The 131,443-nt window shown below is 34.3% G+C and overlaps 1 protein-coding gene across 5 annotated transcripts; it reads left to right on the plus strand.

The window, feature by feature from the left end:
- The first annotated feature begins 211 nt into the window (after nt 1-211).
- Nucleotides 212-83,996, plus strand: UCHL3 (ubiquitin C-terminal hydrolase L3). Of its 5 annotated transcripts, XM_031958495.1 has the most exons (11): nt 212-941; nt 1,036-1,047; nt 26,816-26,944; nt 36,077-36,233; nt 37,052-37,137; nt 40,980-41,027; nt 46,644-46,757; nt 68,790-68,981; nt 73,015-73,090; nt 80,808-80,866; nt 83,755-83,996. In XM_031958495.1, the coding sequence occupies exons 1-11, from the start codon at nt 900-902 to the stop codon at nt 83,836-83,838; spliced, it is 999 nt and encodes a 332-aa protein (XP_031814355.1). In that variant the 5' UTR covers nt 212-899; the 3' UTR covers nt 83,839-83,996. The 5 variants fall into 5 exon arrangements, with proteins under 5 accessions (XP_031814355.1, XP_031814356.1, XP_031814360.1 ...); XM_031958496.1 differs by lacking the exon at nt 46,644-46,757 and having other exon boundaries at nt 214-941; XM_031958497.1 differs by lacking the exon at nt 68,790-68,981 and having other exon boundaries at nt 518-941.
- The last annotated feature ends 47,447 nt before the right edge of the window (nt 83,997-131,443 follow it).

The following is a 131,443-nucleotide window of genomic DNA, read 5'->3' on the forward strand; positions in this document are numbered from 1 at the left end:
GCCAATAGAAGTGATTTTGAATACAATGGGGAGCAGCAGTTTTTGAAGCCATTTTTTTTGCTAGCTGACTGACTTCCTTTATGTTCCTCTCCTTGATTTTCCCTGAGCACTAAGATCTGTTCTCCCCTCCCCCCCCCCCCCCCCCCTCCCCCCCCGCCCCCCCCCCACCCCCCCCCCCCCGCCCCCTCCTTGAGGATTTTAGTGTATAAAGCAGGCCGTTAGGAGGCGCCCCAGTTCCTTTTGTCAAGTCGTTCGGAGTCTCCAGGGGAAGAAAAAAATACGTGTAGCGAGAAACCTGGGGCTCAACGCGCCCAGACCCAACTTGTAACAGATACCAACTATTCCTTCTTCAATTTCCCACGAGGAAGGGAAAAGTCAAAAAGGAACGATCGCCCCCTAGCGTCCGTAGCCTATTCCGGCAAGTAGATTGGATCCTTCTAGAGCCAGAAGAGGAGACGCGCGCCCCCTAGCGCCTCCGAGTAGTGGCTAGAGCAGAAAAGAAGAGGGAGCCGGAGACCACGCGGCGCAGGGCAGGCGCGTGCGCAGAAGCGGCTTACTCTGCCTCGGGGACTTGGGAGAGCCCAAGCGTCATATGCCCAAGGGGAGAGATCCACGAATTCAGGGTCGTTTCCCCGCCCCCGTTCCCGAGCTTGGACTTTTTCTTTCTGACTTCGTTGAAGTCAGAGATTTGTGTCAGACTGAGAAGTCACGCAGGGAAACCCAACGTGGTGACGAGCGGCTTACGTGACTCAGGCTTGTTTTTCTTCCTTCCCCTCCCCACGAAGAGGGTGGGTTGGGCTGGCCCCGGGTCAGGAGGCGCGGGGGCGGAAGCCGCGAGGGTGCCTGTGGCTGTCAGAGCTGGAGCCGGGAGACGGAGGCGAAAGCTAAGCAAGCCGGCCATGGAGACTCACCGCTGGCTGCCTCTGGAGGCCAATCCCGAGGTGAGCGACGGGCCGGCGGGTCGGGCGGGGTCGGGCGGGGGCCCAGGAGCCCGAGCAATGGATGCCTGAACCACGTTTTCTTTTTCCGTTTCAGGTCACCAACCAGGTGAGTGAGTTGTAGCCAGGGAGCCTCGAGTGCTTCGTCCCTCCGCCCGCCCGGCCTCCAGGCTGCTCCACGCCTCCCCCAGTGGCTGGGACTTCGTTCCGCCGAGGCCTCCTCCCGCTGGTAGTCCCCTCGGAGGCTCCTCTTTCTAGCCTTTCCCGCCCCCTTCCTTGGTGTTGGCAGTGACCGGGCCCTTGGATATATCTATACCCCCGGCCTCGGCCTCGCTTCCCGACAAGCCTGCCTTCTCCGCTTCCCTCCCCAGCCGTGAAACCCCTTCCCCCGCCCCGTCCTTCTTCGTTACCTCTCGCTGGGGTCGGACTCCGTAATTGCCTTTAAATGCCTTTTTTTGGGGAAGGAGGAATGAGTTTCCCCACTCTCCAATCCCTGTGAACTCATCTCCTGAGTCACCTCCGACACGGTGAAATCACCTCCCCATCTTCTTCCCATGCCCTCATCGACACACCTCGTTTTCTGCTCCGCCCCGCTTTTCTCCTCCCAAAGGTCTAAACTGGTCAGTTTGGCTCTCGCACTCTGGTACCACTAAACCTGGATTGAAAACTTGGAGACTGCCCCACCCCCTTTTTTATTCATCCAAAGGTGGAGGACTTGGAGCTGTTAAATCTGGGAAGGAGGGTAGTTTCTGAAAAGATTCCAGAGCATGTGCAAGTATGAGGAGCAAAGGCCTCGTTTTGCTTTTGGAATAGGTGGTCGAAAAGTGGGTTTTTTTTTTTTTTTTTTTTTTTTTTTGCCGTTTACACTATACTTAACTATTGTTTTATATTAGGAGGTGAGTTTTATTTTAAAGTCATTTTTTTAAACAGCCCAATGCCATGGTTTTTCGTGCATTAAACAACAGTATTCTGGTGTGATTTGAAAATTTACATCTCTATTTGTGAATATTACCAGTTAGAAAAAATTTACATTGACCAATTTTTCATGCATCTTAGCTTTTGTTTCCTGATTTTAAATAGCTGAAGTATTCAGAATTTAAAAAAAAATTCTTTAGAAATTATATATGAAAATATTCAGGATTTATTTTGATCCTCCCATGATTTGTTTTTTAAACCCCTATTTAAAACAACTCCAAAAAAAAAAAAAAAAAGAATAAAGTTGAAAGTGCTCAGAAAGAACAGAAGAATAACCTTCCAAGGAAGCATACAAAAGATGGAAACTCATGAACATAATTTCCTCTGATACACACACACACACACACACACATTGGAGACTGCCCCACCCCCTTTTTTATTCATTCAAAGGTGGAGGACTTGGAGCTGTTAAATCTGGGAAGGAGGGTAGTTTCTGAAAAGATTCCAGAGCATGTGGAAGTATGAGGAGCAAAGGGCACATTTTGCTTTTGGAATAGGTGGTCGAAAAGTGTTTTTTTTTTTTTTTTTTTTTTTTTTTGCCGTTTACACTATACTTAACTATTGTTTTATATTAGGAGGTGAGTTTTATTTTAAAGTCATTTTTTAAAACAGCCCAATGCCATGGTTTTTCGTGCATTAAACAACAGTATTCTGGTGTGATTTGAAAATTTACATCTCTATTTGTGAATATTACCAGTTAGAAAAATTTTACATTGAACAATTTTTCATGCATCTTAGCTTTTGTTTCCTGATTTTAAATAGCTGAAGTATTCAGAATTTAAAAAAAAATTCTTTAGAAATTATATATGAAAATATTCAGGATTTATTTTGATCCTCCCATGATTTATTTTTTAAACCCCTATTTAAAACAACTCCAAAAAAAAAAAAAAAAAGAATAAAGTTGAAAGTGCTCAGAAAGAACAGAAGAATAACCTTCCAAGGAAGCATACAAAAGATGGAAACTCATGAACATAATTTCCTCTGATACACACACACACAGACACTTTCTTGAAATGGAAATTTAATGTTATATACTTTGAATCCTTTCTGATGTTTTGCTGGACATAAGACAAAGTTTTGTTTTTCCTCTTCTGTCTTTATTTTTTTCCTATTATTTTTTATTTTATATTTAATTAAATAAGAAATTAATTTTTTAAAATTAAAAAAAAACAAAAACTCCAGTGCATGGATTTAAAAAAATTTCCCTCATCCCCCAAGACAGTTATATTTTCTATAGGTTATCTAGGAAAACAACAAAAAAGGGTTGGTTTGTTTGTTTTTTTTCTGTTCTGAATCAGCATAGTATCCAGCCAATGATTTTTTACTTCAAACCAATTCTGACCCGTGTTTTCATAGCTATTGAAATTCCTTGTTCATAGAATTTTAGAATTGCTACAAAGCTACAATTTTGTATTTTTGTCTTTTTTTTTCATGACAGGATTAGAATAGAATCATTCCTTGACATTACTGATTTTAATATGCTATTTAAGACTGGATGTGAAACTATTTTTTAGCTTCTTACAATTAGGCATGATTACATAATTTCTGAATCATTTAATGTCATATAATTAACACTTGACCTTTTTCTTAGGTGATCTTAATTATAAAACGTCTTGATTCTGTAATAAGGTTATAACTTTGAGGAAATAAACCTGGTGGGAAAAAATATGTGATTGAATAAGGATGAGGGTAGAAAGCCTGATAATTGGTTTATTTTGTCTCAAACTGCAGTGTTGGGCAAATGTACTTCTAGTTCAGGGAAATAATAGTAATAATTTTTTCAGAATTATTTTTATCATTTCTTTAATTTTCATGTCAAGTATCAAGAGCTGCTGTTTTTGAACAGCTTGTATGTGTATCTATATGATCTGCTTTATTAATCTTAGTTTTCTTACATAGAATATATAGACTCTCCACATGGCATACTTTTTTTTTTTTTTTTTTTTTTTGGCTGAGGTATTTGAGGTTAAATTACTTTCCTAGGGTCACACAGCTAGGAAGTGTTAAGTGTCTGCAGCCAAATTCGAACTCAGGTCCTCCTGACTCAAGGCCTGTGCTCTTATCTATTGCACCAACTAACTGCTTCTACATGGCATACTTTCAAATAAAAATAGGGACTCTTACAGTCTTATAATGACCTAGATTAAAAAAAAAAATCTTCATGTAATTTTTTTGGCCTCTCGACAATCCAAGTCACTTCTTAATGGAAAACATCCAGATTTTTAATAAGTGTCCAGAATTGACCCTATTCATTCTCACATATTCTGTGATCCACTGACTCCTCTGCTATTTCTTTTCCATACTCTAGGCATTTTCATGTTCCCCTCACCATTTCTGCCTCCTGGTTTCATTGATTTTCCTCAAATGTCAGCTTAAGTTCCAACTAACTTCTGCAAGATGGTTTTTTCAGTCTTCCATGATCTTAATGTCTTTCCTTTAAAATTATCTCCAATTTATCTTGTTTGTACACCGTTCTTTGTAGGTAGTTTCCCCCATTAGACTATGAGCTCCTTGAGAGAATGGACTTTTGGTTTTTGTTTGGTTTTTGTTCAGCCCTTTCTAGGGTCCAGGGCTTATTAGAACAGTATCTGGAACTTAGTAGGTGCTTAATAAATGCTTGTTGATTTGATTTGATTATAGTATTCCAGATGTGCCTGTATAGTATAAATGAACTTTCATTTATTTTACCCAAGGAAAAAAAATATTTTAATGCTGCATTGTTTTTATTTTTTAATCTTTTACCTCATCCACTTAATTATAGTCTACCAAAACTCCTAAACTCTTTCAGATGAAGTCTTTGTCATTTTCCTCATTTTGTATTTATATAATTATTAAAAAAAAAAAAAATACAAACTCCAAATGTGGACTTTGTCCTAATTAGTTTTACACAATTATCCCTCTTAGAACTTTTGAATCCCTATTTTTTAAAAAAAAATCTAGTTTATTAGCTATTCCTTTGACTTTTGGCCTAAGATTTAAAGAACATGCTTTATCTGAGATTTTAATAAAAATGCTTGAGAGAATTGAATTAAGCAGAGATTTGTGTCACACTAGATATTTCTCTCAAGATGGGCATCATTCAACACTCTTTGTGCACATAGTTCTCTTGCTGCAAATCAGTCTGTTAACATTCTCATTCATCCCCACCCCCACCTCCCTCTGCCCTATGGTCTCCTTGTTCTCTCAGAGAATCCTAAAGAGATGTTGTTAAATGACTTGGTGAAATCCAGGTAGTGTCAACATTTGCCTTGTCTAGTTCTTTCACACCTCAATAATTTACAATTTAATTTTAAAAAATTATTTTAAAATTACATTTAATTAATTATTTGATTAATCTAATGTAATTTTAAAAAATCATCAAATTCTCTCCAAAATCTGTTGCAATTTCCATAAAAGTCTAGAGGCTTAAATTCATTTACTGTTCTTTTTTTTTTTTTTCTCCTCTTCCCCCATGTAAAATTTCTCAGTTATTTTTTGACTTCCTATTCTCAATTCTCATTTATATCTAGTCAGTTCTCTTATCCTGTTATTCTGTCTCCATAATTTCTCTAGATTCTTAATCATCCTTGTGTGGTATGTTGTTAGTATTTCCAAACTCTCCATTCCATACATACAAAATTAATTTCCTTATGCTCAGCTGAGCATGTTACGCCTCGGCCCAATATTTTTCAGCGACTCCTTATTCTTAAGCCTGGTTGGAAAAGCCCCACTCGGTCACCTCCCTCCTTTTCTAGCCCTGTATCTTTACCTTTCTATACATACTCCGTTCAACCAAGCTGCACTACTATTTCTTCCTTATAATAGGTTAATACTTGCTTGCCTCTTTTTTTTTTTTTTAATTAAATTTAGAATAATAATTAACATTTATATAATGCTTACTTTTTTTATCAGGTACTGTTCCAAGTATATTACAATTATTGTCTCATTTGATGCTCATAACATCCCTGAGGGTAGAGGCTATTATTGTCCCCATTTTATACATGAGGAGACTGAGGCAAATAGAGTTAAGAGATTTATCGAGAGATTTTACAGCTAGGAAGTATCAGAGGTTGGGTTTGAACTCGACTGATTTCAGGCCTTGCACTCTATCCATTGTGTCACCTAGCTGCCAAAACTCTTAAAATAAATGTGTAATCACAAAAAACAAATTCCTTCTTGGAGCATATAAGAAATATATATCAATATCATTCTATATCCTGAGTTTATTAAGAGGCAAATAGCATGCCACATCATGAAATTGTTGGTCATTGTGTTTAAAGTTCTTGGTTTTTTCATAGTTTGTTTTTACAAAGTTGTAATAGTGTAATTTGTTCTCTGTTTCTACTGCAGGTTTTTTCTGAATTGTCACTTTTATCATTTCTTTTGGCAGAGTAGTGTTCCATTATATCTGTCTACCATAATTTGGTCAGCCATTCCCCCAAACTTATGGACACTTTTATTTAGTTTCCAGGTCTTTGCCATCAAAAAGAAATGACCTGCTATAAATATTTTGAAATATGGATCCTTTTTTATCTTTGCTTGATTTCTTTTGGGTATAGCTCTAGTTAGTGGTATCATTGGATCAAGGTTAAAAGGTATGCATAGTTGAGCGAATTTTGGGTTATAATACCAGATTGCTTTCTATGATAGTTTGTGACTTTGTTCCCTTGCCATTTCCTTTGCCTGGATTACTCTTTCCCATCTTTGGTTTTTGAAAATGTGCCCATATATCAAACGCTATTTCACTTCATTAAGACTTCTCTGATTGTTTAATCAGAAATAATCTTTTCTGTTTTTTTTATCTTGCTTAGGACCTCTTTTATATTCTGTATAGTATTACATATTTGTCTATGTATTTTATTTCTTGCTACTAAATAAGCTTAGGGCAGGGATCATGTTTCATTTATTTTAGTTTCTTCTAGTGTATAGCAAAATGTTTATCATATAATAAATCATATTGAATAATTATATAGAAATTAATTTAGAATAGCTAGAATCTTAAGAATCTTTTTACTTATTTTTGGCTTCAAGCCTTCCTCATCTTATTTACCCTTTCTACTCTGAAGATTATAAGGTGGCAATGGTTTTTGATCCCACATGGCCCAGTATGGAGAGACCTTAATTTTGAAGAACAGGCAGCCCTAAAGTTACTGCATTTTGATATATTGAAAGGCAGCACTTGATATGTGCTGCTACTGCTCCTCTTCTTCTCCCTCCTGCCTCCCAACCATTTAAGGGCTTAAAACTGAAATTGGAAGGGAAGAAAACTGTTTGATTTAACTGTTAAGCCAGATAGGACAGAAACAGATTCTGCAGATCCAGAATAGTAGATGCAATGCATGGCAGATGCAGCATAGTAATTTGAAAAGCAGGGGAGATTCATAGTAATTTATATAACATCGAGAAAAAAGGACAGCAATATGCCTTGGCAGTCTATACAGATGCACAGATTTTGTTGCACAAAGGAGGTAAATTCTACATGGTAGGCTACTGACTACAATTTGGTTCTCAGAGGTCAACCCTTAGAAGGAACATTTTGGTTAAAAAACACAATTAATATATAATTTTATGTGGAAATTTTTGAGGGAAAATTGTTAAAGAATATTTAAACAAGGGTGTAAAAGATAGAAGTAATACTATAGTGGAAATAATGCTATAGAACACCCAGTTCTGGGAGTAAGATATAGAGCTGGTTCAGATGTGATATGGTAATGATAGGGGAGCTTAAATTATTTGTTCAGCTGTATATATTTAGCTATATATTGGAGTTTTCTTTTTACTAAAAACCACCATTTGTTCAGCCAGCTGAAAAATAAAGTTGTCTTGAATGATGATTTCTTCCATGTTCTGAAAAATGAAATCACAAAGGGAAATGCAATCCTGAATTTGAGTTCAAACTAGTAGATAAAATAGAAGTTATAGAAAGTTCCCTGTTTTAAAAACAAAAACAACATAAAAACAAACCATAGGCTGGCACCTATCTTAAGGCTTGGGAGGCTGGGTCTCAGAATTTAGAGAAAAGATAGATATGGTTGCATGCTGTAAGATTCTGTAAGGTAAGTTGATTGAAGAGGAATGGGATGTGCTGTGGAAGGTAATTGTTATTAATAAAAATGAGTGATGGAGGAAGAAAAGGGCTGCCTGTCCAAAGAAAGTATTAGGGATACACAAAATACATTGAACAACTCTTAAAGTTGATGTACAGACAATGGAAATAAACATAGGTAACTGGAAATGAATACAAAAGAAGGGACATGGTTTTTTAAACAAGTAAGAAATAAGTACAGAATTATTCCGAGGCTTATCTTAAATGCTGTGTTCATTAAAAAAAAATCTTTTAAAATTATGTTGAAGATTAAACAATGGATAGGTATGTTATCTGGAATTGATTGAATGAGGGTAGTGGCAGAAAGAATCCAGTATTATTACTCAACTATTTTGCTTCTGTCAACGATATCCTTCATAAAACAAAATTGGTTCATAGTAAATTTAAACTGCAGATAAATGAAGTGATGGAGTATCATATTGCTTTCAGTGATTTCAAGTCGGGATGAATGATGCATTTCAGGATATTGAAATTGTAATATGTAATTAGTGCTGAGCTCATGGTGATGTTTAAGAAATCATGGAGCATGAGAGATTTGCGCTGTGCTGCTGGAGAAAGCTAAATGCCATCCAGTTTTTAAAAGGTGGGGATAAAGGATTCTTAAAATGGTAGAATTGATTCCTGTTTAAACTCTAGAATGGATTATTAAAAGGATGGTTTGTGGACATTTGGAAAGAAAGCACTGATGGCTTATGAGCCAGAATAGTTTCATTAAAGAACAAGTTAAACTGGACTAACTTCTTCCCTTTTTTTTTTTTTTTTTTTGGACAGTGTTGCTAGACTGGCAGATCAGGGAAATTCCACAGACATAGCATAATTTGATTTTAAGAAGACATTTCATTTTCTTGTTATTTTTGTGGACAAAATTGAGAAAGGTAGAATGAATTTTAGGTGTGTAGATGATTTCTGAATGGTATACTGGTGTCAATATTTATGACGTCTCTAATACTTTAATTTTTGTACTTGTCTTCTGTTGAGCATTTTTCTTAATGTGTAGTTTGAATGTTTTTTAGATTTGGTAGGTTATAGGATGCTGGGAGGGAGAGCTAATCTTTTGAATAACAGAATCAGGATTTAGAAAGATCTCCATAGACTACAATAGTAGAATGCATCTAACAAGATAATTTTTAATAGGGATGATTACATACCTTTGTATTCAGAAAAGCACCTGCATGCCCAATTCATTGATCTTCCCTTTATTGATATCAAATTTTAGAGATAAATATTTTCTCCTAAGTACTGCTTTGACTGCATCCCCTGAATTTTGGTATGTTGTCTTATTGTCATTATTGTTGATGAAATGATTGTTTCTATGATTTGTTCTTTGACTGATTCATTCTTTAGGATTATATTATTTAGTTTCCATTTAATTTTTAATCTGTGTTTTCACAGCCACTTATTTAATGCAAAATTGCATTATGATATGTAAAGGGTACATTTAATATTTCTGCTTTTCTGCTTTTGTTTGTGAGGTATTTATGTCTTAATACATGATCAGTTTTTGTGAAGGTGCATATATAGCCAAGAAAAAAAGGTAGACTCCTTTCTATTTCCATTCAGTTTTCTATGGAACTCTGTTATGTCTAACTTTTCTAAAATTTTATTCATCATCATAACTTTTTCTTATTTATTTTCTGGTTAGATTTATATAACTCTTTTAAGAGGGGAAAGTTGAGGTCCCTCACTAGTATAATTTTACTATCTACTCCTGTAACACATTAAACTTTTCTTTTAAGAATTTGGCTGCTCTGCCATTGGTACATGTATGTTTAGAATTACATATATGTTTAGAATTTATTACTCCATTGCCTATGGTAACTCTTGGGAAAATGCAGTTTCCCTGATTATTTCTTTTAATTAGATCTACTTTAATTTTATTTTGCCTGAGATGACTATGACCTTTGCCTTTTTTTCCTACGGAAGCATAATAGATTTTGTTTGAACCTCTTATTTTAGCAGTGTGTTTCTGTCTCCAAGTGTGGTTCTTGTAAAAATATATAGTTGGATTCTGGTTGCTACCTGCTTCTGCTTTAAGGTTAAGTTCATTCCATTAACATACCCAGTTATGATTACCAGTTGCACATTTCCCTCTATCCTGTTTTTTTGCTTATGTTCTTCTCTCTTTTTACCCTGTCCCTCCCCAAAAATTAGTTTTGTTTCCAAACACTGCCTCTCTTCATTTTCTTCTGTCATTCTCTTACCTTTTGTTTATCCCTTTCCCTTCTTACTTACCTTTTGAGTAAGATAGACGTCTGTCCCTTTATCCCCTGTTCCTCTTCTGTCCCTTCCTCCCTCCCTCGATTTTTCTTTCCCTTCCTTCTTCCTTTTTTCCACCCACCTTCCTAGAAGCAATTGAGGTTAAATGGCTTGGCCAAAATTCTCCTTATTCTACCACCAATGCTCTATCCATTATGCCCTTGGTTTCCCCATAGATAGATTTCTTTAGTTGTGTATATATAGTTTTTTCCCTTTGAAACAGTTTAGTTGAAAGTGGGATTCAGGTGTTGTTTCCCCTACATTTTCTCCTCTACTGTAAAAGCTCTTCTTTGTACCTCTTTTATGTGACATAATTTTCCCTAATTCTTCCTCTCCTTTCCCCTTCTTCTAGTACATCCCTTTTTCTTGCCCATCCATTAGTTGGATTTTTTTAGATCATCACAACATAGTCAACTCACTCCCATTCCCTGTATAAGTTATTAGAGTTACATGTCTCCTATCTCCATATCTTACCCAATTTCTTGATGAATTCTCTATCATGTTTACCTTTTTTTGGGGGGTGGCGGTGGGGGAGGCATTTGGGGTTAAGTGACTTGCCCAGGATTACATATTTAGGAAGTGTTAAGTATCTGAGGTCACAGTTGAACTCAGGTCCTTCCAACTCTAGGGCCAGTGCTCTATCCACTGCACCATTTAATTACCCCTACATATTTACTTCTCTTGAGCCTTAAATTTGAAAGTCAGATTTTGTCTTCATTTCTTGTCTTTTTATCAGGAATGCTTAAAAGTCTTCTATTTCATTGGATGTGTAATTTTTTTCCCCTAAAGAATTATACTCAATTTTGCTGGGTAGGTTATTGTTAGTGGTAATCCTAGCTCCTTTGCCTTCCAGAATATCATATTCCAAGTACCTTACCCTGTTAATGCCAAATCATGTGTGATCTTGACCCTATCTCCATGATACTTAGTTTCTTTATGACTGCTTGACGTAGTTTCTTTTTGAGCTGAGAGCTCTGGTGTTCAGTTTACATTTTGGGATTTTATTGGAGTTGTTCATTGAATTTCTACTTTACTGTCTGGTTCTAGAAAAATGGAGCAGTTTTCCTTGATAATTTCTTGAATTATAACATCTGGACTCTCTCTGGTCATGACTCTCTTCCAGTAATTCTTAAATTATCTCTCCTCAAACTTTTTCCTAGAAGATCTTTCATATTTTCTTCTTATATTTTCATTCTTTTGATTTCTTTCCTGTGCTGAGTGCTAGCATAGGGTCTCCCAAAATCTTTTTCTGAACACTTGCACAATCCTCACTGTCTTTGGACTGAAAGCTTCCGAGACTTATACTATTTTATTGCTTCTGCTAAGTCTTAACAGAGAAGTTGTTTCCACATATGCTCCTGGGCTAACCCCCTACCCCCATTGTCACAGAATTCTCTTTCTGACACTTCTTTAAGTTGTCTTGCACTGGAATTATGTCTCGCTTCAACTTTTTTTTTTTTTTTTTTTTTGGCTTTGCTGCTCCAAAATTAAATTTGATGTGTTATTTTAAAATAATTTGGAGGGGGGTGTTGGGAAAACATGGCTATAGTGCTTCCTCTATTTTAGCTCTGTTCTTGAAAGCCCATCAAAAACTTGTTAATTTTATGTGTTTCCCTCCATTTTTTTTTTTTTTTTGGTTTCCTACCCCTTCATTATATAGAAGAGAAACATCAAATAGAAGTGTGCTCAACACTAATGCTTTGTATTTGATGAAGTTTCTACTTCTCAGCCCCTCTTCTTTGTCCCAAATCAAGACTACTCTAAAAGTTCTTAGCCTCAACTTCTTGCCCTTTAAAGTCTTCTTCATGTAGCCCTGTTTGAATTTAGGGTTTGTTTTTGTTATGATGAATTTCTCCTTAGATCTATCCTCTCATTCCCCTTTTTCCACTGTCCCCCCTTTTTTTCCTGTTTCCTTTTTGAGTTAAATACATTTCTATATCAAACTATGTGTGTTCTAGATAAAAGTGAGGTTCATGTGATGCCTGACCCTCCACTGACTCCCCCTCGTCTTATTGAATTCCACAGTTGTGTAAGATAAATTACCTCACTTTTTCTTTCAGATGTATCTTTTCTCCCCTTCCCTTTCTTTTGTTCTCTTAAGCAAACTCATTTCTGGGACCTCTGTCTTGGACTCTCTATGATTCTGATTATATTATTATTTTTAGGGAATACTTGTATCATTCCCCTTTCCCATTAAAATCAAATACTTAATTCTTAAATGTTTTCTGGTTGCAGAAAACTTTGACTCTTAAGAGACTGGGAAAAAATGACACACTGTATGTAGTTTCTCCTTCAATTTCCCAATTAATGATAGTCTAGTAGATTATGTTTATCAAGGGTACATTTCAGTGTAACACTTCAGGTTTTTTTTAACAATATTTTTTTTTGATAGTATATTTCCAAATATATACAAAGGCGGCTTTCAGTGTTCACTTTTGCAAAATTTTATGTTCCAAATTTAAGAATCACTGGATGATCCAAAAGCCACCCCAAAACAAACAAACAAAAAAGATCATAACTATCATATTTCAAAGATCTCTGATTATATTATGCATTTCTACTTCCTTGCCACTACAAAAGGGGCTGCTACAAACATTTTTGCACATGTGGGTCCTTTTTCTTTTTTTATGATCTCTTTGGCCCAGTAGAGACACTGCTGTATCAAAGGGTATGCAACAGTTTGATAGCCCTTTGGCCATAGTTTGGAATTGCTCTCCAGAATGATTGAATCAGTTTACAATTACATCAACAACATATTAGTGCCCAGTTTTCCGACATCCTCTCCAACATTTATCATTATCTTCTCCAATCTGAAAGGTATTTAGTGGTATCTCAAAAATTGTTTTAATTTGCATTTGTTTAATCAATAGTGATTTAGAGCATGTTTTCATATGACTGGAAATGGCTCTAATTCTTCATCTGAAAATTGTCTGTTCATATCCTTTGACCATCAATTGGAGAATAGCTTCTATTATGAATTTGAGTCAGTTCTCTATATATTTTAGAAATGAGGGGGACAGCTAGATAGCGCAGTGGACAGAGCACCAGCCCTGAAATCAGGAGAACCTGAGTTCAAATTTGGCCTCAGACACTTAACCCATCCTGGGCAAGTGACTTAACTCCGATTGCCTCAGCCTTCTCCTCTCCCCCCCCCCCCCCCAAAAAAAAAAAAAAAAAGAAAGAAATGAGGCCTTTATCAAAAATAGTTTTTCCCCCAGCTTTCTGCTTCCCTTTTAATTTTTGACTGCATTGACTTTGGGCAAAAAAAAATTAATTTGATGTAATTAAAATTACCCATTTTGCTTTAGTTCTTTAGCCATATATTCCTTCTCCACACAACCTATCCCTTGTTCTTCTGATTTTTTTTTTTTTAATCATCCTTTATGTCTAAATCATGAACCTATTTCGATCTTATCTTGGTATAGAGTGTAAGATGTGAGTCAGTGCCTAGTTTCTGCCATGCTGTCTTCTAGTTTTCCCACCAACTTTTTGTCAAATAATGAATTCTTATGCCAGAAAATGGAATCTTTAGGTTTACAAAATACTAGATTACTATAAGTCAATGACTATTGTGTCTTGTGAATCTAATCTGTTCCCCTGATCCCCAACTCTATTTCTTAGCCAATACCAAATGGTTTTGTTGACCACTACTTTGTAAAGTTATTATTTGTAGTAGTTTTTAATTACTTCTCTAGGATTCTCTAAATGTGCCATCATGTGCTATGCAGAGAGTAATAGTTTTGTTTCTTTATTACCTACCCTAATTCCTTCAATATGTGACATTTTATTTTTAAAAAATAATTGAAATATTAAGAGTCATGATATTAATTTGCTTGGAGCAAGCCAGTAATTCTTTCTGTCTAGGTAAGCTATTGCTGCCCTAACTTTGTAGCTTGCTTTGGCTCAATGATCTTCCTCTTTGAGTGAAATAGAAACAACACAACTGACTCATTTGGCAGAATCCTAGGATTCCCAGAAGTTCAGCCCTCTCTTCAGCTTGTCCTTACCGTGTCTGAAGCCATGATGCATGTACTACCAATCTAAAACTAAGAAGACTGGATCTTTTCCCCAAACTTCTTGACTTTGTTAAAAATAAAAAAGTTTATTTATCATAAGGATTTACTGCTGTACACCATTCTCAAATGACAAATAAATTGTGTTCTAAGAATTCTTTTCTAATTTTTTTTTTTGAAAATCAATTTCATATTCCTAGGGAAAGTATTATTACAATTTATTATTATTTTCTTAGACTAATCAACAAATATTTGTGTAATTGAATATAGGTAACCTATTATAGCTGAATTTTCAAAGTTTTTTGTCATCCTTAAATTTAGCACTACATAAATGAGTTATGGTTTTTATTGGCCTTAACTAAAGGTCTTGAGTGAGTTCATATAATAAATAAAGAGAATAAAAAATATATACTTTCTTCCCTCTTTCTGGGAATTAGTTGGCATTTACTTTCCATTCCAAATCTGTACTGCTTTTTTACTTCCTAATGCTCCCCACCCCTTTTTTTTTCTTTAAAAAAAGTTTTTCCAAAACAATTTCTTTCACCTAAGCATTTCTTCTGTATCACTTCAAAAAAGTCTAATATGTCTCTGAATTTCTCATATTCATTATTTCTTGGGTGTAATAATATTTTACTACATTCACATACCATTAATTGCTCAGCCTTCCCCCCAACTGATGGGCATTCACTTTGTTTACAGTTTTTGCTCTTAACAAAGAGTTTTGCTGTCACTGTTTTAGAATATATATGCCTCTTTTGTCATTTATTATTAACCCAGTTGTGAAATTGTTGGGTTAAAGAGTAGTAGCTTTTCTTGCCAAGTGCTCATCTTACTCGCTCATTAAAAAACTTATATAGTGCTTAAATACTGAGGGAGGCACTAAAACTTAAGTTTAACTAAGGCTGGGCCCTGGTGATGACAACATCAAGATAGTAGAATGCAATATAGAGCATGCAGTATAGTACAATGATAAGTCATAAAAGTAAATAATTGTATAATATACAATAATACATGGTAATTACACTGTGAAGTTGTAAAATAAAAATTCTGGTACTCTCAATTTGCCCTAAAAACCCCCATTTTGGAACTACACTCAGTTCTACTCAACTTTTCGATGTGCTTCCTTTCTTATTCTATATATCCCTTTTCACAATCAAAATTTTTATTTCTTTAATGTAAATTATGATAGCAAGTTACTACTACAAGATTAGATTAAACTAATTTAGAAAAATATGATAATGGATAACTTTTAATCCTTTCAAGATTATTTGCTATTTGTAACATCTAAATGAATTTAATTTTAATTTAATTTGTAGAAGTTTAAAGGGAACGAATGCATAATCTAGGAAAGTTAAAGAAAAAAAAATGTTGAAGGGTGAATTTGAGGGTAGAGACTTGGCAAATCAATAGATCCTTCTATCTTAAAGATAGATTTTGAGGGGTGAGAGTTGATTCCTTGTGGTCAGCTTCCTCGAGGTCTTCTGTTTTCTTAGTTTTTTCTGCTTCTGATCTTAAAAATGCTTTATAGTATAATTGCTTGAGTGACAGTATCAACAGGTGCTTTGGTTGATTGGATAAGATTGACTGAGATATCTTATTTCTATAATTATTTACAAATTATTTATACCTGTTTTTGAAACTATAATATTTGTATATGTCTTAATATAGTTCTGTAATTGAAATTAACTTACAGCTATTTAGAGTTGAAAATAGAAAAACACACAAGTTATGTGGGAAATAAGAAATCCAACATATTACTACTTTTCATTCTTGATTTAGGAATTTTATTGAATTAAGAAAATGGCATGCTCTGAGTATTGGCTAAGTAATAAGTACTTACGTGTTATGGGCCAGAACTCTGAACTTGAAACAAAGGTTTCTTACAAGGTACTAAGTCAATGGAATTGATAGAGACAATAGTTATTTAATTTAGCATGGCTCAGTATGATTCATTTAATTCTACAAGGAGATGTTATGGGCCAGAACTTGAAACAAGGTTCTAAATGGAATTGAGAAGACAGTGGTTAAATATAGTTTAGCACTGATTTAATCCTACAACAAATAATGGTTTCCTAGTGATATAATGATTGGTGTATACTCAGTGTGGGGCATATAAGCAAGAGGCTCTCAGGGCCAGACACAAATGTATTAGAATTTCTCGGAGCCTCAGCCAGGATTCAGTCAGGAGATTTAGAAGCCAGAGAAGGCAGGTGGGAGCAGAAGCTCTTGGAACTAAGGAGAGAGATAGACCTCCAGAAAAACTAGCCCAGCCCCAAGTGAAGGAGACAAGACTTTGAGAGACAATAAAGGGTTCGGACTTTAATACCTGGCTGCATTTGGGGTGATTACTGAACTGAAACTAAGGCTGTCTCCAGAGACTCCAAGAAAACCCAACAAAATAATATTACATTTTAGAGAAGAATATTACACTTAGTGAACCTAAGCCATCATATGATTTATTTGTCAGAGGATAGTTTATCTCAAAAAAATAGAACATTGTTTTACTAGCAGTATTTTTTTTAATAGAATTTTTCTTTCTCTTGCTGGGTATTATATAGAAATGATGGTGATTCTATGGTTTCTGTTCTGCAAGTATGCTTAAGTTGCTTGATTTAATTTTTAGTTTGACTCTCTAGGATTCTTTAAAATGTTCTTATGAAATGAAAAATGAAAATTTTCTTTATGCTCAGTTCTCTGATTTCTTTTGTTTTCCGGCTGTAGCAGACATTTCTAATATTGTCAATAGAAGTGATGACAGTGGGCTACCTTTTTTCATCCCAATTTTATTGGAAGTGAGTTAACATTATATTTGATGTTCTTGAGATACATATTTACATGTTTATACATGTATACACATGGTAGATATATACATATTTGCATACATATATGTGTATATTTTTTTAATCTATCTCTCTACATAGCTCTATCTAGAGAGATGTATTTTAAAGAAAGGTCCATTCCTATATTTTCTACTCTGTGTGAAAGTGTGTGCGTTTGGGAGTTGTGTGAGCGCACTTAACAGAAATGGGTGTTATATTTTCTTCAGTATTTAGTTTCATAGTTTTCTTCTCCAGTCCATTTCCTACTTTTACACTTGGGTACTTCAATATTCATGTTGCTATTCTCACAAACATTTTGATCTCCCATTTTCTCAAGGATGACTTTCACTTTTATTTCAGCCGTACAAAATGTTGGTCATACTCTTGATCTGAACATGACATTAGTCTTTTATTCATATGATTGTGAACCTACTATAACCTCCTAAATTTACAGCTTTCCTGTACTTCATCCCTCCTAAATCTATTCACTCTCACTGATCTCCAATCATTCCAGCCCCTTGCCCTTCCCTCTCTTAGGTCATCATATTAGCTTTACTCTCACTTTCCCTTTTTTAATTTCCATCCTGTAGTTAAACAGTTTGAACATTTATTGTACTCAGCTCTCAAATCCCTTGCATGGCTGTCCTGTTACTACTTATGTCTTGCTAAACCTTGGCCTTGGATTAACCCACCTTATATCTCCTCTGCTACTTACACGTTGCTTACTTTTGATAGAGAAAGTCACACAAATGTTCCAATTGCATCCAATACAAATTGTTTTCTAGTTGCAACACAAGAGTTGTAATATGGAGTTCTGCTGTAATTTACCTTGTCAGTCAGTCAATAAATATTTATTAAACACTACTTAGCATATGCCAGACATTGTGCTGAGCACTAAGAATATAAAAAAAGGCAAAAATAGCCCCTTCCCTTAAGGATCTTTTAATCTAATAGAGGAAGCCAACACGTGGGAAAAAAACAAAAGCTGAAGTTGGAATATAGAAGGGTGATGGGGTAGGACATGATGAAGTCCTTCCTACAGGTGGGAAATGATTAGGTATCTGCTCTGGGCCCTTTCTAAGATAATGAATCTAAAAGGGGGTCTTCAGGAGAGAGATACCCAAAGGGACAGGATGTTTTGAGTAAAAGTGTCTCAGATTTGATGCTGTTACAGGATGAGTTTTTGGAAACACTGAGGCTTGGAACCATTAGTACCCTTCTTTCTCCCTATTTTAAATTTGATTTTTATTTTATCTTAAATCTCTTAAAAGACTAAATTTCTCAGACATAATAAAGATTGGTCTAAATATAGAAATTTTATCTTATAGCAAAAACTATAATCCTGTCTAGGCCAAAAGGGTTGAAGAAAAGAATTGCCCAACATCTTAATTTTGGTATTTATTATTTATAAGTGAAAAATAAACAGCACATCTTAAAGAAATTTAAACTTAAAGTCTTAGTCATTAAAAAAAAATCTTCCTCCCCAGTCTATTGGTTTTTCTCTGCTACCTACAAACATGTTTAGGTTTCCTTTTCTTAAAACACTCTTAATTTGGGGGCAGCTAGATGACGCAGTGAATAGAGCACCAGCCCTAAAGTCAGGTGACTCTGGACAAGACTTAATGCCAATTGCTTCAGCAAAACCCAACAACAACGAAAAAACCCACCCTTATTTGGGCATTGCTTCCCTTTAGCCTATAATCCTACATCACTTTGCCTTTTCACAAAAGCCAAATTCCTAGGAAAAACTTACACTCTAATCACTTGACTCAAAGTGCTCAAGATTTAAGCCTTTTGTTATCTTCTTAGTCAACAGGTGCTATTCTTCTATACCTTTAGTTTTTGGTAACTAATAATAATTAACATAGTTATCTTTACATTGCAAAATTTCTTCATTCTTTAGTAAATTTTATGTCTTTTCTCAGACAATTTTTTATAAACTGTTTAACCACTGAATTAAATTATAGGTACTTGGATATTATTCTAATACAGTCATTTTGTATCTGGTTAACTTCTAGTTCAAGTCCCTTATATCACAAATGAAAAAAAGTAGAGTCCCAGAGATATTGATTGGTCTGAATTTACATATTGTCAGAATTAGGACTAAAATACTCTTTCCACTATGCCACATTGCAACGAGAATCTGCATATGAGTATTTTAATCCACAGAACTTATTAATTATATATGATGAATATCATAGCTTACTTAATAACTCCTGTTTTTTGTCTTACAAGAATTCACTTAACTCTGTAAGTGTGCTTGACTCTTGAGAAATACTCAATTTCTTTATTTCATGTTTTCTGGTATAATCTTAATCTTACCAGAAAAGTAGATAATATAACAGTAGAACTTTATTTCTCTGCCTATTTCTCTTTTTACCTTATTCTCTTTACCTTCCCATGTCTATGATGATGAATGCCACCATCAGCTTCTTTGATCATTATCAATCATGAGCTCCTTGTGAAACTGGTTCCCTTTTAAGTGTTTATTTCTTGCTTGGTTTTATATTTTGAAATAGGGATAAGTGAAAAAAGAGATAAATATAATTTCTTTGATACAGTGAACTCCTAACTAAGCAAATTCTCTCTGCCAATATAGCTTGCTACCTTCTCTAGCTTAAAATCTTAGAGGTACCTAAGGCACTTGAAAGTTGGTGACAGGTGGCATGAGAGGAAGAACTTGAACCCTGGCCTTTCTGACTCTGAGGTCAGCTCTCTTCTATGCTGTCTCTCATGTTATGAAAGATCTGTGAAAATTTACTCTTCTAAGAATTTTTGGATTACCAGAGGCCATTTTTTTGATACACACTCCCCCCCTACACAAAATATATACACACACTTGACAGTTGAAGCTAGAAGTGCTGAATTAATGCTTTCGCTCTGTCCTTTATTGTATATAAATTGGATAAATCAGTTCATTTCACCTGAGCCCCCACTTTCCTCAGTACACATTGATGGTCGAGGGTAGTCACTCTATCTAAGGTCTTTTTCAACCTTATATATATACAATGATTACATTATCTTTTAGCAGTCCGAAGGGTAGTGTGGAGGTCCATTAAAAAGACTCTAGCCTCCAAAGTTAATAACTGAAGAGAATGTTTTCATAGCTGAGATGAATTCATTGAGATGTATTATATTCTAAAGAAAGATGCTAATCTACTGCCTTGGACTGGGCCAGCCTCCACAAAAGTCCTACTTTCGTGTCCTTTTGTGGCATAAACTAGTATTTCAGAGGCCTTGACAATAAAGTGTAACGCTTGGTGGGTTCTACAAATCTAGGAAGATTTTGAATTATAAATTTAAGAACGGTGTGTCTGCTGTTTAGCATATTATCCTTGCTAAATACCAAGAGGCTTATCAGTAGTAGGTTGGTGAGGTGATGCATTCTTTGTCCATGATAATCCATGAAACAAGGAAGAATACACTATGATCCTTAAGCATTTTATTATTTTTTCTAGTCTCATAATATTTGGTATACCTCTGAATCTGTAAATTTATTTCATTAGCATTGCCATTTTTTTATATTGTACTTCAACCATCTCTCCTATTATTTAGGCTTATTTTTATTTTTCTAAATAGTTAATTGTATTCACATATGATTGGCTCTGTGGAGAGTCCCATCTCTCCCCTATGATTATCAGTTGTGGTTCCTGTTTCCAACACATCACTGCCTATTTTTACTTGCAGTACTCCTCCATGGTGCTTTCTGTCTTCCCTGTACAAACTGCCCCATGCCACCTTTCCATATATTCAGTTGCCAAATCTTGCTATCTTTATTTCCATGTCTCTCATGGGTCTCCTTTATTCAGCCCCTACTCACATCTCCTTTAGATCATTGCAATAGTGTCCTAATACATCTTCTTACTCAATCCTCTTCAAAAATACCAAAATGGTTTTCTTTACATACAGATCTATGTCACACTTTCTCCCTCTGAAATTCCAGTGACTCCTTATTGCTATTAACATCAAATGTAAACTTCCTTGTTAAAATTTACAACCTGATGCCAATCTAAATCAGCATGCCCCTTTCTTGCTATCTCTCAGACAATGAGATTTTATTTTCTGTCTCTGTATCTTTGTATTGATTGTCTCCTATGCTTGCAGTGTCCTTCCTTTTTGTCTCTATCCTTCGAAACATGAGTTTTTTTCAGGACTGCTCGAGCACCAGTCTTTCTGCGTGAGAACTTTCCTGAACCTTCCAACTGCTAGTACCATACCCATCTTTTATATGTGTTTTATGCATACCCATATATGTGCCTCTTTCTCCCTTGCTAGAATATAAAACCATTAAGGAGCAAGGGTATTACTAATTTTATCTGGTACATGTTAGGTCCTTAATAAGTGGTTGTTGATTATTTTTCAAGAATTTCAGTTTAGCAAGCATTTATCAATACTAATTTTTATTAGGATAGTATGCAAGGCACTTAGTATACAAAGACCACAATAAAAGTGATTTCTGTTCAAGCTATTTTAAGAAATATTGAGGGAATCACATAAATGCTTGTTCCCTTTTAGAGTCTATCCTCAACCCCCAATGTGTACTGAGGAAAATGGGGGCTCAGGTGAAACAAACTGATTTATCCAATTTATATACAGTAAAGGGCAGAGCGAAAACATGAAAACAAATAGTTCTTTAAAAAGGTAGAATTACTTGATGAGTATAAATAAATATTGTTGAATTAAAATATATTCAAATTATTTGTAAAGATGGCAATCAGAAGAGTAGAAAAGTAGATCTGATTTAACATTTTTCCCTTTAAAATGAGTGGATTACTGTCAAAATTATATAATGGATTGACATCTATCTCCTAGTTTCATAGAAGAGAATTAAAGGACTATTTTGATATCTAATTAAAGGAAGCACATTGGAGAAAATGAATGGGAAAGGAAGAAAAAAACATCAGATAGTTCCTATTCTTTAAAGGTGGTAGAACAGTGAATCTTTCTACCTTTCTACCACCTTTTCTAAAAGTGGTAGATTATAGTCTGGATTGAAAAAATAGAAAAGACAGATATGGGTGAGTAAAAAACAAAATTAATGTTTATTTTATTTAGTGGAAAAGAGTTAAATTACAAAATTGAAAGGAGTTACAAGTTGACTTAAAAACATAACTCATATTGAATATATAGGAAATTTGTCAAAAACAATAGAGACATTTAGAATGAGAACTATCCATTTCAGTGTTTCAGCTACCTGCAGAAAATCAGGAGTTATAATAATGAGATGTTTCTGTTGTTGTTTGTACCTGTGATGTCATTAGAGTAAGGAACTTCTAGTAAGTAAGGAAACTGAATCTGTTGATGCAAATCTATGTCTTCATCTTGATCTTCTAAAATTACTATTACACAGGTTTCTAGATTTAATTCTATATAATCTAAATATCAATCTAATATTTCATACCAATAGTAATAACAATTCATTGAAAAGAATATTAAGGAAAATAATAAAACAACATTTGCACTTGAATAATTGTTTTATCAGATTTCAAATAACAATTAATTACCAAAGTGATCTGGTAATGTATTTTTTTAAAAGTATTTTAAGAATATAGGTTTGATAACTTTTTTGCCATGCTTTTTAGAATACCTATTCCTCCCATCCCCAAGATAGGTATTAAAATGGCTTTTTAACCAAAATCAGCTTAATATTAATAATACTTTTTTAATTAAAAAAGCTATTTAGATGTTGGGCTGCAGTAAAAGAAGCATAGTTTTGAGAAAGAGAGGGTTTTTTTTTTTTTTTTTTTTTCTGGTCCTTGTCAGATCTCATTTGAATTGAGTTTTTGGCATCAGAAGGATATTGATAAACTGTGGAAAGTGTCCAGAGGATAGCAACCAAGATAGCTAAAACTTTGTGTTCATTATACATGAAGATTTGCTGAAAGAACTAAATATCCTAGAAAATAGCCTAGAATAAATAGCCTAGAAAAGAACAGACTGAAATGGGAACATGGTAGTTGTCTTCAAGTATTTGAAGGGCTATCATGTGGAAGAGGGATTAATTTTGTTCTGTTTAACTTCAGTGGACCAAAGCAGGAGTAATAGCTATAAGCTTCACAAAAGCCAATTAAGTCTTGTTATCAAGGAAAACTTCCTATTGATCAGAGCTATCCAAAATCTAAATGAGCTACTCCCAGAAAGTTGATTCTACCTCCTTAGAGATCTTCTAAAGACTGAATGATGTTATAGTGGGGATTCCTTTTGTGTATGGCTATGATTGGTAAAACAAGTTTCAACTTTTAATTGTCAACTTTTTTTCATACTTTTTTAAATGTTAAACGTGTGCAATTCTTTTATACATATTTCCACAAATATGCTACATAAGAAAAATCAGATCAAAAAAAATGAGAAAGAAAACAAAATGCAAGCAAACAACAAAAAGTGAAAATACTATATTGTGGTCTGTACTGTGCTTTCTAGAGCCCCCACGCTGTGGTACCAAAATACACCATCTGGACTAGGTCTCTGAAAGATCTCAGGACAAGCCTGAGTCCTTGGTCTTAGTGGAGGAGTGATGAGGCAGAGACCCACATAGATGGTCAAATATGGAATCCCTTTATTTCAAGTTCTTTCAGCTCTAACTACCTTAGTAAAATTACTATCACCGTAGCACACTGAGCATGTATTAACTATAAGCACCCTGTTATTATTATTTAAATGCCTCTTTTAGTGCAAGTGTCTCTGCTTCAAGTAGAAACACAGTTTGTCACTCCCCCTGACTAACTTGAAAGGCTGAGACCCTCCAAGGGTTGCACCAGACATTGTTAGCAGGTTCCCTCTTGGCTAAAAGTTCTTATACCTCACTGAAAGTTCCTCCACTCTCTGTGACCCTCTACAGTGGACCACATTCAGTTCCCACTGTCCTCTTGCTGGGTGCAGATGGCTTTCTTCATTGCAAGGCCAGTGGAACTGGCCTGAATCATCTCATTGTCGATGAGAGCCACGTCCATCAGAATTGATCTTTGTATAATAGTGTTGTTGCTGTATACAGTGATCTCCTGGTTCTGCTCATTTTACTTAGCATCAGTTCATGTGAGTCTTTCCAGTCCCTCTGAAATCATCCTGCTGGTCGTTTCTTACAAAACAATAGTATTCCATAATATTCATAGACCGTAACTTATTCAGCCATTCTCCAACTGATAGGCTTCCATTCAGTTTCCAGTTCCTTGTCACTACAAAAAGGGCTGCCACAACCATTTTTGCAAATGTGGGTTCTTTTCCCTCTTTTATGATCTCTTTGGGAACTACTGCTAGATCAAAGGATATGCATAGTTTGATAATTGTTTGGATATAGCTCTAAATTGCTCTCCAGAATGGTTGAATCAGTTCACAGCTCCACTAACAATGTATTAATGTCCCAGTTTTCCCACATCCCCTCCAACATTCGACATTATCATTTCCTGTCATCTTAGCCAATCTGAGAGATTTGTAGTGGTATCTCAGAGTTATCTTAATTTGCATTTCTCTGACCAAAAGTGATTTAGAACACCTTTCAGCAATGCAAATCAGAGTCCTTGTAATTTGGGTATACTTAGCCCTCTAAGTCCTAAGTGATTTTCTTTGGCGGTCTTCCTAACCTTCCCTCCCAATTTATCCCCATCTAGATTCCACATAGAGTAAATACTCTTACTGATATTATATCAATATCAATTTACTGACATTAAATCAAATAACTGTAAGACTTCATAATTACAATATGGCCAGATAATAGTCCCCTTTAAAAAAATCTGATAGTTTAATGGACAATAAGTTCAGTGTGAATCAGTAAAGTGACATGTCAACAAAAGGTAAATGTTGTTTTTGGTTATATTAAGAGAAGCATCCTAAAGGAGAGACAAAAATGACAAATGAGAGCAGTTACAAACAGAACTTGTATAGTGATAGATATACAAAGTTCAGTCAAGATGAAGAAAGTTCAGAAAATAGTTTAAGTAGAAAAAGTTTTGATAAGTAATATAGATGAAATGGGATTTTGATTACTGGAGCACAGCTTAAAATATAGAAATGATGAGTCCTTGGCTAGAAATGGAACATATTTCAAATATTGGTGAAGGGGGGAGGGGAGGGAGAAATCATTTTGAAACTAATCAGAAAGACAATTAAATTAAATTAAATTAAAAGTCAAAGAGGAGAAAACTTCCAGCGAAAAATCTGACAGTCCTGTTGTCATAGAGAAGACTAGATACAATATTAGGAAGAATACTACAACATAAGATTGAACAGAAGAGGATACTAGTACATTTACCTGATAAAAATGAATCGTGAACAGAGCTGAGAAAAATACAAGTAGCCCAAGATGCTTATATATTAATAAAAGAAAGGAGATCATCTCAGTGAAATTAACCACAGAAGAAAAACCAGCTATTGTGTAATTCAGAGTGTATTATACATTACATAGAAAGAGCAAATTGATTAGTTCAAGAACCAGATTAGAAACATTCCACAAAGAAATGACATAGAAATAAAGGGGGGTCATGGATATTTCTTGGATCCCTCTGCTCAAAGCAAAACAGATAATTTCTTGTTTTATATGAATGACAATTCTTTCAAAAGGTGGAAAACCAATAAAAGGAAATTCTATTGTGGATCTGATTCTTAATAAGAGGGAAAAATTGGGGGGGCAGAATTAATGAGAACCTTGCCTCTTCTAGGATATTGTGGTAGCCTCTGCTCTTTACTCTCTCTCTGTAGTCCTTAGATTGCTTTTATTACCTGATAGGTACTTACTTAAAAAAAAAAAAAAAAAAATCAACCATCCTTGAATACCTTCAGTGGGCAGGGGATGGGGCAAGTAGTGGAATTTGAGAAAAACTAGGATATTGAAAATGTTGGGGATAAAGTTAATACACAAGCTGGTGATTGAGAGAGGATTTCAGGACTAAGAGGATTAGGATGAATTTTTAGGTTGACAAAAAACAAAAAGGAAGAAGGTATATTAATCATATCTTGTGATGAAAATTGTGATAATTATGTATAATATTCAGTTTTTTTATTGCAGTTATTTTATGTATTATTTCCCTAGTTCTATTTATTAGTTTTTACATGTTTCTTTGAATTCCTCATAATCATTGTTTCTTACAGTCCAGTAACATCCATTGTCTTCATATTATTATAGTTTGTTCATCTATAACCCAGTTGAAGGAAATCCATATTGTTAGTTATTTGGTACCCCAAAAAAGTGTTGCTATAAATATTTTGATATTTGATATCAAATATCAAACAAAAATAAAATCTATAGCAAGGCTTTTCATCTTAATACATATGCCCCAAGTACATACTCTTCATTTGACAGATGAAAAAACTAAGATCCAGAGAAATTCAGTAATTTGTCCCAGATTAGCCAGCTGGTTCATATTAGCTGAGATATGAACCTTATCTTATTTTGAGAAGGGAAAAACTTAACAGATTACTATCACAATACATTATTTAAATGTTCTAGAGAGAGAAGCTTTTTAGGTTTTAAATGTAATTTAAAGCATGATTCAGAAAAAGGTGATGCATAATACAAATTGGTAAGTTGTTGATGGTGGTAAAAATTGATTTTGATTTTCATTCATCTAGCTCATCCTAAAATACCCACATGCTACTGTTTTGGATACAATGGGATGTGTGAAGCTGAACAGCTTTCTTTCTATTATATACAGTGCCTAACTCATGATCTTAAAAGTTTAAGTACTTTTTTGAAGATTTTCCTATTAATAACATACTTTTTTTTCCCTTTTTTAACAGTTTCTTAAACAATTAGGTCTACATCCCAACTGGCAATTTGTTGATGTGTATGGTATGGAACCTGAACTCCTTAGCATGGTGCCACGACCAGTTTGTGCAGTATTACTTCTCTTTCCAATTACAGAAAAGGTAAATGTTATCTATGACAGAGGTAATGGTCAAAACAAAATGCTTCTTTATTGAGAAATTAAAACTATTTTTAAAAAGTAGATATCATTTATTTTCCTAAAATTAGCAGTTATTATCCTTCTGAGAGGCAGTATGTGGTAATGGGATAGAATGGAAACCTGAAATCAGGAAGACCTGGGTTCACATCATTCCTTCTGATACATACTAGTTTTGTGACAATGGTCAAATTGCTTATCTTCTGTGAACCTCAGTTTTCTTATCTGCAAAGTGTGGACCAATAATTTGTAATAACTCATAGAAATGGGACATTAAATGAGAGAATGTATATAAAATGCTTTGTAAACTTTAAAATGTTATGTAAATATCAGCTATTATATTTGAACATATGAAAATTAATTCCAGGTGGACACCATCTCTACAACATACAGTTTTAGAAAAGTTACCCAGGGCCTTAATAGTTTTTTAACTTTTGGGTCATTTTTATCATATGTAAAATCGTAATTTTATAGATTTCAAATCTGTGTTCAAATTTTTGATAACGTATTCTGTACTATATTTACCATGTATGTGCTAAAACCAAGAAACAATCCAAAACTGGAGAATCAATCAAGGAGTCGGAGGACCAAGAAAAATACTGATTGAGAGATCATTGGTGACTTCTCAAAGTGTTTCTGTTGGAGTTGTAGTGGTAATTAGATTACAGGAAGTTGAAGGTTTAAATTGGAAGACAAAAATTGGGACAAAGTTCTATAGAGACTGGAATTAATATATATAATGGGGTTAGTCTTGGAAAGGAGGCAGGGAGCTTTTCTCTATAGAGGAATACAGAGAAATTTTGAGAGAGAATGTGGAATTTGAAGGACCTTAACCTTGATTTTTTTTTTTCAATATAATAGTAAGGTGAAAAGCGGAGGAGGAGAACCAGCCTAGCTATTGATTTGAAAAAAAAGTTTGGAATGGTTGCTTAGGTTTTGATAACATCTACTATAGAAGAAACAATTACTGAGAAGTTTAGATATATAGCATTCATTTGTAATAGGCACATTTGCCGTAATTTTTTGACTTTTTCCAGTGAAGTTCTGTTGAACCATTTAGAATCAGAATAAATAGATAGTAAACTTCATGAAGGGTTGTGGCTGTGTAAGGGAGGAGTGTATAGTGAAAGAAAAATTTTAGAAAAACACCTTAAGATGTCTAACTATGGGGATCATATTAGTTGAATAATGGAAGTGAAGTCAAAATTGGACTTATATAAAAGTAATTATGAGAAGTCAAAGAGTTGGTATTCACAGTGAGAAAGAAAAAGCGAAAACGAGTGGGAGGAGAAAGGACAGGTTGTCGTGGTCAGACAGGAGAATGTTAGAGATCAAGACCATGAAGGTAGAGTAGTTCTGAGAGATATCAGGTGTGGGATTCTTGTGGGCAGAAATAAGTGTAGGTGGAGAAAAACAAACAAGCGTAAAGTCTGGATTCCAAGAGAACATCACACACATACATAGTTGGTTTCTTGAATGCAATCTAATCTGTTCTTCTTTGAGAAGATCCTTAGCAATTAGAAAGAAAGCAATTCTTTACTTAAAGAACTAAACTGAAACTGCTATTTCTTTTTTGTTGTTTCTTAGAATTTCCTAAGAGTAATCATACGGGAAAAGAATGATTCTGCATCCCCTAAGTAATCCACCCTTCACAGAGTAGCAATAGTAGAGGAAAAAGAATAGCAAGGATGAAATCCACAAGTTCACATGTGGTAGTGTCCAAGAAAGACACTTGGAGTAAAACCCAGATGTTTAGATATAAATGCACAAAGTATATGGAACAAGAGGAATCGAGTTCTTTCCACAAGTGACCCAGATGATTGTTAATAAAAGAATTGGTGAATACCACTGGCAACTTAGCCACTGTCAGTGGTTTTTGAAAGAAAAAAAAATTGGGCCAAGGACTGGAGTGGAGAGAATGACTAATATTTTCCTGATTTATTTTTTATTTTTTTTTTAGAAAGAGAAAGGAAAAAGAAAAAGTATAATTTACAAGTTGTATAACATTTAGTTTTACTCTGGTTCTTGGCAAAGTTCTAGACTATATTAAAGAGATGGCTAGTGGACATGTAAAAAGGAAGATGGAAAACAAGAAATCAGGTCATGCTAGACTAACCATTGTCTTTTTTTTTTTTTTTTTTTTTTTGATAGTGTTACTAAATTGGTCTCTCTGGGGAATTCTGAATTTACTGAAGTTTTTTGAAGTCTCTTGTTCTTTTAAAAATATTTAAACTTTCTTTTAGTTAAAAAGTGCTGTCATTTTTTTCAATGATTTGTCCCTCTTTGAAGTAATAGAAAGCTTTCTCATAACAATGAAGTAAACATCAGTGTGTTGTGTGTCTCATTCTGTCCCTAGAATTTGTCATTTCTTGTCCCAAGAGTTGAAAGATTCATTTCATCATCAGTCCTTTGAATCCAAAATTGGTCATTCATTGAAGTTCTAATGTCTTAGTGTTATTTTCCTTTATGTTGTTATGGTCCTTGAATAAAGTTTCTTTTTATTCTGCTTATTTTACATTGCATTACCTCATAAAGTCTTCCCAAGTTTCTTTATATTTGTTGTTTGTTATAGCACAATATTATTTCAGTATTTTAGTATAGGATACTTTGTTCTCCTATTTTGCAGTTGATGCTTACCCACTGTTTCCATTTCTTTTTTATTACAAAAGTTGGGCTACAGTAAGGTGTGTATGTTTAAATAGAATAGATCTTTCCTTTCCTCAATCCTCTTGAGGGACCTCAGAAGTTTAAAAAGTAGATATAGGTCAGTGATTTCTAGGATAGTTCCAAATTATTTTCCAGAATTGTTGTGTTAGTACATTAGTGTGTCTGTCTTATAGGTCTTTTAACATTTGTTGTTTTAATCTTTTGTCACCTTTGCTAATGTGATGGTTATGAGATGAACCTTCATGGTTGTATTTTTTGTTCTCTAGTTATTGATGAGTTGGTGTATTATTCAATATTCATAATTTGCATTCATTTTCATTTCTTTTTGTACAAAAGATGAAAAGCTATGAACTAGACAATAATACAGCTTGTTGATTTAGAACAGATTGAATGATAGTGATTTGATGTTGACTTGGAAAGATATCTTTAGTGGCATGCTTCTATATTTCATCCTATTTTTATCCATTTCCTTGATAAAGGCATATTTGACATTTTTTTCCCAGGTGAGCAGAGGCCATAAGGCAAAGAGGGAAAGCTACCACCTTGAATACTAGAATACTAAAAGATTTTGACAGGCTAGAATATTGGGTCTAATAACATATAAAATATGCTTAGATGTAGCTGTAGTCTTATTTATGAACTTACTCCCTTCAGAATTAGACATCACAACCTATCTATCCTACCCATTTGTACAACTCTTGTCCATAATGTGCTATAAATTCACCACAGAGCTTCCACTTAATGCAAGCTGTTTGTCACCTTCTCTTGACATCTCAAGAATGCCAACAGAGCACAGAGACTCTTGACTAACCTTTGTGCTTGTTATAGAACTGTTCTATCTTAATTTTAACTCACATTTCTGTGATGACATCTTTTATTCTGTTTCTCCTTCATAATTTCTTGGCTCTTGTATTATGTTCCATTGCCTCTGGGGTAAACCTCAATTTTAGTTCTTTGGAGACTGTAGCATTCTATAATTCACTGTCAGAAAAATATTTTAAAAGTGGGTTTTTGTTTTAAAGAGAAAATTACAGTCATGAAGAAAGTTTTACAATTTTTCTGAAGACAGTTTAGCAGTTAACACCAGGGTCATCTTCCAACAAAAACATCTAGATGATGACAAGTTCTTTCTAACAGAGGTAAACAAAGGATTTGGTGGGATTTGTTTTTGTTTTAAGTCCAAATGTAGCAAGAAACATCATTTCTTAGATTATTTAAATTATAGTGCTAAATATTTACAAAAAGACTGCCATGAAAATAACTACAATGTGCTAATGTTTCAGAGAATGAAGAAGTAAAAAAATCCTATTAAGAACTTGATAAGACCCCCAAACTAAGTAAAATATACTTTAATACTATATGATTTTACTGCAAAGATATGAATGTTTTAGGCAAAGGCAGCAAAATGTATATGGAAAATATGGATTAGAAGTTTTATAAATGATTCAGAAGCTTCAAGCTTGTAAAGTGCTCATTGTAGTAAAAACTGAATAACATCACACAAAATAAAATTGTGTATATATTATCAGATAAGGAATTACTCTTTATTGATAGATTTCTTCCTATATTATCTTTCTGTGTATAATCAGACCAAAAACTTGTCAAAGCAAATATAAAAATGAACATAGAGCTAAAAGAAAGTAAAAATGCAGTAAAAATTGTGTATATATTATCAGATAAGGAATTATTCTTTATTGATAGATTTCTTCCTATATTACCTTTCTGTGTGTAATCAGACCAAAAACTTGTCAAAGCAAATATAAAAATGAATATAGAGCTAAAAGAAAGTAAAAATGCAGTAGAGATAAATGTAAATTTGGATTCAAAGAATTGATTTCAAATATAATATTGAGGAAATAATAACTTGTCTGGAAAAAGATGAGATTATTGTACCCTCCAAGCTCAGTGAGTCCATAGTGTATTGTGGAAACTAAAAAAGCTATTGTGATCTCAAAGACAGAGATTCTAGGACTAAGAGAGTGACAAACTTGATATACTTTTGTACCTTTGTTAGGTCTTGGCAAGAAAGAGTATTGTGTTCAGTTCTGGGCATTACATTTAGAAATTAAATTGAACTGTATGATTTAAGTTGGTTGAATACAGGAAACTTTTATATGTATGTGTAATTTATATTTTTATGTGGATCTGTGAGTATGTGCATACACGCATATGTACATCTATTGGTATGTGTATGTCTATTTCCAAGTTGCTTAACAGTGCCTCAGAAAGAGTTGTTCATTCATTCGTATCAGTTGTGTCCATCTTTTTATGAGGGGTTTTCTTGATAGTCATAATTGAATGGTTTGACTTCTTCTCCAGTTCATTTTATAGATGAGGAAACTGAGGCAAACAGGGTTAGTGACATGCTCAGGATTACATAGCTAGACAATGTCTGAAGCTAGATTTGAACTCAGGAAAATGAGTCTTTCAGACTTTAGGCTTGCACTCTATCCATTGAACCACCTGGCTATCCCTGTATAATAAATATTCTTTGAAAAATAAGTCTGAACATTCTGAGGAAGATAGTGAATGTTCTTTAAGGATCGATTGAAGGAAAACTGAAACAGTTCCCTGAAAGAGTGACTGAATTTGGGAGGATCCCAGGAAGAACCAAGGCCTGAGTTTTTGTGGTGGGCAATTGCATATTTTAAAAAATTTCATTGTAAATTCTTTCAAAAAAACAAAAACAAAATCAAAACTAAACAAACAAACAAACAAACAAAAAAAACTATCTAAGCAGCAACTGTACCAGGAACATCAAGACTGTAGAAAAGGCACATACTGCATAGTCAATGATCCTCATCGCAGGCCATGGAGAATTAACTGTATCACCACCCACTTAGTGTTCCCTGGCCATCAGCCAGGACTTCACATCCCTGGGAGCTTCATTGGTAAGAGTCAGGGGACGAATACAAAGTCTTCTTCATAATAGGTCTCTGCCTTCTCTTTTTCTTTAGAGTTTGGGGGACACTTATGCTAATCCTTTTATTTCCAGGAAAGCAAGCTACCTTCTCCCAAAAACTAATTCTGTTTCACTTTGCTCTGCATTGCCCATGCTCTCTTTTAGCAATATCATGCATTTCTAGTCCTGCACGATCATACCAATTGTTCCAGTTGTTCTGTGTTTGACCAGTGCTCTGGTAGTTTATGTTCCGTTTTTGGAACAAAATGAGACAGACACTCTTAGATCTTTCAAAAATTAACATTAGATTTACTTACCCGTAGCAGGAGGATATTTGACAAGGTTACTGTGAGGACACCTTGAGTTGATTCAGTCCAGTGAAGCTCACTTATCTCACCTGCCAATTGTTTTCCATCTGTCAAGCATCAGAGAACTGGGGTAGAATTTTTAAGACTGTTTGAATTCAGAAGCTTAGGAAGTGATGAGAGCCCTCTGAGCTTGAGTCCTTTTCCTGAGAGGAGCCTAATTTTATGGGACTATTTCTTCTACCAGAGCCTTCCTTAATAGAATTCAGAGGTCTTGGTTTTAGGAAAGTAGACATAAATCTCCAAATAATCTTCTTTACCTCAAATAAACTTCTTTAATAATTATACTTAATACAATTGAGAGATGTTAATTGGTTTTTATTCCTATTAAGTATATAAAATTATTTCCATTCTAGTTTTAAGACACTTTGATAGGGATCTTTTGAATTTTAGAGATTGTAAACATATTTTGAAAATTTGCTTTATGTATTCATCTAAAGAAAATCTACCTCATTAATTGTAGACAATTTACTTAGTGAGGAGTCCTTCCTTATGTTGAGAATATAGCTTGCTTATTAAATGTAAATGAAAAAAGGTTTCAACTTTTAAGGGAGCATGACACTTTTTTTTAGACTTAGTTTTAAGAGAACTTTTGGAAATTTCTCTCAACATAAAGAAGAAAATAACTTGGTCAAGATACCTTTCATTTCCTTTGAGTTGAGATTCTGAAAAATTTCCATGTTAGATTCTGAAGTCATCTTCACCACTTAGATTATGTTGATCTTAGATTAGGATGACTGGAACACTTGGAATTAGTTGGAAATCTCACTCATTAATAGTCTTTGTCCTTTGACTTGTGTAATTCTTCAACTTAAGAAAATTCTTCAAAAAGAAATATTTTTCTTAAGTATTTTTAAATCATTTAGGATTCTGAAATAGGCATTCTACTGTTCTGGTCTAGGACTAAATTGGATCAGTTCTCTGATAGTTTATGTTAAATATTGGAACCTGTAGGTGATTTAGCAGTTAACAAAAGGACATTTACTTAGCTGTTGTAGGACCATATTCAACAACCTCACATTGATCAGCTGAGTAAAACTTCCTTGCCTGTAAATCTTCCTAGTTTTCTCCAAAACAGTTATTTCTTAGGGAACAATATTTCTTTCTTTTCTGACTTTTTATTTTTTGTTAAAGCTTTTTTATTTTCAAAACATATGCATAGATAATTTTTAACATTTATCCTTGCAAAACCTTGGGTTCCAAATTTTTTCCTTCCCTTCCCTCACTCCCTCCCCTAATAATCAAATATATGTTACACATGCAATTCTATATATACTTCCAAATTATCATGCTGCACAAGAGAAATGGGATCAAAAAAGGGGAAAAAAATGAGAAAGAAAACAAAACACAAGCAAACAACAAAAAAAAAGTGAAACTATTATGTTGTAATCCATACTTGGTCCCCATAGTCCTTTCTCTGGGTATAGCTGGCTCTCATCATCACAAGTCTGTTGGAACTGGCCCGATTCATCTCATTGGTGAAAAGAGCCAAGTCTATCAGAATTAATTGTCATATAATCTTGCTGTTGCTGTGTTCAATGAGGAACAATATTTCATAATATTTCTATGCCATGCTTGTTTAGCCATTATCCAATAAATGGACACTCCCTTAGTTTCCGTAAATATCTTTGGATGTATGATAGAGGTCCTTTTCCTTTGTTTGAACTCTTTGGGTTATAGGCCTATTTGTACTATAACTTACCCAAAAGATATGATATAGCTTGGTACTCCTGGACCACGATTCTAAATCTCTTTCCAGAATGACTGGATTAATTCATAGCTCCACTAACTGCATTGGTGTGTTTTCCTGTAGCTTCTCTCCTCTAACATTTGTCATTTTCTTTGTCATCTTTGAATATCTGATGGGTATGAAATGGAATCTTGGGGTTGCTTTAATTCACAGCACTTAATGGTTTGAAGGAGCTTTTCATATAGTTGTTTATAGTTTAGGTTTCTTCCTTTCAAAACTACTTGTTAAGAGTATAATAACTTAAACATTTTATTTATAAAAGCATACATTTATCATTATAATATCACAACATTAAAATTTTTCTTTTAGGTGATATGTATATATAGCCAGTAATGATGATGATGATGATGTTCAATAAAATGGTATATATATGTATTTTCAAGGAATTTCAACTTTAGTTCACCTAATGTTTCTTAAGCTTTGTTTTCAAAGTACCATGCTAATTTCTGAGAGAAAAACAGTTCTAATATGACAGTCATATCTTGGTTAAATTAGGGTGCTCTCAACATCAGGTACTCACGATAAGGTAGGTAGATGGCATAGTGGATAGAGCATTGAGCTTGGAGTCAGGAAGACCCAAATTAATATCTGACCTCAGACATTTAATCGCCATGTGACTTTGGAAGTCACTTATTTTTTTCTGTCTCTGTCTCCTCATCTGTAAAGTGAATATAAGAATATTCTGTACCTCTCAGGATTGTTATGAGATTAAATAACAATGTAAAGCATTTAGCATAGTATCTGGTACATATTATACACTTTAATGAATACTTGTTTCCTTCCTTTTTCCTTCCCTTTCCCCCTTTTCCCTTTTCCCTTTTCTCCCTCTCTGTAGTTTGCTGAAGAGTTGATTGGACAAAACAAGTTAATGCAGAATAAGTTTAACATCAGCATTTCAGATTTTCTCTAGTCAGTCTAGTCAATGATATTTGGCCAAGCTGAGTTGCACCTGCGCCAATTGATGACATTATTTCACTCCCTACCATATGTACTTCAATTTCCCTTTTCTCTTCCTTTCTTGTTTCTCTTTTTCTATTTCTAACTTTTCCTCTTGTCATTTACTAAAGGTCACTACTTAACTTTACTAGTAGCAACAAGGAATGAAGAGGTTCCTGAATTTTTCTCTATATATTGATCTTTTTTTCCCCCCTTTTTTAGATTAATTCTGTAAAGGCTAACTTTTAACTTTAAAAATATGTGTGAATTTTTTATTATTTTTTAAAAGTTTAAAATAGCTTTCTTAGGCTCTTACATTTTGAGTGTAATAGGGAGTTGAATCTTAATTTTGTTTCAAGAAATTATTAATCCATGGTATAGAAATAACTGGTGAAATTAACATGAATGTAATATTGTTTTCTATCTATAGAATGGTGACCTTTTTTCCTTTTTTTTTTTTAAACAACAAAACAATAGTATGAAGTATTCAGAATAGAAGAGGAAGAAAAAATAAAATCAGAAGGACAAGACGTCACAGAATCAGTATATTTCATGAAGCAAACCATCAGTAATGCCTGTGGAACAATTGGACTGATCCATGCTATTGCTAACAACAAAGACAAAATGAATTTTGGTAAATAATTTCTCCCTCCTGGTATTTTTTTCTTTGTAGTTTTAAATTGATTGATTTGAACAGTAGGTGGTGCTCTAATTCTTCTTTACTCTAACTTAGAACTGTGGTTAGAATATAGTATTTTTTCTTTTTCTAATTTTTTTTTTTTGCAAAAGGGAAGTCAGTGTTTGAACATCACTTTATTTTTCCTTTCTAAAGTTCTACAGATAAACATGTTCTTTCAAAAGAACAACTTAAAGGGAGAAAGAAGGAAATAAGTATTTATTAAGCATTTACTGTGTACTAAGCAGTGTTCTGGATAACATAAAAAGGTGGTATGATGAATTTATCCTAGAATTCTATTTTCTTCTTCAATGTGTTCTCTATAGTTTAATATTCTTTAATATTCAGTAGTAACAATATTAGTGATTAAATTTTTACCTTTTGCTTATGTTCTATTAAAAGTAGATTTTTGAAAATATATGCTCATTTGCCCAATTTACTTATAGAAGAATTTAAGACAGGAAGAGAATTTCACGTAATAGCGTCACCAAATCTAAAAGTTAAAATGATCATTCATTCTCACTTCCTGCCTGATTGGAACATCTCTAGTAATACTGACTCATTATCTCATAGGGTAGCCCATTTTACTTTCAAACTGCTCTAATTGATAGGTAATTTCTTCCTTATAGTGAACTAAAATCTCTTTCTCTTTAACTCTTATCTTCTGGAGCCTAGAAAAAAAGAATTCTTCAACCACTTTACAACTATGTATGCTAAATCTGCTTTCCAAGTAAAGGCTCATAGAAATTTCTCATTGTCATTTTTAATATTTTTAGAATCTGGATCAACATTGAAAAAATTCTTGGAAGAATCTCTAAGTATGAGTCCTGAAGAAAGAGCCAGATACCTAGAAAAATATGAAGTCAGTACCTTTTTATTATTATTTTTCATGTATTGGTGAATTCTTCCAAAAGGACAATATATATATATATATGTGTGTGTGTGTATATATATATATTTCTGTATAAATCATTTGTAACTATATTCATGAGGTATTGGTCTTACCTACCAATGGCCATGCGTAATACACCTTTCCTCTCTTCCCCTGGCCACTGTCAGGTACTACTACAAGTCAAGGCCTGAGGCAACAGCATTGGTGGTGGTATTGAAGGAGGGAAAGGTAAACTCCTAGTTCTTTCTCTCTTATTTGCTCCTTACCACTGCTACTGGCAACTTCAGTCCTAGCATTGGTCACCTCAGCAGTATTCCTATCCCTTTCCCATTTTGGCACACTTCATCTAAACACTATAGCTCTTTGATGCTCTTGGCCCTACAGCTCCCATCTTAACTTCTGTAATAGTGCTTAAGAGAACATGAATCAGATTTTCCTTTAAAATGTGGTTAAAACTTGTTTACTTTTATATAAATGCCCATAATTTAGGTGTAACTTTGTTTTTTTTGGTGGGATATAAATCACAGAAAAGGAAGAAAAAGGTCCATAAGAAGGTGCCTTTTTATTCCATTTCTTTGTGGATTCTGTTTCTTCAGTAGGCCAAGGAGAGTTGGAAGCAACCCTGATTGGAAGCAACAAGTGGTAGGAATGCAAAATAAAACTGGTGGACCAGTTCCTGGGGCCCAAGGAAAAAGAGAGTAAGGAAGAAAGATCAGAAACAGAAGATGGGAGAAGCATGGTTTGATAGCAGTTCATTTGAAAAAGACCACCAGGTTTTAGTGCCTTACAATCTCAGCATAAGTCAGCAGTCACCAAAGAGAATGTAAATCATAGTTTCATTAAGGTGGCATCTTAAAAAAAAAAAAAAAAAAAGGAAAGAGGAGAAAAATCAATACCAAGACCTGTTCTTGAGGGGTATAGCTCCATCTTCCCAAAGCTTTTATTTGAAGTCCTTCTTCTTAAACCTGACTCTACCACACACACACACACACACACTCACACTCACACTTCCTCCCTCCCACTCTCCCTCTGTCTGTGTCTCTGTCTCTGTCTCTCTCTTTTTCTCTCTCTCTGTCTTTCTGTGTCTTTATCTCTCTCTCTATTTCCTCTTCCTTTTCCTCTCTCTCTCTCTCTCTCTTTTTCTCTTGTCCTTCCTCTGTCGTGTCTCTCTCCCTACCCTCATCCTCCTCCCTTTCTCTTCCCCATCCCCTGGTCACCTTTCTTCTTCTACACCAGTTGAACTCTTGCACCACTTTAGCTTGATCCTGAAATAGTCTTCATGCTCACTGCTCAGTGGATAGAAGTGAGAGGAGGGGGGATTCTGCAGACCTCTTCGAAGGATACATGTATATTGTGGGAAAAGGGTGGGTAATAGTTTGTGATAGGTAATGTTCTGTGTTGCAGAAAATGTTTATTTTTGACCCAGTCTAGTACCTTAGAGGGTTGTAACTGTTTCATGTTCCATCTAGCATTAAAAAAAAATTATTCCAGTCTACTTTTCTCTATTACAGGGATGTAAAAGTAGCTTGTTCTATTAAGTTTTAATACATGAGTATTTTCTTCTTCCCTTCTCCTTTTTACCATTCTCTTCCTTAAACAAATATATGCTTGACAATATTCTTTATTTTCAGTAGCATTTCATATCTTATCTGTAGAAAAGAGGTAGAAACAGGTATTTTAAAGTCAGGTATTAGACCATATACTAATTCCCTAATTAGTATATATTCTCAGTTTTTCCTAGACTATTCCTGTTTTTGTTTGAAAAATGGATTATATAATTCTACTTTTTCAGTATTTCAGTGATTTATGTGACTGTGGAACTTAAAACTGAATCTTTTTTTTATATACAACTAATATTGGAATTTATTAATAGAGCTTGAATTTTCTTATTTATCATGTAGTATTAAGTATGTGTTGCCTTCTGAAAAGTAACACTTATTAACACAGATTACAAATTCCTTAAGTCCAGAGACCTACTTCTGTGACTTTCCAACCTATCATATCATCCATAATAAGCACTCAGTAATGTGTTGATTTGATCATGTTATTTCTGAATGCCAGCACACTTATGATTTTTTTTTAATTCTGAAAGAGCTGCAAATAGCATGCTAAGCATTTTAAATGGTTTTTAATAGTTCAAATTAACATGGTGGTTCCAAACTTTTCCTGCTTGTCTATGTCCTCTTTATAACTGTTTTGTCTTTTTATGTTTATTTTTAAGTGATTTGTTGATGTTCTTTTCTATCATTTTTCTTTTATATGATTTGCATGAATTAATATAATAGTGACACCTACATAAACATAGGTGTACGTAAGTATACATTCAAGTATACAACATCTTATACATCAAAATATGTCCACATTCTATATTTCTTTTTTCCTCTGCTTCCTTTTTTCAAAATAAAGAGAAGTGACAATGACCAAAATTGTCGTAGGGGATACAGTACACTTAATGGTGGGTTATTGCCATGAAGAGATCTTTTTAGAGTTTACATAAGATCAAGAGCACAGTGAGACTTTATAGATCATTTAGTCTGTACCACTTGTTTTACAGGTAAGAAAGCAGAGGTCCCAAAGAGGTTAATTGGCTTGCCCAAGATCATGAAGATAGTAAGTTGCAGAGCCAGGATTAGAATTCAGGTCCTTTGCCTTCAAATCTATTGTTCTTATTGCCACTCTGGAGTTTGTAAATAATCTTGAGTTACTGTTAAGAGCCACTTTTTAACTCTAAAGTTTAAATTCTGCATTACCAGAGAAACACATATTTACACCACTACCCTTGTGAGGTATTTGATGACGTTGCATTTATAAGAACAAATATATCCTGATCTGTGTTGGAGCATAGCTTGTTTATCTTTAAATGCAACACAGTGAGGTGAGTCCTTTTGGCATTAGCACATCTCTTATGTTTCATTGAGTAGGGTCTAAAATAAGCACCATCAACTCTGCTGTAGTATTCAGAATAAGATGAATTTGTTGAAGAAGTAATTTCATTAATGTAAGATAAGTATATGCTGCTTATGTTTAAAAATTATTAAAGATTTTATAGTTTTTCTGATTTCCAGCAAACAAGACAGCTTTTTCTCTGGGTCTGGGATGACCTAATGTTTTAGCTAAGATACTTGTCTGATGCTATAAAGCAGCCTTTTACATTTTTTGGAAAGGTCTTCAGAGGTCATCCAGCACTGCAAATGTGATATGTCCACTAGAATATACCCAACAAGTTTATTCATCCTGCCTCTGCCTAACGACAAATTTATCATTTATTTTTTTGGGCTTCAACTTTTTTACCTGTGAAATGAGAGGGTTGAGTATGGTACAGTGGAAAGAGAACCTTAATTCAAATTCCATCCCTGTTTCTTATTAATTGTATTGTTGGGAAGTTCTTTTACCTCTCTGGGGATCAGTTCCTTCATTTCTAAAATGAGGGCTTTTGGCTCCATGATCTCTAACGTCTCTCTCTCTCTCCCTCTCTCTCTCTGTTGTAGATCTACAATCCTAATAGTTCTAAGGTTCTTTTCATCTCCATGTTCTATGAATATATCATGAGGCACTGTTTCATTTTTTGTATAGTGGTAGTTGTTAGCATAAGTTTTCTTATGTTGGACCGAAATCTGCCTCCTTCCAACTTTTATCGATTAATCCTAGTTCTCCATCCTGGGACCAAGCAAAATGAAATTATTCCCCAGTTATTCCCATGCCTACCCTGATTGAGTTTTGTTTACAAGTCTTGTAACCTTAACATTATCTTTATCATTTACAAAGCTGAAATGTGGTAATTGTTCCATAAATGCCATGTGTTCTTATTTCAGGCAATTCGAGTTACTCATGAATCGAGTGCCCATGAAGGTCAGACAGAGGTATTTTATATTTCCTATATTATTCTTTCCCTATTTTTTATCTTAATTTAGCTTCTGAACTTAACTATCTCTTGCCATCAATGGCAAGAAAATTGCCTTTTTTCTAATTTTATATGTTAATGTAACCAATTATTGACTATATTATCATTAATTTTAATAATTGATTTGTTATATGAACTGTAGCTGTAGAACACCACAAGGATCTTACATCATTTAGATTTGTTCATAAAGCATTTCAAGTGCATGCTTCTCTCTTCTCTAAGTAACAGCATGATACTTTGGCATCTCATACTTCACATTTTTTGTCCATTTGTATTATACCAATCGTGTTGATTGCCATGCTGTGGTAAGTATGTCCAAGTAGCATATAACTTTCTTCTCTGTATGTGAAAGGTGATTCCAAATATATGGTACCTTTGTAGGGCTTTCTAGTAGTGATACTTGTCTCTTGCCACATCCCTTCAGTTGGATACAAAAGAGCTATTATTAGAGACAAATGAGATTATGTCTCTAATGTGAGTTGTAAACCAAAAAATATGACTTACTATTGTTAAATCTACTTTGAAGCATTCATTAATTTTCCGAGGCCTTGGGCAATGTGAGTATAAGATGCACCATTTTTTCCCCCCTAATTGAATAGTTTCTGAAACCTGTTTTTGTATTTTTAAAAATATCATTTTGAAACATGGTTTTTTAGGATAAATAATATCTAACTAAAACAATATATTGACTGACATAATTGTCATATAAGTATACAATTTTTGAGTAGGTAGGATTAAAATAGCTCTTTCCCTTGAACAAAAAATATGGCATTGAATGTTCATTATGGAGGTTGATATTTTCTAGAAATCTGAATATTTGTCCTAGTTGCCTCTTATGGGTATAAGTCCTGAATTCTTAACATTTAGAGCTGGAAGGGACCTTAGAGGTTATCCAGTTTAAGCCTTGTATTTTACAGATGAGGAAACTGAGGTCCAGAGAGTTTGTGACTTATACAAAGTTACTTAAAAATAACTTTGGACAAGCCACCCAAACTCTCTAGGCTTCAAATAGTTAGTGGCAGAATTGAAACTAGGTCTTCTAATTCTCAATCCAGGACCTTTTCTGTTCTTCTCTATTGCAACCCTTGGGAGTTACTTCTTGGGGTTTGTTTTCAAGTAGAGGGGTCTATTGCTTTTGACATTTTTTGTTTTTTTCCCAGTGTTGGGCTTCTTACCAATTAAATAGGTTTGTTGCATAAGAAAATGTCAAATCTAAATAGCTTAAACAGAAGATAAGAGCTTGGTGAAATGTGTAATCTCCACCTTATATTTCTTTATGTAATTTTAAATAGATTAAATAAGTTTTTTGAATTTTTGTTTTTCACCAATAATAGGTTAATAGTAATACAGATAGTTATTATAATTATCACAGAATCATTTTGAGGAAGAAAAAAATGTAATGGCCTAATTTATTTCTTGTTTGAAGTGGTAAAATTGCTTTCACAGATGTTCAATTCAACACATACCGAGTACCCAAGAAATTTAAGATCTAGCCCTTGGCCTTAAGAAACACATTTGGGAGCAGAGGGGGAGTTGAGAATGGAAAAGAGCTAGTAGACAAATAGTTGTTTGTAATGACAAAGGACAATATAAATCAGTGTCCAAATGAATTACACTGATGAGCGGTAAAATTTCAGCAAAGAGAAAAATTGCTCTAGATTTAAATAGGGAAAGGCCTTGAGCTGGAACTTGAAGTATCAATAGAGTTTGGTAGACAAAAGTCCAGGGAGGAAGGGCATTCTTGGAAGAGGCTGGCAGATAGAAGGAGCATAGACAAGGATATTCAGCCAAACCATGAATACTGTCATCTTTGTATTGTAAAGGAGAGTGTGAACTGTATGTGTGAATGTATATGTATAATTTTTTGATTTAGTATAATTTGATTTAACTTGAATTTTATTTGAGAGTAGTCATAGTTTATATGAAATATGTTGTGATATAATGAAACTACCTGGACTCATTCAAGAGGTGTGTTCAAATCTTACCTTAGACACTTATTGTGTAACTCTAGGCAAGTTACTTAACTTTTCTGAGCCTCAGATGCCTTCCCTCATATTTTTTTTCCCCAGAGTCCTGGGTACTTAATAAGATAATATTGAAAACCTATTACTATCATAAATTGAGAATTTAATTCACCTTAATACACATTAATTAACTGTTTATGTGTAAGACACTGGATATACAAAGATGTCTTTCAGAGGTATCCCTTTCAAGCAGCAGATTTTATACAGAGGTTATGACACACACAGCTATATAGGTAGTACAAAATAGAGTATGGTTGAGAGGAATGAGATAGAGCCAGACAAATTGTTGTAGGGATATTTGAGGAGGGAGAAGACCACCTATTCAGGAAGAAAGGCGGGTATTTATATATGAGACATAGAAATGTCTCACATACATAATTAAGACATAGGAGTACTTGAAACATGGCTAGAGAAATTGTATTTTAGGACTTAAGTAGATCAATCACCTTGAACCCAGTGGTTAGAGTGAAAGAGGAGGCTTGCTTGGAATAAAACCAGGATATTTTATATTGATTTTGAATTTCAATTTATATGACCTCTGAATTGGGATTACTTTGCATAACTAGCCATTTTATATATGTAATCACTTTTCTAAAATCTAATTTCTAGATTTTTTTTTTTTTGTTTTAACATTTTTCTTAACAAGCTCTTAATGTCTTCCTCCTGCTCCCTCATTAAAAACAAATATGTAGGACTCCCCTCCCACACACATGAAGACACTAAAGAAAAAAAAAATCTCTTTAACATATGGATATTCAAGCAAAGCAGATTCCCTCACTGATCAAGTCCAAAAATATATTTATTATGTAATATAAGTATCACAAATTTGTTAGAAGGTGAGTAGTGTATTTTTTCTTTGTCCCTTAGGATTGTGATTTGTTATCAGGACTATTTTGAATTATAATATTCTCTTCTAAAATACCAGTTCCTTCTCACAGTTTGGTATTATTCACAAGTTCAGTGAACATGATTTTTATAACATCAAATGTTAATAAGATCTCTAAAGCACAGTCAACTTTTACATTTAAAAAATTGGGGGGAATGTCTTTTGTTTTTAACCATGGTAATTTCAGGGTGGCCTTGCTGTAAGTCAAATTAACAAGTTAGCAAATATTTATTAAGATCTTAATATATGCCACTGTGCTAAGCCCTATAGCAGGTTATAAATGTTTTAGTAGAGATAGTTTATGACTAGGATTTTTTAGCATATCAACTATAAACTTTCCTGAGGGCCCTATCCCAAATTTAGTGGATTGTATCATGTTAAAGTTACTTTATCAGAGAGACTATAATATTAAAAATGTATTTTTCCTTATGACATGTAGAAAATCAGAAAAGAAACCTTTTCTTTAGAAAACTTGTGTTTTTGTTATGCTGGAGATCTTCTATAACACATCTTAAAAGTTCATAGAATATGGGTCTGATTTTGAGTGGTGTTGGCCTCAATTCTACCACTTTGGCTATAGATTTCACTTTATGCATTCCTTATTGAAATGCTGTTTTGTTTTTGTCTTTTAATTTTTGGCAAAATAAAACTAGAAAAGAGTGATCAAGGGAAAATAGCAGTAAAAATAAGAAAATTTGCACCTTTTTTTCTTTGATATTTGATGTTAACAATTTGAGTAATCCTTCCAATGATGCAGTTTGCAGCCCATCCATGCTTGTCCATCCTGTGTGACTCTTATTTGTGTCTTGCAATCCTGGTACAAAAGGCCCATTCAACATCCTTGGATGCCATAGGATATTTTGACATTGCATGTCGTGCGCTATTAGTGGAGCATGCAGATTGTCCATTGGGTATTAGTATTAATAAAAGAAGATTGACTTTAAAGCCGTAAAGTCTGAATTTGAATCCAAGCACTGCCCAGGTGATTATGGGCAAAAAAATTTAACCTCTCTGTGCCACAGTTTCCTCATCTGTAAAATTAGGTTTTTCTAGGCATACATCCCTTTGTACAATCCTTTGTTGAAAATGTTTTGTATGGGGCACTGAGATGGCGCAGTGGTTTCAACACCAGCCCTAGAGTCCAAATTTGTCTTCAGATACCTAACATTTATTAGTTGTGTGATCCTGGGCAAGTCCCTAACCCCAATTGCCTCTCAAAAACAACAATAGCAAAAACAAAACAAAACAAAACAAAACCCCTAAGGTGAATGTGTTGTAGTTAATGAACACCATACCTTTTCTATTGTCATTTGGATAATCCTAACCCTCCGTTTATTGGACACTAATATTTCCTAATTTGCAGCCATATAAATTTAATGGAAGAAGATTGTTTTAAAAGGATCTTGAGCTGCGTTTCTAGGAGAAGCTTTGGGTCATTAATAGAAATGTTAAATTTCTCAAAGGCAATCTAACTTTTTTCCTAACTCAGTTCTAGAACCACTTCATTGTTCATTAGATCCTATTCTGCTTTTTGGTTGTTTACAATTCAAGAGTATCAGATTTAGTAGAAAATAATACTTTAATAAGGTTTTCTTTCAGTCAAATATCTCTTAGAGATATATTGCAGAATCATACAAGATTCTTTTAAAAGATATAACAACAGAGATAACTTTATTCTGATTAATAGTATCAAATAAACTTAAAACTGGGAGAAATTTGCTTTGCAAAGATAATTTGTCATTAGCATGAGGGATGTCTAGTATAAAAAATTCAGAATGAAGAGAGATTTCCTGTGTATGGTAAGGTCTGTCAGATTCTTCTGTTTATAGATAACATTATGTTGATTTCATCAAACTGTAGCATTGCAGAGGCTCTTAAATGAGACTTATGAGTGAAGACAGTTTGGCCCAACTAATCACACAGGAAAAAACTAATGGATGAAGAATATGTGTTTGTTCATGCTAATATGCGGTTGGATAGACAACCCATAGAGCTAATCCATTAGTACACATGATTTGGATAAACCATGTAAAGGCAGTCTTAATATTGTATTAGTATTGATAAAAATATAGTGTTCTCCAGAAGGGAGGCTAGTTCTCCTGCATTGGTTAGATCATGTATTATATTAAATTCTATTCTGGTGCCTTTGACATTGTTAAGATTAATAAATGTTTGTTAAAAGTTGGATGTCAAATTTTTAAAGGGGGGTTGTCAAAATTAAAGTTACCAAAGAAGAACAATTTAGGATGACACAGAAGCTTTAAATAATGTCATGAGAAACAAAGATAAGATAATGTTATTCTAGAAAAGACAATGCAGTGGAAAGAATACTAAATTTTTGTAAAGAGAAATAATTAATCAATGAATAAACAATTATTTAGCACCTACTATGTGCCAAGCACCGTGCTAAGCTCTAGACCAGAATCAAATAAAGATTTATTTATTACCTTACAACTTTACCTCTCTGGGCCTTCTATGTTTTGGGCCCATTGGAAGAGATTAACTGAGGTCCTTTCTAGAATTGAATCTGTGGTCTTTATGAAGGCTTGGGGGGGCATGGGGAATGAAGGAGAGGGATTGGGGTTTGGGGAAAAAAATATATATACTGTCAAATATTTGAAGGCCTTTCATATGGAAGAGGGATTAGACTTCTCTTTGTTTCCAGGGGGCAGAACTGGGACCGAAGAGTGGAAGTTACTGGGAGGCAAATTTCAGCTCATTAGAAAACGTTCTTCAACAATTAAAGCCACCTGAAAGTCATATGGACTGCCATGTTGAGGTGTGTGCCACAGTCAGGGGTGGTTTTCAGATTGAGCTTGGGTGACTACTTTTGGGGATATTGTGGAGGATATCCATTCATTGTACATAAGGACTAGACTGATAATCCCTTCCAGCTCAGTTCTGCCAAGAACTAGCAGCGTGACCCCTTAGACAACTCAACTTTTCCTTCTTTTGTCCTTAGTATCCTTATTGCTAGAAGAATGAAGTTAGAAGAGATGATCTCAAATATGTCATTTCTAACTCTAATGAATGTAATTAAATACCAAAAAGATTCTTGACCAAGAAGGCAATATGATGTAGTGGAAAGAGTGCTGATCTGGAAGCCAGGAGACTTCCATTTGAATCCTATTTCTAACATTTACTAGGACTATGACCATAGGGAAGTTGCTTAATCTCAGTTTCGTCATCCCTAAAAGTGGAGCTCATAATATCTTTAAATACTAAGAGGTTGGGAATAGATGCATTAGAATTTGGCATTGAATTCACCAAGATTGATATACTAGAAATTTTAGACTTCTTAGCTAACTTAGGAATAAAAACCGACATTTATGTAGTGATAGGTTTACAAAATGATTTTTGTATTTTAAATTTAAGGTGGCTAATGCAAGTATTGTTATCACCATTTTACAGATGCAGAAACTGAGACTTAAGAGCCCAAGAGACTGGCACAGGTGACTTACTAATGATCTACTTTAATAAGTAGGAAAGCCAGGATTTGAAGGCAAGATTTCTCCTGCCTCCAAGCAAGGCTTATGTCACTGCAATCATTGCTTTATCTAACATTACAAAATTTAAAACAAGTTATTTTGTAGAAGAAATAGGACTTGAAACATTCCTCTGGATAAGAGGAGGGGGTCACCTCTTTTGGTGAACCCCACATTCACTACTGATCCCTGTGCTTATTGTTGGTGAAAGATTAAGGCAATTTGGCCTCTTTGGTCAGGAACCTCCTTATATCAAAATGTGTTACTCAAAATTCATCTTCTGTTTATAGTAAAGTTATCAATAATATAACCATGTGGGTTTGTATTACTTTTGTAGCTGATCATCTCTGACAGATGACCTAATTATCTCCCAGCCCTACTCCTTACTTGCTGTGTGACTTTGGGCAATAATAATAGTGACTGACAATTTGTATAATGCTTTAAGCTTTGAAAAAGCACTTTAAATGTATCCTCAGAATAACTGTTGGGTGTCCCTGTTTTACAGATGAAGAAAGGGAGACGCAGAGAGGTCAAGTAACTTGCCCAGGGTCACAAAGCGAGTATCAGTGACTGGCACTCAGTAGGTGCTTAATAAACACTTACCAACTGGACTTCAGATTCTCCAGTACTTCTGCTGTTACACACACGGCTTCTCAAGTCATTTCCCTTCACTGCATTCATTTAAAAAACAACAGTGTTGACATAGATGATCTCTGAAAGTCCTGTCCAGCTCCATAGCCTGTGATTCTGTGGTAGGAGAACAGGCTGAAAGGCAGGATGAGGGGAAGCAGACAATGGGATTTCATGAAGGAACAATTTCAGTGGTATGGAAATTGAAAGCATTATGGTATACTTAAGCTTACCATAGATCTGTCTTGAATTTAGCAGAAAACAAGTCCCCAAAAAGTGGTGCTGGAGATTTGGTATTTATTAATGTAATTTAGTGAGGAGTAAGGATAATATGAAGAAAGTTGTACCAGATGTTAAAATGGTTAAACTAAGCCTTAAAAGCTGATTGTTAAATCTCCTGTCACCATTTTATGTGTATATGTATACATTTATCTATTTTACTCCTAAAATATTTCAGAATACCTAGTGTGCTCTAGGCTTACACTTATGAAATATGTTCATATCTGAAAGAAATAATTAAGTAGCAAACTAGTTATTGCTTTAGAGACAAAAATCAAGATAGAGGAATTAAGTTTTTTAATCCTGGAAGCCTCCCAGTAAACTATATGAAACCATTTTGTGGGTGATTTTATATTTAAAAGTTAATAAATTGGAGTTTTAGTTATAAGGCTATTGCTTTCACAAAAGAAAGTTATTATTAAAAAAAAATGCTGATTCTGCATAACCAGTATTTGAGAGCTGCAACATATCTCTCTTGAAGGTAAGTTTTAAAACATTATTTGGTTTTTAACATACTTGACTGAGCATTGTATGTTCAGGTTCTTTCTATAATAATACTCAAGTTGAAGTATTTCAATTATTAGTTATTACCTTTGAATAAATAGTAATAATCGCTAACACTTATGTAGTGCCATACTGTTTGGCAGGTACTGGGATAAGTGCTTTACAAATATCTAATTTGAATCCTCACAGCAACCCTAGGGGGTGAGGAAAATAGCTTCAGTTACTTGTACAGGGTCACATAGTTAATTTTATTTGAGGTTAAATTTGAAGTTAGCTCTTACTGATTCTAGACTCAGCACTGTGCACTATGGTGCCACCCGGCTTCCTGAATTTTTGAGATTTCCCTGTTTAATATTCATTTCATGAAAAAATAAAATCTGATTCAAGTGTTATGTTAACAGAAAATTGTATATTCTAACAGTGTGATCTTAATTATAATTTAAAATGCATCTTTGACATGAGTTATTGTAGCTGTAGTTGGTAAATGCTGAAGTTTATGAGACCTCGATTACAAAAAGCTGTATATTTGTCCAGTGACTCAAGGGTCATGTGTGTGCAGAAGAAGGAGATAGGACTATATTGACTAGAATGCATTGGTGTGGAAATAGGACTGATTGTTAGGAGGAATAAATAACATCTTTGTTGAGTAATAATAGAATCTTGGAGCGGAATGGTTTAAACTTTATTTCTCCCTAAAAGTAGAGAGATGGTAAATTCTGACATTATAATACTGACATTTTTTTTTAAAGCATTTTAAGATTTACTACATGCTTCTTTTAAAACAATCCTATTAATAATAGGTAATACAACTATCTCCATTTTACAGATTAGGAAACTAAGAGAAGTAACTTTCTCAAAAGGTTTAGTCAATATCAGTCAGAATTTGAAACTAAAGCTTGTTTGTGATTCCAGATTTCTTTTCTGAGGCATTTAGGTGGTATAGTGGATAGAGTTTTGACCTTGAGTCTTCTTGACTTAAAGTTCAAATCCTGCTCAGACTTCCTAGCTTTTGGAATTCCCTGAGCCTCAATTTCCTAATCTGTGAAATGGTAATAATAACAGTACCTACTTCTTGTGAGGTTCACAAGGAGTATTTGTATAGAACTTTGGATACCTTCAAGTGCTGTAAAAGTACTTCTTATTATTTCTACTCTAATACGCTGAGTTTATCAGTTTTTTAACATATCCACAGAAGGAAGAAGTTTCATTACTTTGAATTTTAAGCATTTACACAAGTATCAATCTTCTTTTTAAAAGTTGAAATAATTGAATTGGGAAGAAAATTATGATGAAAAAAATTTCAGCCTACGTTTTTATTTTTTAGTTCCTGTTTTCATTCTCTTTCCTTTCTGAATTAACTGCATTCTCTCCAAAGATTAGTTTGAAAATTTTCAAAGTTTGCTCAACACAAAAACCTACTTAATGTGAAAATTACTATTGTAAATTTTTTTTTAGTTTCCAATTTAAAATACTATTCTTGGAGTTTTATGACTTATCCTTTTTTTTCCTTACCTCAAAATCTTTCATAGTTTGTTATTTGTCTATGTGGTACTATCTTTAATTATGTGTTTTATAACACATCCGTGCGTTTCTATCTTCTATATTTCTTGTCCATATCTCCTCTAAAATGATATTTATTTTACAGCATAGATGAGGATATATGAACAATCAAAAGATAAAATGTAAAAGTGGAAATCAAAAGGATTTTTGGTACCTGTGACATACTATAGACTTAGGATAAGCATATGGTTATATAAAACCCCTTGATGAATTTTTTTTTTTAAAAGAAATGTCATCCAAATTTTCCTCATCTTTTATTTCTGCAACTGATTTTTAAAAACCCTACAAATGCTTTTTAAAATTATCTTTGTTTTTATGTATTCCTTCTTTCCAAAAATATTTTCCCCAGTTAGCGTACTGTTTTGTCAAAATAATTTAAAAAGAGGGAAAAAAGAAGTTCAGAAAAACAACACATCAGCTTTGTCTAATGTGTATATGTGTAATATTTCATATCCCTAGTATTCCACCTCTGAAAAGAGTTTAGGAAGATGGGTTTCCTCAATTCTTTGGTACAGCTCAGTGGGGATAGAAGCAGAAAAATCTGAGTTCAAATGCAACCTTAGATAATTCCTGGACAAGTCACAACCTCAATTTCCTCATATAAAATGAGGATAATAATAATTCCCACCTCTCAGGATTATCATGAAGATCACATGAGATCATTTTAAATGCACTTAGCAGAATGTATAACACATAGTAAGTGCTATGTTATTAGTTTCCCAAAGCTTCATTATACTGCTTTCAGTTTCAGATCTCTTCCTCTACCATCCTTCCCTGTTCCATTTACATTTGCATCCATTATATGCATTATTTTCCTGGTTCTGTTTACTTCATTCTTATCATTTTATGTTAGTTTTTCTACTTCTGGGTTAATATTTATAATTTACTAAAGTAAATTATTCATTAAACATTCAGGTGTCATGATTTGTTTATCCAGTCTTGAGTGGATGGGCATCTGCATTATATTTAGTTCTTTATTACAAAATGCAGTTGTGAATATTTTTGGTTTACAGAGGACCTTTAGTCTCTTTATAATGCCTAGCAGTGGAATCATCTGAATCAATAAGTATGGACATTTCATTTACTTTTCTAAAATGTAATTCCAAGTTATACAGTTAGGAAAGCAAGCAAATCAGAAATGCAAGACTTCATATTTATCCTTGCTAAATTTCATCTTGTTGGTTTTGAGATCATTAAGAGAAAAGCCACATAGTGGAATTGGCAAGAGCTCTGAATTTAAATTGTCCTTGTCATTTCTTTACATAATTTTAGATAAATTATTTAATCTTTTTGGTTATAATTTTTCTCATCTTTAGATAAATTATTTAATCTTTTTGGTTATCATTTTTCTCATCTGTGAAATTTGTGATGATCTCGGTAACTTCTCTTCGTATTCTTACTTAGTTTATGTTGTTACATTTACTAATTAATGAAATACTTTTTTTAGCATTTCATAGTTCTCTGGCTCTCTTGTGTTCTTATGCCTATTTTAGTGTATCTTCTTAGGAATCCTGGATACATTTTATTGATGTATAATTTCACAAAGGTTCAAATATTTGCTCCTGGAGTGTTGAATAATTAAATATAGTAGAATTCACTGATTTCAAAACATCTTCTGTGGATTTGTGGTGAAATTAATGAATAACGTCTCATAGAGTAGTGAGTAAATTGTTGTTACTTAGCTTTACTAGCATCTGAGACAGTTCCTTCCAGAAAGGCATTAGTAGTCTTAAATTATATAGCTTGTTTGGTCGTTTTTTTTTTGTTAGTTTTCTCAGATTAGATTATTTAAAATATAAAGACCATCTGTTAAAGATGAGAGAAGCTAAATGTTTCATTGGTATGACCTTTAAAAGATATCAAGTGAAAATAAGTTAATATTTAATAATTGCAGCAGTGATGATTTAACTTTATGGATAGAAGAGTAATTGCCAATTTGTACAAATTACTATTCTTTTTTACTCGATTTTTAGAGTAAATTCCTTTTTTTTTCTTTTTTTTCTTTCTTTTTTTTGGGGGGGGGTTAAATGAAGCTTTTATTAAGTACCTACTGTATCCCAGGAACTACATAATACTTGTTCTCACATTTGTTTTTCCAAAATAAATGGAAGAGGGAGGGAAGGAATGAGAAGACTGGAGCATGAGGTGTTTATGCCAGTAGTGAAAATAATTAGATATACATTACTCTTTTTATTCAGTGTCATTTTACTCAAGTAATTTTTGTATTTGTAGAAAATTGAGCTGATTTTTTATTAATTAAAAGTTATTAAAATGGTCCATGATTACATAATTAAGTCAAAATAGTTAAAAATTCACAATTGAGTTGAATTTTTATAAAAATCACTTATATTTGTTCCAAACTATTGAGGTTGTAGCTCTAGAATTTCTCAAGTTGCTTTTTTAAAGTATTTGTTTTTTTCTCCCTTAGAAGCAAGGAAGGATGTTTAGGAAGAAAAATAGTCAACATATAATTAAATGTTTTTTTTAGTTCCTAATTATCCTGAGGGAGACAGATGGAACAATAAATAGAACTCTGATGAAAAGTGTCATATATAATTTAAATTATTATAGTTTAGTTTGGCAAGTACTGAAATAATCTACTTTTTTATAGTTTTCTTTGTTTTCCTTCATTCTTAATTGTATTCTTTTTACATGCTATTGCATTTAGGACTTTGAGACGGGTTGCAATAGTTTATATTTCTTTTTGATTATTTTAATTTTGCTTCAAAGAGGTAAAAAATTGTGACACTGGGACATCTCATTAATTTTGCCTTTTACTCTCTTTTCCTGCTTCTTTGCATCTCTTCTTTCTGGACTCCTTTTCTCTTCCCCTGTAGAATGTGAGTGACTATTTGCAATGGGTATGGATGCCATTTTATGGGAAAGGTCAGAATTGGTCAGAGTGTAGAGCAAGTGAATGGCTACTAGAACTAGTCTAGTTTACATTTTAATAAGTTTCTACACTTGTGTTTTACCATCAGAATTCTACTCTGTGAAATAATACTTCATACTAAATTGATTATTAGTTACAATTTCTTCATTCATATGACATCTTCTTTTTTAAGGTTATTTTATTGTCTTGTCATAGAAAGGATCAGGAGCCTCTTCTTGCCAATCTTATGGTTTTGAAAATAGAAATGAATCATTGTTTTAAATTACTATTTACTTTAAAAGAAAATATACAGGTGCATTTCATCAGATGACTTTGCCAGAAATAATTCTTACACACAATGATTTACTTCAGGAAAAGAAATAGCTAAAAATAGTAATTTTTATGTCCTGTCTCCCCTTTTCTCTTTTTTGAACTTGGGAATGACAAAAGATCTTTAGAGACAGGAGATTATGAAACTGGATTTACTTGGAATAAATGAGAATCTTGTAAGGGAGAGGAAGACATTAGCCGAAAGTTATAAAAATGAATTGTGAGGAAATAGTTAAGCCACATTGATGACTGTTAAGTTTGAGGAAGTTGTTGAGACACTATAAATAGTGGGGTTTTTTGTTTTTTTTTTTTTTTTTGATTTGGTAATGGTAAACTGATGACAAAATTTTAAATGTTTGCAAATAATGTCTCAAGAAATTTTTTTGAGTTTTTGGGTATTCTGATTTTATTAACTTGAGAAATGTTAGGAGGGAAAAACTTGCCATTATCCAACTTTTCCATGGAATATGTGTTGGTAGTTTATATATTTTGACATATATCCCATATTTATTTATTTTTTCGCTTTCTCTTCCATGGGTCTAATTTTACTTATTTGAAATTAAACCTTAATTTAAAAAAAAAATTTAATTCAGTATTTTGTACTAATACTTTCTTTTAAAACCACAAAGTAGTTCTCATTTTTATTTATTCCTTTACAAGGTATTTTTCAAAATAGTCATTCCCCTTCAAGATATTGGAATTTTTTTCATTTCCCTTTTATACTATATAGTATGTGTAATCTCATGTAAATAACAAGCCTAGATACATATGTCATTATATTTGATTAGTAGCTGAAAAATAAGACCAATACAAAAGTTAAAAACAGGTCACAAAATGAAGGATGAAATTGCTAAAAAACAAGTTAGCATAATTCGCCGAGTAGGAGAAAAAAACCACTGAAGTGAACAGAATCTGAAGGAAATCTAAAAATATTTCACAGAATTTGACCTTTGGAAGGGACCTCAAGTCATTTAGAATCGATACATAAAAGGAAATCCCACTACGATGTACTAGAGAAGTTATCATCTGCTTAAAGATCTCCAAGGAAGATGAACCCATCCTCTCCAGGCAGCCCATTCTATTTCTGCACATTTCTGGTTAAGATTTTTTTTTTTCCTGACAAGCCTAAATTTGTGTTTGTTTGTTTGTTTGTTTGTTTGTTTTGGGTAACCCATACCTGTTACTTCTTTGGGACCACAGAAAACAAGTCTCATCTCTTTCACGTGCTATCCACAAGCATCCTTTATATGCTTGAAAAATTTCAGATACTTAGAATTCCAGTAGTGTTACTGTAATCCAAATTCCTTCTAGTAGTGTTACTTTAATCACCCTCTATGAAGATAAGTGATTAATTTTTAGGGGTAATCTGAATATTTAAGTAGTAGTAGAAATAGTGTCTTCTGCCCATTTTTAAGGGAAGTATTAGAAAATGACTTGCAGTTCTCATCATGAAATTTAATTTCAGTAGGGGGAGTTTCTAGGCCCCATTTATTTTGGTGAGGCAATTGGGGTTAAGTCATTTGCCCAAGGTCACAAAGCTAGTAAGTATGAAGGCCAGATTTGAATCCAGGTCCTTCTGACTTCAAGGCCAGTACTCTTGTCCACTGTACCATCTAGCTCTTCCTGTCCCATTGACTTTTTTTTTTAAAGTTTTATTGATCTCCTTAAAAAAAAAAAAAAAAAAAAGAATAATTTCCCATTGTTTATCTCCTTCTCTACCATGGAATTCTTCCGTATAAAAGTAAAGCAGTTAAGCAAAATCAGGCAAGCATCCACATCTTACAATGTGGACAACATAGAAGCAGTTTACATCCATTTTACTTTAGAGAAGAAAGAAGGAATAAGATTTGTCAGTGCAGTTAATCTAGGTTTACCTGTTCAAGTTTTCATTTATATTTTTAAAATCATGTAATTGTTTTTATGGTTCTGCTTATTTTATTTAGCATCAATTTATACAAGTTTTTCCATATTTCACTGAATTCTCTTTTTGTCCTTATTTATAATGCATTTCCTATATATATAATATATATATATTATGTATTTCCTATATATATAATGTATAATCCTACATTTATATAGCAGTTTTTTCAACAGTTACCCAGTAAGCACCCATTCATTACCATTTTTTTTTCCTGTCATGAAAAAATGGTTTGAATGTTTTAGTATATGTGAAATCTTTCTGTCATTGAATTTCTTGGGGGTATATGCTTAGTGCTTAGTAGTAGGATCGCTGAGTCAAAAGGAATAGTTTAATTACTTTTCTCATATAATAACTTTGGTACCATTTAATTTTTTTGAGGGCATAGATTTTCTTTTTTATTCCCACAACTTGGCACAGTACTTTAGCACATGAGAACTTAATGGAAGACGCTTGATGGATGAATGAACAAATACTACAATATAGGAGAACTTCATGCTGAATGAAACTTCAGCTCCAACCTCTACTAACTCCAAAACAATTAAGAAATAAACAAGGATATATTGATTCTATCACCATTCTTAGAGAAGTTTAACCAGTACAAAGTTTTCACCACAACAGAGGTCAGAAATGCTCAGAGATCACCTCAGCCAGCAGACATTCAATCTCCATGCCATGTGAAGAAACTTGGCAGCCCATTTAGAATGAAGTCTTTTTTTTTTGGTAAAGAAAAAATAAAGGCGAATAAGGAGAGAAAATATCAAATAATACACAAAACATTGAAAAACATTTAAGAAGAAAAGAAATAAGAAGAAAACTTTGGAAAGAGCTAGCAATACTAGTAATTCCCAAAGCATTTTAAGATTAACAAGAATAGCAAACAAATAAGAACCAAAGCATCTCCCAATGATTTCTTTTTATTATCAAAATGATGACTTCCTCTCAATTAAATTCAGTTAGGTATAGGAGATATCCATCTTGGTTTTGACATGATTTAGGAGGAATTGATTTTTAAGATTCCTTAAGGAGTAAGAGATTCCAAAAGAAAGGGTAAAAAATTGCAAATGATATTTTTTACCCTCCCCCCCCCAAAAAAAAGGTAGTTAAGGTGATTTCAGCTATTACTTATAATGATGCTTTCCTGTTTCTAAAAATGCTTTCAAAAGTGGTCTGTAAATGGATCAAATAGATGTTTAATGAAAACAAAAAGGTCCCTTGTAGATAACAGATCACAGTTATATAATATTGAGAGATGTAGTTGGTAAATCTCAACTATGTTTATTGTTTGTTGATTTTTTAAAAGCTTTTGATTATTTAGAACATTATACAACCTTATGAGTCCTAAAACAAGATGTTTTCCCTACTCACATAACATTTTACAAAATTAAATTACAAGTATGGTTATATGGAAAACTGTGCTCAGAAATACTCTTAGTGTTGATTGGTAGCAAGTGAAGCATTAGACTGCGAGATAAGCTCAACTACAGTGTATGCCACATGAACAAGGTATTGTTTTGAGTTCAGACACTTGAAAAAATGTTTCATTTCCTATGTTGCTGTTGCTTTCCAACTCTTATACAAAGTACAACTAAGCAGAACAATTCAACACATTGGCTATTACTGACAATATGCCTCATTCTGCACCTATAGTCCAACACCACTCTGTCAAGAGGAGGGAGGCATGCGTCACCATTGGTCCTTAAGATTCCAAGTAGAAGAATTCTCTATAAATGGTAAGGTTCTCCAGATATTCCTAATTGCAGATGAAATTGTTCTAATTGCATTGATCTCCAGCATACTATAAAGCTGTCTCAGTGAAATTTGTGGTTATCTAAGAGAGACTGGTCCAACCACTCACTGGAAAAACAAAACAAATAAAGAACACATCTTGCACAGATTAAAATATTCAGCTAATCTAGCAGCCCATTGAATTGGTCCATATTTATATAGAGACATACAGATGTGTATGCATGTACATTTCATATAAGTGAGGCTGTTGGACAAATGACCTGGGACCAGAATTGAATAGGAGGATTTTAGGCAGGACCACTTGGGGGGAATTTTGTAGGACTTCCAATTATCCCAGGCTGCTTGCTGCTGCAAACACTAGTATTCTCCTGGTGATGTTTTATGGTTGTTTATCATGAAACACCATGGATCTCAGAAGAATCAGTATTGTATATGACCATGGGAAGATGTGTGATGGGTATTAATAGGCTACAGCCTTTTGCAAATAATGAGTTGCATGCAAGAAATGACACTAAAGGATTAACAAAGAACATATAATAAAAAAAGCTCAGCCAGGCATATAGGAAGAATCAAAGACAATAGAAAAGCAACCCTAGTATTTAGTTGGCCTCTATGAAATACTTTTAAAGGCCAGAAATGACGCATTAGATGGATCATCTCTGCAAGATTTATAATAAAATTGGAATAAAAATGATCCTGAATGAGATGTGATCTGCTACAATGTTGGAAGTGCCCACCTAATTATTCAAGTATGGATGAAGAACAGCTGTTTGTTTGCCCACTTGCTGTCAATCATTTGGGCAACAGAAAACTTGCTGTGAAGCATAGAAGTTGGATGGAGTAATAAAAGTCTGCTAGTTCCATCACCCATTCAATGTAGGAACCTTGTCTCCAAGAGGTACTGCTCAAATGCTTCCAGATACAAAGAACAAACTACAGTTCAGTCTTTTGTGTTTCAAGGCAGATCTTATTGTTTCAAAATTATAATTTATATCTGTTGTTTTATAATTTGTACCCATGAGATATGGAAATTTGACTTAAGTTTAGGGACTAGATATATTCTTAAGGTTCTTTCTAACTCTTGGGTCTGTTATCTTCCACATGTTCCTTCATATATTTAAAGACAATTCTAAATCATCTTTTTTCAGTAGAATAATTCCTAGTTCCTTAAGATGGTCCTCATGTGACCTGATTTGAATCTTTTCACCATTCAGGTTGTCCTGTTCTCAGATCTTTGTCACTACCTCTCACAGGTGCTATGTCTAGAACTGAACATCATAAATCCAGATGGAATTTTGCTATCATGGGACTGTTACCTTTCTTAATATAAGCATAGTTTCACTAACATAGCTTATGATTCTATTAGTTGTTTTGAGTTGCTGTTAAACACAAACATCAAGTTATTTGACTTATGATAAGCTAGAATCATCTCTTCCTCATATTTAAGCCAATGTACTTCATCAGATATTTGTTGAATATTAAAAGACAAAATGAAAAATAGATCATCGACAGAGAAGATAAGGAGATGAAAGTAGAAAGTTCATAAAAGAGACAAGATGAGGGAGAAAGGGCCAATAGGTTCTTGAAAGGCTTCCTTATAGGAAATAGCAGATATCTTTTTGTTGTTGTTTATATGTTTAATACTTTTATTTTCTCCAGTTATATGTAAAACAACTTTTTACATTTGTTTTTAAAACTTTTGAACTCTAGATTCTCTCCTTTCCTTCCCACTCTATTAAGAAGGCACATGTGAAATTATGTAAAACATGGAGATAGCATATCTTAAAAGAAGTGAAAGATTTAAAAAAATTTAGAGATGAGGGAAAGAAATCTGAGCATGTGGACAGCTTGTTCAGACATATAGAAGTAGGAGTTAGTGTTGAGTTCAGAGGACCACAAATAGGCTGGTTTGGCTGAAATGTAGTGTTCATAAGAGAGGAAAAAGTACAGTGAGTCTATCTGAGAGCCGAGTTATTAATGGTTTTAAATGCCCACTGATTTAGTATTTTGTTCTAGAGCTTATTGGGTGCCTCTGAAATTTCTTGAGCGGAGAAGTAACATAGCCAGATCTGTGTTTTGTAATACAAAGATTATTTTGAAAAGTGAAAAATGAAATGGAAGAGAGGAGAGTCCAGAAACCTGAAGTATAATTAAGAGACTGTTGGAGATGATAAGAATCTAAGCCATGAGTAATGCCTGTATGAATAGAGGAAAAGAGTAAGATTCTAGACAAGTTGTAGGTGCAGAATTGACAAGACTTAATAGCATTATAAGAGGAAAAAATTAAAGATGATCTTGTTATGAACTTGGGTAGCTGAAAGAGATTGAGTGATAAAAAAGAAATAGAAAAGTTTTGAAGAATTTAGAGGAAAAGATAAGAGGTTCCCTTCTGTTCAGTCATGGGATCTCAACCCTAGTTAAGTATCTCATTGTTTTTTGTCTTGTCCTGCCAAACCTTAGCTTTGGATTACTCTCATTATCTTCTGTGTCTCCTCCAATCCACAGGCTGCTGAATGGAGTTGGAGAGTATCATGAAACCCTGTTGACTGGTCCCACTACAAATACACATTACATCTCCTCCCCACCTTCCTTGTAGCAAGGCTTTGTTCCACTTCCCTTAGTTCATTTTCCAAACATTTCATCTCTTCTCCAACATCCCAGGGCTCCTCTTAATCCCACTCTCTCAGCTGAGGACTTTGCCTCATATTTCACTGAAAAAGTTGTGGCAATTTGGAAAAATCCTTCCTTGATTCACCTAACTCAGATGCAGACTCAGCAAAACCCTTTCCATGAACAGTGATTTTATTCTAACCCGTCCCTAGATTGTGGCATCACTCCTGTCATCTTGTTTTGTCTCCTTGTCCCCGACTGCTGAGCTGTTGCTGATAGCCCCGGCCATGCCTCTGATCCGTCTCACCTCCTGAGAAGGCAGTTCACAGTCCGGGTCTCCTCTCTTCTCTCCTCTTAATCTCTTTGCCACTTTTGCAGCCTGGTTTTTACTTCTGTGATTCAGCTGAGACTGCTTTCTCAAAAGTTTTCCTGATCTAATGAGCTTTTCCCCATTTTGGTCCTTCTTGACTTTCTAGTGTTCCTTTTCTTTATTGATAGTCTTTTCTCTAGACAGTTCTCACTGGTACTGTGGGTAGAGTGCTGGCATCAGGAAGGCCTGAGTTCAAACCCCATTCAGACATGTTGCCCTGGGCCAGCCATTGCACTTCCAGCTGCTTAACTTTCCTCAGCTGTCATCACCCTGTTTGCCTTCCTCTGAACATTCTTTTGCTTTTAATATTTCTTTTAAAATGATAAAACACAAATGGATTACTAATAAATGAATGTAACCATTGTTGCTATTATTGATAATCCCTCATTGTTATTGGTAATGCTATTTATATTTGTATTTATTTATAATAATATTACTTTATATTGAATAATAACTGTCAGTATTACATGTCCTAAAGGATGCATATGTCTAACATTTGAATACTGTTACAAAGAAATAATAAGATTTAAGAGCCTATTTACGGTTATACTATAACTACTGCTCTATTTTCAGGATTTGCAGTATTTGTTTTTTCTATTAAGCTATAAACTCTTACTTGTAAGCCATTTGTTTTTCTTAGTTATACGAAGCTATCTAGATTCTGAAAAAATTTTGTGTGTCCTACCAAGTAAAAATCCTTTATTGTAAGTAAATTACATGTTTTCTGATGACATTTTCCTTAATAATAGGATATGATATAAATAAAGAAATTCTTTGGGGCTCAGCCACAATGAATTTCCTTTATTCTATTTTTAGAAAAATTTAGAGCCAAGTTATTATAACATATTTATGGCCAATCACTTTCTTAGTGAAGAATATTGATTTTGTAATGTGAGAAAATCTATTTTAGCAACCACTTTTCAATGTTTGCCCATACGATATATCTGAAGGTTATACAATTCTTATTCCCTGTTGAAGTTTACATATCTCTGTTCATGTTCTCAAAGAAACACTTATGATAGGTAAATTATATATTGGGTGAAACTTAATTTTGCCCTCAATGGAAGAAACTACTGCTAATTGAAGAAAAATTCAAGATAAAAAACTGAATGTGAAAATTCTCTTCAGGAATAGGGACTCTACTCTGCCAAGTCATAATATTAGTGAATGACTTTTAGATTACATGCAGTGTAATTAGTGTGAGGTAATAGAGGATAATAGAAACAGCACTGGACTAGTAAACTAGGCACTTAGATTCTAGCCCTGCCACTATTTACCCATGTATGTGTCCTGGAATATCAGACCTAGTTTAGTACTCAGTTTTTTTTTTTTTTACTTGTAAAATGAACGGATTGGACTGGATCATCTTTAAAATTTATGCAGATGTGAAGGAAAAGAAGCATATATTCGCTTATCTTTTCAACTTTTGCTTAGACTAAAACTTTTGATATACTTGTCATTTTTTTCTACTGTCTTTTTAAGCAAAAAAAGGAAACTCAACATCTGCTATTCCTTTTCAAGAGTTTTCTCAACTTAAACAATTATGCAGCCCGTGGCCAAAAAGAACTATAAATAACAAGTCTTATAAATTTAAGTAACAGCCATTGACCAAAAGAAAATCTGTAAATGTACAATCTTTTCAGGAAAGATGTTAGGATACATTATCAGGTCTCTTTATAATCACACATATTCACTAGATGTCTGAATCTGAAGAAACATTGTAAATAAAGTATCCAGATATCCTAGGCTACCAGAAAAATTAAGCCAGAACTAAAATGCATAAAAATAACTCCTGAATGTTTTCTTGCAGAGACAAATTTTCACTAAAGGTTCAAATAATTAAACTGCATTTTAATATTCCTAGGGTATTGAATAATTTGGCATTCAGAGGGCCTGTTCTATATATCTATTAATCTAAAATGGTTACTAAAGTTATACTCTATTGAAAATTAACATTGCAGCCATAAGCCTGTATTATTGTTCTGCTGTGGCAGTATATTTTACTAGATAGTTGGTGGAGAGGTGGGGAAGAGGAAAGGAGAAAAATGGTTCCACAAATAATATTAATAAATCCTTCACTCACAATATTTTAACTTCTGATGAAATGAATGGTACATTAGAATTCTGTATCAGGACTATAAAACTGACTCCCCAGAAGGTGAAAGCTTTTGTCCTTCTAAAGATTATGGAAAGTTTAAGAATATTAAACTCCCTCATTCCTTTTTTCAAAAAACCCAATAATTTTATTTTAATTTTATCAAAGAAAAAATAGAGGAGCAGTACTTTTTATGACCCTGAGCTTTTTCACATCAGTAGTTTTTGGATGATATGTATGATTGCAATTCATGGAACACTATGTTCTCAGAAGAATCATAATTAGAATTTAGCTGAATTGTAGATGAACAAAAAAGAAGCATATTAGGCATATGCTGCATCCAACATATTGCTAACAATGATTTGCATTTAAGAATTCCAGTAAAAGACATCAGTGACCTTTATTATCAGATAGTCGCATAGTGGCAATCTGATTTAACAAATAAATTTATTTTTTGTAGTGGTAGTCAAATCAAATACTTATGATCTTTATTAAATCTCAAGCACTGCATTAAGTATTAGGAATACAAAGAAAGAGAAGAACATAGGAGACAATATGTAAAGAATTAGATTGTATATGAGAGAGATACAGAGTAGAGAAAGATCTTTTTGAAAGGGGAAGGTGGTAGTAGTAACTAGGGGATAAAGGTGGAAGTACAAAGGAGGACTTTGGCCTTAGTCTTGAAAGTAATCGGGTAAACTAGGAGGCAGAGATAACAATACTTAACATTCAAATACTGCCTGCTGTGTGCCAGGCAATAGGAGGGTTAACACAATTCTAAGTTTGGGAGAATAAATAGAACAAAGGTACAGGGATATTAAGTGTCATGTTCAAGAACTAAAAAGAGTCCAGTGTCGCTGTAATATGGGATGTATAGAAGAGAGTAAAGTATAAGAATACTGGCAAGTTAGAAGGAAACCAGGTTTGCAGGTAATGGGAGTTCATTGAAAAATGGGCATTTGACATGGTCAGATCTACCCATTAAGAAAATTACTTTGTTGGCTAAGTGGAAGATGGCTTGAAGTGGGAAGAGAGTTTAAGCAGGGAAATGGATTAGAAAGCTATTGCACTAGGCTAGACAAGAGACAACAAGCACTGGAACTAGGATGGAGATATTCTGACTGAGAAAGAAGGGAATATCCATATATAGTGTATATACATGTCTTTATGTGTGTGTTTACATATAAGAGAAGTTGTAAAGGTAGGAACTATACATATATCTTGGTACAAATGAAGGGTTGAGGATAGCAGCCAGAGTATGAACTTGAGAATTGGCAAGGTGATGCTGCTCTCAGCAATAATAGGAAAGGTAGCAGTAAAAGACTGCTTGTGGGGAAGGAGAATGAGCTTTTTTGGACTTACTGAGTTTGAGATAGCTATGGAATATCTCTTTTGAAATGTGACATTGGAAGCTGATGGGCTCAAGCTTATGTAAAACAAAATAAAGAAAGTTGAGCTGCTAGCTCAGAAGAGGACCCTTCAAAGACACACCTTCAATAACTGGGCATGACACAGATAACAAAAACATTTAACAAAGGAGATTGAGAGGGAGCAATTGAATAGTTATGACAATTAAGGACCAGAGGAAAGACTCCAATCCATTTAATATAATTTTAAAAGAATTACATAGTCAAAATCTCACAGAATTAGAAAGTTGTCTGTTTCTATAGTGGAAAGGAGTATACATATTGCGGATATTACCTTTGCATCAAAGAATGACAATAACTGTTAAGTAGTGCATACGGTTCTCACTGTGTTTTTATGAACTGAATTATAATTTAAGCTTTTGAAAATAGTCTTCTAGAGGCAATACTTCTGGTCACAATTATTGGTCTAATAATTAGTACAGTGGTCTAGTTGGTGTGTTTGAATTTAATTTTTATAATTTGAAAAAAAAAGCTTTAGAATTTTTAGATTCCTAAATAGCACATTTTGTCAGTTTCTTTATCTGTTGGAATGATCATGAGTCCTTCTATACAGTGTTGTTGAACAGATGAACTTTGTTCTTATTTTCTTTAAATCTGTGCTTTGTGGCATGAGCTTCAAATTGTTTTTGAAAAAAGTGTTTCTTTAAGATGTTATTTATTTTTTAAAATTGCATTGATAACCTTATATGAGATGATTAGGTAATCAAATAGAATACTGAGCTCATAGTCAGAAAGATCTAAATTCAAATATGGCCTCAGATACTTAACTAGTTGTGTGTTCATAGGCAAGTCATTTAACCTCTACTTGAATTTCATTATCTGAAAATGAAGATAAATAGCACCTACCTTCCATGGTTATTGTGGGGATAAAATGAAATAATTTTTGTAAAGTGATTTGCAGGTGTTAAAATATGATAGCCTGGTTGCTATTATTACTATTGGGGCATCTAGGCAGTAGAGGTGGATAGAGTAAAGAGCTCAAAGTATGGGAGACTCATCTTCCTGAATAAAAATCTGATCTCAGACACTAGCATATGACCTGGGAAAGTCATTTAATTCTGTTTACCTAAGCTTCTTCATTTTGAGAAGGAAATGGCAAATCACTCCAGTATCTTTGCCAAGAAGACCCCAAATGAGGGCCCAATGACTTGTGTCCGACATAATTTTATAGTCCTCATTTAACTGCAAGAAGCAGAAACAGAGGAAACAGGGTTCTAGTGAAACACTGAGGAAACATTGTATAGTTAATTTTGCATCCCCCTTTCTCTTAAAAATATTTATTACACCAAAGATTCACATGATTTATATATAGAATTGAATTTATATCCCAGTATCAGGCTTACTTAAATTTATAATGTTGACTGCTTCTGTTAATTTGCTTATAAACCACATCAAAACTTCCTTCTGTCATGATAAGAATTTCAGCTTATTTTATATAGCACATTACCATTTACAAAATGCTTTCTTCACAGTAAACCTTTGTGGTAGTAATGGAAGAGTAAGTATGATCCTCTTTTTTACAGATGAGGAAACTTATTTGGAAGGGTACTTGTTTACTTTTCCTGTTGTAATGCATTTTTGAATCTTTGTCTTATAAACTAAAAGTTTCATTTCTTTCCACTGTATTGGGGCTTAAACTTTTTCTTTTTCTGTTAGCTATCTCTTTTTTCCTAAAAAATTTCTTTGTGACCCTGTCTTGAATTTGAGCTAAGGTGTTTCTGGTGGTGTTTGTTGCAGAGTGTGCAAGTGTTGTGTTCAGAACCAAGACTGCAGTGAAGTTGCATAACACATCACAGTACTGCCAGAAACCCCTCAGATTCGTTACGCGTTTAGTTTTTGGTTGTTTGGTTGCTGCATTCAGAAATCTTTTACTGTTGCCAAATTTTTTGCTACCTTATTCAGTTATGGAATTATGGAGTTGGAAACCACAGTTTAAGAAGCTTTGTACTACATCACACTGCCTTATAGTTATATTTTCATTGAAAATAATATCACTTTAAAAAAGTGAATTTTTCACTATACTGGGAAAATGTAGATAATCTTAAAGTACACAAATCCTTTAGTGCTATAGTTAGGTACTTAATAAAAATGGCATACACAAGTATTTATAATTATAGTAATTCTAGGCATGTTGATTGTTTTCTAGGAGTTTGCCTTAATACCCAATTCCTGAGACCAAACATTTTTATAGACGGTCTGTTAAAATGTTAGAAATTTATTGTAGGTGAGTTGTTCTGATTCTAAATTGCATATGTATGGAAGCAGGAGAACAGTTTGGAAAAATGAGTAATAGACTATTTCAACTAGAATATAGGAAGGGGAATCATGGAAATTGGGCTAAAAAAAAAAAGACAAACCCACCTTATGAAGGACCTTAACCACAAGGCTGAAGAGTTATATTTTATTCTTAAAATAGGAGAGCCACTTAAAATTTTTAATACAAGTGTGCCAAGTAAAGAACTATGCCTTATGAATTTTATTTTGACAGCTATATAAAGAATGGATTAAATAGGGGAAAGATTAGAAATAAGGAGAACAATTAAGAAGCTCCTGCAGTGTACAAGTGAATAGTGATAAAGATTTGAAACTAGGTCATTGCTGAACACTTGCCTATTTTTCCTACCTTTCTCCTTTTGTTATTCTTTCTCTTCATAATGAACTGGGCTTTTGCTTGCATCAGAAATAGGGGCAACACAGAAAAGCTCTTTCATACTTATTAATATGAAAGTCTTGCCCCAACTTTCACAAATGAATTAGATTTAGAGATGATAAGAGATAATGGAATTACTGGGAAAATAAGAATGAGAATAAATTGATGCAATCTTCATTAGAATTTAAGTCTTCTTTGGTGATTATTTGAAGCCAATTTGACTAAGACATATTAATAAAATCAGGGACACTAATTGGTTTCTCATAAAGATCATTTATGTTCTTTGCTTTGGCTGTAAGCAGACCCAAGTCAGTCATTTCATGAATAGTATTTGATGAAGTTTGGGGGGGGGGGGTGTAATATGGTTGTATTATCACTATAGAAAAACAAAATTTAGCATGTTTTAACTTTTAACAGTCAGAAATGTTATTTTCATCATCCTATGTAGAACAGTGTAAAAATAAGCCATCTTTAAAAAGTTTGTATGGTGACTTGATGTAATGGAGTCACCATACAAACTTTTAGTAGGCCAAGACCTGAGTTCCAATCTCCACTGTCCCATTTAGCATGTATGTCATTTTAGATAAATTATTTCATTTCTCTGGGCTTCAGTTTTCTTATCTGTAAAATTAGGGGCTAAACTATATAATGTCTATAATCCAGTTTTTTATGAATCTTCAAATTATCTGTTCTTGACAATAAGCATATATGACATAATTTATTGTGCCCATATATCACAAGGATAATGCTCTACAGATTCATTAAATATTTGTAAATAGGATCTTAGAGTTTGAGGTATTTAAATCTAGTCCAACTCTTACCTGAAATGAAAAAATTCCCTTTCCAATAACCTTGACTATTCGAGGCTCTGATTTATTAGTTCTATTTAATTGGAGAACTGTTTTGCCCATTCACTTTTTAGAAAGGATTAACTTTTAGGAAGTGTTCCTTATATAAAGCTAAAGTCCATCTCTTTATAACTTAGAACCCTTCATTTACATGTCAGCCTTTAAACTACTTGAACAACAGTTCTACTCCCACTAAAGTTTTGGTTTTTTCAAACTCAGTATCTCCAATTTTCATCCAGTGATTCTAATTATGGAGCCTGAAATATCCTGCAGCTTTTCCTTGTGGCCAAAGTACTAATGTAGTTTTTTTCAAAAATAATTGTATTGTTTACATTTAAAAATTTGTTAACTATGTTGTAGTTGGTAAAGCATGTTATTAGTATTAATCAATGGATTGTCAATGTCAATACTGTGTTTTTTCATGCTTACTATAAAACTACACATTCATTATAAATTTAGTTTATAACTTACATAATATTGCTTCTAATTATTAAACTATTAACAAAGTAATGATTGTTAATAAAATCATTAGATCAGAAATCAAGCTTCTGTTAGCATATCAAGGTTAGAAAGTAAGCTCTTTGACCACAGGAGCTAGTTTGTAGTTTGACCACTGGACCACAATGCCTTGTCCATAGCAAACATTTGATGATTTGTGTTTGCTGAAACAGACTGTAGGATTTTAAACCTAAAATAAGGGAAATTAAGAGGCCATCAAAACCAAACCTCATTTTGTGAGCACACTGAAGTTCAAATTTAACTTCTTGCTTCTGAAAACATGATGGTCCTATACTATCCTGGAAGTAGTATTAGGCCTATAAAGATTGCCTAGAAAGAAAGTGAAACTTCTTCCCTCATCAAGGTCTGACTCCATTTGGTAACAATAAAGTCTTTCCCTGGCTCTCATTTAACAAAAGTAGGCCAAGTTAAATGTCATGTGCAAAGAAAGAGGCAGTTTTGTTTCCATGAGAACCTAAGCAACCATATTTGTACAAGAGAATAATTTGTATATGTATGATCTACTTCAGAAGTTTTATCTGGATTTTTTTCCTTAGAATTCTCATCTGCTTTGGATACCTTGCCCCTTTGTGCTGCACTCACTCCATCACAGGTGTGCTGTTGGGACTGATGGGGGGTTTTCAGTTTGATAAAGTATTTCTATTTGGATTACTTGTTTTTCCATTTCATAGAAATCTTTATGCAGTAGGCAAAGTAGAATTGCATAAATGCTTTGAGTATGTTCTCATAAAACATCTTAAAGAGAAGCAAGAGCACTTAGGTAGCCACATCTTAAATGTCAAGTATTTTCTGTTGTTTTTTTTTTTTTCTTTCCTCCTTTAACCAGAATCTTTTACTAGGCTATTTGATTAAAAGTACCAGACCCTTTGAATTGAAGTGTGACATTATGTTGCCTATTAGGGATAAAAATTGTTAACCCGTTAATGTGGTCTAAGTAAATGTTCTCTTTTTTAATATCTATGTAGTCGTCCTCGCCATCCTCATCCCAGCCTCATTCTAGCCACTGCAGAACGAAGGCCTCACCATTGTGTCACCATGCATCCCTGCCCTGGGTCAAACGTAACCATGTAGGTCCAGCAAAGGCTACCAGCCCATCTCTCCGTCTTCGTCGCTGGCGGCCCTTCTTACGCCTGCCGTCTGTGGGGCTTCATTCTGTTGTAAGTGTAGTCAATCTTCCAAATCTTCTTCCCGTGACCAGGACAGTCCATTACCACTTACGCTCCTTCAGTCTTCAAGATGCTTTTCTCTTGGTTTTCTTAACCATTAGCTTTCCCTTCCCCACACAAGATTGCAAGCATACATCTGTTTATGCTTTGCTGTCTAGCTTGACTTTTGTGCCGTCATCTTGGTGAGCATCCATCTTTCCACTCCATGGCCTGCCAATATCTTTTGAAAAGTATTGATCGACATTCATGATATTCCAGTTTCTGTAAGCTCTCAAAAGTCAATCTATATTCTTCCGCACCTCATCTTTCTGGTTTCTTTTAGTTGACACTGATCAACAAATGCTTTGCAGCTTCTAAGTTCTTTGCCATCAGTAACTTTGTTTTTATTTTTTCATGTTATTGAACATGACTTTAGTCTTCTGCCATGCTCATCCTGGGGGTCACTTTACTTTATCCTGTCCTCAGTCTGAATCCTTCATGGTGTAGGGTGTTTTCGTCTAAGGTATTATTCCCTGAGGTGCCTCAGGTACTTGATTTTCTTTATCTGATCTTCCCTTCCTGTTTAGTTTCTAAAGATCTTATCCAGGGTGGAGGTGAAGATTTTCTTCTTGTTAAATGTTGCCACATTTCAAATCATTTCCTCTTTATTAAGCTACTAATAGCAAAAAACTGTAAAAACAAAAAACAAAACCACAACTGTTTATTCCTGCATTCTTAGGGAAAGTGACATACTCCGGCATAGCTATTAAAATAATATAGGAGAACTGAACAGTCACAATGACTATCCCTCACCTCATGCCTTTCTGCATGGCTGACCCCTTCTTCGAAACTTGTATTTCAAGTTTTGGTTTATGTTACTATGTAAGAACGTTACAAGTAAACATAAATGATGATTCTAAGAAGTTAAATGGGAAAATTTAAGTGTTAATATAGTTAGCCTAGACTTAAAAAATAAATGATAAGTTAGTGTCAAACTTCTTTCCCCTGAGATTATAGAGTGGAGTCTAGATATTTTCTGGCATGTGTCACCAGAGGAGCCATGCAGTAGAATTTGCCATAAACATGGGAATGCCCATCTTTGTTTAATGATCTATTGTTGATATAGCTGCCAAGGACTGAAACAGAATCCTGTTTTTGAAGCCAGGAATGAGGCTGTAGATTTAATGCTAAATGAAAATCAAATTCAGTATCTGGTGTGCTTGAACAATCCCTAAATCAAAATGAAATTTTAGAATTTGGGACCATTGCTTTGTATCATATTGGATTTAATTTCATTTTACTTTCACTGAAATCTTATTTTCTCATAAAATTTATTTAAAGTTTTCATAAACATCTTTCATTGCATATTTGCTTTATTTTCCTTTTGCTTAAAAGTTAACATTCATTTAAGTCATTCTGTTTTTTAAATGTAGAAATTCATTGTATATTCTCAGGGAAGTTGTATTAAAAATATGATTAAAAGAAATTGACAAAATTATTTTTTGGCCCTTGAAACAAATTACGACTTTTTTGAAACTGAAGGCATTCTATAAGTAACAGTATACATTTTGCTTATTTGTTTTTACTTGTATTGATATGGTGAAATGTTTGATTCTTCAAATGAGATATTTGTAAAATGCCTAGCACAGTACTTGGCACGTAATAGTCACTTAATAAGTGCTTATGGTTGTAGATTTTTTCCTCTTCAAAATTATTTTGGAATATTGTTGTAATTGAGGTTGGCCAGCTAGGAAGGATTTGATAGGCATTGCTTTTTCACATCTCCATTGTTTAAATTTAATTATCATTCTGAATATATTAGAAAATGTTTTGTCTTTGATGGTTTGGTTTTGGTTTTGAAATTTTAAGCCAGTACTTAGTGGAATATTGAAGCCATAGCTAAGTTTGAGAGAGATTTTTTTTTTTTTTTTTTTGTATATGAAGTATTTCTTCCTCCCACTCCTCAATTTCTTGGTTTTAATGCCTTCAAATGACAACACAAAAAAATACTTTGGAAAATGCACAGCTTCAAGAATGAGAAGAATAAACTTGGGGTTGGGAGAGTAATTTTGTCAAATCAAGAAAAGTTTTAAATTTTGGTAGCTTTTTTTCCCCCATTAGCAGCTCATAGCCAGCCAGCTCTGCATGTTTGTTGGCAAAAAGCATTATGTTACAGATTCAGTGTCAACACAGTAATATACTTTGATGAAAAAGTTGCTCACTTGACCATTCTTATTCTATCATTAAAGAAGTGTGAATCCTAAGATTTGGTTTAATCATTTTAGGAGTTCAAATACTGTTTCCAAGTAGTCAAAATCTAGGCCCTGGAGTAAGGAAACCTAACTATCATTAATAGACTGGGTTACTGGGAGGGAAATTTCCTCTTTTGTATCTCGGTTTTGTCATTCATAAAGTAAAGGTAGTAGGAAGGAGATTCATAGGATGATAATGGATTTAGAGTTGGAAAGAACTTTAGTAGTCATATGGTCTGTTAACTAAGATTAATTTAATAAGTCATAAGCTTTTTTCTTTTTTTTTTTTTTTTTTTTTTGACCAATCTAAGCAGTCCACTAGATATTGTTTTTTGATGTGACTGTTTTTTACTTTAAAGTTAGCCCTAGCTTTTGAGGTATGGAATTTCTTAAATGAGATATTTGTAAAATGCTAAATAGTGCAGTGCCTGGCATAAAGTAGTCACTCAATAAATGCTTTTTTACTTTTCTCTTAACTTGATAATTTTAAATAACTTGATGATATGCTTTATCATCATGAAATATTTAAATGGTATTCTCTTTTATTAACAACCTTATATCATTATGGAGACATTGTTAAAAATAAAATACCACCCTAAAATGTTTATGAGTTCTGTAAAAGATACTGCATGATATTTTTTGCATGTAATACTATCTGTACTTTTAGATTTCTATCCCCAAATGATGATTTAGTATAAAATTTTAAAATTATCAATGGAAGTTAGCATATGGCTAACTATATTTTTTAGATCAAAGATATCAGAATTTACCACAAAATGCCTTAAATTGTACAAAATATATTTTTATTTGTCCATGTTTTGAATGTTTTTTCTTTTAACTTTTGTCTTCAGTATACCTTTAGTAGCAAAAATAATGCCTGTTATGCCATTGCAAATCATACAATTTTGTCTAGTAATACTTATCGGTCCTAAGTTGATAGTTACAATAGAAAATATGAACATATAATACTAATTGATTTTAAATTTAATGTATTTTAATTTCTTAGGAAAGCTGAAAATTAGTAATTTAGATTTAAGTAGGGTGGAGGAATCATTGATTATAATTTTATTCTTGGATTTGTCATTGCTGATTTAGCATAAAAATTTATCTAATAGGCTAAGTGAACATGTTACTGGTTTACTGCAACTGAATTTGTTCTTGCCTTCCCCTAAAAAGTCACAATAACAGCAACAGTAATAACATAAATTATTAAGTACTTTAAGGTTTACAAAGTGCTTTCTTCACAATAACCTTTTGAGCTAAACTGCGCAGATTTCTTCATTTTGTAAGAAATTTAGGCTCTTATATACCTATTTGTTCTTATACTTCTTGGGTCTAGAATGACCTGCCTGGAGAATTTCTTTTCTCCTTGTGATCCTGATAGTTTTCTCTTAAGGTATTCAAGAAGCAAGACTTAAAGTGTCATTAAGTGAAAATATAATTTTGTATCTTTATTTCATAAAAATTTTAATTGAAAAAAATTATCTAAATTCCAGCACTGATCAATTTTCTAGAGAAAACCAAAGACTTTTGTTCGAGGGACCTTAATAAAAGACTAAATGGTAAAAGGGATACGCTTTGGAGCAATATGCCTTTATTGTAGTTTACCTCTTGCAAAATTGTATGGACACAGTGAAATTAAGTAGAAAAACGCTCTTTCCATGTCTAGTTCTGGCACCAACAAAATGCTCTGTTTTATGTCATTAAATATGTATTTTTTCATATTGATATTTGGTTTGATTGAATAATGTGACTACTCATGCACATAATATGTATTTTTCCTCTTATTTCAGGCACCAAGTATAGATGAAAAAGTAGATCTGCATTTTATTGCATTAGTTCATGTAGATGGGCATCTCTATGAATTAGGTAAGAACTACTTTAATTTATCTTGGCAAGGGAAAGGGGAAAGGGAGTTAAAAATACCTACATTCCTGAGAAAGTGTTGCTATTAAAGTTGATATTTATTCATTGTTTATTTCAGTTCATTAATTGACCCATAACGTTACCACAGTGTCTGCTAAGTTTTCCTTTTAAGTTTTTTTTTTTTTTAAATCAGGAAAAAATAGAATTGTTTTAAGTCTAAGAAACTTAAATTCAAGGATGTCAGCACCGCCTTTGTACTATAGTAGATCAGGAAACAAAACACCATTACCGGAAATTGCTATGAATCATTCTAAAACTTGGATTTTAAGTATTTAGTAAGTTAACATCTCTATATGGACATACTGGTTTGATCTTGACTGGTGATAATCCCAAGACTTTATCACAAGATAAATGAATGAATGAATGAAACAAATTTTAGAATATAATTTTACATTAAAGTTGATAGGATTTCATGTATGACAATATCCACAATTATTTATCAGGCTTTTATGTGTGGTGTTATCATATGGTATGATCTATTATCAGGATCTGATTTTTTTTATTAAATTTTTAGGAGCATGAATTGGTGTTTGATAAGGTTTGTGGTATAAAATCAAAAGAGCCATCCTGAATTGTAGTCATATTCTTTCCTTTATCTTAATTCACATTCTCATATAATTAGTTCTGTTGCAGTAAGGCTATTCTGTTTTTAAATGCAACCCTTTACAGAGTCTGAGCCCATATAGGCATTTTACCTTGATTCAGTTTAAAAAAAAAAAAGCCTCTTAAAACAGTAGTCATTTCATTTTTATCTTTGTAGCCCCATTGCTTAACATAATAACTAATGTTTGTTGTGTTGACTTGCTTCGCCTCAGTAGGATGAGTACTTATCGGGGATGTTTTACTTTCTTATTCTATAGTATATATTGAAATACTAGTATTTTCTGTATCATCCAGAACTTGAAAAGATGGGGCTAATGACTCAAATATGACAATGGAAATGTTTGCATCATGCTTAAAAAGAGGTCTTAAGAGAAAGAAGCATATCTTTGTTGATGCAGAATATGTAGCTATATGGAAGTTCATGAACTTCAGGTTAAAAGCAAAGAGTACATTGGAGTGAGCAAAAAGGAGAAACAAGTGATTTTTTTTTTAGGGCTCTATTATAGAAAGCCTGTTCAGAAAGAAGATACAGATGATACAAAAGAGGAAAGCACTTACATGCAGAGCATTGAGATTTTTTAATACACACTATACAGCTGGCAAGCTTGGTCTCATTTTGTTTTGCTACAAATTACATTCTTTTTTTTAAAAACTAGCATCTCATAATTTCTTCATTTGACTTAATTGAAATGACTTCATTTGACTTATGATTTCATCCCCTAGAAACATTTTTTAAAAAGTAATATAGAAAACTACTTTAAATCAGCTTAATTCTGAGCAGCAAGAAAGAACTTATTGGTGAAGTAGAAATTATGGAAATCTTGAGAGAAGGGGCTGTGTCATTTAAGAATTCACATTAGCTACTGTTTATGTGCTGGGCATAGTCCAAACCATACTCTAAGCTAGCATAATTCCAAAGACCAGGGGGGGAAAAGATTCTAACAGTGTAATAATTAAAAAATATATATATATTGTTGGAGAAGAAAAAGAGAAACTTGCTTCTAGGGAGACCTCTAATTAGCAAAGATCTTTCTTGAATATCAAAGGAGACTCATAAAATAAAAGATAAATATAAAAATGTGTTACTGCACTAATGGGATCAGGAAAGCTAAATCTCAGAATGAAATTGGGCTCATGGAAAATTCTAAGAATGATAGCTATTCCAACTTGTTTGTAAGCTTGAGTCCGTGTTTTAATTATTGTTTTCCCTTCTCAGTGCCTCAAAGTCATAGTAGGCAGACAATAGATGCTTGTTGAAATTGAATAAAGGATTCTTTACAGCATTTCAGTTAAGCCAAAAAGGCAATAAAGAATACACTTGTTGCTTAGAGTAGATGGTATAGCATGACTATCAATGACAAAGCTTTAAATGACTGATTACTAGAATTATGGAAAACTGGATTTCTGTCTTCTGTTTTGTTTTATTCATGAAGTGGTGAGTTGATCTTCAGTTGAAAAGATAAAATAATCATGGTAGATATCAAGAGAGAGCCAGTAGCTCTTTGATTTTTCAACTCTAGCTCCTCATAGCATCTTAGGATAGAGAAGGAATTCGTAAGTATGATTGTAGAACCACTATCAGCAATTCTTGAAGAATAGGAAAGATTCCTGAGGATAAAAAATAGACGGGGATCCTGATTATTGAAAAAGAGAAAAGAATATAAAGGAGAGGTCACTGGTAAACTTCTATAGCCAGGTGTGTCACAGACAAATTAGCTGTTCCCTCTAAGCTCATCTTCACCATCAAAATATAGACAGAGCTACTCTTTCCTCCTTCCTCTCAAAGATGGTTTGAGGATCATGATTCTCCCTTAGTTGGCATTTCTACTTTGACCTCCTACTGTTTGTCCTGTTGCAGCCATGCTCCATTCACAACTCACAGTAGATTCAGTCCTTCCTGAGACAAGAATTCTTCCCAAAAGTACTTTTGGCTAGTGTGTAAAGATACCTAACAAGTTAAATCGACAAGGATTTACTAAATGCCTACTATGTGCCAAGCTCTGTGTGAAGCAGTGAAGATAGAAAAGAGACTAAAAAGTCCCCAATACCAAGGAGTTGACAGTCTAATGAGGAAGATATCTCTGTACAAACAAAATATAGACAAGATAAATTGGAGGTAATCAAAAGGATAACTCTAGTGGTAAGCACTTTTAAAAAGGGCTTCTTGTAGAAGGTCAGATTTTGGCTGAGATGTGAAGGAAGCTTTGAGAGCAGTGATGCGAGCCCTTAGAATTTATTGAGTAAAGAGGGTGACATGGTCAGATCTGAGCTTTAAGAAGGTCACTTTGATTAGAGGGCATACTCGTGGAGAAAAACTTGAATCAAGGAGACTAAACACCAAGCTATTGAAGTAATTTAAATCTGAAGAGATAAGGGCCTGCATCAGAGTGGTGATAGTGTCGTGAGAGAGAAGGGGACAGAGAGAAAATGTAGATAATCATAAAGATAGAATCAACAGAAGATGGCAGCAGATTGGATATGTGGGTGAGGAAGGAGAGGAGTGAGGGAGTCAAGGATAACACCTTGAGTTACTGAAAAGTTAGGAAGAGTGGAAGGCTTAAGGGGAAAGATAATTGAGAGTTCAGTTTTGGATGGATTAAGTTTGAGATATCTGTGGGACATTCAGTTCCTGGTATCTAGTAGGAAATTAAGGTTGTGAGATAGAGATTCATCCTAAGAAGTCTGTAGCTTTCTAGAGTTGGACTTTTGCCCTCCCTTGCAACATCAGTTCTGGTAAAATACCAGAACTGATGTTGCAAGGGAGGGCAAAACTAACAACATAGCATCAATATAAAACATTAGCATTTAAACAGTATTTGGTTAATTAAACTTGTGTCCTGGTTAATCCTAAACTGATCTAAGTCAGTTAGAATTCTTTCATTCTTGATTACATTTCTCTGAAGCTCCTCTAGCTGAGTGAGCTTATATTCCAATGGGGGAAGTAGGCCCATAAAAGGAAGCTGAAAAAGAGGAGGAGGAGAAAAGAAAGAGAACACTCCTTTCTGGGCATGGTAGAGAAAGTCCAGATTCACAAATGCAATTAGAGGAGCAAAGAAGACATGGCTGGCTTGGGTGTCCTTCAAATGGAAGTTCTGGGAGCAGCCAGCTGATTGCTGGAAGAGATTGCAGGGAAAAAGAAAAGAATGTTTGAAGGGTGAGAAGTCTAGGGGTAGAAGGAACTTTCCTGGGTGTAGAGATTCTTTGTTATAGTAAAGAAGGTCAGAAATGTTGCCTTGGAGAAGGCTTAAAATAAAGGGAAAGTAAAGAATAGAACTTTGAAGATCTGTAGTATTTCAGATCCCAGCTGGTTGGAGGTAGCATCATCCAGATGTAAATAGAGTCCGGGTCTTTATTAACTCTTTTCTGTATTAATGTATGTACCTTGAGTCCTTGTTTTGGGAGGGGTTGGTAATCCTGGGAGAGGCTTGGTCTTCCTTTTCTTCTTTTGCCCTAGCTGATGTTCTTGGATCTTTAGCTGTGATCAAAAAACAGGAGGGTACTACCCTATCTTCTTCATTTAAGGTGTTGGGGGTGGGGGTGGGGGTAGGGGGGGAGAGGCTCATTTAAGATTAATTTGCATTTCTGGATAGCTCTAGACTTATACCATTCAATACCCTTTATTTCAGGAAAGATAAAGGTTATTTTCTCACAAAGTAATTGACCACATTTTGGAATGAAGGAATTTCTTGTAATAAATTACCTCAATTGACTTTTCATTTTAAGATATTTAGTCTCTAAGAGTAGAAAGAAAATTTTTGTGGAATTTGTGATACCAGTTACTAGATGGGTGCAGGAAACCTTGAAATCACGATCATGGTCTTTTTCCTTACTCTTAGTCATTTCTCTGCTCCTCTGAAATAGCCAAGGCCAAGTTCTTACAGAAGGGAAGCTCTGGATATCACCAGCTCCTTCCAGAATCTAGAAATTGCTCTTCTAAGCATATGTTCGTGTTCAGAGTTCTGTCCCTCCTTTTATTTTCTATGAGATATCTTCATGAATTTTTCTGTATTCCAGTAGTTTTAACACTTAATCAATATTTAATGATATTTTTGCACTTTAAGTTTTCTATTTCTTATTAATTTTAGGCATCTTTGTAAAGAAACACAAATATTAAATTTTCTTATTCATTTAATGGTTTATGACTAGAAACAGTTTAGGAATCAAATAATTGGGCTATCGGTGGTTATTGACACCAGAAAGTAGGCAGAATTTGCTGTGCATTATGCTAATTTAAAGAATCCAGTTGTAAACATTGCCATGTAACCTTTATTCATACTACTCGTTCATTTTGTGAGGGATGACAGATTCACCTCTGAAGTTTCTGGGATGACAGTCTTTACCCTTTTTAATAAGGTAGTATATGTCCAACAGACAAATACATGATGTTAAACTTATTAAAATAAAGGTGATAAATCATGCCCACTTTATTTGATTTATTCTGTTGATAGTGTTTCTCACAAAGGCTCTAAAATTTCAGAATCAAAATATTATGGAATAAGATAGTTTCCCATATCCTTTAGGCAGTGTGAACTGAGGTTATCAAACAGTTAGTTTTAGAATTCTTAATAAATAACTGACAGCGAATTAAAGTCAGCAGAAAGAAATTTTGAGTGTTTGGGGAGAGAGATCAACATTATTTGTATTCCCTGTTTTTTTAATTAAAAAATTTAAAAATAAGAGTAAAAGATCATACCATACAGGCTGCTAATATAATAAAGCTTCTTTTATGTTCAAAAAAATCCCTTGATATAAAGGATATTTTACAAAGTTTAAGTCATATTGCAGTATATGACATTAGACAAGACTCCCCCCAAAAAATTGAGTAGGAAATGCAAACAATAAAGCATTTCCTGTTTAATAGTTATGAAAATTGATCCCTCTTACGGATTTTACAAATGTTAACAATTCATCCTTAATAACTGAGTCATTAGGTTAGTTAAAAATTGATTGAATGGCATGGAAAATAATTTGAACAGTTTTGACATAACAACACAAAATCATATTTGAAAAGTATATACTGGTAAAATGAAATATCATGTTGAACCAAAATTGAGGAACAACAGTGAAGTACCAGAAGTTTTAAACATGTTTACATGTTGCATTGAAATGCAGATCTTATTTTATATGTCAGTTTATATAAAGGTATTTAAAAATCACATGGAATTTGGGAATATTCTAATTTTTAATAAAGAAATTGAATTTGTCATTGCTGAATGAAGAATTTTGCATTTAGTAAAGCTAATGAGAGCATAAATCTGGCCAAGACAATCTGAGTCACCATTTAGTGTTCTGATTTAAATTTTACCTTAACATTATAACTGATATAGTACAAAGTGAAACCTTCGCTATTTTACTCTATGGATATTGATTATGCAGTACAAAGCAGAGAAAGAGCAGGTTCTCTGAGTTTAAAAACTAGTAGTAGATAAGACAGAAAGGTGAATAACTAAAAAAATCATATTGAATTATATGTGTAGGAGAAAGACAGAGAGCTTTGATAGATTTGAAGAGGAAGGATTTATTCAGGGAACAGCTTTTAAAACAAACACCCTTTTCCCTTCCTTCTCCCAACAAATCTATGTCTCTTGTAGTTAATATTAGATTCTGTAGAAACCTTTCCTATTACTAAATTTACTGTTGTAAGACTCTTAGAATTTTCATGCTATATATATGTGTGTGTGTGTCTACAAACATGCATACTGGACTGGTGATTTTACTGCTTTAAGGAAGCTCTAACTGATGTAGGTCAACTATAGGAGATTTAGAAGGGCTTTTCTGAGGTGGTCAGTATGTGTCAGAGGTAAGACTCAAACCTGAGCAGGTCTTTTCTGACACCAAAGCACCATAGCCTCCTCTTGACTACACATATGCCAGTTTATGTACACACGTACGTATACCTGCCTCCGTGTCTCATATGCCTGTAAGAAGCAGTGTTTAGGGCAGAGACAGCTGGACTCAGAGGCCAGAGACTTGGGTCGTGGCTCTGATATACATCTTGACTGTTAAGTGATAGGCAAGTCACTAATCCTCTCAGTGCCCCTGGGCCCTTCTATAACACGAAACTGCCAAGAGGTTGCCATTTCTTTACTACTATGTAGACAATCACAGGTCCAAAAAAAAAAAAAGAAAAAAACCTCAAGAATGATGTTTATTTAGCTGTTTATGTGTAACTTGAGCCCTTAAATTAAGCTACTAGTGTTTTTTTTATATCTAGCTGTAGTTTTTTCCTTTATCCTCTTAGCTCTGTTGTGCTGTATTTCACTGGACCAGGTGATTGAAAATTAATTCTATTGTATACTTTTGGTTAAGAGCTCCTAGGTTTGGGGGTTTACTTTTTCTGCTTGATGTCTTAGAGGCAACACTCTAATGCTTTCCAGGACAGAGTAAATATTTTTATTTGGATTGATTTAAAAATGAAGGCCATTGAGTTCTCATTTGTCTTATTTTGGCTGGAGTTCCTAGAGCTCTGGAGTTTTGGTTGATACATTCTAACTGGAAGGGTTCAAGCATGGGCTTGATAGTAGTCTGCTTACCTATTTGAACACCAGCCTAAATTCAGATCAGTTTAATACCAAAAGGATGGCTACCAGCTTATGAAGCGGTACGATTGCATCAGGGGAGACAGTAAGCATCTCCCATGAAGAAACTATTGGGGTCTTTTGAGGAATTAAAGTAATATCTTTGCTTACTGTAGACACTTTGACTTTTTGTGTAAAAACAATGTACATAAAGATAATATTAACGACTATATAATAACTTTTATTAGACAAACATATTCTGTTACAATGTGTATTTTTTCCAAAAAAGTTAAATTATTTTTCTAACAAGTTATATTTTTATAAATTGTCAGTTCTTAAATCAGGAAGAAAAGAACTAATAATTGTAAATGATAAAATGTTTTATTTTAATGGCTCTTAGTTTTAATTTTACCTATGCAGGATAAAATTAATGCCATACATTGTTTACAATTTTCTAGTTGTCTGTAATTGAAGAAAATAGGAATTGAATGTCAATCACTGAGCATAGAGCTGAGCATTAAATACTTTTATTTTCTTAGATGGACGCAAGCCATTTCCAATTAACCATGGGAAAACTAGTGATGATACTTTATTAGAGGTAAGAAGACTTTTTAAATCAACTTTAAATAAAATGAACTTGAGAAAGATAATCTGTTTTTGTAGCTTTCTTGTTATTCTGTCATGCTTTCAGGATCTTGCGATTTTTTGAAGACCAGAATGAAATTGTCATTTGGCAGCGAAAGTATATTTGAAGTAAAAAGAGTATTTGCAGGATCCCAAATGGGGTGAAAATATTAAATTTGATTTGGAGACTTGCATAACAAAGAAGTCCTATTGTGTTTTTAAACATTTTTATGTTTGGCAGATGATAAACTATCAAGCAATAACTGCTAAACACAGCGACGCATAGTAGGTATGAGTATGATACAACATATTATCAGGAAAGAATTATATCCAAGAGTGATATAAATAATCTCATCAGAAATATATAACTCAGAGGCAATGTAAGTTAGCCATCATGTATCAAGAGCAGCAAATAGCAACAGATGGATAGCTCATGTACATCCACTATTAACTATGTAATATGAGGAAGTTTTAAGCACACTGCATGGACATGCTTGGAGGATTCGTGAGTGAAAGCAGACAAGAGGCTCACATTAAAGGATTGAATAGGTTGTTGATTGTACCATTTAGGGAAGTACCTACATGATGAGAACACATATTACTTTAGTGTGGTTTTTTAATGGACCACCAGCCATTCTGATGTTGCAAAGTAATTTTTCAATTTATTTTTTAACTTAAAAAATCAGAATGACCATTTATTGAGTGTCCATGTTAGATTTGGAGTGAGATGTAAAAGTGGATCTTTTGGTTGATATTTTCTAAATATCTACTTAATGTTCATTCTTTTATAACATTAAGGCAGGCAAATCATTACAGGTTTTAAAGTGAAATAATTTCTTTTAGAATTTTTAGATAATAGCATGTATAGTTTTATTTCTGGCCTTGGTAATTTATGGTAGTACTTTTTTAGTTGCCACTTGGGTCCTGGGAAAATTATGAAGTTTGTCCTTTTTTGAATTTCTGCTTTTTTCCTCTAAGCCCTTCTACTACCTGCCTCTTCATGTCTAACCTTTGGACACACTATGCCCTCATGAACTTCAGTCTTTGGTTGTTCATTGTCTTTATCTCTACCCATTTCTATCCTTCTTTTTAAAAGGAGAATTTATTGATCCACATGAGTTTCTGATTGGTGGAATTTTTTGTAGGAAATATTTCAGAACAAAAAAGATCTTGCTTGATCCAGCATAGCCTTCCTTTCACAATATGTTTTACCCCACCTTTACCATCTATACACACACGTACACATATGCATACTAAAGTTAACTTACTTAGCCAATGTACATGGGATTACCCTTGCAGTGTCACCAGGTCTCTCCTTCAGCTCTTTGGGAATCAAAAAAACAGGGCAAAGAAGATTGGAATCTGGGAGATATGAAGAGTCTCTGTTCTGTTTTTCACCTGTTACTATAAGACTTTAAAAGATTTAAGTAGTACTCAAAAAAAAAAAAAAAATAGTATGACTGTCCATAGACCACTTTGAGCCAAAAATGTTGTGGATCAGATCTAAATCAACTAAATCAAGTATAGGAAAACCCCACTTCACCAGACTTAAGACGAAGAAAAACACTGTTTTTCAGGAGGTGCCGCTGAGTTTTTGTTTCTTTCAGGAATAGTGGAGGGCATCCAAACTTCTAATTACATCCATGTTAGAAGCTCTCAATATGAAATACTCCTTTTACCAATATGAGATTAGCATCTTTATAACCTATTTCTTAGATAGTTGTTGGGGGCTTTTTGATATGAGGACTTGTCTATAATTACATACCTAATATATGCTTTTGAAACAGGTTTTAAATCCAGGTCCTCTTGGCTGTAAGGATTGACATATTTACAGTATTACATTGCCTCTCAACAAGTGAGGAATATTACATGTAAATGTTTGTAGTCAGAACATAAACATTTGACATAGTTATAAATATCAGTACCTTAAAACTCTGCTCACAAGGTACAGTTTAAAGAAATTACGTTTAAAAAAACCCATTTTATTCATTTGATAAGTTTAACCTATTGGTATGCTGGCAGATATTTAACAACTTGCCCTCCCAAAAAAATTTATTGGTAACATACTTTTAAATTTTATCTGCATTATTAATATTTTCTCTCACTTTCTTAATGTCTTGATAATCAATAAAAGCAAGTAAAGTAGCCATGATCTTTAACAACCCTTCTCAGTTTCTAAAGTATAAATATGCTCATATTGAAAACAGAGCTAGTTTTTATAGGCTCCAGCATATTCTCGTTTAAAGTTTTTTTGTAGCTAAGGACCCAAAAAATAGCATCAAAAGAATGAGTTACAGAAAGCTCTTAAGAAAATAAGTGGAGAACATCATGTGATGGAGTGATAAAGTTGGGTGGCAAGAGGAATTGAGTTTTTCAGGAATTTGTTGAAGTCATAGGTTTTACTAATATTATTACCATTAACTCTCAAAGATTATTAACTTAATTTGTTCTCCAATGTTATCATCTAGTCAGTCCCTCATTTCTTATACCAGTATGTAAGCTAAGTATAGTAGTCTCTGTATTTTGAATTTGTTATAACATGCTACTAGGGTAAATCAATACTGCTAATTAAACCTCAAAAGTGCTGTTAGCTCTCTCTTGCTCCTTGCTGCTATTCCTCTCTGTATTCATAAGCAGCTTTTGTTGTGACATTCCTTTTAATTCCTATAGTAATTCTGTTGGGCTATAGAAATACAAAAATAAGTCAATTTTAGTCTGATTTTCAGGATAACAACAGTCTACTGTATATGACTTGTATAAATTAGAATAACAAATAAGTGTTTATTTAGCAGCTGCCTTTGTTGGTGAAAGTGTTTTTGTTTATAAACTGAGATATTGTATCTTTATGTCTTTCATTTATAGGATGCCATAGAAGTTTGCAAGAAGTTCATGGAACGTGACCCAGAAGAATTAAGATTTAATGCAATTGCTCTTTCTGCAGCATAGTTTATGCATAGTGAAAACACCAGTACTGTATTATTTGTAACAAAAATAAAATTCCTCCTGCCATACGCCAGTACTCACAAATTTTGATATTTTCATGATTATATTGATGATACTGACCAATAATAGTTTATGTGGATTAAACTTTGAATTAATCTGTATTTTGTGTCTTTTTTTCCTCTCATGTATGGAAGATCACTGTTCTACATAAATCAAAATAACATAAGTGGCACTCACAGTTGCACTTTTTATGCCTCAGTATGATGAATATCAGATAGTTTATACAAATACAATATTTGAATTAATTTAAAGGCATATGACTTCATTGCTGTGGATATGTCCTCCATTGCCACAGATTCCAACCTCTCTGTATGCCTTATGAAAGAATAACTATCGCCCTTTCAGTGGTATCATCCTGTGCAATGGGTTTAGTTATCATCTCTGTGCATAAGTGATCCAGATCTAGTCTGTCTCCTGAACTCCAATTCCATTTTACTGACTTCACATGAGACACTTTCCATAGGAATCTCAGATTCATGTCCAAAATCTTATCTTCTATGTCCTCAAGCTCTGTTCTTAACATTCATTTCTATTAAGATAATCACCACTCTTCCAGTCACTGCACTCCATGGTTCTAGAAGCATTCTCAGTCCCTCACTTTTCTTTGACTCCTTTCACATCCAGTCATTTGCCAAATTTTGTCTATTCTAGTACCAACCATGTCTCATATCTTTCTCCTTACATGGTTACCACCCTAATTTAGGTTCTCATCCCTCTCACCTGAACTGTTATAATAGCCTCCTAATCTTCTCACCTTAAAGCTCTCTTCTATAATCTATCCTGCACCCAGATGTCAAAGTAATCTTAAAGCCAGATCTGACCTTATCATTTTCTTTCCCAGAAAGCTTCAGTGAGTACATGTCTCATTTCTAGGATGAGGTACAGCCTTCTCTTGTATTAAAGGCCTATTTAATTAGGCTTCAGCCAGCCCTTCCAGATTTAATACACATTATTTTTCTTCACACTGTGGTTCAGACAAATAGACCCAGATATGCTGGTTCTTGTACACATTATGTTGCCCATTTCTTTGATTTTGCAGGGCAGTTTGCATTTTCTGTGTACTGTCCCTCTTTGATTTTTACTCTTGGACCTGTTAGCTCCCTTTAAAACTTTCACCATGTGCTATTTATTGCATGAACCATTTCCTGACTCCTCCTCCTTCTCTCCACTTTATTATATTTAATGCCATGTACAGGATGATTCTACCATATAAGCTCTTTCAGGGCAGGGACTTTTTTTTTTTTTTTTAATTGTATCTTGAGCACTTGGGCTCATGCTTGATACTCAATAAATGCTTAATGGTTATTCATTAGCTGCTTTAAAGTTACAAAGTACTTAGCTCACAGCCAGAGATAGGTATTGTAATTGTTGCCATCACCCCTGTTTTTCAGTTGAAGAAATGAATTGGGAGAATTTAAATGCCTTGCTTATGTAGAGGACTTAGTTGGTCCTCTATTTATAATTCCTATGCTCTTCTCATTATAACAAATGACCTTATCAAGATACGTGTTAAGAGCATAAGAGATATGAGAAGAAAAATTTTATGTGCTTCCTAACTGGGGAAAATATCATTATTGACAGTGGGGTTCAGGAAAGGTCCTCAGGGATACCCCTTTTGGGATGTTTTGCTTTTTTTTTTCCATTTAATATTTTTTATTTCCCTCAGTTACATATAAAATAGTTTTTTTTTTTTAAACTTCTGAATTCTAGATTCTTTCCCTTCCTTCTCATCTCCCCCCGCCCCCCCATTGAGAAGGCACATGTGAAGTTATGCAAAACATTTCCATAAAAGTAATGTTGCCTCAAAAAAAAATCTCCCTACAACCCCCCCCCCAAAAAAAAAAACCTCAAGAAAATAAAAGTATGTTTCAATCTCCATTCAGATAAAGTTAGTTCTTTCTCTGGATAATCATTTTAAGTCCTTCAAAGTAGTCTTGGATCATTGTAGTGATGAGAATACCAAAGTCATTCAGAGCTAGTCATCCCACAACATTGCTATTGCTCTGTACACAGTACATCTCACTTTGCTTGATTACATGGAAGACTTTCCAAGTTTTTCTGAGCATTCTGCTCATTTCTCATAGAACAATAATATTATTATCCTAAACCACAATTTATTTAGCCATTCCTCAATTGATGGGCATCTCCTCAATTTCCATTTCTTTGCCACCAGAAAAGAATTGCTATATTTTATATATATATATTATATAGATAGATACCTTTGACTTTTTTTAATCTCTTGGGATTCATGCCTAGTAATGGTACTGTTAGGTCAATGGATATGCATGATTTTATAGCCCTTTGGGTATAGTTCAAATGACTTTTAGTCATTTATCAATTGGCGAATGGTTCTTATTCTTATAAATTTGACTCAGTTCCCTATACATTTGAGAATTGAAACCTCCATCAGAGAACTCGCTTCAAAATTCTTTTCACAATTACTATTGCTATTTACTTTCTTGTTTATTCTATTCTCTCCTTTCACCCTGACTTTCCTCGAAAGTTACTGACTACCCTTTTCCTCAGTATACCCTCTCTTCTATTAGCCTCCTTCCTTATATCCCCTGCACTTCCTACTACTTTCCTGCAGGGTAAGAGATTTCTAATATTGGAATGTGTTTTAAAGCTTAGATAGGAAGGAATTCAATAGGTAAAGAAAGCGTTCCCTGCAGAGAGAGCAGTTTCACCAGGGCATGAAGGCAAGAAACTAAGGAATATTTTTTAAAGGGGGGCAGTGAATAGCCTCCAGCTAGGGATAAATGGAAAATGAGTGGAAAGAAATTGGTTGAGATAAGAATGGAAGCTAGGATGGTCCAAATAGGCCTTTGCTCAAGGAAGAACAAACAATACCATGAGAGGTAGGAATTGAGTACCTATCCTTAGGCTCCAAAGCCTGTTGCTTTTTCACCTATTCTGCCTCTCTCTGCAGATCTGGAGCTCCAGTAAAAGGTCAAGGTGGGTTTTTGTTTTTTTTTTTTTTTTGAGTCATAGGTGTTAACCAAAACTTTAAAAGTGAATGGGATAGCCAGGGGTATCATAATATTTTACCTTGCACTCTTAAGATTGGCAAAAATAAAAGACAAATAGTGTTGGAGAAACTGTGGAAAGAGGCACTTAAACGATGGAAAATGATGAAGTGATCTCGCTGTTTCAGAAAACTAATTGGAATTTTATGTGAAAAGCTGCCAAACTATTCAAACACTTCAACTAGGCAATACCATTACTGGGCATTTTCCCCAAGGACATCAAGTATGTATAGATATTGAGGATATCTAGGTATTCTCAGATAATCAAATTGATATGATGTGCCCTTCAATGATACAGATTACAACCCCAGTACTTGCCCCTTTTGTATAACTGACAACTCATCTAAGATCATCCAACCAAATTTACCATAAGGCATCCACTCAAAATTCCAGAGGCCTTCCCCTCACTTTTGACATCATATATGTATGCACACTGTACATGTGGAAATATTCATAGCTCAACTTTATGGTAGAAGAAGAAAAAGTGGAAGAGTGCGTCCTTATTGATTGGGAAATGGCTGAATAATTTGTGATGCACTGTGTAATAGAACAACTATTGCAAACTATGGTAAATAATATTTATTAATTGAAAGTAAATGCTTATTTGAAACAAATGAGGGAAGGGACCCATGGGTATAGAATGTTGTATGTGCTCTTAGACTAGTCTGTTTGACTTAATTAGTTTTCTTTGTTTACAAGATAAATTCCAGTACCTCTCAACTTCAGTGTTCTGTATGATGGCTTACCTTCTTCACAGAATTTTAAGAATCCAGAATCCAAATTCCATTCAATTCATTGTTATATATATTTTTTAAAACATTGATTAAAACACTTTGTATAAAACACTATGCTAATCATATAGAATGAAAAGACAAATGCTTCTCAGGATTATAGTTTGATGTGTGTTTGAGAAAGAAACCATTTAGAGATAATGTAGTTGTTGAATTGTTACATTCATGTCTGATACTTGTTAACCCCATTTGTGGATTTGTTGGCAAAGCTACTGAATTGGTTTGCCATTTCCTTCTCCAGCTCATTTTGCAAATGAAGAACTGAAACAAATAGTGTAGTGACTTGTTTAAGGTCAGACAGCTAGATAAGTGTTTAACATTTATGTGGCACTTTTAAGATTTTATGAAATACTTTACATATTCTCATTTTTTTGAGAAGAAAACACGATTGTTTTAGGAGGGAAAAAACTCTAATAAAAAGGGCAAATCAGACAAGGTTTTTTGAGGAAATGGTATTTGAGGTGAAACATGAAGGGGACTAGAGGCTTAGGGGCTGAAGTTAAAAAGAGAATAGCCTTCCAGACTTGGTTGTCTACATGTGTAAAAATATGGAAATAAAAGATAACCAGGTTGAGTTCAGAGAAGAGCCAGCAGGACAGTTTGGTTGAAATGAAAGCTGCATAATAGGGAGGGGTGTGAAATAAGTTTAGCAAGAAAGATAGGAGTCATATTTTGGTGAACTTTGTATGCCAGACCAGAGTTTGATATGGAGATACTGAATGCTAATTTCCCAAAATGCTTTCATCTGGTAATTTATATGTGGATTGAAGAGTTGAATTTCTGCTCCTTACCTTTTCAATTGTTGAACCTATCATGTTTTCATTCCTTTTGAAACAGGATGATACTTTTGAATAGAGAAAAATCTTGGTTAGATCTGCATTTTAGACATAACAGTTTGGCAGATCTATGGAATTAATCACAGAAGAGAAACTAGAAACAGATAATTAAATCATAAAATCATGGATTTTCAATTTGAAGGGACCGTTGAATTCACTTTAAACCCACAAATTCATTTGAGAAATGGAAAAACTGAAATGCAGAAAGGATAAATGACCTAAATTAGGGTAAAAAGTAAGATAGATGAGTGACATCTTTTGGAAGTAGAATTAACAGACTTCATAATTGATATAAAGGTGTGAGACTGAGGCTCAGAGAAAAACTCACTTGTCCAAGATTGTATATAGAACCTATATTCAATTCTGTATCTTGTGGTTCCAACTTCAATATTCTTCCATTAAATAAGGTGGATTACAACAGGTAGAATGACTACTTTCAAATGTGTTAATAAGTTGAAAGTATAAATGTGAAGAAATGTCTAGTAACATGTCAGAGCTCTGTCCTTGTCTCTCTATTAAACATTTCAATAGATTATTTTAATAAAGCTGTAGATTCTGCCTTATTATTTGGAAGGGGAGTAGTGAAATATGTGATTTTATATACTGTATATTTGACATACTGAATATGTTAAGCATTTGATCACTTGTAAAACCAGTAAATTTAGAAAGAAGGATTTAGTTCCTTTGAATTAAATGTAGAAAGATGCCTCTAAGGACTCTATAAAGCCCATATAAAAACTATGGTTTGTTGTGGTCTATTTATAATATTTATAGAACATAGTATATAACTCAACATCTTTCCACCAGTGTGAGACCATGCCACCCCTTCCATATTCTCTCCCGTCCACTTTCCATCTTCCCCCATTTTAATGTAAGTTCTTTTAGGGTAAGGATTTATTTTGATAATTGTATTTTTATCTCTAGTATACATAGTAAAGACTTAATACTTTCTTCCCTTATTTGTTACCATATAATTAGAAGTTATTATCCCTATTCCATAATTCCATAAATTTTATACTTGAACAAAAGTTAAAACTATTTTAAAGTGTTGTGGTATGTTGTAGAGTTTAGGGTTTGGGGGGGTTTGTTTGCTTTACAAAAATACATTTTAACAAAAAGAATTCATTTAAAAATGATTGATTTTTATGCATGTTGAGACAGTAAATGTTGGTAAACTTCCTCTGGTAGAAGAGTCTGTGTATAAATAAAAGCATGGCTATTTTGTTTATTTTTCCTCAAGTGACCTTAAAGGCTGATAATTAGCTATTAAAATTGTTTTTTCTACTGCTCAAGTGTTCAAAATGCTTATAAAAGCTAACCATAAAGCATATTTGATAACTGGTCAGTTAACCCCCAAATTCACAAATTGTGCCAATGAACTCTCCCTGGTGAGTTAGAGGACTTGGAGCCTGAAGGTTTTCTTTCCTCTTCTCATTTTACATTCACAGGAAATTACAAAGCCAACCCGTTTCCATAAAGATAAATATAACTTTCTGTTTCAATAGATCTCTTTTTAATATAATTTATATTAAGAAAAGTAGATTTTTAAATTCCACATGCAGGAAGAAAACATTAAGCAAAGGGGATATATGATCTTTTGTGTTTGACCAACAATTCATGAAATATATTTCCTGTATTTTTAATCAAAGATTAAAATAAAATCAAAGATTTAATCAAGGATTCCAGATTAAATAAAACTAATTTAGAGTGTGAACCTGTGTTCATTACAAGAGATTTTTAAAACTAATTCAAAGAGAAAGTGAATATTTACAATGTGTAGTATTCTCTTTTAGTCTAAGTGTTTTTCATCTTAGGACAAGATTCTTTGGGATATACTTAAAAAAAGAAAGACCTAATCATCTTAAAAATAAATGTTTGCACAGTGCTCTTGGAACAATACTACTAGTGAAATTAATCATAATAACTAAGTGTGGAAAATGCTGATTTCTTGATAAGAAGAAAACCAAAATGCTTTCTTCTGGTGGTTTATATGTAGGCTGAAGGATTGAGTTAAGAAAACAAAACTTTAGTTATTTTTTCTGCTCCTTAGCTTTTCAAATGTTGACCCTATCATGTTTTCATTGCTGAAAAGCTGCCTGGAAATAAATTATTCCTAAACCAATGTGCACAAGTTAACATTACTTACTTGAGGTCAGCATCATGAAGACAGCTAAACTTCTATTGGACATAGATCAGGGAATGTTGGAGCTCCTCTTCCTCTAAACTAGTGGGTATAGATCAGGAATGTTGGAACTGCTACTTAGAAATCATCTATTTCAATCCCCTCATTTTAGAGAAGTGGAAACTGAGCCTCAGAGAGATCACATGGCAAATTAGTGGTAGAGCCTTCAAACACCAAGGGTAGTCCTTTTTCTACTTTGGAAAGAAATAGGAGAAAGCTGGATGCTTTACTCATGTAACATGACTAGTATTTCTTGGAATTTTGTGGATGATGTCCTGGATTGTAGCATTTTAAAAGTCCTATATTTCATATTTTTCTTATTTATTTTTACTTACATTTATTAATTGCACTGCCCCCTCCCCCCCAAGGCCTTCTCTAATATTTTATTATATGAAGGTATTTTCAAATTTACTGAGATTATGCTCTGGAAAATCCCTATGAAATCTATCAAGACAATGAACAACAATAATAGGCCTTTTTCTAAAACAAGACTTCAAGTTAAATTTTTTTCACTGGTGATCCCTTTTTGCCTGAGAAAATTTTACGTGACCCTGGGGAGATAGGTACATAAAATAGGTATACAAATCAAAGATTTGCTGATGATAAATCATAATTTCACAACCCCCACATTCATATGATACCCCTTAAGGGGTACGCAAACCACAGTTCAAGAAGCTGGATTCTAAAGAAGGGGTAGATCTACATCCAGAAAGAGAACTGTGGAGATTAAATGTAATTCAACCCATGCTTATGTTCACTTCTTTTTTCTGTTTTTTTTCCTCTCTCATGATTTTTCCCTCTAGTTCTGATTTTTCTCTCCCAATATGATTCATAAAGAAATGTGTACTTTAAAAAGTAAGCATACATGTATAACCAGAAAAAAATAAAATTAAAAAAAATTAGAAATAAAGGGGTGGAAGAAAGAGAATAAATATTTTCTACTGTATAAAAAGATATTTTGTTAAGCATTTTACAAATAATAACTATGTTGAGAGGTTGATGCTATGATAATCCCCATTTTACAATTGAGGAAACTAAAGTAAACAGGTTAAATAAATGTCTAGTAAATGCCTAAGGATTTCAACTCAGGAAGATGACTGACTTAAGATCAGCACTCCATCTACCACTGCACCATCTAATTAAGTTTGGGCATACTTCTCACTAAAAGGTTGTTTTGCCAGTATTTGAAATATTGAAAAGTAAATAAAAACACAACTATAGTGAAAAGTATTTTGGGAACATACCTGAATGCATTTAAAAAAGAAGAAGAGAAAGGTAATTAAAAAGAATGAAAAGCAAATCCTCGTTCACCAACACACATTCTGCATTGTTTTACTCTTTTATCAATAATAACTCCATTGAGGAGGGAAAGTTCTTTTTCATCATGGTGTACACTTAGTTGGACTGAAAGTTAATGGCAGGGCTCTATTTACTATCATTTATTAAATGAGCTAAAGAACATGAGCTCTCAGCATCCTACACATGCTCTGTGCCTTACAGGATGAAAGGCAAATTGCTGGAGGGTTTGTTCATATCTTAGACATGAAAGGCTGGAAGCTTAGTCAGAGGCTGTAAATCAGACTGCTTTTAAAATGCTGTAAAACTTGTCTAATGGAGAGTTGTGCAGCCCTATGCTTAGCTACCTATGATGGACAATTGGCAGAAAAATAAAAAGTAATATAAAAAGGTTACGTTGGAATTTCCCTGAGGACTGAAGAAGAAAACTAATTTTGAGGAAAAACCTGTAACTTCATTTTACTAGGGTGTTTTTTCCTTTCACATAAAAAATAATAAGTACTTGAAACCAAAACATATCATTTACCTGCTCTCTCCCTTCCCCAACATACACATTTGGTTACAATGCACTTAGTTATTAGGGATTCAGGCCATTTGAGTTTCTTACTAATAGGCCTAAAGCATGGTCTGCAGATAATTTAAGAGATGCATTCTTATGAGGAGATTGATTTCTTTTATGAACTAAATGCTTTAAATACTTATCTCTATTTCAAATATGAATCAACAAAAAGTGACTCTCTGTGCCATATTCTGTTATGGCTGGTAATTGGGCACATATGAGGTATTTAAGATAAGAGTACAATAATACTGCAGTCGTTTTTAAAGGAACCTGGAAAAAAATCTGGTTTTCATTCAAAATAAGCTTTTCAAGAATGGATGTTTTAAGCTAATTATTTACCTTTTTATTTGAGCTTTTATCTTTTTTCTTTTTCATGTTTACAATAGAAAATAGAGTTGCCCCAGTTCCTACAAATATTTCAGGATGGCTTTTAGACCCTTTTTAGGGAGTAACCAATGGTTGTATTCTTTCTCTGCATGGAATGTCTACAGAATGTGCCTATTCTTCTCTTGCTAAATTAAGAGCAAATAGAGGTAGAGAAGAGATTCAGGCTGGTGCCTTCACCTTTTTTGAACTTCCTATTATTCATGTTGTCATGAAGAGCTGCTGTGGATGAGATGATTTGGTGAGTGACTAACCTGGCTTCAAAGCATTATTTTGGGGTCTTTCACAATGATTCAACTGTTACCTTTTTTATCGATGATAGCAAAACTTGTGATAGAGGAAATTTCTACAGATACCCAATGGCAGTTGCATTTAAACCATTGATAAAAATTTAAGTACCTATGTCTTTTTTTCTTAAAGCTTTTTATTTTCAAAACATATGCATGAATAATTTTTCGACATTCATCTTTGCAAAACCTTGTGTTCCAAATTTTCCCCTCCTTCTCCCCACCCTCTTCCCTAGATGGCAAATAATCCAATATATGTTAAAAATGTTAAAATATATGTTGAATCCAATATATGTATACATATTTCTGCAATTATCTTGCTACATTAAAAAAGTCAGATCAAAAAGGGAAAAATGAGAAAGAAAAAATGCAAGCAATCGATAACAAGAAAGTGAAAATACTATGTTGTGGTGCATACTCAGTTCTCACAGTCCTCTCTCTGGGTGTAGATGGCTCTCTTCATTACAAGATCATTGGAACTGGCCTGAATCATCTCATTGTTGGAAAGAGCCACATCCATCAGAATTCATCATCATATAATCTTGCTGCTGCCATGTATAATAATCTCCTGGTTCCACTCACTTCACTCAGCATCAGTTCATGTGACTCTCTCCAGAGTTCTCTAAAATCATCCTACTGATCATTTCTTACAGAACAATAATATTCCATAACATTCATATACCATAACTTATTCAGCCATTTCCAACTGATGGGCATCCACTCAGTTTCCAGTTTCTTGCCACTACAAAAAGGGCTGCCACAAACATTTTTGCACATGTCGGTAGTACCTAGTCTTGACACAAGATTGTATTCCACAACTCTTTTATCAATAACAACTCCATTGAAGAGGGGGATAATTTTTTCCCCTTTTATTCTGATTTTTCTCTCCCAACAAGATTCATAAAGAAATGTGTATTTAAGAATGTGGACTACTTGCATTTTTGTGTTTCTTCCCAAGTTATTTTCACCTTTCTGAATCTGATTTTTCTTGTGCAACAAGAGAACTGTATGGATGTGTACACATATATTGTATTTAAGATATACTTTAACATGTTTAACATGTATGAGACTGCCTGACATCTAGGGGAGGAGGTGGAGGGAGGGAAGGGAAAAGTTGGAACAGAAGTGATTGCATGAGACAATGTTGAAAAATTACCCATGAATATGTTCTGTCAAAAAAAAAAAGCTATAATAAATAAACAAATAAAGAAAAAAGAAAAAAAAAGTAAAAAAAAAAAAAAAGAAATGTGTATTTAAAAAGCTAATATACATGTATAACCAGAAAAAAAAAGACCAATTGCCAAGACAAAGCATTATATTCTCCATGATCTTAAATAATAAGAAAACTTTGAGTTTTACAAAGTATTTTACAAATATTTTCTAATTCAATTCTCACAGCAATTCTATGAAGTAGGTGTTATTATCCCTAAATTACAAAAGGTAAATGACTTGCCAAGAATCACATAGCAGCCCCCTGTCTGAGGTAAGATTCAAACTCAGGTGTTCCTCATTCCCTTGTCCACTGCACCACTTACACATCAATGCTCCAAACATCAATGTAGCTAATCCCTCATCAGTGTAGATTGAAAGATGCCTGTGGTGTAGGTGGCCTGTGGGAGTTGCTGTGGTCAAAAAAATTCATGACCTTGCAACCAACCTAGTGAGGAGCCTTTCCCAAAGTAATCAGGCTAGTCTTCAAACAATAGACATTAAAGTTCTTTGAAATCAGATTGGTTTTAATAGCAGGACTGTACATGAATCCTTTCCAGTCTGGTAGGACCTGCCAGGGCTTGTATTCCACTGGTAGTAGTCTCAGAGAACTCAGGGATGAAATAAGTGCAGTACTTTTATAGATGTGACTTTAGAAACATTTTAAAATGTTTTAAATCTTAATTTTTTATTAGACTTATAATCAATATCTTATTTTTCTTTAGCAGTTGAAAATTTACAAACCACTTTCCCTATAAAAACTTCAGAGGTGATGTAGTTGAACTTGTTTTTAGAAATGTATTCATTTGGATGCTTATTTTGTAGAAGAGACTATTAAGGTTCAGAAAGGCATAGAGGTCTGTATATGGTCATTCTAGTCAGTGCCAGAGCCAAAAATCCAAGTCTGAGGCTCTTTCCTCTATACCAAAGCTTCTTAAATTATGGATTGCAACCCACTATGAGGTCACATAACTGAATGTGGGGACTGTAAAAAATTTGGCAACAGTAAAAGGTATCAAATATTCTTCCAAGATTTAATTCTTTATGTAAAAATAAGTATTCCCATATCATTAGTATACAAAATTTGAAGAAATTATTATTACATATACCAAAGAGTTGTTTTAAAATAAATTTATTTATGATTTATTGTCGTTATTTTGTATAACTATCTTATAAACCTATATACCTGGGGTGTGCAAAAATTTTTCAGGCAAAAAGGCATGACAAGTGGAAAAAGTTTAGGACTGGAAATTCTGGGAAGAAAAGGAAAAAGCTGTCTCAGCCCTTACAGGCTTATAACTTAATGTGAGAGAGAAAACTATAAACAACTATGTATAAATAATATATGTGTATGTATCTTGTATGTATATATATATGTATATGTGACAGAAGGCATTGATTGAGAGTATATAGTGCTGAAAGGTGAGATCATAGATAGATACAGAAATATGTGATACAGCTCTCTGCTTAGGTTTTATAGCCCTTCATTACCTGACCTCCTACTACCTTTCCAGTCTTCTTATACGCTACTCCCCTTCACATACTCTACAAGAGTCCATGCATATTCAATGGCTGCCTAGAATTCTCTCCATTCTTAATTCTTTCTATGTCCTAGCTTCTCTGGCTTCCTTCAAGAATTAGTTAAAATTTCTCCTTGTACAACTAAAAAACTAATAGAAACAATTAACAATTTTAGCAAAGTTGCAGGACACAAATCCATAAAAATCAACAACTTTTCTTTATGTTACCAACAAAGTCCAGCAGCAAGAGATAGGAGAAATTTCATTTAAAATAACTGTAGATAATAAAAAGTATTTGGAAGTCTACAAGCCAAAACAAAGCCAGGAACTATATGAACACAATTACAAAACACTTCACATAAATGAAAGAAGATCTAATCAATTGGAAGAATATCAAGTGCTCATGGGTAGGCTGAGCTAATATAATAAAAATGACAATTCTACCTAAATTAATCTACTTATTCAATGCCATTTGAATCAAATTACCAAGATATTATTTTATAGAGCTAGTAAAAACAGTATCAAAATTCATCTGGAAGAACAAAAGGTCAAGAATTTCAAGGGAATTAATAAAAAAAATGTAAATGAAGGTGGCCTAGCTGTACCAGACCTAAAACCATATTATAAAGTAGCAGTTATCAGAACCATTTAGTGCTGGCTAAGAAATAAGAGCAATGGATCAGTACAATAGGTTAGGTTTACAAGACACAATAGTCTATGACTGTATAATCTAGTGTTTGAAGAAAACAAAGACTCCAGCTTCTGGGATAAGAACTCACTATTTGGCAAAAACTGCTGGGAAAATTGGAAAATAGTATGGTAGACATTAAACACTGACCAAAAACCTAACATCCTATACCAAAATAAGATTGAAATGAATTCATGATTTAAACATAAAAAGTGATATTAAAATTTCTTCTTGTGGAAGAAATTTTTCCCAGTTCCCTTAATGCTAGTGCTTTCCCTTTGTTAATTATCTCCATTTGGTCCTGTGTGTATGTGTACACACACACACACACACACACACACACATATTATTTATACATAGTTGTTTACATTTTCTCTATCACATTATATAATAACCATGTAAAGGCAGGGACAATTTTTTCCTTTTTTTTCCCCCAGTATTTCTCAAAGTGTATAGCACTAGAACCAAATATGAAACAACTGATGGTTTGATATTGGGTAGGAAGTATGACAAGGCTATTTATTGTATATATTGTAAAATAAATGTATTTATTTATCTAATTTATACACAGAATACATCATGTGAAATGTCAGGATGGATGAATCAAAACCTAGAATTTACATTTCTAGGAGAAACATCAACAATCTGAGATAAGTAGGTGATCGAAAAAGTGAAGAAAATTAAGAAGCCTCCTGTTGAGATTCAAAGAGAGTGTAAAAGTTGGCTTGAATCATTAAAAAAAAAGTAATCTTAAGATCATGGCATCTGGTCCCATCATTTTTTAGAAAAAAAGAGAGAGAAGAAATTGAAATAGTGTTAAATTTTAAATTCTGTGGCTCAAAGATCACTGTAAACGGTGACTACAGCCATGAAATTAAAAGATGCTTGCTCCTTCAAAGGAAAACTGTGGCAAATATGGATAGTGTATTAAAAAGCAGAGACATCACCTGGTGGACAAAGGTCTATATAGTCAAAGATATAGTATTTTTTTCATAGTAATATAAGCTGTGAGATTTGGACTCTAAGGAAAGCTAAATGCTAGAGCTAATGCTTTCAAGTTGTGAGCCTGGAGAATACTTTGGAGAGTCCTTGGGTAGCAAGAATATCAAATCAATCAATACTTAAAGAAATTAACTCTATTCATCAAAAAGACAATTACTGAGGCTTAAACACTTTGGTCACATGCTGAGAAAATGCGACAAATTGGAAAAGACTGATTATTTTGAAGGCAAAGATTGAAAGCAAAAGGCAAAGGCAAAGAATGAGATGGATTAGATAATGTCATGGAAGCAGTGAGCATGAGTTTGGACATACTTCAGGAGATAGTAAAGGATAGAAGGACCTGATGTGATATGGTCCACAGAGTAATGTAGAGTTGAACATGACTGAATAACAATAAATAACACTAAATGGTACTTAATGCTTGTCGAATTAATTGACAATTTAGTTGAGTAGACAAAGTGAAATAAATTAAAGAGCTTGTCAGATATAGATTAATTAATTGTCCCATGTTACATCTCTCAAATCTGCTCCCTTCTTTCCACTTACAATACCACTATCCTACTTTAAGTACTCATCATTCCTCAGTTGTAGTATTGTTGTAGCCTTCTGAATTAAGAAAAATATTTATTTTAGGCTGTAGTGATTGCCTTTTAAGGAAACAAGTTACACAGGCCTCAGGACTTGATTAGTCAGGATGATTTGGGATATAAAAATTTCATCCTATATAGAGGTGGACCTCAGAATCTTTAGCCAAACTTCTACTACTCTGGGGGGAATTCCTTTCTGACCTGTCCTTGACATTGACACTGCTGTGGTGAATGAGAAATCATTCTATCAACTAGGAATTGTATCCTTTTTCACCTTAATCTGAGTAAAATTGATTTTAATTGCATTTTACGGTCCTTGAGAATTTGTACTACATTCCAGTCCTGAACCTCAACCCTCAGACAATCCAGAATATTTCCTAGTTTGTTTTCACTGCTTTCAGGCTCTCCATTTCCAATCTATCCTTCCTTCCCACAGCTGCCAAATTAATATTCCTCTAACAGAGATCTAACCATATCACTCTTCCCAGAAATCTTCATTAACTCTCTATTGCTTCCAAGCTACAAACTTTCCTCTGTCTGGAACTTAAAAGACCTGGACAGTATTATTCCCACTCACATTTTCAGCCTTTCAACACAAAAGATGGCTTGCTAGCTGTATCCAGAAATTGACGCCATGTTCTATCTCTGTCTCTTTGCACAGGCTGTCCCCCACACTGGTGATGTATTATTTCCTCATCCAAGATCCTTAGATTTCTTAACTTTATTCAAAGTTCAGATCAGTGATGCTGAGTGAAATGAGCAGAACCAGGAGATCATTATATACCTTAACAACAATACTGTATGAGGATGTATTCTGATGGAAGTGGATTTCTTTGACAAAGAGAAGATCTAACTCAGTTTCAATTGATCAATGATGGACAGAAGCAGCTACACTCAAAGAAAGAACACTGGGAAATGAATGCAAACTGCTTGCATTTTTGTTTTTCTTCCCGGGTTATTTTGACCTTCTGAATCCAATTTTCCCTGTGCAACAAGAGAACTGTTTGGTTCTGCACACATATATTGTATCTAGGATATACTGTGACATATTTAACACATATAGGATTGCTTGCCATCTGGGGGAGGGGGTGGGAGGGAGAGAGGGAAAAAGTTGGAACAGAAGTGAGTGCAAGGGATAATGTTGTAAAAAATTACCCAGGCATGGGTTCTGTCAATAAAAAGTTATAATTATTAAAAAAAAAAGTTCAGTTCAAGTGCCCCCCCATATACTAAACCTTTTTTCTGATCCCAAAGTTGTTAGTGTCCATTCCCTTCTCTAATAATTAAATTGTATTTAATTATCCATTCATGTTTTGTACTGTCCTAGTAGAATGTAAAATTCTTCAGGGCAGAACTTTTGCATATTTGCTTCTCTACCTTCAAATCCTTGGAGAGTTCCTTGTATACAGTGGACACCAAATATGCACTTATTGAACAAAATTGAATTGAATGTAGACTTTGTATTGCAAATTTATTCTACAACAATATCAGTCAAAAATTCAGAGAGGGAAGCAATACAAGGGACAGAATATTGAACTAGAAACTAGAAGAACTAGGTACTTGGACCTCAAATTTCTTATCTATAAAATGAGAGAGATTAGTCTTTGGTTGTCTCTAAAGACTTTCAGCTCTAACATTTTGTAATTGTAATCAATGAGTATTTAAGCTTGCCTTCCAGACTTATTTCACAATGCTTTCATGCTCCAGTCAAACTGGTCCACTTGATTGTGTACCAAATCAACATCCAATCTTCTTCTTTCATGCTTTTATATAGGTGGTTTTCCATACCTGAAATGCACTCCCTTCTTATTTTCATCTTTTAGAGCTTCCTTCATAGTGTGACTCATGATACTTTTAACTGAAAGCCTTTTCTGATCCCCTTTGTTGTTAGGACATCTCCTGCCTTAAATTATCTTGTATTTGTTCTCTGTGTATATATTATATTCTTTCCACGCCCATTTCACTAAAATGTAAGCTCCTTAATTAAGGCCAGGGACTTTTTTTTGTCCTTTGTATTCCTAGTGCTTTATATATAAACTAATCAATGGTCACTGAATAAATAAATGATATTGCAAAAGGGATTCTTATTTTTGATGAGAAGTTGATGTTCTAACAACTTGAACATTCTATATTGTATTAGCTATTAAGAAAAGAATCACACACACCCCATTTTAAAAGGTTGAATTTATTATTAGAAAACTGATTTTTGCTAACAAGGATTGATGCTATTAAAATATTTCTGGGATATGATCCTAATGAATTTTGAATTACATGTGGATAAGAGAAAGAGATAATCAGTGAACAGTTCATGCAGTCTCATCATTGTCTTGGCATGTCAGGAGAAATTGAGCATGTTGGATGAACTACATGGGTTGAGCTTATGTCAGGGCATAGGAATCTTCTAGGATGGGAAAGTATGATGGGACTAATAGCTACATCATTTCCTAACAACATGGATGAAGTCTACTGTTCCTCTTTCCTTCCTTCCCCTGTGCCAGGGATTAGCTTTCTGTACAAAGCAACAAAATTGTACCAGTTTTTCTAGTAGCTTTCTCCTCACCTAGACTCCAGTCATATAGTCTAGACCTTTGCAACTTCGTAGGCCACAATATCTTTCATGATTTCCTACTGCTGACTATCTGAAGATAAGGGGGAGCAACATCAAGAGAAGTCCCTTGTTACTTGTTTGTTAGGATAATCCCCAAATTGAACCTAGACACAGAGAGTGATGATGTTGGAGCTGTTTCCAACAACAGATATGGATAGTTTGAGATATGCATAATGAATTAACACTAGTGAAATCACAGGTCTACCAGAGTATTTGAGTAAGCATAATATAATTAACTATGAGCTGACTATGTGAGTATTGCTGTAGTTGTATGTGGGCACAATGGAATTTGAACCCAGGTCTTCTTGATTCCCAATTCAGCCTATTAGCCACTATGCCACACATTCTTAATTTTAATTATATTGTGATAAAAATAAATTTTAAAAATTAATTTGGAATCCTTATTATGTTGTAGGGATGGATGGTGTAGAAGGAGTAATATCCTAATGTCTTCTCCAATGTAAATTAGGTTAGCTTTTCCTTAATTGGAATTGAGATTATTCTAAAGACTTGGTTGACTCAAGGAGACTAAAGGTTCAGGCTGTCACCATCTGTTAGGGCCCTATGCCAGAACTCTTAGTTTAAGTTCTATTTTGGAATGAAATGAGATACTTATAAGTCATTGAGAAAATTTACTTCGCACTTACACAGCAAGGATATATAACAAGGACATAAGGGCACTAAAAATATGCAGTATGTAACTCCCTACTCCAATTCTCACCCTTTATCATACATACTTTGTCTCTATATAGAAATGTTTTTGATCATCAGGGTAGGATATAGTAACTAGGTGGTAAGGGCTCCAAACTCCACTTAGGTAGGACTTTATATGTTCTTAGATAACTAAGAAGCTGTATCAAGGGAGAAAGGGGCTAATTAGTCCCAAGACAGTTTTATGGCCTTTTGGGGGAAACGGTAGAAATCTTGGTTCTAGAACAACCTCTCTTGCTGGTCACCTGAGTAGAAAGCAACCACAAGAAGCTCTAGGCCAGCTCTTTGATGCTAGCTTTATAGATAGTGATGGACCACTCAGGCAAGTGAGCTTTACTCAACTGGATCAACTCTAGGATTTCTTAGTACCTCTCTTTGTTAAATATCCTTCTTCTGTTTTGGCTAAATAAAGTCTCCTTTTGCTAACTGTTGAATGACCTCCCAGAGTCTCATTTTATTCTGTTATCTAGTCTAGACTGCCAGGGGACTGTCTTTGAATCAGTTTCAAACCAGAAGTGAGGGCAAAAAAAGGTTGAGGGAAGAAAGAATTAAAAAAAAAATTGATTGGTGCCCTCCTACATTAACATTAACTTGCTTTAACTCTGTTAATAACAAATATGCAATTATTTGTTCAAATTTTTGATCATAGATTTTGAGATCTGAGAATTTACCTCTCATTGGGATTTTAAAAAATTATACCCATACCCCATCACAGATATTTTATATGCTATCTTCACCCAATGATTATGAACAAATACAGTTTTCTGAAATTTCAATGCTTTGTTGTGACTTAAGTATCTTTTAGAAAAGTAAAATAGTATAGTAGAAATAATCTGGATTTGTAGTTAACAGCCATGGAGGGTCAAAACCTCAGTAGACTGATTTCACATTATTCCTCATTGTTCTACATTCTGGCCAAAATTTTATTTCTCACCTCCATGCTTTTGTACCATCTATCCTGAAAGTCTAGAATGTGCTCTTTCTCATCCTTAGAACCATTAGTTTTTTTCAAGGCTTCCCTGGTTGTTATGGGCCAGAACTTGAAACAGGGTGCTAGGTTACTGCAATTGATAGAAACAATGCTTATGTACTTGGTTCACATCTTTGGAATTCACACCTTTGGGGGAGTTCACACATTAGCTCACACAGAGTTCACACCTCTCACATCTTTAGAGTTCACACCTTTAAGAGATCATATATAAGGAACTCCCACAAGCCAACTAGAGACTTTGGGAGATTCACAAGTCAGGATTCAGTGGAGGAGATTCACAAATCACAGCTCCCACAAGCCCACTCTCTCAGAGGAGGAGTCAGATCCATTCGATATTCCACCCTTGTGCTGGCTGGAGGTTTTGGATTCAGAGGGAGCTGGAGGTTGAAGCTGGCAGAAGCAAAGGACTAGCAGCAACAAGGGCTCTCAGAACCAAGGAAAGTTAACCAGGCTACTTTGGAAGAGACAATAAAGGACTGGACTTTAACAGCTGGCTGTATTTGAGGTGATTATTACACAGAGCTGAAATGAAGGCTGCTCCCAAGTCCCCCAAGAAACCTGCTCCCAGAGAATGATTATATTTTAGAGAAGAGAACATTACACCTGGTTCTTGGGGTTGTTAGCATTCTCTGTACAATATTTTCATGCTCCTCTTTCCTCCTGATAGAATGTCAGCCCCTTGAGAACAAGAACTATTTCCTTATTGTCTTTATATTCTTAATAATAAGAATGGTGTCTAGCACAAAGAAGCACTTAATAAATACTTACTGAATATCTTACCTCAGGAGAAAATGTGAAATATAAAGAAAATGCCTTGTAAGCTAGAATCTGATTATATAAATAACAACATACATTTAATTCAATGCTGGCTGAAATGAAAAAAATTAATAAAATGAAAGCTCTGACTCTAATTATTCCTAACATCTAGAATGAGTTGAACAGCAGTGCTCATTAAATATTTAATAAGTGCCTCCTATGTGCCTGACATTGTGCTAAGGGCTGAGGATACAAGAAGAGACAAAAGACAGCCCCTGTCCTCCAGAAGGTCACGGTCTAATGTTAGGAAGATAAAATCTGTATCTGTTTTCTTCCCTCCCATTCCAATAAATGCTTAGATAATAATAAAAAAGTGATTCCTTGAAAATTTTAATATTAGAATTTCTGTAGACTCACCTAAAGTTAGAAAGGTATCATTTAGAATAAAAATATAATGGAATTAAGTAGAGTAATGTATTGGGAAAGGTAACATAAGGAGCAAATTCCCTGTGGGACAATGTCTAAATCTTGCCCTTGTAATGAAGGTATCCAAAAAATTTAGTTACCTATTAACCAAATTTGGTTATGTATTACAGCTTTGGCAAATTTGAAAGTAGGTCTAAAGCATTTTTCAGAGAAAAAATAACTAAGGCATATATTCATAATCTGAATAACTTAGATGCCCTATCAGAAATATGGAATGAACTGAACATATTTCATTACTACAAATAAAGTGTTTTTCTCTCTTTCTGGCTCGAAACTTGTTTGACTTGAAAAATCCCAAAATAGCTTTAGTAAGCAGACTATAATTCTACAAGACTGATTGGAATTTTTGTCTTTCCTGTAATAATACTATACCTTCATCTTACTGCTCATTAGGAAAAAATGCAGCATAAATTTTTATCTAAATCTTTAACTCAAAGGGGCCAGGAATCCTGTTTTTCTTTCTGAATAACCATATTTACACAATCTGAATAACCCTAAGCAATTTTACTAGCATTCCAAATGATTATTATTCATGCCTCCTTTAGAGGCATTGAATTTTTAAAAATGCAGTTTGGTATGGTGAAATAGGGATGGAATGAGATCAGATGTGTTCCACATGGATACAAGGGAAGCCAACTTAAACTTTTTATTTACACTAAGATAAAATAGGCATAGAAATAATCAATGCACAATATCTTCATTTTGTAACTTTCAGTCTATCTATCTATCTATCTATCAGTATAGAGAATAAAGATAACTATATTGATCTTGCTGCTATTCCCTGTTTCTATCCACATGAACTGCATTTGGTTACTCATGAAAATAGTTCAAAGGAAAGGGAATTAAAAATATCTGAGACTAATATACATGTAATCAGTCTATACCTACAATTAGTCCCCAATTTGGAAGAGAGGGGAATATAGGGACAGTCTTTTGCTTACATCTCACACTGCCATCTCCTTAATGTAGTGAGGCAAAGTAAGTCTAAATGAATCCTTCTTCCTTCCATATATACTTCAGCTTGATATTTAAGGCCCTCATGAAATTGGGTCAAACTTTTTTTAACCTTCATATGACTCCTTTTTAAAAAAAACTATTAAAGCTTTTTATTTTCAATACATATGCACGAATAACTTTTCAACCTTGACTCTTGCATAGCCTTGTGTTCCAAATTTTCTCCTCCTCTCCCCCACTCCCTCCCTTAGATGGTAAATAACCCAGTACATAGTTAAAATATATGTTAAATCCAATATATATAAACATATCTGTACAATTATCTTGCAGCATAAGAAAGATCAGATCAAAAAAGAAAGAAAATGAATAAGAAAATAAAATGCAAGCAAACAGCAACAAAAAGAGTGAGAATGCTATGTTATGATCCACACTCAGTTCCCACAGTCCTCTCTCTGGATGTAGGTGCTTCTCTTCATCACGAGATCATTGAAATTGGCCTCAATCATGTCGTTGTTGGAAAATCACATCCATCAGAATTGATCATCATGTAATATTGTTGTTGCTGTGTACAATGATCTTCTGGTCCTGCTCATTTCACTTAGCATCAGTTCATGTATGACTCCTTTTTTAAAAAAAAATTAAATTTATATCTATACTTTTATATTATCTAGAGTTCTTTAAAAAGAAATTTTCAGTTAAAAAGATTTTTCTCTCTGTGAAAAGGAAAATAAAATAAAATTAAAACTCTTGTAATAAATATACATAGTCAAGCAAAACAAAATCCCACCATAGCTATTTTTAAAAAAAATGTCTCACTCTATCTCTTACCTGTCTGTCAAGAGAAAGATTAATATGCTTCATCATTAGACTTCTGAAATTGTGATTATTTATTACATTGATTGGTATCCTTTCATCTTTCAAAGTTGTTAATCTTTATAATAATAGTATTATTATATAATTGTTCCCTTGCTTCTGCTTACTTCATTCTTCATTAACTCATGTCTTCCCAGGTTTTCTAACAACATCCCTTTCACACATAACTGTTTCTCATAGGCTTTACTGCCCAGCCAAATGTGATCATTAATTATTCCCCAAACTGAACGTTCTGTATCTTAGAACATTCCTGAAAGATATCTCTTATGTTTAGAAATAGACTCTTTTTTCATCATCCTTTCAAGCCCAGATCAAGTGCCACTACTATGTGAAGCTTTCTGATTTCTCTACTGCTATTTACTATTTACTAATTACTTCATTTTACCTATGGTGTGTTTTGTATCTTTTCACTTCTACAGTAGAATGTAAGTTTTTTGAGGCTAGGAAATATCCTCTTTTTTATTTTTTTATTTCTAGAACCTACCATAATGACTTGTATGTCACAGCTACTTAATAAATGGTTGTTGAATTAAAGTTGCAGAATGTTGCTCTTTTGTGACTTCTTTTTCCCTTTAAAGAAAAGATTATGCATTCAAAATCTAATTATTTTCTTTTCTTTTGGAGGCAATTAGGGTTAAGTGACTTATCCAGAGTCATATAACTAGGAAGTGTTAACTGTCTGAGGCCAGATTTGAACTCAGGTCCTCCTGATTTCAGGGCTGGTGCTCTAGCTACTGTACCATATAGCTACCCCAATTTTTTTCTTTTAAAAAATTTAATTTTTAATTTATGTAAAAAAACCAAGCATTTCCATAAGACCCCAATTTTTTTCTTTTAAAAAATTTAATTTTTAATTTATGTAAAAAAACCAAGCATTTCCATAAGACAGGACAATAAAATAAAAATATGAAACTGCAAATATGTTATGTACAACTTGCTATTTCTTTCAAATATACAACAAAATTATGTGCAGGGAAGAATGAAAGAAAAAAAGAGAAATTAAACTGATTTTTTTCTATGTAAGACAGGGGAGGTAAGGAAGTGTTAACTTTCTTGATTCCTATGGGCCAGAAATTGAAACAGAGTGCTAGGTCACTGGAATTGATAGAAAGAAATGCTTATATACTTGGTTCACATCTTTGGGAGAGTTCACACATTAGCTCATACATTAGAGTTCACACCTCTCACACCTTTAGAGTTCACACCTTTAAGAGATCATATATAAGGAACTCCCACAAGCCAACTAGAGACTTTGGGAGATTCACAAGTCAGGATTCAGTGGAGGAGATTCACAAATCACAGCTCCCACAAGCCCACTCTCTCGGAGGAGGAGTCAGATCTATTCAATATTCCACCTTTGTGCTGGCTGGAGGTTTTGGATTCAGAGGGAGCTGGAGGCTGAAGCTGGCAGAGGCAAAGGACTAGCAACAAGAGCTCTCAGAACCAAGGAAAGCAAACCAGGCTATTTTGGAAGAGACAATAAAGGACTGGATTTTAACAGCTGGCTGTATTTGAGGTGATTATTGATTTGAACTGAAAGGAAGGCTGCCTCCAGAAGCCCCCCAAGAAATCTGCTCCCAGAGAACCATTATATTTTAGAGAAGAGAGCATTACACTTGACTCCATTAAATATGATCCAATGTGAGAACATTTGAAACAGAGATTTACATAATTACATTGGGCAACAGGCAGATTTAATGGATTTTGATAGAATATTTCAGAAAACAAAATGCTAAGTTATTTCTTATTGCATGTAATAGGAAAAAATGGAAATATTATGGAGGAGGGGAAAGAGCAATGAATTTGAAGTTTAAATTTGAATTTGAGTTTCACATTCTAGATCTGCTACTTGCTGACTGCATAATCTTGATTAAGTCAGTTGACCAGGGAATAAGGGAATTTCTTTACTTGGCCTCCTCTTGTCCAGCACCCTCCTCATAAAATTTCATAGACTGATCCCTAGACATCTGTTTTCATTTGTTATTCTGGTGGAAATTAGGAATGAATGAGTTGGTAGTCATTTTGGAAAGGGTATTGAGATATATTTTCCTATTGTTTGTTTTGCAATTTTGTTCTAATTAAATATTTTATTTACTACTAAAGTAAATGCTTCTTGCCTGGTCTGCTCATCAGGCATAGGCTGAATATAGATGCCTTTGGAAACCTTAAGGAAAGTAAATGGGGCTCTAGTCAGCTTCTTCCCAGAGTTTTCCTCTTCCTTCAGAAATCTAAAGAGATTTTGTGTCTTCTCTCTCAAAACTGAAAACCAAAAGGCTAGGTAGGATCTGTCCTTTCTCAAGCTCTCACTAGGTCTGCCCCTTATTTGGGTTGGGGGGGGGGGCAAGCATTGAATAATCAATCTCTACAAATAAGAAGAGCCTCACGCAAATGGGCTTTGTGCCACAGATTACCAAATGGAAATTGGATTACATTTTGTTAGGGCTCATCCAGGATATTGATGGAGTGTTGAGCTCAAGCCAAAACTATCTGTTTAAATACTGCTAGAATTTCAATAGTGGGTCATATTTGAACATGTTTTTTTCTGCCTCCTTCTATCTCCACCTTCTCCTATCCCCCAAGCATAAATCCTGCTAACAAACCTGGAAAATGTGATTCAAGGAATCACTATAAATAATTGATGTACTTTTAATTTTAATCTGTATTAGTAACATTTTTCTATCACTTCCTTAAGCGACTAGATAACTAACAAAGCAATAAATCAAGCCATAATTTATAGTGCTTGCTAATTTTTGAAGTGCAAATGTTCCTAAGGAAAATTACCAAAAGGCTCTCAGAAGCTAGTATAAGTTAATTCCAACATATTTCGGTAAGAGGACAGTAGTTTTTGGTATCTACTGAATATGATGAGGAAAATGAATTGATTATACATTATGTTCTGGCCTCTTTCAGGGAATGTAAAATAGTTAGTAAAGCATCTACTGAATGAAAGACCAATGATTACTAAACCATACTTTATCCCTAAAATCTATGGAACTTTCATATCTCTAGAGAGATTCGCAGATAAGGGGGAAGTTGAATATTAATTGCCAAACTTATGTTTACAAAAATATTTATAGCTGTTCTTTTAGGAATGGCAAAGAATTGAAAATTTCCCTTCAATAGGGAAATTACTGAACAAGTTCTTATATGTGATTGTGATGGAATGCTATTGTGCTTTGAGAAATGATGAGCAGGATATTCTCAGAAAAACATGGAAAAATTTACACATACTGATGTGAAATGCAATGAAGCAGAACCAGGAGAAAATTGTACAGTTACAGCAATATTGTTTGATGATCTATTGCTCATCATATGACTTTGCTATTGCTCAACTTGTCAAATGTGGGGAGAGAGGAAGGAGAGACTTTGGAGTTCAAAATATTTTGGGGAAAAGAATGTTAAAAATTGTTTTTACATGCAATTGGGAAAAATATTAAATAAGATTAAAGAAAAAAATAAACCCAATTGTCAAACCCTTTATTTCTGTCAAGAACTTTCTAAGCAAACTGAGGCCCATTATAGGTAAGAAAAAAAAAAGTTGGTGGTTGTAGAGAAGATAAGTCAAAACTTATATGGGCATGGGCTCAGATTATTAGTTAAATTCTATATCAAGGATATAGATCCACAGATATCATCAAAGGGTGGTTGAGACCTGATAGAGAAAATGAACAATTACTAAAGAGCTTCAGGGATCTGTCCTTGACATTATACCTATAGAAGATGCAAATCCTTAGGTCATGGATGGATACCAATTTGGTAAGGCTAGAAGAATTAAGAATATTTATAGGAGGTCTTATCTATCACCAACAGAAATGAGAGAAGGCTTCAGACTTTGGGCTAAGGCAGAACTATATCCATGAAGTTCCCATGTAGTACATGGACCAAATCAACCAAACTCAGGTGATCACTGGGACTGAGGGTGAATGATGTCAGGCTATAAATGATAAGACTGAGTGGTGGAAACAGTCCTACAGTTATACAGAAATTACAAAGAATTTAGAAAGACATTTTAAAAAGCATTAAGAAATATTGTTGAAGTTAACAGATTGCTGGTCTAAATTGACAAATATCATTTCTGAAAAGTATTTTTTATATTATATTGTTTCTTATTTTATCTTCTATCTTAACAAGGAATAAGTATTGATCCTTTTCATCTGCCTTGCATTGATTGATTGATTGAGTAAACCTCTCTGGCTTTGACTCCAGTAGTTCATATTTTTGGGTCAATTAAATACTAGTTTACTTTATTTATACATTACTTCTGGTTTTTTCATCTCTAATCTATTCCTTAAGCCCATTCTTCTACTTCTTAAACAATATTAAATTTCTTAATTACTGATTTATAATATAATTGCTCAATTCAATTTCCTAAATTACAAATGCAACTTTTTTTCATTCAACTCTACACTGACATGTAAAAAGAATTCAATGCAGAATTATCTTGGATGATAATTACAATGAATCTCAGCTACTTCCCAGTGTCCATTTATTTTCTTAGGAACTTCTAAAGTCATCTAAGTTCAGCTTGCATTTTACCAGACAGGAACTCAACATTGAAACAAAAAAAAAATTTTTTTAAATTGGGAGAGAATTATAAAACAATAGAAACACATATCTCAGCATTCATTCCTAAGTCAATGCAACCTCATTTCTGCTTTCCATCAGAGAAATCCAGGAAGGACAGAAGAATCATGGCATAATGAATAGGGAATCATTTTATAGTCAAGGAGACTTGGATTCAAGTCCTATATCTATGGGAGTCTTTCATTTCTGGAAAAACTGGCCTCTAATGAAAGGTGCCAAGTTCCCTATTCTCATACTCTTTGGTTCATTGTGTCCCCTATCCCTGTGCCCTGGGGAATATTTATTTATCACATATCTAGAATCTCCCCAAAGTGAGAAGGGTAATACAAAAGTACTCATCGTACACTATGAATGAGACATGAGACAGCATTTATTTTTCTACACATAAACATAATGTTCAAAGACACAAAGACTCACAGAGCATTTGGACAGACAGCTTAAACCAAAATTCATTTACTTAAGAACTACTGTTCAGTATCTCAGGAGGCTGATACTTAAACCTCAGTAGAATATAAAGCAGTTTGTGGACCCAGATAAATAAGTAATCTATATTTTTGTCTCAGTTCTTTATCAACCAAACATCTTCATTCCTTCTTCCAGTGGCGTTTATACTTCCAGTTAGCCCTATCGGATGGATCTAGAACTTTTAGAATGCAAAGGATGCCTCTAAGCCTAAACATATCCACCTTGAGAATGATGTTTGGTCACCTATTTTGGAAAAGAAACACAATGTGGAAAAGAGGTTGGGGGAAGAGGAACAAGCTTGCTTAGGTGAGTTGATATTCACCTAAGAGAGTCAACGGTATTGGGGAGAAAGTGCTCCACTTATTCTCCAAATCCCGTAAGAGAAAAAAAATCAGGTTGTTAATGAGCAAGGGAGTCAAAAGAAGAGAGTAAGCTGGAAATTGTCTTTTCCTTTAAACTGACACAGCGTTCTGCCTCACCTGCCACAGTCATAGGGCAGGGGAAGGACAAAGGAAGTACCCAGTGTTTGTTGGATAGTACCAAAGTTCTAAGTCCTTCTAGCATTGAGCAGGAAGCAGAGAGTTCAGTTCCAAACTTGCTTTAGTCTTGTGTCACATATGTGACAGGATATATGGGAGGGAGAGTGAAAAGAGGAAGCAAGGGGAGAGGGGAAGAAAAATTTTGCACATTTTTGATTTTTCAATCAGCTCAATTCAACAACACATGCAAAGCCTGTCTTCCCCTAGGCAGCTTAGTAGGGGACAAGACAAGCTCTGAAGCTTTTCTCTCACCTCTGAGTCTGGCTGTTTTCTTGCTTGTGAGCTATCATCTCATGAGCTCAGCTCTGGGCTTGGCTCCTTTCAAAGAGTACAGGGGCAGACAGTCCAAGTTCTGAGTCTCTCTTCTCACAGTTCTCAGTTGGGCTTGTCTGAGCTCAGCCCTCTTCAAGCATGGGGTGAGAGGTGGAGTGGGGGAAGTGATAGTTAGGGCTGTGCTTCTTTTGTCTGAGCTCAGATGATTCTGTTTTCTATTCTTCTGTCGCTTCTGACCAGTCTGAAAGCTGGGTAGCTTTTTGTGAAGTGACTCATCTCTATCTTAAGGTGACAGACCAAAATTAACATTTTTGTCAGACATACCACAAATAGACTAATGTCCTATGTTCACTAAAAAGTTTGAGTTATTGGGAGTTTTAAAGCTATCAAACTCAAATTCCTAAAAGCCATTATTAATAAATTAGCTGCTGGGAAATAAGACACACTAGGATCTTTGCCTTGAATAAGTACTTTTCTCTGAGGGACTGCTTTTTCAGAATTGTCTTCATTTTGACTCCTTTCCACAAAATCTAAAAGCAACAGAAATACACATCTAATTCTTTTTTCTCTTAATAGTGTTTTTTCCCAATTACATGTAAAGATAGTTTTCAACATTCATTTTTGTTCATTTTTGAGCTCCAAATTTTTTCCCCTTTTCTCTTTCCTCCTTCTTCCCCAATACAACAAGCAATCAGATATAGGCTATACAGGTACAATCAGCAGATCCAAATCTGAGATTACCTTTGACAGAGTACCTCCTCAGAGAAAATTACTTTGAGGAAAACACTGACAATTCTGAGAGGATCTAAGGTCAGCCCTCACAGGAAAAAAAATACTGAAGACAAAGGACATGACAATCAGAAAGAGTCTGATGAGAAAGAGGATTCAGTTTATGGAGAAAGAAAACAGATATATGTTTGGATATAGTGAATTAGAGATACAGATGAGATCTAAGGAGAGATGTCTTATGACCATCTAGGGAAGGAGGTCAGAAATCTCAAGGCTAAACTTTCCTGATAACTGTTGTTGCAGCATACTAGTTAGGACAGTTAAGTCGTGTAGTAGCTAGCGCACTGGGTTGGGAATTGGGAAGCCTTATCTTCATGAGTTCAAATTTAGCCTCAAACACTTACTAGCTGTGTGACTTTGGACAAGTCATTTAATCTTATTTGCCACCATTCCTTATCTGTGACATAAGCTGGAGAAGGAGATGGCAAACCACTCCAGTATTTTTGTCAAAAAAAATCTCCCTCCAAACCAAAATGGTGTCATGAGATCTCTGACATGACTGAAATGATGGAATAACAAATTGGTATTTATTACCAATTTTGGTTTTGAGTCCCTCTTCCACTTGCCACCCCTCCGGTTTTGTATATTTTTTGGGAACTGGAAGAGAACTTATCATCAGTGTAAAGTAAGAGACCATGTCATCTACTGTAAGTAGGAGGAATAGGAGTGGAGAGAAAGGAAATAAGATAAAATCTAACAGCAGCTGGTCCAGAGGAAGAGGTAAGGAATGTCTAAGAATAGAGTAGAAAGGTTGTAGCAAATGAGGCCCAGTGGGGGTTGTAAACATAAATTTGTGGTAGGTTAAGTCAGCCTGATTTCATAATAAAGTTCACATAGTTGATACAATAGCCACATAGTTGGTCACATAGTCAATCCAACAGAGTTGCAATTATAACCTAGCTGTTTTGTTCAGTCCTCATTCTCCTACACCACAAAACCTCCATTATTGATTTTGCCTGGACTTTTTTCTTTCTATTCTTTTTTTTCCAAATCTTGTAATTAGTTGTAAATACTACTTTTATAATTAATAGTGTCTTAATTTAACCATGTTATAAGAGCTTTAAGAACTGCAAGCCTGGTTCTTCCTTCAAAAGAAGTTCATTTTACAGATGAGGAAACTGAGACAAACATGGTAAAGTGACCTTCCCAAGATGAAACAGCTTGTATATGTCTGAAGCCAGATTTGAACTCAAGTGTTCTTGATTCCTTGATTCCAGGCCCAGTATAAGTTTGTTGAATGCAAATAAATATAAAAGGCTGTTATTGAAAAATAGATGCCAGGAGATCATAACGGCACAAAATAAGCAAGAGGCAATTAGTATTGGCAAAAAGATTATCCTGACTCAGAGAGCAGGCAACAAATAATAGATGTTTATCTGTTTTTCCCCCCAGAATTCGGTCTAAGAAAGAGTTATTTCTCCTAAGGAGATGGACATGTACACATAAAGCACTGTTAAAATTGACAACAGGTTAGCCAGCTGGGGTTATAAAGGAAAAAAATCACAGAGTAGAGTATATAATTGCATAGTGATTTTATCAGGTCATTTCTGGGCTGGCCTGTTTTTCAGAACTGAGAATTGACATGAATCAGTCTAAATTGATTATCTGGAGATATTCTGAGTTCAGTATTCTAATACCACAAGGAACTTCCACATAAGCGCAGCTTAAGTTTTATCTGATTCCTAGGTCAGATCATGCTCTTCTGTAAAGTAAAGGGTAAAGGAGCTCAAGCAAATTAAGGTGATTAGTAAAGTCATTACCTTTGCACTTTCACACAGAGAATATTATCTCCAAATCTTGACTAAATTTATATAGTCAAGTGTTAAGTATTACCAGTTGTAAAACTAATCCCTGTAGATGCCATTAATTTATGTAACAAAATATTAGTAGCATATTTGAAAATGAAACACACTTTTTATTTTCATTGAAGTCACATTGATAAGCATTTGTCAGGCATTGTGATGAACATTGGGAATACATAGAAAGGCAATAATAGTCTGTCTCACAATCTTGTGGGGAAAACTAAATATAAACAATATGAGGACAAGATAAATTGGAGATAATCTTAGAGAGAAGGCAGGAGCTTCAAGTAGGATTAAGAAAGGCTTCTGGTAGGAGGCAAGATTTTAGTTGAGACTTAAAGAAAGCCAGGGAAATCAGGAGATAGAGGAAAAAGAGGAAAAGCATCCTAGGTCCTGGGAAGTGAGGCAGCCAATAAGAATGCAAGGAGTTGGGAGATGGATTGTCATGTTCAAGGAAGAGCTGAGAGGCCAGAATCTCTGAATTGTAGAGAACCTGGAGGGAAGGAAGGTGTAAGAAGACTGGAAAGGTAGAAAGGGGTCAGGTTATGAAAGTCTTTAAAAGCCAGCTAGATTATTTGTTTGAACTCTGGTGGTAGCCACTTGAGTTTATTGAATGTGTGTGTAGGGATATGGAATTGGGGAGAAATGGGGTTAGAGGAATAGATTGGTGAGTTATTAGCATAAAAGTGAAAATTGAAGTTTTAGGTAAAAGAAAATATTAAGAGAAGCAACAAAAGAGAAGGCCAAATATAAAATTTTTGAGTTGTGCTTATATTTAAGGGAGATGATGACAAGCTAGCTTATGAAATAGTAGGACTAATAGAAAAGGAAGGGGGGAATTGCAGGAAAATGCAATGTCATAGAAACTACTTAGAGAAGGTAAGCTTCTTTGTGGATTGGATTGTTGCTTCCATTTCTTTGAATTATCAATACCTAGTACAATGTCTGGTGTAATGTTCTCTTCTCTAAAATATAATCATTCTCTGGGAGGATATTTCTTGGGGGGCTTTTAGAGGCAGCCTTCATTTCAGTTCAATGTAAAAATCACCTCAAATGCAGCCAGCTGTTAAAGTCCAGTCCTTTATTGTCTCTTCCAAAATAGCCCGGTTAGCTTTCCTTGGTTCCGAGAGCTCTTGTTGCTAGTCCTTTGCCTCTGCCAACTTCAGCCTCCAGCTCCCTCTGAATGCAAAACCTCCAGCCAGCACAAAGGTGGAATATCAAATGGATCTGACTCCTCCTCCGAGAGAGTGGGCTTGTGGGAGCTGTGACTTGTGAATTTCCTCCACTGAATCCTGACTTGTGAATTTCCCAAAGTCTCTAGTTGGCTTGTGGGAGCTCCTTATATATGATCTCTTAAAGGTGTGAACTCTAAAGGTGTGAACTCTAATGTGTGAGCTAATATGTGAACTCTCCCAAAGGTGTGAACTCTCCCAAAGGTGTGAACCAAATACATAAGCATTGTTTCTATCAGTTCCAGTGACTTAGCACCTTGCTTCAAGTTCTGACTCATACATCTCCCGCTTTCTTTTGATTTAGAACATAGGTGGTCATGACCTCCCTGACTTCTCAAGGAGGTGAGAACCCCCCAAAAGAAGGTGATCACACCTTCCCTGACTGCTCAAAAAAGAAGTGAAAACACCATAAAAAGGAGGTGATCATGTCTTTCCTGACATCACAGGAAGAAAGATGAAAACACCAAAGGAAATGGGAAATCAAATCATATTAGCGAGTTTCTGAAGGGGCTCACTTGAAACAGGTTTACATAAATCCATCAATATGGGAGGTATTACACATAATTACATAAATTATAAGCACATAGTAACGTAACACAGACTAGTAGTGATGTAACAAATAATATGAATCAACATGAGGAATTATACATGTCCATAAGTCCTAGAAATAATCCAAAAGGAATCTATTGTCCATTAGTTCATGTGCCAGGAATCCAATAATTCCTGCAAGTTTTGAAGTGCTGCAATAGTCTCATCTTGTATTAGGGAAGCCAATGATTCCTGTTGGTTTTCAAGTCCTGCAACAGTCTCATCTTGTATTAGGGAATCCAATGATTCCTGTTGGTTTTCAAGTCCTACACAATCTTTATCAACAATTTTTCATCTCAAGGAATCCAATGATTCCTGCTGGTTTTAAAGTTCTGCAATAGTCTTATCTTGTGTTAGGGAATCCAATGATTCCTGCAGGTTTTAAATTTCTTTAACAGTCTCATCATCAACCATGCTCTTTCAGTGTCATATGTTTCTTAGATCTTCTCCTTTGTTTTGAGGTTTTTCTGCTTTTCTGTCTCTTTCCAAGTGCTCATTGCCCTCCATCTGTTTCCTTCTCCATCTGTTTCCTTCTCTGTCTATAAGAATATAAGCAAATCCTTTCTCCCAAGCAGTTAACCTATCTAATTCCCTTCTATTTACCACTTTTGGGATTTCTCCACATTACCTGGCAATTATATTGAATCTTTTTGCACTGGACACTGCCCTGTTGGTTTAAAAGACCTGTATTCCCCTCAATTGTAATCCATTTCTGCCATGTGATTGCTTTTTGGCTGATGGATCACATCAGAGTTCTGAACTTCTAAAGACTCTCTGGGTGTAAACTCAGCGGCCGTCATGCTCCATCTGTCCTTTATATGATATCTTGGAGCTGGGCCCTGCCTCTCATTTTCCTGGGTCAATCTACATTCTGAGGCCCAGTGGAAACCTCAGTTGCATTTTGGACATGGGGTTTTAGATCTTTTCTCAGCCTATCTTTTCACTCTATCTCCATATCTACACTGGGTCCTCAGATGTCCTAGTTTTCCACACTGAAAACATTGACGATTTTCTCTAGAAGTCCCTTGCCAAGAGGGACCCTGTTTTCATCATAGTCTGGGTATAATAAGCACTTGTTCCCACTGTGGCATAGCATTTTATGATCTCCTTTAAAGGATCATCTTTGTGTAGTCCCCATTGCAAACCTCATTAGTGTTTTCGTTAGCCAGATGTTTGGTCATTATTCTGTAGCTGCATTTTCTCCAATGGTTCTTGTGACAGCTATTTGCAAATGTCCCACAAAATCCACAAAAGGTTCATTGGGACCTTGCTCTATTTTTGTGAAGGCTTCCCCTCCATCTTTTTTGTCCAGGAAGGGAACCCCAAGCTTTTATTGCAGCCTTAGAAATTTGCTCATACACTGTTATGGGATAATTAATCTGTTCTGAATTCTCTCCATATTGACCTTCACCAACTAGTTGGTCAAAAGTGATTTGTATGTTAACTCCAGTTTGCCTATTGCATTGGACTTGAATCCTACATAATTCATGATACTCCAAAAGCCACAACAAGTTTTGTCCAGGTTCTAAACATGTCCTTGCTATGGATTTCCAATCACTAGGGGTTAGGATTTCATAAGACAAATTATATAGTAACATCTTAACATAAGATGATGTAGCCCCATAAAGAGTGCAAACCTTTTTTAAATCCTTAATTTTTTTCCAAATCAAAAGGAGTATATCTTCTCCTTTTTTGACCTGAAAAGTCAAGCTCTTCAATTACAGGATATACATATATTAAATCAGCTACATCCTGTCCTTCATTTTTTGCCTTAACCAATGCTTTTTCTAATCTTGTCATAGGCAGCTTAATAGCAGCCTTAACAGGTGATTATGTTTGTGTCACTGCTTCTCCCCCTCCTCTTTCTCCCTCCTTCCATGAAGAACTAATTGAGGGAAGGAGGTCAGGGGATTGGAAATGATCTAATTTCTCCTGCTGTGAATTCTTATCTGATTCTTCATCCTTTTCACTTAATTTAGTTGGCACCTCCCCCTCCTGGTGTTTCTTCTTTCTCCCTATTCTAGTACTTAAATAATTTCTTAAAACCAGTTGTATTAAATTGTGCCTATTAAGTGTGTCTTTGGAAATTAAGTCTGGATTGGAATTGTAGTATTCACCTAGTTGCTCTCCTACTAATTTCCACTTGTCTAGATCCAATTCTTTTTCCATAGAGAACCAAAGAGATGTGTACTGTACAATTTCTAAAAGTTCAGTGATCTGCTCCCAAATTATAATCAAACCTTGGCTTTTCATAACCCTGACAATGCTTTCTACATATTTTCCTTGAAGAGAAACCAAAAGCTGTTTTCTAAACATCTGTCCTATTTCAGCTGAAATTCTACTTTAGCTCTTTAACAAAGTTTCCTTGTTGTACTCACCCTAATTTCTGGGTTGAGGAGACTTTTCCACTGGATCTGGATCAGAGGCTTTTCCACTGAAATCAAGATTGTGTCTGTCCCTATTTGGGTGCCAAAATGTAATGTTCTCTTCTCTAAAATATAATTGTTTCCCGGGAGGAGGTTTCTTGGGGGACTTTTGGAGGCAGTCTTCATTTCAGTTCAATGTAATAATCACCTCAAATGCACCCTGCTGTTAAAGTCCAATCCTTTATTGTCTCTTCTAAAATAGCCTGGTTAGCTTTCTGTGGTTCCAAGAGCTCTTGTTGCTATTCTTTTGTCTCTGCCAGCTTCAGCCTCCAGCTCCCTCTGATCCAAAGCCTCCAGCCAGCATAAAGATAGAATATCGAATGGATCTGACTCCTCCTCCAAGAGACTGAGCTTGTGGGAGCTGTGACTTGTGAATCTCCTCCTCTGAATCCTGACTTGCAAATTTTCTGAAGTCTCTAGTTGGCTTGTGGGAACTCCTTATATATAATCTCTTAAAGGTATGAATTCTAAAGGTGTGAGAGGTGTGAACTCTAATGTGTGAGCTAATGTATGAATTCTCCCATAGGTGTGAACTCCAAAGGTGTGAACCAAGTACATAAGCATTGTTTCAATCAATTCCAGTGACCTTGTTTCAAGTTCTGACCCATAACAGTCTAGTGGTAAAATACATGTTTTTATTGTTGTTCAGTCATTTTTAATGACTTTGTGATTGACTTTTGATGACTCTATTTGGAGTTTTCTTAATTTGCCATTTCCTTTTCCAGCTCATTTTACAGATGAAAAAAATCTGATTTGCCCAGGGTCACACAGCTAGTAAGAGTCTGAGGCCAGATTTATGAAAAAATAAATTTTTAAGTTAAATGTCCAATTCTTCTTTACCTATTTCCACAATTATCATGCTACACAAGAAAAATCAGATTAAAAAGCAAAGAAAGTGAGAAAGAAAAAAAGCAAGCAAACAACAACAAAAAAGTGGAAATAATATGTTGTGATCCACACTCAATCCCCACAGTCCTCTCTGGATGAATTTGCTCTCTTCATCACAAGTCTATTTGAATTGACTTGATTTGCCTTATTGTTGAAAAGTGCCTAGTCCATGAGAATTGATCATCACATAATCTTGTTGCTATGTACAATGTTCTCTTGATTCTACTCACTTCATTTACATCAGTTTATGTAAGTCTCTCTAGAGCTTTCTGAAATCATCCTTCTGGTCATTTCTTTTAGAACAATAATATTCCATAACATTCATATATCATAATTTATTCAGCTAGTCTCTGACTGATAGGCATCAACTCAGTTTCCAGTTCCATGTAAGGCCAGATTTAAACTCTAGCCTCAGAAATCTATCCACTGTACCATCTGGCTGCCAAATGTAGCTAAAAATCAGATAAATTTTAAAAAGTATGTATTTATTCAAAGAGGGAGGAAATTAACATATTAGATGGCTGTATAACATTGCTTCTCAAACATTTATTCTCATTATCTATATTTTATTAAAATTATTTAGGATTTGTCCAAGGAATTTTTGTTCATGTGAGTTATATTTATAGCGATTTACCATATTAAAACTAAAAGCTAATTTTGAATTTGTATGCCCTCAGAAAGGGGTTCAGAGTTGGCCAGAATTTTCTGGACCACACTTTAAGAACCACTGCTGTACAGAAATAAAGAACAATGAGAACAAAAGAGAGCTCATTAGATTTAGTAATGAGGAGGTCATTAGGGAGATTGGAGGAAGCTCTTTCATTAAAGTAGTGGTGCTTCCTAAAATGATAACCTATATCAAATTGCTTATCATTTTATAGAGGAGTGAAGGAAGGGAGAGAGGAAGAAAATTTGAAAAACAAAATAATGTTCAAATTTGTATTTACATGTAATTGAAAAAAATACTATTAAAATAAAAATTAAAAATAAAATAATAGTGCTTAAAATAAGATTGCAAAAGGTTGAAGAGTAAGTGGTGGGGAAGTGAGTAAAAATTAATTTTTGTAGAATTTTGGCTGTGGAGGGGAGGAAAGATCGCTGGAAAATCTCAAGTGGTAGTAGTATCAAGATAAGGTAGATTTCATTTTTGTTTTTAGGCAATGGAACATCTAGGCCTATTTGTAGGCTGAGGGAAGGAGCTAATAGTAAAGAAGAAATTGAAAATGTGTATATGAGAGGCAAAGAAACAGACAGAGACAGACAGACAGGCAGGCAAAGAGAGACACAGAGAGGCAGAGACACATAGAAAGAGGTACAGAGACACACACACCTACACACAGACAGAGACAGGGAGGCAGAGATAAAGAGACAGAGTCACAGAAACACACACACACACACACAGATAGAAAGAGAAAGAGAGAGAGAGAGAGAGAGAGAGAGAGGACAGAGACAGAGAGAGAGACAGAGAGAGACAGAGACAGAGATAGAAAGACAAAGAGACAGAGATATAGAGCAAGAGACAAAGAGATAAACAGAGAGACAGAGGCAAAGAGAAACAGAGAATAACCAATAGAGCAAGATCTCTAAGGAGACTTGAGGAGATGTGATCAAAGGGTATAAGTCGAAAGATGAATTTTAACAAGGAGGAGAGCCACCTCTTCCTTTAATTTCTTTGGACCTCAGTTTTCTCATTCATAAAAGAAGGGCTTGGACTAAATAAATTTGAAGTCCCTTCATTTCTAATTCTATGATCCTTTGAAACTAGAGAGAAGAATGGGGGGATGGGTAGAGATACAAAGATTTAAAGGTCTGGAGGCAAGGAGTCAGAGGCATTCTCACTGAAGGAACTCAAACTCCTCCATAAAGAAGGAAGGGAGATCATTTGCTGACAACAAGGGTAGAAGGGTGAAGATGAAGCCTTGAACAAAGAAGAGGAAATTCAGAATAGCAATTGTAGAATCATGGAATCATAGAGCTTAGAATTCATCTTTGAGACAGTCTATTCCAACTTCCCTAATTCTTCAATATAAAAGAATCAATAAGAGAATAGAAAGATTGTGGGCTTCACTTTAAATTAGATAGCAAAGAATTGGGTTGGATGCAGGCAGCATAGTTTCATTTCTTTTAGTATTCTTCCCCCACCATCTTCTCTCATCCTTCCCACCATCCTTTTACCACTTCTTCAGGACTAGGAGTAGATAGTAGCAGTTATCTAGGGCTGGCAAGGATTGACATGGTCAAAGAACTACTCCTCTTTTTGACATTTAAAGTTCTGTGCAACTTTTCAAAGCATTATTCCTCCTCATTCATTCTACACTCCAGCTATATTTGATCTTTAAGTTGTCCATAATTAACTTTTCATATTCTCATTCTGTGCTTGGTACAAACTTGTTCCCAAGCCTGGAATGCTTAGCTACCTTAGTCTTTTTCCTTTGGAACACCTTACTTCCTTCAAGTCTGAACACTTGGGTCATTTCCTATAAAAGATCCTTTGTGGGAGGCTTTCTCAAGTGTTAAGCCCTGCAGCCAACACTGCCGCCAAGCTCTTCATACATTTCCCCTGCTCTCTGTGGCCCCGCTCAAACTCTAGGACTGTTTCTTGCTTTTAGTTAGTTCCCTGATTCTGAGGGCAGGATTTGGTCAAAAAGCCGAGCATGGAAATCGAAGAATTGACAGGCTTGAGGGAATCCGATGAGTTCTTGTCTGCAAACTGACCCATTCAAGGGAAGCCAGTTAGTTGATTGACAGCCTTCTATTTCAGGAGCATTACCCAGAGGAGAGGTAGGGATGGGGCATCAGAGGGAGATGTGATGAAAGCTTATATGGGAGGGATCCCTTCTTCACTGGCTGTAATCCATCCTTAGACCAGTCCCTCTCAGTCCAGGGTCACAACATCTATGTGCCAAAGGACTGAATCAGCTGCTGACCTCCCCTATCTCTCCTGTCTTTGTCAGTCTTCTCTCCCTCCCCAACCTCTTCTCCCTTCCTTTCCTCTTCCTTCTCTTTCTTCTTTCTCCTTCTCCTTCCCCTCTTCCTCTTTCTCCTCTTCCCCTTCCTCCTCCTCCTTGTCTTCTTTCTCTCCTCCTCTTCCTCCTTTCTCTTTCTGTCTCTGTCTCTTTCTTTCTGTCTCTCTCTGACTGTCTCCCTCTCTGTCTCTGTCTCTGTCTCTCTGTCTCCTTCTGTCTGTCTCTGTCTCTCTGTTTCTCTCTGTCTCTGTCTCTGTGTTGTTCTGTCTTGTCTCCTCTCTGTCTCTGTTTCTCTTTTCCTTTCTCTCTCTCTCTCTGTCTTTCTCTCTCTCTCTGCCCCCTCTCTGTCCCTCACCTCCAATCTTGACATGCTATTGAAACTACATTTTGAAATTTACATTTTGTAAAGCATGAACTATCTTGTTCTTGATCATCTACCTTGTTACTGTCTCATCCAGAGGTAGGTGAATCTGCCCTGTAGTGAGAGCTATTTGGTCTGCATCCAGACAGGGAATGGATGTCTCCTGCCTCTGAAGTAGCCTAGGTCCCTGTCCCTGAAAGGAGCCTTGCACTTTAATAACATGTAACAAGTTTGCATTTCTCAAAATAAAATGTATTTCCTCTTCTTTCCTGAAAAAAAAATCTTTTATGATTCTTCTAATTGTTAGCCCCCCCCCAAAAAAAAAGATCATTTCTATGTGTTCCATATTTTCTTTTCTGCTAATATATTTTGATCCCCAATAGAACTTAAACTACTTAAGGTGAAGGATTTCTTACCTTTATATTCATGTTCCTAGCACTTAGCACAGTATCTGCTATCATATAGTAGAAGTGTATTAAATATTTGTTTGACTGATTTAAGGGGATAAAGGATTCAAAACTAGAAGAAAGGTTATAAATTATTGAAATGGCTAACTATATAATAAGGATTGGATAGAAAGGGAAAAGGGAAATCAGAATAGGGTTAGTAAATTGGGAAAGTATAGAAGGAGATGGCAAGATGAGGCAGGCCAATAAGCATGTATTGAGCACTTACTGTATGCCAGACACTGTGCTTATTGCTGGGGATAAAAATACAAGCAAAAAGAGACAATTCATGCCCTCAAGAGTAGAGGCATCTAGATATGGAAGTAGATAGAGCCCTGGACCTGAGATCAGCTCTGACTTCAAAAACCTACTAGCTGTTTGATTCTCAATATAAATTTTCTCAACTCTAAAATGAGGATAATAACATCGTGTTATGGGCCAGAACTCTGAAACAAGGATTTTTACAAGGTAAGTGGAATTGATGAGACAATGTTTATCTAGTTTAGCATGGTGCTTAATAGTTCTCTAGTTCAGTATGATTGATTTAATCTTACAACAAATAATGGTTTCGTAGTGATATAATGATTGGTTTATACTCAGCGTAAAGCATATAAGCTGGGACCTAAAAAGCCCTCAGATTCAAAGCTAGAGAAGACAAGCACATAAGAAGCTCTCAGAGCCAAGGAGACAAGAGATTCATTTCCACCCTCAGTCAGGCTCCTGATGGCAGGCTCTCCTCCTGCATTTTTCCATGAGATTAAGGCCGGTCTGAAAGCAGAAAGCTGCCCAGCCTCAGGAAGGAGGTAATAAAGAATTCGGACTTTAACACCTGGCTGTTCTCGTGGTGCTTACTCTACTGAAAGGAAGGCTGCCCCAGAGACCTCCAAGAAAACCAAACCAAAGAACATTACAACATCTACTTCCCAGGATCATTGTGAGTAAAGCGCAGTGCCTGGGACACATTAGGAACTTAATAAAGTCTTGTTTCTTCCTTCACCTACATTCCATAGGGTGAAGACAAAAGGGACCTGAAAGGGCATTGAGGGAGAATGTACTTACATAGGGACATAGTATTGAAATCTGGAAAGTCAGAAGCACACGTCTTTGGAGAATGAATATGCCCCTTTGAAATAGAAGAAGGAGAAATGCATGATGGAAGGATGATCCAGGATGAGGAAGTTTCAGGAGATGCAGAAAGTGCCAGAATGAGACCGAAGCAAAAAGTTAGAAGCCCTTCTGGGAGGGGAGAAGAACAGCGTATGACAAAAACAGTGTATGACAAGAGGATAAAAGTAGAAGAGATGATGGAAGAGATAATGGCCAGAGGAGGAATTTAGAATTTAAGATCTTGCAGGTGGTGCTATTTTAAGGGATGATAAGATTACTAAAATGTAACTGCCCGAGTGGAGTGAGTAGCTGAAGTAAAATAAAAGAGGTAATAGTAGTTGGAGAACTTTCAGGAATTGATGAATGTTATTACAAATGTGTCTGATACAGATACTATAATCTGAAAAATGATGATAGAAGGGACTGAACAAAAGGCTGTCAGGCATTCATGTAGGAAAAAAGTTGCAAAAAGTCCATGTGATGACCAGATGATAGCAACAAGAATTGGGCTGTGTGTGTGTGTGTGGGGGGGGGGGGGCAAATGGCAGTAGAGACCAAGAATACTAATCTCTCCTCCAAGCTGGATGGGGTGGGAAGGTAAGAAAAATCAATTATTTGGCATTAGATTTGTATCTTTAAAGATGTAGAGTCCTGGGGAAAAGCCTGATTTCCCTTAATACACTGTTTAAATTAGGTGGGAGAGAGCTGGAAGAGACCATTTTCAAACAATAGGGGGGGGATTTCAAAGGACAGAGTAGATGGGCAATTCTCCACTTCTATCCTCGAAGGACTGAGAGATTTATGGGTTTCTTTTTGTTATAGTATTTGAAATAAAAGACAAAATGACTTCCAACTTTCAAAGAGCAGAGAAACAGCTTGCTTTCCCATTGAAGCTATTTTGAGAGCTACTAAATATAATTGTTGATGAAGTGCTTAAATGTTTTCTAATCTAAACTGCCCTTCTGTGCTGAGTTAATCCATTAAATGGTTTAAAACATTTACAAAGTATATGTATGTTGTTTTATGTATTTATGTTTTATTGTATACCTTTATGTAAGTCTGTGACAATCTATCCATCTAGTTTACAGATGCCTCTTATGGTCAAGAACACTATTTTATACTTCTTTGTAACCTTTGTAACAATTTTCATAGTTCCTTTGTACACAACTCCTTAGAGAATTGTTGCCTGTTTGGATTATTTTCTTTTTTCTTTATTTTTTTTTTAGAGTTTATTTTTAATTTGATTTTAATTCACTTTTTGTTTTTTTTTTCTGTTTATTTAAAAGACAGACTAGAAAAAAAAGGAAGACAAAAAAGGAAAACAAAACAAAACAGAACAGAACATTGTCATGTGCCTGGCAGAACATCAGGGTGGATTCAAAATATATAACAATAAATTTTGGATTATTTTCTTGAATTTTTTCAACATTCTTCCTCTGTAATGGACTTTGTTGTTCAGTTATTTTTCAGTCATGTCTCATTCTTTTTAACCCCATTTGAGGTTTTCTTCGCAAAGATACTGGAGTGGTCAGTATTTCTTTTTCCAGCTCATTTTATAGATAAGGAAATTGAGGCAAAAAGAGTTAAGTGACTTACACTCAGTCACATAGCTAGTAATGGTCTAAGGCTGGATTTGAACTCATCAAGATATGAGTATTCCTGACGCTTGGCTGGGTGTGGTGTCCACTATATCACCTGGCTGCCCTTGGCAGTGGAATAAGTAGCCATAAAATTTATATAGACTTATAGGCCTTGGCAGGAAAGAAATTCTTAAAAGAAATATCATTTTAAGTAATGTTCTATATTTTTCTTAGCTACAGCAATAAAGCTAAAAGGGTCTTTATTAAAACTGAAGTGCCATGTCACTATGGGGGAGTAAAAAAAATCCATACAACATTATGATAGTGCAAGTTTAGTATCATGTCAGTCACTGAAGCTCACTGTCATCAAATAGGTCACTTTTAAGGCAGTGTTAAGTGAAAAATGGAAAGATGAAAATTTGATTGCGAGCCATAGAAGAGAATTGAAGGATGTATGGTTGGAAGAGTAAACTAATCTCTCCTGCTGTCCCATGCAGGTTCTCTAGCTTTTCCTTAAAAGGTATTCCTATCCTATTGAATGCCTCAGCAGATTAGTTCTCTGGCCATTAAGGTAACTTCCTGGCTATCTGATTACAAAATACCCAGGACAGAAATCCTGGAGAGGAGACAATCAATTTTTAGTCTTTGTTTTTAAACAACAATTAAACATTATTAAAAAACAAACCAAAAAAACACAACACCTTTAGAATTGTTTAGGTCAGGTAGTATATAAATAATGTATAAATAAATAAATGGCAGTCTCACTTCTGCTCTGAAACACAGTTTCTTTCTTCTTTTTTTTATTAAAGCTTTTTTATTTTCAAAACATGTGCATGGATAATTTTTCAACATTGATCCTTGAAAAACCTTGTGTTCCAAATTTTCCCTCCTTTCTCTCACCCCCTTCCCTAGATGTCAAGTAATCCAATATATGTCAACATGCAATTCTTCTCTATCTATTTCTACAATTATCATGCTGCAAAAGAAAAATAAGATCAAAATGGAAAAAAAAATGAGGAAGAAAACAAAATGCAAGCAAACAACAACAAAAAGAGTGAAAATGCTATGTTGTGATCCACACTCACTTCCCACAGTCTTCTCTCTGGGTGTAGATGTCTTTCTTTGTCACAAGATCATTGGATCTGGCCTCAGTCATCTCATTGTTGAAAAGAGCCACATCCATCAGATTTGATCTTCATATAATCTTGTTGTTATTGCGTACAATGATCTCCTGGTTCTGCTCATTCATTTAGCATCAATTCATGTAAGTCTCTTCAGCCTTCTCCAAAATCATCTTGTTAAAATCATTTCTTATAAAACAATAATATTCACATATCATAACTTATTCAGCCATTCTCCAACTGGTGGGCATCCACTCAATTTCTAGTTTCTTACCACTACAAAAAGGGCTACCACAAACATTTTTGCACATGTGGGTCCCTTTCCCTCTTTTAAGATCTCTTTGGGATATAAGCCCAGTAGAAACACTGCTGGATCAAAGGGTATTCACAGTTTGATAACTTTTTGAGCACAGTTCCAAATTGCTCTCCAGAATGGTTGGATCACTTCACAGCTCCACTAACAATGTATTAATGTCTGAGTTTTCCCACATCCCTTGCAACATTCATAATTATCTTTTCCTGTCATCTTAGTCAATCTGAGAGATTTGTAGTGATACCTCAGAGTTGTCTTAATTTGCATTTCTCTGATCAATAGTGATTTAGAGCACCTTTTCATATGATTAGAAATTGTTTCAATCTCTTCATCTGAAAATTGTCTGTTCATATCCTTTGATCATTTACCAATTGGAGAATGGCTTGAATTCTTATAATTTGAGTCAATTTTCTATATATTTTAGAAATGAAGTCTTTATCAGAATCCTTTAATGTAACCCCCCCAGTTTATTGTTTCCCTACTAATCTTGTCTGCATTGATTTTGTTTGTACAAAAGCTTTTTTAACTTAATATAATCAAAATTAGATATTTTTTCTTTAAAAATGTATTACATTTCTTCTTTGGCCATAAATTCCTTCCTTCTCCACAGATTTGAAAGGTAGGATATCTTTTTTTCTTCTAATTTGCTTATTATATCACTCTTTATGTCTAAATCATGAACCCATTTTGACCTTTTATTGCTATACAGTGTTAAGTATGAGTCAATGCCTAGTTTCAATGCCTAGTTTCTCCCATACTAACTTTCAATTTTCCCAGCAGTTCTTGTCAAACAGTGAATTCTTATTTCAAAAGCTAGGATCTTTGTGAAACCCAGTTTCTTTAAGAATTCTTGACCAAGCATAATCATAGCCTAGACCTCATTATCTATGATATGTTTCAGTTTAGACCTAAAACTGGAAAGGCTAGAATGGGATTTAATGACCTCAAAAACAGGTCAGTCAAGGGCACTATTTCACAGAGTTTTGGAATCACTATACATCACTATATATATATAGATAGATATATAATCACTATATATATATATATATATATATATATATATACACGCACACATAATAAGTATAAAAATCAAAGATTTACTGATAATAAACCATAATTTCACAAGCTTCACATTCAGTTATGTGACTGTATATGGAATCATAAGTCACAGTTTAGGAAGCTTTGTTTTAGAGATCATCTAGCTCAAAGTTATGATTTTATTGATAGGGAAAGGGAATTCTGGAAAGGTTAGGTGACTTGATTTGTTCATTTCTATACAACCATTAATGAATGGCACAATCAGGTACCCTCTAGTCAGTATATTTCCCTCCTAAAATATATTGCTTTCTTGATCAGAACCAAAACTAGCTAAAATTGTGTTTGGAGAATGAGGGGGGAAGAGCCTGAAACAAGGCAGAGAACAATCTTTTTTTTATAGCTTTTTATTTTCAAAATATATGCATAGATACTTTTCAATATTCACCCTTGCAAAACCTTGTGTTCCAGATTTCTTTTCTCCTTCTCTTACCCCTACCCTTTTCCACACACAGCAAGTAATCCAATATATATTAACATGTGCAATTCTTCTATATACATTTCCACAATTATCATGCTGCACAAGAAAAATCAGATCAAAAAGGAAAAAAAAATTAGAAAGAAAACAAAAATCAAGCAAACAACAACAAAAAAGTGAAAATGCTATGTTATAATCCACACCTAATTCTCACAGTCCTCTCTGGATGCGAATGGCTCTTTCTATCACAAGTCCATTGGAACTGGCCTGAATCATCTCACTATTGAAAAGAATCATTTACATCAGAATTGATCATCATATAATTTTGTTGTTGCCTTGTACAATGTTCTCTTGGTTCTACTCACTTTACTTAGCATCAGTTCTTGTAAGTCTCTTCAGGCCTCCCTGAAATCATCCTGCTGATCGTTTCTTGTAGAATAATAATATTCCATAACATCCGTATACGATAACTTATTCAGCCATTCTCCAACTGATGGGCATCCACTTAGTTTCCAGTGCAGAGAACATTCCGATGGGAAGAAAGGACCCACACATGATAGTCCTACTATTAGTACAGTTGTGCTGGGGAGGGATGGGCTTTTTTCCCCATTCCATACCTTTAGAAGAGTTTGAAAAGGGGAGTCAATGACTGAATTGCCTCTTCCAAATAAAAAGAGTGACTCCTAGGATGTCAGCATCCTGGGACATAACTGTCTTCTACTTAATAAAGTTCTTTTTTGAGGGGTTACTATGTTAAACTTTAATTGTCAAAATTGGCTTAGAATTTTTGCAATCTCAGTTTTTATAAACTAGATCTATTGGGTTCCTTAACTCTCAAACATTAAAATAGTTCTATGCCTGCTTTTATATAACACAATTCACTTTTATCTTTTAAAGGGGGTATGAAAGGGCACAACAACTTCATCTTTTCAAGGTAGAAATGAAATGATACAGAAAAGTACAATGTTTGAAAAACTAAACACTGTATTTTCTAAATGTCATTTGCTCATTTGGGTTCAATTTGCAATGAAACTCAGCATGTATTAAGTATGGCTAGGTCTTTACAAGATGATTATTATTTCTAACAGAAATTCAATTACATTTCTTATTTTCACAATCCAATTCCAATGAATAGCAAACTCTTTGTTTCTTATTCTAGATGAATTTAATGGTGATCATGATTTGGAAGAAAAATTAACAAATATTCTAGATGAGAAACAATTGAATAAAAAAGGTTATGTTTATCTTTGATTTTTTTTTTACTATATATGCAACTTGGAGGCAACTTTGCTTAAAAGATAATTTTAGGAAGACCCTTTGTTTATGGTGTTCTATCCCCAAATGATGTAGTTTTGCAGTTCCTTCAGGAATGCAGTATCTTATAAATAATGTTTAGAATTTTATGCCAAATAACTAGCCAAATAGTAGAAAACCCCTTAAATAGAAAAGAATACCATTAGAACTTAAAAGCAGAGGAAGAAAATAACTTAACTGACTCTAGAAATGATGGGTTTTAGACACATGTATTACAAGTTGCCATCACAGGCTGATCTCTTAATTAGCTGTCTGTGCAAACAGGTGAAAGATTGATAGGAACAGCATATTTTTCATCTTCACCTCAACAGTCTTTTGTCAACAGAGTAGCATTAGAAATTAAACACATACATACATACACCCACAAATTCTCCTTGAATTTAGTGAGAAGGCTGCACTTCTTTACTATCCCAATGCATGACCTTTCTCCATATTTTCTTGGAGAAAATGTTGCAGAAATGACATAACTGGACTTTCATGTTTTTTTCTCCTCTTAATGTCTTCCCATTCTCCTTCTTTCCTCTCCCTCAATCCTCCAGTTGTCCTCTAGTTATTCTGTGACTTCAGCTCTGACTTCCATTTCTAAATATAAGATTGAGTTCTCCTGTTTGAACTTCACTGTGTCAGGACTGGTAGTAACCTACACCTTTAATTATAACTGAGATGTGTGTTTTTGTGGTCAGAGATGGGATCAGAACTTTATTATTATACTCGATGTGTTTTTGCCTTCTTTCCCAAAGTAGTCCTTACTATTAATTAAAGAAAGGTGTTGTGTAAATTCAGTAAAACAAAATTCTGTCATGAGAGGTGCCTCTAAGATGAGGGCCTGTAATCGGGAATATATCCTAGTTACTCTCCATGAGATGTTAAAAATCTAAGGCTTTCAAAATTTTTCTTTTGCTTTTCTAAAGTCACTTTTTTTGAGAAGACACTCCTAAGAACTGCGGCAATATGCTAGATTTGTGACTTTTGATCATAAGTGCACCTCTCAATTTTGGTAAGTAAAAGAGTATAGTTAAGGCAAATTTCATATTTGTGCCTGTACTTTGAAGTTCTTATTGGGATATTTCTTAATCTATTTGGTTTTTCATCTGAGGATTTCTAAGGCAATCTCTTGTACAAAATATTTTAATTAAATATACTTTATTAATGCCTTTTGTTTTTATATCACAATTACTAATGGGAAAAAAATCCTCTGCTTTCTCTTGAATGTGTATGATATTTTCCTGTAGCAGTCCCCTAACTTTCCTGCCGTGAAGAGGGATATTTCATTGTCTGTTGTCTGGAACTTTTTTTTTTTTTTTAATAGAAGATGTGAAGTAAGTGGAATAAGCATTTATAAATGACTACTATGTGCCAAGAACTATGCTAAGATTAATATAATTTTGCTAAAAATCATCTCATATGATCCTCACAACAATCCTAGGAATTAGGTGCTTTTATTATCCCCATTTTATAGCTGCCTCAGTTTGGCAGGCAGAATTTACATGACTTT

This window comes from Sarcophilus harrisii, chromosome 3 (genome assembly GCF_902635505.1).
Source record: "Sarcophilus harrisii chromosome 3, mSarHar1.11, whole genome shotgun sequence".
NCBI lineage: Eukaryota > Metazoa > Chordata > Mammalia > Dasyuromorphia > Dasyuridae > Sarcophilus > Sarcophilus harrisii.

Coding starts and splice junctions, on each gene's coding strand:
- UCHL3 (XM_031958495.1), top strand. CDS start 900: ATGGAGACTCACCGCTGGCTGCCTCTGGAGGCCAATCCCGAG. Junction 37,138..40,979: donor GATACCTAGAAAAATATGAA/GTCAGTACCTTT, acceptor TTCTTATTTCAG/GCAATTCGAGTTACTCATGA. Junction 41,028..46,643: donor CCCATGAAGGTCAGACAGAG/GTATTTTATATT, acceptor CTTTGTTTCCAG/GGGGCAGAACTGGGACCGAA.